At 46.5% G+C, this 144,179-nt stretch overlaps 1 protein-coding gene and 1 pseudogene across 1 annotated transcript; one reads left to right on the top strand and one right to left on the bottom strand.

Moving 5' to 3' along the window:
* The first annotated feature begins 33,329 nt into the window (after nucleotides 1-33,329).
* Nucleotides 33,330-141,696, top strand: LOC147421071 (uncharacterized). Its single transcript, XM_086504359.1, has 10 exons — nucleotides 33,330-33,618; nucleotides 39,138-39,803; nucleotides 40,097-40,309; nucleotides 40,490-40,728; nucleotides 64,661-65,086; nucleotides 66,223-66,324; nucleotides 88,135-88,296; nucleotides 124,823-124,885; nucleotides 124,991-125,164; nucleotides 140,807-141,696. Exons 1-10 carry the CDS (start codon nucleotides 33,447-33,449, stop codon nucleotides 140,858-140,860), a joined length of 2,271 nt encoding a protein of 756 aa, XP_086360485.1. The 5' UTR covers nucleotides 33,330-33,446; the 3' UTR covers nucleotides 140,861-141,696.
* Nucleotides 72,758-73,953, bottom strand: LOC147421072 (uncharacterized; annotated as a pseudogene).
* Nucleotides 141,697-144,179: the final 2,483 nt, after the last annotated feature.

Raw genomic sequence — 144,179 nt, 5'->3', positions numbered from 1 at the left:
AAAAATATTTAAACCATTTTCAATAAGTCTCATTTTTCCGTGTTAACAACTTCAAAGTCTTCAACACAACATCATCATCATGTAAAGGCCCTCTCCAAAACTGTGGATCTATAACACAATTGTGTAACTCATGTGAACTATTTTGTGAAATAGTTGATTATCATAGACAAAATAGTTAATTACCATAGACAAATGTTGATGGCTGCATGTGCATCCATGTCAGTGTAGAGTGGTAGGCCATCTCTAACCAAACAAACATAAATAAAATAAGATATTCAAAATCTCTTAAAAACAAACTTATATTTTTCAAAAAATGATAAAGTGACATGCGATCAACAAAATAAACTTACCATAGACTTCTTGACTCACCACAAACCCTTCAAATTCCCATTGTTTCATTTTGATGTGCAAGGGGTAAACTCATGAATATTTCAAAAGCAAAATAGAGAGTTAAAAGGGCTAAGGCCACACTTATTTACCATAAACCAATCTCATTTACCAAAAAGAAATTTTTGATAAAATTGGTGAGAGAGAATCATGTCACATGGCCTATATTTAGTTATCTTGTCTTTGATGGATGTCAATCGATCCAAAAAACATAGTGTTGAAGTCAAATGCAAAGAAATTAGCTATTATCTATTTAAGAACAACTATATCTCAAGGTCAATCCCATTAAAAAATTAATTAAGATGTCTTGTGTAATCGTGTATTCTTATCTCTAAGTCATGGATAACCCAATGACTTACATTGCAGTTGCTTAGAGTCGATGCAACCAAATATTGCAATCCCACTTTGAAAAAAACTGTAGCTTAGATCCGTACATCATTTTGAGGAGAAATGATGTAAAATAGGATGTCTTATATATACAATTTCTATAATCCATTTTTGCATGCTTACCCCACTGCATTTGCAGCCTGCAACACTTCTTTAGATACAATGTTTGGAGTTCAAGTCAACTCTGTTTCATATCATCCTTAACCACAACCTTTACAGAAACTGAGGTTGGCACACATGACATTGCCACATTTAACTAACCATGTGAAAAAACGGGTTCTACCAAATATAATCCCAAGAGGCCCAATGTCTGTCCTTGTGCTTTATTTATGGTCATTCCAAAGTCCGGTCTTATAGGAAGCTGTATGTGCTTCATTTGGTAGGGTAGTCCTTGCAAATTTTTAGAAATGATATCTATCCTTGGAAGCAATACTCGATCTATAAAATTGGAACCTGTGATCATCTCTACTTTTATGACTATACGACATCAAGTATATGTTTAAAGCATATGCATAGTCTTTAGAAAGATCAACAAAAAACCTATCCCACAATGTCCCTGGACATAATGGCTCATAGTATACCAATATAATAGCAAACAATTCGCGCAATTGCACTCCAGTTTGAGAAGAAGATGCTTCTTTGAAGCATGTGATCCACTCCTCATCACTTTGCAATAACCCTCTAGCATTGCAAGCATCTTTGAATGTAGCAACCGTACATGAAGCATTTGAATTCAAGGGACCACATGGCTCGTGAATATTGCAACGAATAATCACACCGTGCAACTCTGGAAATAGTTCTTTGTCTTGCAGCTCAATGCACACCAACTTATCATAGTGGGACGCTTTCATTGGTTTGTACTTAGATGCTAAAATCAGCAATATATGTGCACGAGAAATACCTCGCTTTTGAAACTTGATCACACATACATGGCCTAAAACATCTCCAAAGAGAGCCTTTTTTATGAGAAAATGCATCATGTCTTTGACCACCCCACAAGAGACACTTAGTAGTATCATTTCTTATTTGTATTTGGGAACTACAATATTGTTTTTTTATATTTTTTTGTAGATCCTCTTTGTAGGGAGAATTACCATCCATAAGAGGCATGTATGATCGATGCAAGTTAGAAATCCTTTTGAGCCCCCATCTCAAAGATTTAACACTATGTCACGATGCCCGATAGTTCTCTCATCACCTTGGCCGAGCAATAATTTAAGCATCACGAGCAGCAAGATATTGCCATCCATTAGAGCGAGCTTCAATTATCACTATCTTGATTTCTGAAACCACACAAGTGCTTGAGCATACGGATTCACCCTATGCATCATCTCTTGTAAGGTTTGTAATACTTCAACATTCAAGTGTGGGACATGAAGCAGTCTATATTGTAGCTCATGCTCTGTGTCAAAAAAATACGACTATGCAAATTGGGAAACTTCATTATGTCCTTGAGCTGGCATTAAAGGACCAATGTTGTGAGACTTACAACCATGTGCCTTAACATGTAATCTCCTCTTCCCTGAGACATGTTTTCATCAATGTGAACACCCAAAGAGGAAAATACAAGTGCATTATTGTATCCACAAATATTCTTTATGAAGTTCTTACCTCTTCGTGTAGAGGATTGCATCAAATTCTTCAGTTTTGAAGGCGGCTCACTCAAAGGCATTAAATGGATCTTGCCATCCAAATAACAATACTTTCCTACAAAATTACAAACACTTATTCCTTCAACTTTACATGTTGCAGCTCCACAAATGGAGCATTCAAAGTCTAAATAGCGTAAGTTGTGTATCAAACAATTTCCAAATAGAATTGGTGCCATGGAAGAATTTTTCAAGATGGGAGTAGACGCATAGTGAGAGAAAATTTACAAACAATGTATTACCATCTTCATATAATCTCCCTCCTCAAACACAATCGGGGGCTCTATGCACATTTTCTCTAAATTACTTCCATGGTCTTCAACATGAATATCCATGCACTCATGATCTTGCCCTAGTTGGAATTAGGGTTGCGGAGAAACACACACAGCTTGGAGAAGACGAAGAAAGCTCAAGGCACACAATAGAGAGTGTGTTACTCAGTGTGCAATGGAAAGATAGGTAGCCCTAGAGTGATGGGCGTATACACAATGCATAGGGGAAAAAACCTCCTAAAGAGGGAAAAAATGCCCCGACGGTCCTAGTGTGTTCACACACATCACTACCACATGTATATGGTAACAAATCCCCCCTGGAGTGATGCGGTGAACGAGAGCTGGCCCATGAGTAAAGGGAAGTGCCATGCCTTGAGGACAGGATCAGTCCACAAAAGGGAGTAAGCCCAAAGCTTTGTGGAAAGCTTCAAGCTTCTCACGAGACAATGCCTTTGTGAAAAGATCTGCAAGGTTGTCCTGTGTTGGCACATAAGCCAAGCTGATCTCTCCTGCTGAGAGCCTCTCCCTGACATAGTGGTAATGCACCTCAATGTGCTTTGTGCGAGCATGAAAAACTGGGTTCCTCGCAACTACCAATGCGCTCTGACTGTCAGTGTAGATAGTGTTGGCAGTGTCCTCTCCAACACCCAAATCAGCCATAAGGCGTCTGAGCCATACACACTCAACCGTAGCTGTGAAGACTGCCTTGTACTCACCCTCACAACTCGAAGTGGCCACAGTAGGTTGCTTCTTGCTCAACCATGATATACATGAACTGCCAAGCATGAAACAAAAACCCCTTGTGGACACTCGCGTGTCAAAACAACCAGCCCAATTTGAGTCCGAAAAAGCATGTAAGTCTGGCAGCAATGATCCCCCCTTGGGATAAAACAAGCCAAGATGTAAAGTGCCACTAAGGTAGCAAAAAATCCTCTTGACAGCCTGCCAATGCTTAGACCCTGGGCTATGCATAAATCTGCTGACCTGTGAGACTGCAAACTGAATATCTGGCCTCGTGTTGCATACATAAATGAGGCAGCCAACAGCAGTTTGGTAAAGAGTGACATCAGCAACATCGCCAGCATCATGTAGACTCAACTTCAAACCTGTTTCCATGGGAGTGGCAATAGGTTTGCAATCCTCAAGTCCAAACTTACATAGCAATGTCTCTATGTAACTTTTCTGACACAAGGAAATACCACCATCACACTGCTTAAACTGTATACCCAAATAATGATGCAACAGTCCCAAATCTTTCATCTTGAAAGTAGCATTCAAATCAGCCTTAAATTCAGCAATATGTCTCTCATTTGGTCCAGTGATCAGCAAATCATCAACATAAAGAACCATGATGAGAAATACATCACCCTCACACTTTACATACAATGTGCTTTCTGTTGGACTGTTACGAAAGCCTTGTTTGACCAAATGAGTGTCAGCTTTCTCATACCAAGCACGAGGAGATTGCTTCAACCCATACAAAGCCTTGTTACATTTGCACACTTTGTCCTCTTTTCCTTTTATGACAAAACCACGAGGCTGTGTTACATAAACTTCCTCAAATATGTCACCATTCAAGAAAGCAGTAACAATGTCTGATTGATGTACATCCCAACCAAAATGAGCTACCAATGCACATAGAAAACGCATAGTAGTCATACGACAAGTGGGAGCAAAAGTCTCTTCATAATCTATGCCTTTTTGCTGTGCATAACCTTTTGCAACAAGTCGAGCCTTATGGCGATCGATCTCACCATCCGGCTTGCGTTTCAACTTGTAAACCCACTTCGTACCAATGGACTTTTTTCCAGGATGCAAATCACATAAAGTCCATGTTGCATTTTCTAAAAGTGCATCATATTCTGATTTCATGGCAGCCAATTTACTGTCACGCAAAGTGTGGACCAGCCATTTTGGCATACCTCTAGCCTGCTCATTTTCAGCCCTTTCCTCATCAAGTACATCATGTACATCTGCATCAGTAATAGGTTGATCTAAAACATTTTCAGAAACCCCCATAGGCTGTACATTTGCCTCATTGGAACTTACATTCGTATTTCCACCACTGAAAAGAGGCATCAAAGTGTCATAAATGTCCTGTGAGCTTACATTACTGTCTCTAGTACATGACAGCAAGGGCTGAACAGAATCTTCCACAAACACTACATCCCGAGAAACAAGAATACGTTTTGTTTGTGGATGATACAACCTGTAACCTTTGCTTTCAGCACTATAACGAACAAAAATACATTTGACAGCCTTATCATCCAATTTTCTGCGCTGCACTTGTGGCACCAAAGCATATGCCAAACAGCCAAAAACACGCATGTGCTCAATAGAAGGCTTTCTATCATGCCATGCTTCATATGGAGTAATAGACTGCAAATCTTTCGTAGGACACCTGTTTAGTACATAAGTGGCACACATGATGGCCTCAAGCCAAAAAGAATGCGGTAAAGCTTGACTTTTGACCATACATCGTGCCATTTTTGTCAGTGACTTGTTTTTCCTCTCAGCACCACCATTTTGTTGAGGTGTATAAGGCATTGTACATTGGTGTTTTATCCCAAGACTAGCCAGAAATGCATTAAATTCATGTGACATATACTCACCCCCTCGATCGGAACGGAGGGTGCCCATAGTACATTTTGAGACATTTTCAGCCATAGCCAGAAATTGTTTGAAGCACATAGAAACTTCGGACTTCGCTTTAAGCGGAAATACCCATGCATGCCTGGAGTAATCATCAATGAAAGTCATGAAGTACAGGTAATTGCCCAAGGACGGAGTTTGCATGGGCCCACAAACATCACTATGCACAAGCTGCAACGGCATGTGGCCCGAACTGAACCATCCTTTGGAAACTTAGAACGTTGCATCTTACCCAAGATACAGCCTTCACAAACATGTTTGACAGGTGCTTCAAGAGGCGGCAAAGAAGCAACCATATCAGATTTCTGCAAACGCAGCAAACTGGCAAAATTCAGATGACCAAAACGTGCATGCCAAAGTTTTGAATCTGAATTATCCCTTGAATCTACAACAGCATTTGCAAAATTTTGTCCACACTTGTCATACAAAGTGAGCTTATACAGCCCACGGCACAAAAGGCCAGATGCAACAATTTCATCACCAAAACTGAGATCATGAACTGTACATCTGTCATCCACACATTTGACTACAAGTCCAAGTCTAGCAAGTGCGGATACGGACAAGAGATTCTTCTTGATCCTAGGTACATAAAGTGCATCAACAAGTGTGAAGGAACTTCCATTAGCAATAGTGAGCACAATCTTTCCAACTCCCTGAACTGGATAAGAGGCGTTTTTGGCACAAGTGACTGAATTCCCATGAGGGGCAGACTCGAGAGAGGTAAACAATTCACGATGTGAGGTAATGTGCTTTGTAGCACCACTGTCGAAATACCACACATGTGAATCTGCAGCAACTGACAAGCATGCATCATGGACAGCAGGATTGTAAGTGCACTCTGCGCTAAAAGCCCATTCTGCATCAACATCAGCATTACAATCTCCTTTCACAGAAGACTCAACAATGGCTGCATTTGTCGTGGAACCAGCATTTGCAGTGGAACCACCCTCTTTCTTCTTAGCCTCTTTGGCCTTCAACTTAGGACACGACTTGATCAAGTGATCATTAGCCTTGCAATAATGGCAACGCATCCTCTTTTTGCCCTTATCACCAAAATTTCCAGAAGAAGTACTGCCAGCAGAAGCATTAAGAACAAAATTTTTGCCACTCGCAGCAGAACCATAAGAAGTGGCTGCATTACTGTTACCACCCTTTCTTTGAGAAGCAATAAAAGCCTGTTCAATTGCATGCTGCCTAGTCCTGTTTTTTCTAGAAAGTGACTCTTGCAACAGCAATGTGCATAATGCATCAAACTTGACAACTTCAGGATTTCCTTGGGTCATCAGTCTCCAAGTACTAGCAAAAGTCTGGTAGGAATCTGGTAAGGCATCAAGAACAGTCTGCACAAGGGAACTGTCTGAAATGACTTCACTTGCAGAAATAAGCTGCTCATTGATATCCTTGACACTAGCAAGGAAAGTGTCCATATCATCTTCCTCATGCATAATCTTCGACTCCAGCTCTTTACGCAGCAAAGCAATTTTAGCCTCATTGCGGCTTGCATAAAGACCTGCTAGAATATCCCAAGCCTGTTTTGCAGATTTTGCTGAACGGATGTAAGGAACAATGGTGCGCTTCACAGACGACGCAATCAATGCATGAGCCTGCGCATCCTTAACATCCCAACGAGATTGTTCTACCGTAGGCAAAACAACTCTAACACCTGCAATCCTTGCATCAAGACCTGCAACATCCTCAACATCGCCTACATCCTCAGAACCAGGATGTACAGCAATGCCCTGCACAATGTTCCAGACACCCTTTGACACAAGAACATGTTGCATCATATAAGCCCACATAGGGTAGTTGTCCCCATCCAACCTGTCCTCAACAGCAAACATCTTGAACACATCTGTGTTGTTGTTGTCAGCCATGGTAAATGTTGCACCTGATGTGAAAACTGCCCGAAAATAGGAGAAATGGAGCGGGAACAACCTATGCTATATAGCACAAACCATAGAAGACTATAAGGCACCTGTTATGCAGAAAATGGCACTGACAAAAATTTTGCACAAAATGACAAAATAGCCTGTGCAGTACTTATTGCCTGCAGTGGAAACGGAGGCCGAAATGAGCCCAAATCAAAATTCTTGAGCCAAAGATCACTGAAATCGGAGAAAGTGAGCATGCGTGTACTGGAGCAACTGGCAACCTAGCCCGGGAGGACGCAATCTGCTCTGATACCAATTGTTGGAATTAGGGTTGCAGAGAAACACACACAGCTTGGAGAAGACGAAGGAAGCTCAAGGCACACAATAGAGAGTGTGTTACTCAGTGTGCAATGGAAAGATAGGTAGCCCTAGAGTGATGGGCGTATATATAATGCATAGGGGAAAAAACCTCCTAAAGAGGGAAAAAATGCCCCGACGGTCCTAGTGTGTTCACACACATCACTACCACATGTATATGGTAACAGCCCTTGCCCAACAATGGGTGGTTCTAGTCTCTCATAACAATCTCTTTCATAAGAAATCTATGATGTCACTCTAAGACCCTCAATGCCTTATTGCACAAAGTGTTGCTAGCTTTATTTCTTGCTATTTCACGCCTAGCTCTTTAAGATTGATAAAGTTTTTTGAATACGGCTTGCATGCCCTGGGGGGCAACATCCGTGATCCAGACACCATCTCCTATGAAAATTCAATTATTAATGAAAATAATCTAAAAACACATGAAGATACACTATAATCCTAGCAGTTCAATCTATCTTCCAAGGAAATTGGAGAGAGAGAGAGAGAGAGAGAGAGAGAGAGAGAGGGAGAAGAAGAAGGGATTGGGGGGGAGGGGTGATGGACAATAATGCGAAAGAGCTCTCCATGGAGGGGCAAAGAGCCTTGACACCGTCGGTTATAAAACTTAAACTATTAATGAAACTAAGCTAAAAACACATAAAGATATACCATAATATTTGCATTTCTCCTTATGTTTTAAGGAAGAGAGAGAGAGAGAGAGAGAGAGAGAGAGAGAGAGAGAGAGAGGTGGGGGGGTGGGGGGGGGGGGGGGGGGGGGGAGGGAGGGAGACAAGATGATACACCATAATCTTAGTTTACATACATATGCTATGTGTTCTATATAGTTGTATATCTACCACACACACACACACACACACACACACATCTTGTATCTAGAATTACAATTTGCATTGGGGGGGGGGGGGCAATGGTAGATACACCATAATCCTAGTTTATATATGTGTGCTATGAGTTCTATATATGTACCATATGTGTGCTATGAGTTCTATCCTACCATATACATCTATATAATTGTTCATCTATCACACACTCATAGACACAAACACAGACACACACACACATCCCAGTTTCATTTTCCTCTATTCTTGCTATTTTTGAAGTGCATGTGCAATCACATGCATAGAGGAAGATACACCATAATGTGGCTTTGGTGTTTGACGTGTATAAATTGAAAAACTCTAAAAACTTACATAAAGCAAAGTTCCCATTTTCTTGTTACATAAAAATATTTAAGTACATATATCATAAGTGGTTTGCACTTTGTTCACGTGCATATTGTAACTAACACGATTATTTGGCTTTTGCAAATTGTGTTTAACCATTGTATTTAGTTTATTTGAAGTGGCTTGAATCTATGAAAGGCTAGAACCTTGTAGCTTTGTTAAGGTGCCCAATTTATTTGAAGTGGCTCGAATCTCTGAAACTCCAGAACCTTGTAGCTCTGTTAAGGTGCCCAATTTATTTAAAGCGGTTTGAATCTCAGAAACTCCACAACCTTGTAGCTTTGTTAAGGCCCCCAATTTGTTTATAGTGCTAACACTAGAAATAACATCCTTTTCTACCAAGATTGCATTCAACACATTTATAAGAGTTTTAGTGTTATATACCCCCCCCCCTCTCTCTCTCTCTCTCTCTCTCTCTCTCTCTCTCTCTCTTTGATGATTTTGCATAGGTCTCTTGAAAATATTTTCCTACATCAAGTCCTCTCCCCCCCCCGCCCCCCCTTCTCTCTCTCTCTCTCTCTCTCTCTCTCTCTCTCTCTCTCTCTCTCTCTCTCTCTCACACACACACACACACACACACACACACACACACACACACACACACACACACACACACACATAATCTATTCTATAAAAATCATCCTTAACCATTCAATATATAATGAGTGAGATAGAATGCGAGAAGAGTGCCTCTCTCCCACATGTCAAGCCTTCTAGGTGAGTGAGGTTGAGCTTTACGACATGCAATGCATCAATGCCCGATAGGCAACAAACCCAAATCCCCAATGGAATCAACAAACCCAAATCTGCCTCAGAGATCAAGGATGTAATTGGTGAAAGGCGCGATGCCCCATGCATCATACATCTTTACAATCTCCTTCCACTTCTCTTTGCCCGCCAAGAAGGCGATGGTCGGGGTGGGAATGAATGCCAATGAGGAAGCTACACATGTCGCCCAATTGGCCCTTGCTAGTTTGATGAAAAGGGCTCTATCATGGCCATGCATGTATATCATGGCGGGGGGAGAGGAGGGGGAGGAGAGAGAGAGAGAGAGAGAGAGAGAGAGAGAGAGAGAGAGAGAGGAGAGATGATGCTTCTAAGACGTGAAACATGGTTCACATTTGCTCTCGGCTAACGTAGACATGAAACGCCAGGTTAGCACGTGCATGGCTAAAGTGTGCCACATCATCAGATGATGCTTACGCGGTGGAAGCGAAGGCACGGTGAGAAAGAGCTAAGTGTTGCAGCATGAGGGGGGATGGAGCACGTGGTAGATATTGTGGCGATAGGATGGGAAAATAAGGCCCGTCTCTCTTGACGCACTGTATTCATAAAAGATTGCTTTAGTACTTTAAGAAGTAGGTTACAAAGGGATTATACCCTTAATAGAGCTCCCGCCTTGCTTCACTCTCACTACCTCACATCAACCTTGTTGCATCAACTTCACAATGCATCACAATGCTTCACCTCTTCAAAATCCATTTTTGTGTGTAGAAAAGGCTTCCTTTTATAGGCCAAAAGGGTTGCCCTCTCTCATGAGAGGCAACCATGTATATCCATCCTTGTGTTTACAAGTCCAAATTGGACTCTCCAATCCGCCCATGTGTGGCCGCCCTTGAGAAGACAAGTCCGTGTTTAAAATTGGCATCGACTATTGACTTCCGGCAACCGGCCAACCGATCGGCCATTTTTCGACCACTTTTCGATCACCGTCCGGTCATAATATTCCGGCAAAGCCAATCTCGAGCAACTGTGGAAATTTTTGTTTTTCGGCAAGTGATTTTTCTTACGCACGATGGCTTCTAGGGCCTTACAAATGTGCATTTTTAATATTGAAAATTACAAGGGGTAAATCAGGCTCCATACTTAACAGTGGCAACGGGATGAGCAAATAAGGACCATCTCTCTCATTAAGCCATATTTAGAAAAGATTGCACAAAATTGTAGACTTTATCGTCTTCAAATTTAAAAATGTGTATGTGGGAAAGGAATTGCACTAAATCTAGGTATATGATCAAAACTTTTAGTATTTTTTAGCACAAAAATTGCAACAAAATGTCACATTAGTTGAAAGTCCATAAAATGAGCCGTTAAATAGGTGTAGTTGTAACTTGTGACCAACGTTAGGAAAAAACCGTGGTCTATTGTATTTCAATCGACTGAAATTGTAAGCCGGGATCATGAGCTTGCTTTTAAGAAAATCGAGAGAATTTCAAGTTTGTCTTGATTTCCACCGATTAGGGGAAATGTATTTTTCTAGCCCTGCTTGTGACATCGGTAAACAAGCTACTGCGCTCTTGAAGGAGTACGAGCCGAAGTGTGATGTGAGAGAGAGTGCGAGAAGAAGAGCATGACGATATGGTGAACTCGCTCTACTGTAATGTGTAGAGCATAGTGAGTTCTTATTAGGTTTTTACAAAAGAATATGTGTACATACCTGGCGGCCCGCCCACTTACCTGGGCGACCACATTGGGCTTTATACCCCAACAACCTTCCACTTAAAGTCCAATGTGGTACTTTAAGTGTGAGAGAAGCTACTATACAAGCTAATATACAAGAGATGTAGAGAAGTGATGTACTACCCTACACCTAACTGCTTGCGAAAATGCGCAAAGCTCTCTGAGGGAAGTCCTTTTGTAAGTAGATCAGCAGGATTTTCTGTGGTGTGAACTTTGACAAGCTGAAGTTGCTTATCCTCAAGCATTTCCCTGATGAAATGATACTTCACATCCACATGCTTTGTCTATGAGTGATAAACTGGATTGCGAGCCAATTGTATAGCACTTTGACTATCACAATATAACACATGCATCTCTTCTTTGATTCCCAAATCTGTTACTAGTTGATTAAGACAAATTGATTCTTTGCATGCCTCTCATGCTGCAACATATTCAGCCTTTGTAGTAGACTAAGTAACACAATCTTGTAATCTAGAACGCCATGATACTGCTCCACCAGCCAATGTAAAGACATACCCTAACGTAGACCTTCAGTTGTCTAAGTCACCTGCATAATCTGAGTCTATAAAACCCTTTACACTTAGCTCCTGACTCCCATAGCATATATGCATACTCTTTGTAGCTTTCAGGTATCTCAATATTCCTTTCACTGCCTCCCAGTGTTTCTTGCCTGGGTTTGACATGTATCGACTTACTACTCCCATTGCAAATGCAATGTCTGGGCAAGTAGCAATCATTGCATACATTAAACTACCCACTGCAGACGCATATGGAATCTTATCCATTTCAGCCTGTTCTTCCTCAGACACAGGACAATCTTGTTTGCTAAGTTTCACATATGGTGGCAATGGAACACTCAATGCCTTTCCCTTCTCCATATTGAAACGTTGCAAAACCTTGTCAATATACTCTGTTTGAGATAACCAAATCAACTTCTTTGATCTGTCTCTCTCAATGCGCATACCAAGTATATGACTTGCCTCACCCATGTCTTTCATGTCAAACGATTTTGCCATCTTTGACTTCAAATATGAAATTTCTTCCAAGTGCTTGCCAGCAATCAACATGTCATCCACATACAAAATAAGGATCAGCCAACTGCCATCCTTAGCCTTCTTTGTATATAGACAGTGATCGAACTCACTATGTTTGTAGCCTTGAGAAAGCATAAACTTGTGGAACTTATGGTACCATGCCCTTAGTGATTGTTTTTAGCCATAAAGACTCTTTAACAACTGGCATACCAAATCTTCCTTGCCTTTCTCAACCCTTCTGGCTGCTGCATGTAAATTTCCACATCTAAATCACCATGCAAGAACGCTGTCTTGACATCCATTTTGAAGTCGCGGAGCGGAGCGTGGGTCGACTCTCTCTCTCACACACACACACAGTGAGCTTCCACAGTACACAGTACGCAGAGATCTGTTAGAAGGGTTATCTCCCAAATCCTTAGTATTCACAAAGAATATGTTAGTATATACAAAGAGTTAGAGGTAAGTGAGTTAGGCGGGCGGCCGGCCATATCCGCATAAGAGGCCACTTGGGCTTTAATCCCAACAACCTCCCACTTAAAGTCCAATGTGGCACTTTAAGTAACTGTAAATCTATGAACATAAATGTACAAAGATTTACATGGCTGCCATCTATCCAATGCCCAATAACTCACGACAATGCACAAAGCCCTCTCCTGGAAGTCCCTTTGTGAGTAGATCAGCAGGATTGTCCTTGGTGTGGATCTTCAGCAGTTGTATCTGCTCGTCTTCAAGTACTTCCCTAATGAAGTGATACTTCACATCAATATGCTTAGTCTTCGAATGGAACACTGGATTCTTTGCCAATTGTATAGCACTTTGACTATCACAATATAACTCTGGCATATCTGCATTGATTCCCAAGTCTGCAACCAATCTACCAAGCCAAATAGCTTCTTTGCATGCCTCATTTGCTGCAACATACTCAGCTTCTGTAGTAGACTGCGTAACACAATCTTGTAATCGAGATCGCCATGATATGGCACCTCCAGCCAATGTAAAGACATAGCCTGATGTAGATCTCCTCTTATCCAAGTCTCCTGCATAATCTGAGTCAGTGTATCCTCTGACACTCAAATCCTGACTACCATAGCATATGCGCATACTCTTTGTATGTTTTAAGTATCTCATGATACCTTTCACTGCCTCCCAATGTTTCTTGCCGGGATTTGACATATATCTGCTAACCACTCCCACTGCAAATGCAATATCCGGACGTGTAGCAATCATTGCATACATCAAACTATCCACTGCAGACGCATATGGAATCTTATCCATTTCAGCCTTTTCTTCCTCAGACACAGGACAATCTTGTTTGCTAAGTTTCACATATGGTGGCAATGGAACACTCAATGCCTTTCCCTTCTCCATATTGAAACGTTGCAAAACCTTGTCAATATACTCTGTTTGAGATAACCAAATCAACTTCTTTGATCTGTCTCTCTCAATGCGCATACCAAGTATATGACTTGCCTCACCCATGTCTTTCATGTCAAACGATTTTGCCATCTTTGACTTCAAAGCTGAAATTTCTTCCAAGTGTTTGCCAGCAATCAACATGTCATCCACATACAAAATAAGGATCAGCCAACTGCCATCCTTAGCCTTCTTTGTATATAGACAGTGATCGAACTCACTACGTTTGTAGCCTTGAGAAAGCATAAACTGGTGGAACTTATGGTACCATGCCCTCGGTGATTGTTTTAAGCCATAAAGACTCTTTAACAACTGGCATACCAAATGTTCCATGCCTTTCTCAACAAACCCTTCTGGCTGCTGCATGTAAATTTCCACATCTAAATCACCATGCAAGAACGCTGTCTTGACATCCATTTGGTGCAACACCAAATCCAATATAGCAACCAATGCAAGAAAGCATCTCAATGTAGTCATCTTGACCACTGGAGAGAAGACTTCATCAAAGTCAATGCCTTGTTCTTGCTTAAAGCCCTTGGCAACAAGCCTTGCTTTGTACTTTGGCTGACTATCATGAGCGGTGATCTTATACCTGTAAACCCATTTACAAGGTAGAGCCTTTTTGCCCTGTGGTAATTTAACCAACTTCCATGTCTGGTTTTTATGCAGAGCTGTCATCTCTGACTGCATGGCCAACTGCCATTTTTTCGAGTCAACCACTTGTAATGCTTCCTTGTAACAAGATGGTTCTCCGCAATCTGTGAGCATGACATAATTTAGAGATGGCACATAACGATCAGGTGGTTTGGAGACACGCTCAGAACGTCTCACCACAACTGATTCTGCCTCTCTAGCCACTATAGGCTGTTCCTGAGCCTGACCATGCTGTCTTGATGTGCTAGCACTAGGTCCATCTTCCCTGAAGACAACTCTTCTGATCTCCTCTGTCTTCTCTGGCTTAGCGTGAAACTTGGCTTCATTGAAATGCACATCATTGCTACGAATAAGCTTTCTGGACTCAGGATCCCAAAGCCGGTAACCCATCTCGCCCGATTCTCCGTAGCCAAGAAATATACACTTCTTGCTCTTTGGTTCTAACTTATTTCTGAACTCCTTAGGAATATGGCTATAAGCTTCACAACCAAAGACTCTGAGATGCTTATACGAAGGTGCCTTGCCTGTCCATAGCATCGCGGCCACTGCACTCTTATCCAGAACCCTACTAGGAGACCTGTTGATCAAATGGACTGCTGTAGCCACTGCTTCCGCCCAAAATCCATCAGGCAACTCAGCATTTGACAACATGCTTCTGACCTTCTCTTGTATGGTCCTATTCATACGTTCTGCAACCCCATTCTGTGAAGGATTATATGGTGCAGTAAGTTCCCGCTTAATCCCTTTTTCTTCACAAAAGTCTTGAAAAGCTTTGGAAACGTACTCTCCACCATTGTCAGTTCTCAAGCACTTCAGCTTCTGACCACTCTGATTCTCCACCAGCTGCAAGAATGTCTTAAAGACCTTGAGCACCTCATCCTTGTGCTTCAAGAAGTAAACCCATACTTTGCGAGAATAGTCATCTATGAATGTACAAAAGTACGCTGCTCCCCCTAGTGACAAACTAGGCATTGGTCCGCATAGGTCACTGTGTACAAGAGCTAACCGTTCGTCCCTACGATTCCTCTTTGATCTGTGCGGTTCCTGTGTTTGCTTACCATAAACACAATGCTCACAAAACTCGAAATCTTGAAATGAAAAGCCAGGCAAATAACCATAATGAGAAAGTATTTCCATTCCTCTTTTTGACATATGTCCCAACCTACGATGCCACAGTGACACACTTGGCTGCTCAATCACATTAATTACATGGTTTTTAACCTCTGAAACATGTAAAGTGTACAGAGTTCCTGACTTGCTGCCATGTGCTACAGTCATCGAACCTTTGGAGATCTTCCAAGCGCTGTTCCCAAAAACTGTCACATAACCTGCATCATCCAACTTCCCTGTACTAATCAAGCTCTTTCGGATTGCTGGAACATGTCTGACATTCTTGAGCCATAAAGAAGAGCCATTCTGAAACTTCAACTGCACATCTCCCACTCCAAGTATGTCACAAACCTGCTCATTGCCAAGTCTGACATAATCTTTAGTAGCCACATATGATGTAAACCACTCTTTGTGCGGAGAAACATGTAAAGATGCCCCTGAGTCGATAATCCAATCACTCATAGCATGTCCATCCTCTGCAGTCAAGAAAACAGAATCAAGATTGCTTGTAAGGAAGATGTCACCAGCTGCTATACCAGAATCACTGTCTGAACCAGATCCTGTGACATTCACCTCTTCAATCTTCATTGAACTCTTCTTTTCATCTTGCTCAGAACTCTTTGTTTTGCCTTTTTCTTGTTTCCACTTCGTACAGTCTCGCTTCATGTGACCCTTCTTGCCACAATGGTAGCATTCTATGTCATCCTTTGACTTCGAATCACGAGACTTACTTCGGTTTTGTGCCTTCTTACCCTTCTTCTCTTTAAACTGTTGTCTCCCTCGAACGACCAAAGCATTATTGCCTTTGCCTTTGTCAATGTTCTTCCTGTTCACTTCCTCTGTGAGCAAGCTGCCTTCTACATTGGCACTTGTAAGACCTTCTGGCGCGACAGAATTACTTAACGCTGTACGAAAAGTATCCCAACTGTCTGGCAAAGTGATTAAGAGAAACATAGCCTTCACTGAATCTGGAAAGACTATCTCTTGTGCTGTTAACTGGCTGAAAATTGAGTGAAATTCATTCAGATGATTTGACATGGCTGTCCCTTCCTTCATCTTCAAATCCACCAATTTCTTGAGCCAGTAAATCTGAGAAGCAGCACTTTGTTTCTCGTACATATCACATAGCTTTTGCCATACGCCATACACTGTAGTCTCTTCTGCTACGTTGAAGTAAACATTTTCTGCCAGTGTCAGCATGATTGTGGAACAAGCTAACTCGTCAAGCTCTTCCCACTCATCTTGAGCCATACCTTCTGGTCTCTCCCCTTTGAGCTTCAGTGGCTTCACTTGTTTTTTCTGCACCAAAACCTGCCAAATCTGCTTCTTCCAGAATGGAAAGTTTGTGCCATCCAGCTTCTTTATGTTGTAAAGAGTCTCACTGTGAGAAGATGCCATATCTGCCAAACTGTTTACTCCTGAGAAAAATCCGGCAGAGTTTCCCCTGTAAACTGGCCTCTGTACACAGTAAACAAGCTGTAATCAACAAGCTGAACACCTCTCCTCAGGAACTGTCAGTATTTTTGAAAATTTTTGACAGAGTCTCCCCTGTAAACTGAGCTCTGGGAACCAAAAGATAGCTCAAGAAACAATCATAAATAGCTAACCAATGACAAATCTAAAAAATCCATGTAATATGCTGTCCTGTAAGCATACGCTGTCTCCTCTCTGGGCGATGACAGAACCTGTATCTGTCTCAAGACTGAACCCTGAACAATGCCTCAACGGCCTGACGCATAAGATGCAATCCAGTGTCTACACAAAGTCATACATCCTAAGGGATAAAAGTCGCCGAAGAGGATGCGTGTAGAGGGGAACTCCAGCAACCTAATCCACCTCACACTGGGTAACCCAGCCCCCAGTGCTTGGCTTCAAAAAACCTCACACACGACCCTCTCAGATGGCTCAGCAAACTGCCCAGAACTAGCATACATCCTATAATAGACCAATCACTGTCCTATGACCGCTGCGGCGGTCTGTCTGCTAGCGTGACTCACAACTAGCAGACCCACAATCACAGTACATCAATCTGCAATACATGCCAGTGGTGTCAAACCGTCGTATGGCCACACCTCCCCTGGAACCTGGCAAGCACAAGAAGTAGCAATGCAGACTGCAATATATATATCTGATGATATATATGTGTACCTGGTCTATAGATGATGCTCTGAAGACGAATAAGTGATGTATGTCGATGTCGATATTGATGTCGACCACCTCCTGCTTGCCAATCTACACAAGACGGATTTCTTTGCGGCTGAAATCTATCTTCTGCTATAGTGCTCAGAACGAAATTCTGAGGGCATAAACGGCTTCGAAAGGGGGGTAAAACCCCAGGTCGCCTGGTGGAAACGCTCCCGGAACGCCGAGTGTGAATTTTCGAACTCCGGATCCAGAATCTGCCGGAAAAGTGCGCGCGCGCGCGATTGCGCAAATCCGCACTGAACCAAGGCTCTGATACCAATTGAAGTCGCGGAGCGGAGCGTGGGTCGACTCTCTCTCTCACACACACACACAGTGAGCTTCCACAGTACACAGTACGCAGAGATCTGTTAGAAGGGTTATCTCCCAAATCCTTAGTATTCACAAAGAATATGTTAGTATATACAAAGAGTTAGAGGTAAGTGAGTTAGGCGGGCGGCCGGCCATATCCGCATAAGAGGCCACTTGGGCTTTAATCCCAACACATTTGGTGCAACACCAAATCTAATATGGCAACCAATGCAAGAAAGCATCTCAATGTATTCATCTTGACCACCGGAGAGAAGACTTCATCAAAGTCAATGCCTTGTTCTTGCTTAAAGCCCTTGGCAACAAGCCTTGCTTTGTACTTTGGCTGACTATCATGAGCGGTGATCTTATACCTGTAAACCCATTTACAAGGTAGAGCCTTTTTGCCCTGTGGTAATTTAACTAGCTTCCATGTCTGGTTTTTATGCAGAGCTGTCATCTCTGACTGCATGGCCAATTGCCAATTCCCGGAGTCCTTCATTTGCACTGCTTCCTTGTAACATGAAGGCTCATTGCAATCAGTCAACATGACATAGTTCATAGATGGAACAAACCTATCAGGAGGTCGCATGATACGTCCAAATCTACGCACAATAGGTGGCTCAGGCTCAGCCAAAACCTCTGGTTCCAATCTATCCTGTCCTTGCTCCTCTTGAACCCTGACATTTTGTCTTGCACGTGCAGGTCCATCTTCTTGGAAGACAACTCTTCTAATCTCCTCAACCCTCTCTGGTTTAGAATGATATTTGGATTCATTAAAGTGAACATCATTGCTGCAGATAACCTTTCTGGATTCGGGATCCCAAAGTCTGTACCCCATCTCACCAGAATTACCATAGCCTAGAAAGATGCACTTTCTACTCTTTGGCTCAAGTTTGTTCCTAAATTCCTTTGGAACGTGAGTATATGCCTCATAGCCAAAGACTCTGAGATGCTTGTATGAGGGCATTTTGCCTGACCATACCATCTCTGGCACTGAATCCTTCTGCAAAACCTTGCTAGGAGATCTATTTACAAGATGAACAGCTGTTGATACAGCTTCAGCCCAAAACCCATTTGGCAGTTGTGCATTAGACAACATACTTATGACCTTCTCTTGTATGGTCCTATTCATCCTCTCAGCAACACCATTTTGAGGAGGATTGTAAGGAGCAGTAAGTTCACGTTTTATACCTTTTGACTCACAAAAGTCCTGAAAGGCCTTTGAAACATACTCTCCACCATTGTCAGTGCGTAAGCATTTAAGCTTCTTGCCACTCTGATTCTCCACAAGTGTCACAAACGTTTTGAAAACACTAAACGCTTCATCCTTGTGCTTGAGAAAGTAAACCCATACTTTCCTCGAGTAATCATCTATTAATGTCATAAAGTAAGAAGCTCCCCCTAGAGATAGGTTAGGCATAGGTCCACACAAATCACTATGAACAAGTGCCAACTGTGTATCTCTTCTATTGCTTCTATGAAAAGCCAAGAAAATAACCAGAACGAGACAAGATTTCCATTCCCTTCTTGGACATATGTCCTAACCGGCTATGCCACAAAGAAACGTTTGGCTGCTCGGTTACATTGATTACATTTTTAGAGACATTTGATACATAAATCGTGTAAAGTCCTCCAGACTTTACTCCATGTGCCACTATCATCGAACCCTTGGATATCTTCCACATGTTTTGTCCAAAAGTGGTGACGTAGCCAGTATCATCAAGTAAACCTGTGTTGATCAAGCTCTTTGTAATTGCGGGAACATGTCTCACATTCTTCAACGTGAAAGAAGAGCCATTCTGAAACTTCAATTGAACATCTCCAACACCTAAGATCTCACATGTCTGCCCATTGCCTAGCCGAACATGATCTTTAGTGGTCACATAAGAGGTAAACCACTCCTTGTTTGGAGACACATGAAGTGATGCCCCTGAGTCTATAATCCAGTCACTCATTGCATTTCCATCACATGCTGTAAGAAGAGCTGAGTCCATTGTATTCTTCAAGAAGTAGATGTCTCCTGACACTAGACTGTCATCCTCTGCAACAGTGTTTGTCACATTTATTTCTTGGATCTTCACTGAGGACTTGTTCTTCTCACCATGGTCTTTAGCTTTCTCTTTGCCTTTTTCTGCTTTCCATTCTCTGCAGTCTCTTTTCATGTGACCCTTCTTGCCACAATGGTAGCATTCTATGTCGCTCTTGCCTTTAGCACTGTGGGACTTGCTACGAGACTGATTCCTCTTTCCACCTTTGTAATTTTCTTTGGTCCTTCCCCTGACAAATAAGGCTGTTCCTTTGCCTTTGTCCATTGTCTTTCTATTGGTTTCTTCAGTAAGCAGACTTCCTTCTACACCTGCTATGTTCAAACCATCTGGAGGTGCAGAATTACTCAAAGCTGTGCGAAATGTGTCCCAACTTTCCGGCAATGTGATCAACAGGATCATAGCTCTAACAGGTTCATCAAACTTGACACCTTGTGCTGACAACTGACTGTAGATGGTGTTGAATTCATTCAGATGATTGGACATAGGGGTCCCTTCTTTCATCTTCAAGTCAACAAGCTTCTTAAGCCAGTATACCTGTGATGCTGCACTCTGCTTCTCATAAAGATCACTCAGCTTTTTCCATGCTTGATAAGCCGACATCTCATCTGCTACATTGAAGTAAACGCTTTCTGCCAAAGTCAGCATAATGGTAGAAAGTGCCAATTCATCCATTTCGCTCCATTCATCTTCGTCCATATCTTCTGGTTTTATCCCCTTGAGCTTTATAGGTTTTATCTGCTTCTTTTGTACCAGCACGTGCTAAATTTGCTTCTTCCACAATGGGAAATTGGTTCCATCCAGCTTCTTGATATTGTAAAGAGCAGTGTCCTATTATCAGCCATAGCTACGCTTCAAAATAGTTTACTTTCCTGGGAAAAATTCGACAGAGTTTCCCCTGTAAACTGACCTATGAACCAATATCAACCTGTCAAATGAACCAAGAAAGCTTCAGATTCTGCATAAATTTGAGCAGAGTCTCTGGTGTACTCAAAAAACAGCTCAAAAAACCACTGTCTCTCTAACACTGTAAGCTGTGGGTAAACCTGTCCTGCACCTGTACTGTCTCTCACTGTCCTGTCACTGTCCTATAAGCATAGACTGCGACAATGCCTCAACGGCAGTAAAGCAAAGATGCAATCCCAACTGTCTAACTCACAGTCAATACATCCTAGCTGCCTATCTAAGGGTGCTCGAGGGATCGCTCCATGTCATAAAATCTAATATCTAACCAACCCAAATGATTTTCTCATATTAAATTGATCACTTAATGTGGGAGAATAAACGGGAACAAGTGTTAAGATATAGATATGTGCTTATAGATCTATCTCAACACGGGGCCAATTGTAAAGGGGCCCAAAAGGGAGATGGTCTATCAAAGAGCAAGGCTAACCAATGGAGCATAAGACCTTAGGGTTAGCTTCATTGAAGACCTCCAATAAATGTGTGTAAAAGTCCTTTGACCTTAGGTAAGCTAGGGCTGAGCTTGAGGTGGGAACCCGGCCCAAGCTCGAGGTGCTTGTCCTGCTTGAGGTGCTTGTCGTGCTTGAGGTGTTTGTCATGCTTGAGGTGCTTGATTAAGATGCTTGAGGTGCTTGACTGGCTCCATGCTTGAGGTGCTTGACTTGCTGCATGATTAAGGTACTTGAGGTGCCTTGAGAAGCTTGCCTGAGATGCTTGTGGGAACACCCCCTAGTTCAAGTGCTTTGTCATGCTTGATGAGTAAGGTGCTTGATCACCTAAAGTCAAAAGCATTCCTACAAGAGGGGGGGCGAGCCCTTTTCCTAGGGGCTAGAGAGAGAACACCCACTCACACACACAAGGGAAGCCCCAACTTGAAGAGGCAGCAAGGACACATGTCAGGCCCCTACCCATGTTACCTTCATGTGTTGCTTGAAGCCTATTGGCTAAGCTTCAAAGGGGTCCAATGATAAATTACATGAATTATCTAATTGTTTTAGCATTTATCTAGCCCTCTCTCTCAAAAAGAAAAGGGGGACACTTGTCTCAAGGCTACCCCTACTGCTTGTAATGCCTCCTGCTCATGATTGGCTAGGCCTGGGAGGGTCCAATGAGCTTCAAGCATGAGCTACAAGGGGGGGTCGACCCAAGCTAGCTAGGGGCTTGCTTGAGGGGTATACTCACCCACACACACTCACAATCACTCTCATGGTGTGCTATGCAAAGTGCAAGAGCTCCCTCTCCAAGCAAGTAGAGGTTGAGAGCCTACACCAACACTCTTGGCTATGGAGTGCAAATCCAACCAAGAGCCATGCTTCAATGCTTGATCTTGTCATCTCCTTCTTCTTCATTACTATGCTATTATGTATGCTAGCAACAAGAGTATGATAAGTGAGGAACTAGTTCTTTCTCCTATGAAATGTTTCTTCTTCCTCTTCCCTACCCTCATTCCCTGCTAGCTCTCTCCACCTTCGAAGGTGTTTGAGGTCTTGGGACTGAGGCTTGGGACAATTAAAGCTTTCTTCAAGTTCATGTTATGCTATGATTGTGATGCATGAAGCTTTCCATCTTCATTGCATCACCTAGGTCACAAGGAACACAAAGAATGTATTGTAACAAGTCTCTCTTAATGGGAGAAATCATAATACAAATGCTTATTGGAGGGGGGACCGGCTCCACATAAATCCGGTCCTCAACTGTTGTCATGTTCTCTAAATTCTCTCTCTTACAAAAGTATTGTTCATGCCAAGTTAACTAATTGCTATGATTATGTTGCTATCTTCAATTATGTCTACCCACTATGCTCACAAAGTTATTTCTCGAAAGTATTCTCATTAATTTCCGCTATTCTCAAGTTGAATAGGCTAATTCCATTACATTGGTATCAGAGCATTTGGTTTCTCTTTTCTTGCTTAAGAAGAGAGGTCCTTAAGTAGCCTATAAATGGTTGATGTTGTTAATTATAATAGGGTAAGTGGAACTGGGATCTAATATCGGTTTTGTTAAGCCCACTATGTGGGGGATGGTGCACACCTCGGTAGCTTTGGACTTAATAATGGAGTCTTTTTAGACTTGCCTACGGCTTTACCATTATTGAGCCATAAGAAGTCCGAAAGGAGCTAGCCCTTGGCAACTCTGCTATGTTAGACCTACTCCTCTACTCTCTATAATTAACCACTTTGAGCCGTGGGTGTAGATACTTAAGAGCCAATTTTCAAAGGCTAAGAGGAGTGGCAACTAAGGTTTTGAATTGCCAAAGCATACACTAAGTACATACATAAAATTTTGTTAACATGGCTGACAATAATCAAGAGAGTAGCATGAACATTGATAGCTTTGATTTTGCACATGAAGGTGCTAATGATGATGCTCCAATGTTTGTGAATTATCTTGTGACTAGGTTGCAACAAGCTATGGGCAACCCTACCTTGCAAGCCGAAGTTACTCAACAACTTCGTGCCTATGGAATTTCCCTTCCTCTCCAAGAGGAGAGAGAGCTTAGGAGGCCTCTTGAAGAGACCCCCGAAAGAAGACTCTCTCCCATTCGAGAGGAGGAATCCAAAGAGAAAGAAAACAATGAAAGTCTAAGCTCTTTTGAAGATGTGGCTCCACGAAGAAGGCGGTCTAGACGATCGCCTACTCCTCCCAAGAGGAAAAGAGCAACCCATAGTCCTTCTCCTCATCACTCTGAAAGGCAAGAGAGGAAACAAAGGAAGAAAAGGGCTAGGAAGAGGTCACCCTCTTCTCCTTCTTCTTCACCTTCCTCCTCTTCCGATGAAAGTTATGGCTATTCTCCTAGAGAATACAAGAGGGGAGGACATCGCAAATCATTTCCTGCATGGAAAAGGTCACAAAAGCTAAAGAAGTTCAAGGAGGGAGGAAAGAGTATCTCTTTTCTCACCTACGATGGCACACCTTTGGTGCTACCGACAAAGTCTTGGCCTTCATCCAGCAATTTGACGCGGCCTTTGGGGACGAGGGCTTCACAGAGTCCTCCAAGCTACGTCATGTAGCTATGTACTTCCAAAAATCAGCTCGTCAATGGTGGGCTAGCCTTCGTGGCAATGGAGAAGCCCCAAAGACAAGGAAAACTCTACGAGTTTCCATCATGAAGCAATTTCTGCCAAGCGATACTAAAGATAAAGTTCTTACCGAATGGCGCGGCTTGAAGCTTCTCTCTCATGAGTCTATCAACAAGTATGTAGACAAGTTTTGGGATTTACATCTCAAAGCTACTGTCTTTCAAAAGATAGACTTTGCCGAGCAAAGACAGCAATTCTGTGCGGGATAACCTGAAGAGATGGCCGAATACATCAACTCTCAACGGCCCGGTACTATTACCGAAGTAATCCACCACACCATGGTTGCTTCACGCATCAATTTCCATCAAGGGGCTAGACGTAATGTCAAGCCCATGGAAAACAAAGATAAAAATGATGCAAAGGGGAAATCCAATGCTCAAAATAATTCCCAAGGCACTTCCAACAACAACAACAACAACAACAATCGGTCCAAGGAGAAGGGAGTTTACAAAGGTAAAAACAAACTCTCTCCTGAAGATCTTGAAGCTTTTCGCAAGGACCATAAGTGTTTCAAGTGTGGAGAGCAAGGACATGGCTATTGTTCTTGCCCCAAGAAGAATACTCGCAATGAGACTCCTAGAGCTTCCACCATCGAAGCTCCAAAAGAGGATGCTCATTGCAAAGGATCATCACTCTCCTATGCTTGGGGAAAGGTAAGAGAGCATGATGCCTTCATCTTGTTTGACCCTGGCTCTACTTTTAACTTCATATCAATAGAGTTGGCCACCAAGTTGGGCATTCAAGCTTTTGAGATGGGAGATATAGTAGTCACTGATGCAGCTTTCAAGGGACAACAAGCCTCCGTTACTCCCTTGATTGGGAAGTTGAGGCTTCATGTCCAAAGCTATGTCGACAAAGAAGACTTCTTCATCTCTCCTCTCCAACATCAGGATGTTATCCTAGGGGCACCATGGTTTGATCGCATGGGTGCCAACATGAAGTTCCTTGAAAGGAGAATTTACTTCACTTACAGGGGAAAGAACATGTATATAGATGCTAGTGAGCGTGGTCGCACTATTCCACTTGTAAATCCTCTTTCTTTTGATAAGTCAATGAAGAGCTCAGTTTCTGCGTACATGATTTTTGTGAAAGAGTCTCCAAAAGATACTAATGTTTCATCAAATGTAAATGATAGGAATCAAAAAGAGTTAGACTTGTCTAATTTTCTAAAAGGATTCCAAGATGTGTTCATCGATGATATCCCTATGGAGTTACCTCCAAAACGAGGGGATGATGACCATCGTATTGAGCTCCTTCCTGGAAGCTCACCACCTAACAAGCCTCTTTATCGAGTCTCACAAGCTCAACAAGAGGAGATCATGAGGCAAGTACAAGAGCTGGTAGACAAAGGGATGGTGAGGCCTAGTTCCTCTCCCTTTTGTTCTCCAGTCCTTTTAGTGCAAAAGAAAGATGATACATACCGTATGTGTGTGGACTATCGAGCACTAAACCATATCACTATCAAAAACAGATTTCCCGTACCTCGGGTAGAAGATCTGTTTGTTAAGCTACAAGGCTCTACCTACTTCAATAGGATTGACCTTAAGAGTGGTTATCATCAAATAAGGATAGTGGATGAAGATATCTTAAAGACCGCGTTTCGCACAACGTTTGGTCTTTATGAATATCTAGTCATGCCTTTTGGCTTGACTAATGCACCAGCTACGTTCAATCGTTTGATGGAGAAAATTTTTAGACCATATCGAAAATTCACTGGAGTGTTCTTTGATGATATCATCATCTACTCCAAGTCTTTGGAGGAACATAAGCAGCATCTCCAAGTGATTTTTCAAGCATTGAGGGAGAACAAGCTTTATCTCAACCAAAAGAAAAGCGAATTCTTCCTTCAAGAGATTCAATACTTAGGTCATATTATCTCTAAAGATGGTATCCAAATGGATCCATCAAAGTTAGAGGTAATAAAAGCATGGCCTAACCCAAGAAATCTACATGAGCTAAGAAGCTTTATTGGTATGTGTGCATACTATAGACGCTTCATAGCAAAATTCTCTCAAGTAGCAGGACCACTACACGACTTAACTAAGAAGAATGTTAAGTTTGTATGGACTGCTAAGGAGAAAAATGCTTTTGAAAAACTCAAAGAGAAGCTTACTTCCCAACCAGTCCTCGTGCTTCCGGATCTCTCAAAGCCATTTGAGGTCCAATGTGATGCTTGTGGTGATTGCCTTGGAGCAGTTTTGCTTCAAGAAGGGCATGCCATAGCATATGAGAGCCGAAGGCTCAATGGTGATGAACGAGTCTTGGGCATTTATGAGAAAGAGCTTTTAGCTGTTCTACATGCCCTAGACACATGGAAGCACTACCTATTGGGGACTCCATTTATCCTACGAACCGACCACCAAAGTCTCAAGTATTTCATGACGCAAACCAAGCTTTCCGACAAACAAATGAGGTGGGAAAATTTTCTTTCGCAATTTAATTTCCATATTGCTCACATAGCTGGTAAGCACAATCAAGTTGCCGATGCACTTTCACGACGACCAAAAGTTAATGCGGTGTCTATAGCTACTCACAATGATCTATCCTCTATGATAGATGAGTATGCTACTGACCCTGACTTTAGAGACATAATGTCAGCCCTTGCTTTGGGGAAGAAAGAGGAACCATTCACCTTGGAGGATGGTTATCTTCTCCACGGCAATAGTCTATGTGTTACTCATTCCCTTCGTGAGAAGGTTAGGTATGAATCCCATGCTCCTCCATATGCAGGGCATAGAGGTATTCAACCTACTCTCCGAGGAGTAGAGACGTATTTCTATTGGCCTACCATGAAAGTGGACATACAAGAGTATGTTTCAAAATGTGTAGTATGCCAAAAGATCAAGTATGATAGAGGGAAGCAACCTGGATTACTCCAGCCATTGCCTATTCCAAATTCACCATGGGAGAGTATATCCATGGATTTCATCTTTGGATTGCCCAAGTCTATCCATGGGAATACAATAATACTGTACATACTTCTACGGGGAAAGCACCTTTCGAGATCATAGAGGGAAGACCTAAAAGTCCCTTGCTACTGAAAGTACATGGGAAGATCTTCGCCGCCGATGAGTATAGCCGTGACCTACAAGAATCTTTTCAAAAGATTAGGGAGGCTATAGCCATCTCTCAACAAAGGCAAAAAGCTGCTGCTGATAAGCACAGAAGAGCCTTAATGTTCAAAGAAAATGATTGGGTCTTACTCAAGTTTCCTAAGGCTCGATTAAGGCAAACGACGGGCAAAAATCCTACGGGCCATCAAAAGTATTATGCTAAACTAGCAAAAAGATACTATGGTCCTTTCCAAATCTTGAAGCCTATCAATGAGACGGCTTATCAACTCAAGTTGCCCAACCATTGGCTTATACACAATGCCTTTCATGTAAGCTTACTTAAGCCCTACAAAGGAGAGCCACCAATTTAACCAATTATTGAAGACCCTCCCGAAGTCGAAGACCAAGAAGAGGTGCTACAACCCGAAGCTGTCCTTCGGCATGAAGACAAGGTACTACGACATGGTAAGATAATCCGATGGTATCTTATTAAGTTCAAAAATTATCCTTTTGAAGATGCTAAATGGATGCAAGGAGTACAACTTAAGGATAGTATGAACCTTGTCAATGCTTACAATGCTACATTAGAGTAAGCAAATGTACAAATTTCTTTTAAATGGCTCATGTTTTTGTCTTATATGACTAGTCCTCTTTTTAATTGTGCACAAATTTAACTAGTATGCATGCTTAGAATCATGTTTGTGATGACGACGTCTCTCAAACACCAAGTAGAATTTGTCACTCTACTTTGGGAGAATGAAATGGACTAAAGAGCAGACATGCTTGCGGCAGTTATGTCTCCCAAGCACCAAATGGATTAGTCATCCATCTTGGAAAGATGTCGTAGGGTAAAAAGGGATCCTTTACCCGCTAAGTACGATTGACTAATGACCAAGACTTTATCTCTTCTACCTCATAGTCGAGGACGACTATGATTTCAAGAGAGAGGTAATGTCATAAAATCTAATATCTAACCAACCCAAATGATTTTCTCATATTAAATTGATCACTTAATGTGGGAGAATAAACGGGAACAAGTGTTAAGATATAGATATGTGCTTATAGATCTATCTCAACACGGGGCCAATTGTAAAGGGGCCCAAAAGGGAGATGGTCTATCAAAGAGCAAGGCTAACCAATGGAGCATAAGACCTTAGGGTTAGCTTCATTGAAGACCTCCAATAAATGTGTGTAAAAGTCCTTTGACCTTAGGTAAGCTAGGGCTGAGCTTGAGGTGGGAACCCGGCCCAAGCTCGAGGTGCTTGTCCTGCTTGAGGTGCTTGTCGTGCTTGAGGTGTTTGTCATGCTTGAGGTGCTTGATTAAGATGCTTGAGGTGATTGACTGGCTCCATGCTTGAGGTGCTTGACTTGCTGCATGATTAAGGTACTTGAGGTGCCTTGAGAAGCTTGCCTGAGATGCTTGTGGGAACACCCCCTAGTTCAAGTGCTTTGTCATGCTTGATGAGTAAGGTGCTTGATCACCTAAAGTCAAAAGCATTCCTACAAGAGGGGGGGCGAGCCCTTTTCCTAGGGGCTAGAGAGAGAACACCCACTCACACACACAAGGGAAGCCCCAACTTGAAGAGGCAGCAAGGACACATGTCAGGCCCCTACCCATGTTACCTTCATGTGTTGCTTGAAGCCTATTGGCTAAGCTTCAAAGGGGTCCAATGATAAATTACATGAATTATCTAATTGTTTTAGCATTTATCTAGCCCTCTCTCTCAAAAAGAAAAGGGGGACACTTGTCTCAAGGCTACCCCTACTGCTTGTAATGCCTCCTGCTCATGATTGGCTAGGCCTGGGAGGGTCCAATGAGCTTCAAGCATGAGCTACAAGGGGGGGTCGACCCAAGCTAGCTAGGGGCTTGCTTGAGGGGTATACTCACCCACACACACTCACAATCACTCTCATGGTGTGCTATGCAAAGTGCAAGAGCTCCCTCTCCAAGCAAGTAGAGGTTGAGAGCCTACACCAACACTCTTGGCTATGGAGTGCAAATCCAACCAAGAGCCATGCTTCAATGCTTGAGCTTGTCATCTCCTTCTTCTTCATTACTATGCTATTATGTATGCTAGCAACAAGAGTATGATAAGTGAGGAACTAGTTCTTTCTCCTATGAAATGTTTCTTCTTCCTCTTCCCTACCCTCATTCCCTGCTAGCTCTCTCCACCTTCGAAGGTGTTTGAGGTCTTGGGACTGAGGCTTGGGACAATTAAAGCTTTCTTCAAGTTCATGTTATGCTATGATTGTGATGCATGAAGCTTTCCATCTTCATTGCATCACCTAGGTCACAAGGAACACAAAGAATGTATTGTAACAAGTCTCTCTTAATGGGAGAAATCATAATACAAATGCCTATTAGAGGGGGGACCGGCTCCACATAAATCCGGTCCTCAACTGTTGTCATGTTCTCTAAATTCTCTCTCTTGCAAAAGTATTGTTCATGCCAAGTTAACTAATTGCTATGATTATGTTGCTATCTTCAATTATGTCTACCCGCTATGCTCACAAAGTTATTTCTCGAAAGTATTCTCATTAATTTCCGCTATTCTCAAGTTGAATAGGCTAATTCCATTACACTCCAAGACCTGTATCACCGAAAGGATCTCAACATTCGAGAATCCCCCAGCTCAATAAAACCTCACTTGACCTTGAACAAAGGCTGCAGTAAATCTGACAGTACATAGACTTCCCACAAAGTCATACATCCATAAATTTCCCACTATATGCTGTAACCGCTGCGGCGGTTGTTTGCTGCGTGACTCACAGCCAGCAAACCCTCAACATACATACATCATCTCTGACAATACATCCCATCTGGAAGTACCTGCAATGTCAGGATGAAATCTGGAATATCAAGCGGCAAACACAAGCTACGTGATGAACTAGTGGATGTCGCCTATAGTCTGTGTGTAGATGCGTACGTGTCGTATGTGACACGCCTCCAAGAACTGTGAGCCGTCCTTCGATGTGTAGACAGCCACAAATCAGCACTCTGGGTGTGCCGATATCCTCAGCACCTGCAGTCGTAGGCTGAAACCCCAAATTTGCAGAGTCGGATCTGCACCCACCGAGACCACGTAGTCGAAAATGGCCTGCGCAGAACTTTGTCGAAGCCGAACGGTGGCCGAGATGACCTCAGAATGAAATTCTGAGAACACCAAGCCCTTCGAGCTTCCCCACAAGTTTTGGGGCCGTGTCTTCGCCTGTCGAATCTCACTCCAATCTAAGCAGGTGACTCTGGCTACCTGCAAATGCTGCCCCGAGCCTCGATCTGAGCTCTGATACCAGTTGAAGGAGTACGAGTGGAAGTGTGACGCGAGAGAGAGTGCGAGAAGAAGAGCACGACAATATGGTGAACTCGCTCTACTGTAATGTGCAGAGCATAGTGAGTTCTTATTAGGTTTTTACAAAAGAATATGTGTACATACCTGGCGGCCCGCCCACTTACCTGGGCGACCACATTGGGCTTTATACCCCAAGAGCTCTCACATGGGGCCACCGTCATCCTTCTTGACCGCTTCGCCTATAGCCTTCACATCCTCGACGTCCTCCTCATCAGCTGCCTCCTCCTCCTCGAAGGCGTCCATCTCTTCATCGATCTTCTCCAAAACCTTCTTCACCGAGAGCCATCATCCTGAAGATTTCGAGTTCAAGGATATGTAGTACTCCAAAGCCAACCGCATGGACATGTATGATTAAGCCATCAGTGGCATCTTGGCCTTTCCAAGCTTCCTCGGTACCATGGTCCACTGCGGCCTCCACCAAAACCCTCCCCTCTCCGATGTTGGTTCTGACAAAAATAGAAATCTTGTGCTTCTACGTGCTTGTCATACTTAACTCCTTTCTCGATTTGTTGTTGTTCACGGTACTTCTCCGCCCATTTCTGCGCACGAAATGTGATGGCAAGCCCACAGACCAAATCTCCATCAAGCAAAACCCCTACATGCATCAAACATACGTCATTGTGAGCAATTATGCAGACATGCGTCTCCCATCAAGAAAAACTCCCTCATGCAGGTGTAGACATACGTCACCAGGAGCCCAGCTTTGCAAAGAGAGAGAGGGGGAGGGGGTGGTGTAAATACCAGGCATTGTATGTCAATAGGCCTAAGGCATCTCGTACAATAGCTCAACTCAACAACTCAACTTAGCAGGAAACTCGTACAACAACTCGACTCAACATCAACTCATACAGGTCCCACGAGCTCTCTGATCAACAGCTCGCCAGCAGCAATGAACTCTCTCTCTCTCTCCGTCTCTCCTGTCCCCACTCTCTCTCTTGGACCATGCACTCAACTGCCTGTCATTTGCAGCTCACCATAGCAGGAATCTCTCTCTCTCTCTCTCTCTCTCTCTCTCTCTCTCTCTCTCTCTCTCTCTCTCTCTCTCTCTCTCTCTCTCTCTCTCTAGCAAGCACTCATGTCCCCACTCCCCCACTTCCTCCAAGCCATGGCCGCTTGTTCGCTTCCTAGGAAGCAACCTCGGCACCCTCCCGACGTCCCTCAGGTTGTGCTAGGTCCGCTTCATTTTTCTTTGACCACGTGGCAGCCCTGAATCTTCTTCTCTGTATTTTAGAGTAGAAAAGATGGTGCAAGGTGAGTCCACCTTCTTCTCTGTAATATAGAGTAGGAACAAGGTGGACTCGGTCTCACTAACTTCAGTAGATGGGCATACAAACTAGCAGTCAAACTCGTCCTCAGAGCCCTGAACAAACCCGACGAGGAGTGGGCTTCATTGCTATTTTGGAACATCAGCAAATTCAAAGCCAAAGGGAGCAATGGCCTACAACCCCTCCCATGGCTCACAGTCTTCTTTGGACCTGCCGAGATAGCACCCAATGACTCCCTCCTCCTTAAATCCTTGTGGGGAGCGTGGAACAGATACAGAAACCACCTTAGAGTCAACTGGGACTCCAAGTATAGCATTCACCTAAGAGCACACAAATCAATTTGGTGGTCGTTGTCTCCGATTCCCCCTCTCAACCAGGCTCAGAGCAGAACAGCTAAGCGTATTCACAACAAGGGCATTACAACTTGGAGAAACTCGTGGCTCAGATTGGAGCACATGTGGCTCTCCCAAACAGAGCTCACAAGTCGATATAACCTGCAACCCTGGGAGCTATCTCTGATAACTAACAAGAAATCCCTCTTCCCGAAGGAGCTGGAGTGGACTCTCTCGAGTGATCTTGACCCATCCCTCAAGGCTCTGTACTGACAGCGCTCTGTCTAACCCCCCCACCCTAGCCCCTAACCTCACAGAACAACTACACGTTTCCCTCAACAGAAAGTGGAGGACCTCACTGGACCGTCGACAATGGGCCTTCAAATTCCAGTCAATTTAGAACATAGGCATCTCAGCCAAACACTCAGTCTTGCTCTGGTTAATCCTCCATAAGGCGGTATGGACGGGACACAGGATGAGGCTTGCCGGGCTAGGCTCTGGGCTCTGTCAGAGATGCAATAGAGCCGAGGAGGACATCCCTCACCTCTTTATGAACAGCCCCAAAAGTGTAGAAATCCTGTCCTCGTTGAACACTGGGCTAGGATGCACTTTAAGTTGGAAACAATTATTGCTTAGAGACTCAGTTTCTTTATTTTCAGTGGTCTGGAATAGAGTAAGAGGGGAATTTTTCTGGATTATCTGGTCTGACCGAAATGACAGGTTGTTTAACATATCTTACCAGACTAAAAGTCTGAGAAAGTTGTTTTCTCAATTTTCTATACAAGTAAATCAACTCTCGCTGGAGCAATGCCGGATTTACGAAGCTAATTTCAAGGTACTCACGGACTGCATGGGTTTCTACAACATCGCAAACATAAACAAGCAGCAGGAGGTCTTGCTTGATGGATCATACACACATCTACAGAGAATGTTGGATGAATGCCGAACGAATGGGGATAGATTAAGGAGGCTACACAGTAACGATATTCGACTTGTCGCCCACCTCCAGGAGTTCCTGCTTGCCCTGACTGAATAGAACCCCTAACTAAGAATGTAATTTTGATCACCCCAAGTTTTGTATCTACTGACAGAAAGCTAACTATACCCCAAGTGGTAGCCCTTTGTAACTTTGCTTTAATATAAATCTGCTGGCGCCCCTTATGGTTAAAAAAAAAAAGAAAAGATGGTACAAGGGTATTTTGATTTGATACGTGAGGGGTATTTTGGTAATTTTTGAAGCATACATTTGGCCAGCTCGCTTCTCATCAAGAAACAGGCACGCACGGCGCTCCTCCACACAGGCTTCTCTCTCTCTCTCTCTCTCTCTCTCTCTCTCTCTCTCGTAAGCTTGTTTTGCAGGTTCCCAGGTGCCATGACCCATCACTCGTCGCAGCAACGCGCACTTGCGCAGGCTCATTCCCGTCCTACCAGGACGCTCTTTTCAGCTAAAATGAATAGCTTTTCCTCTAAAAGCAGCTCACAGAGACCCCCACGTTTATTCAAACCTGGCCAGCTTGCAGACAACCAAGACTTGCGTGAAAACGGTAACTGACTCATTCACGTATATACATATAAGGTGTGCATGCACACGCCCAGAGAGAGAGAGAGAGAGAGAGAGAGAGAGAGAGAGGCCAATGCTGGGAGTCTACCGGGTGAGCAGGGTGCTACTCACCGCCCCCCTCCAACACTAGGATCTTTTCCAAGTGTGAGAGCGAAGAGAGGAAGATCACTTGCACCTTTGAAAAAAAGCATTGTGCTTAATCTCCAGCGATGGAACAATTACGAGTCCGCCCCCCTTCAACACTAGGATCTTTTCCAAGAGAGGACGATCAATTGCACCTTTGAACAAAAGCATTGTGCTTAATCACCAGCGATGGAACAGTTACGAGTGGGGTGAAAGCATGTGATGGTGGAAAGCCTCCGCTGATTTCTATGTGTCATGCCTTCTTTGCTTGCTTGTTGGGTCCATTAGAGAATGTGAAAGCTCACTCGCAGGGGACGTCATTGTGGATCCCTCCACTTTGATTTCTATGCGTCATGTTTTCTTTGCCTTTGTGAATGCTCCACTCAAGAGCAATTAGAAAATCTATGTTTTACTTGGTGTGTGCGCATCTGTCATCTTATATGGCAACTATTCTTGAGGTTGACATTATAGTTGAGGATCATATCATCTAGGCATGGAACTCTCCTATATACGTGCTCATATAATGCAAAAATGCCCCATGTCATATCTGATGGTATGCCCAAGTATTGCATGCAGCTGAAAAGCATGTCTCATGGTACTATATCAAAGGCTTAACGGAAATCCACAAAACAATAGTATAGCTTTCTCTTCCTCACCCTCGTCTGGTCAATCAAACACCTCAAAGTGAATACATGGCCGATGGTAGAGAAAGCGCTCTTGAAGCATGCTTGTCCTCGTGATCTTAGGCCCTCTCGCTAGAATGGGAAACGGGAATGAGACTGGCAAGGCCATTAAAGAGAGAAACGGCTTGCTCATTTCACTGGAATGGCTTAGAAACGTCTTTTTATACGTATATCATGTATAAAATCTTTGAAACTTCCTAAAGAGACGACAAAAAAGAAATGAGAAACAAGGGGCTTTAGAAACAGAGTTTCCGATCCGATAGGCCCCGAAGGGAGTTTCCTTGTAACTATGCCTCTCACTCAACATATAGTCTAAGCTCTTGCTCTAGCATTGCTCCATAGGTTTGGCCAAGACATGGCCAACCATGATCCTCTTGTAGCTGCTCAAATCAAACATATCGCTTGCTTTGTCGATTGGGACAATGGTGTGCATTGTTCACTCAACAGGTAAACTTGCTAGTGCCTTGTTGAATGAAAGGTCTGCACCATAGATAAGATGCTTCCGCTCCCCCCAGGCACGAGGACGTGCAACTGCTAACCTTAGTTGTTGGTTTCTTTCCAATGGTTTTTGTTTAATTTTTCAGACCCTCTTTTTGAAGTTGCAAATGGTCGGACATTGTATGGCCAATGTGAACGGTAGTTTCACCCGCAGACGGGAAGTTGGTCGGCACTAGAACTCGTAAAGTAAAAGGATGTCTAGGCTCAGTTCAAGATCATCTAGGTCTCCCCGTCGCACTTACCAAGTTGGTGGATACTAGGAAGTGAACTCAATAAAGGTACAATGTCAAGGTGGAGTCACCAAAGGAAAGTACCTGACGGCTCGGCTACATTGCATTTTTGGATGTGGTCCCAGTGGGCATTGATGGTCAAATGACCAATGAGAGTCCAATGGAAGCATCTCCTAAAATTTAGGAAACTGCTATTTTGGGCCATGAAATCTGTTCGCATCATTAGCTTCAGAATGACAAGGGGAACATTTTATTAGTTTGCTGCAAAGTCAACTAATGCACTAGTTAAAAGATTTTTAAGCGGGAAGCCCAATGCGGGGACATTGCATGTATGAGTGCCAAGTGGCACTTTTTGGCCAATTTACCAAGTCTGGGAGAACAGAACTCATAACTGACTCTTTGGAGCAGTTTTGGAGGATGATAACTCTGATTTTCAGCCATTTCTCTCTATTTGTGAGCTTCCCATGACTTTACCTAGGACCAAGGAGCATTGGAAGGCATCAAATGCGTATTTACAAGGCTGTTTTGTTGCGTTTTCAGCGATACATAGGTTTTGGCAGCTATGCAAATCTTCCCCTTTTGCATCTATTTGTTGATAGATTCATTATAGGTCAAGCTCGATTTATGCTGGGGGGATGCTTCATTGAGAACCTGTCATCACAGACTAAGAGCTATGGAGTGCTTGCTTTCCTCTCTATGTACAATGTGGTGCTAGGAGTGATGACCTGCACACTACACACTGCTCTCTCTCTTCCCTACGTGCAGTGCAGTTATGTGATGCGCCACAAGAGGGCTCTTCATTTGACTGATGTACAACTGTGTGGTTTCATGCTTTTGTGCTGAGGCAAGAGCCTCCTTGAGCAGGAACAGGAGTAGCTAATTGCTACTCCAAACAGGCACCGGTGAGGGTCATAACCTCACCAAACAGGTGCATTATCAGCGCTGTGTACGCGCTGTTTTTGGACTGTTTTGCAGCCGCCATGATGCCAAAATCCTTGGAAACCGTGCTCCATTGTTAGACGACATTTCAGGGACTGTTTAGGGCTGAAAACAAGGCAAAAACTAGTAAATACAGCGTGTTGAATTTACTGTTTTTGGGCAAGAATCAGAGGGTTTATGCCAGTGGAAGTGAGTTCCAGCAAGGGAGTAGGTTTCGCGCAGGTTTTGGGGCTGTTATGCTGCCGAAATTTGGCCAAAACAGATGGTATCTAGCTGGATGCAGGTAAAGAATTCCTAGGACTCTACTTTGTAATTTACCCTCTCAAAGAATAAAGAAATACCGGAAGGGGCTCCAATTTTGGGGCCTATAGGTTGTCGGCGTTTGCTCGGAGCATTCTAGCTTCCGAGCCGTGTGTGTGCTTAATTGTTAATTTCCGTCGCAGGTTCCCTTTGCAAAGTACTCTCTCTCTCTCTGTGTGTGTGTGTGTGTGTGTGTGTGTGTGTGTCTAAAGTAAAGTAAAGAATTTTGGGTGAAAGCCAAAGCCTACCGCCCTACGGGCCTGTTTCATGGTTCCGTTGCCGGGACATCAATCACTTTTTCCTCAAGAAGTGAGCCTCTGTTGTTTTGAGTAAAGACACAGAGTACAAGAACGCGGGATCACACGATGGCCAACAAAGGGAAGGGCATTATGGAAGACGGTTCCTCTTCACTGGATAGACAGGAAATTCCACACGTTCGCCCTGCCAAAAAGTGGTCAAATTAGGGCTGATTTTCTGTTGCGTTTTTAGGGTTTGCAAGTATGAACCAAGATGAGATAGGGAGAGGTCTCACGGTGGTAGATTGGCCACTAGATCTGCTGCGGGAGTGATGTGGGTCTGCCAAGTGGCATGCTGCTTGCCGATTCTCTGAGGCGATTGCTTGGATTCTTTGACGCATTGGTAAATCATCTTGAAATTTGAGCTTACTTGGTCGTGGGTTGTACGTTACAGTGTTGTGGAATTATGCTCGTTTGTAGAGGCAAGAGCCTCTTGCACAGGTAAAAAGTTAAGGGACAGGTTGCAAGATGCTATGTGGTGAAGTTCAAGAACTATCCACCTATGGATGGAAAGTGGATGGAAGAGCATGAAACTGTCAGAGTCACCAAATGTATAGCAGCTTTACCTTGAGGTCTTTGGGTTATAGCCTACTTATGCCCCAACCCAACGTGTGCAAAGGAGGGATAATGATAGAGCTAGCGCATCATACGTACATATGAATTCAGTGTAATAGATGGAAATGACAAAAGTATGAAGGTCTCATTAAGTCATTTGTATCTATGTGTTACGACCTTTCTTGTGGATACATGCGATGATAAAAGAGTGCTAACAACACAAGATCATCAGTGGCATGTATTTATGGTATGCAATCGAGGACGTTTGCGATTTCAAGAGGAGGGTATGTCACGAGGACGTGGCAACTAACCTTAGTTATTGGTTTCTTTTCAATGATTTTTGTTTAATTTTAGAGACCCTCTTATTGAAGTTGTAAATGGTCGGACATTGTATGGCCAATGTGAACGGTAGTTTCACCCATAGACAGGAAGTTGGTCGACACTGGAACTCGTAAAGTAAAAGGATGTTTAGGCTCAGTTCAAGATCATGTAGGTCTCCCTGTCGCACTTAGCAAGTTGGTGGATACTAGGAAGTGAACTCAATAAAGGTACAATGTCAAGGTGGGGTCAGCAAAGGAAAGTACCCGACGGCTCGGCTACATTGCATTTTTGGATGTGGTCCCAGTGGGCATTGATGGTCAGATGACCAATGGGAGTCCAACGGAAGCATCTCCTAAAATTTAGGAAACTGCTATTTTGGGCCATAAAATCTGTCCGCGTCATTAGCTTCAGAATGACAAGGGAAACATTTTGTTACTCTGCTACAAAGTCAACTGATGCACCAGTTAAGAGATTTTTAAGCGGGAAGCCCAATGTGGGGAAATTGTATGTATGAGTGCCAAGTGGCACTTTTTGGCCAATTTACGGAGTCTGGAAGAACAGAACTCGTAACTGACTCTTTGGAGCAGTTTTGGAGGCTGATAACTCTGATTTTCAGCCATTTCTCTCCATTTTTGAGCTTCCCATGACTTTAACTAGGATTGAGGAGCTCATTTTCAGCATTGGAAGGCATTAGATGCGTGTTTACAGGGCTGTTTTGCTGCGTTTTCAAGGATACGTAGGTTTTGGCAGCCATGAAAATCTTCCCGTTTTGCATCTATTTGCTCATAGATGCATTACAGGTCAAGAGCTGAAGAGGGGGCGCTCGATTTATGCTGGGGGGATGCTTCATTGAGAACATGTCACAGGTTAAGAACTATGGAGTGCTTGCTTTCCTCTCTATGTACAGTGTGGTGCTAGGAGTGATGACCTGCACACTACAATTGAAGAGAAAGAACCAAGGGAACTGGGTGAAAATTCATTAGAGGATTCCGGAGAAGTAAGGGAATCGGATGAAAGTTCATGAGAGGGTTCCGACGAAGCAAGGGAATCTACTGATGGCTCATCTGAAAATTCCGACGATTGAGGTGCCAACGGACAGGGGAGACCAGCGGGGCTATGAACATGTCACAGGGCACAAGAAAAGAATAGAAAGGTATGATGGGTCCACCTGATAAGTTGGTCAAAGGGTACTTTTTTGGAATATTAGCAAGTAAGACGTCTACAAACACATACATATGATAGGAGTATTTGATTTTTTTCCAAAACCTTGAAAGGACACTTTTATGTCGTGTTAGGTTATCAAACTAATGTTAGTCAATTTCTCTTTCCATAATATCCCTCTCTGTCTTGTATTCCTCATCCTTCATTGTGGCTTGCATCCAAGCACTAGGTAGACCCCCAATCCTGATGGTCCTTTGGTTTGCATGCATTCTATCTTGCTTTCGAATTGTGTGAGAGAGGTCTGCATTCTGTAGACACTCAGAACGATCATAGGGGCTTTGTCTGCATGACATTTTTGGAGATTGAAATTGAAACTTAAATTTTGTTTTGATGTAGGTGCCGAACAATCTCCTTGTTGCTATGATGATGATTACAATGATGAAGCAAGCTTGGAAAGTACCAATACTGTGTCAGTGTACGGAAATCCGCTGTGGGCTGATGATCAAAACCCATGTTATAGAGAGGGAAATGTAGATATTGGCACTATAGATAATGCTCATGATGCTGAAAACTACCACAACTACAACACATCAGTAGAGGATGAAATTGGAGCTTTAAGTATGTTACCGCTTCGTGATCGAGTTATCTATACAAGTGACTCTTCGGATGGGGAGGATGCAGAGCCACCCAGGAAAAGTACTGAAAACAGACTATTTTGGAAAGCACGCATGTGCGATGTTGACAGCAGATCCACATCTCAAAACAGTAGCAACTTTGAGTTCAACTCTGTGTCTGAATCGAGTAATATCTTTGAGCAACAAGCTTTGGTGCAAGGAAACCTGAGAGCAAGTCCTAGTAGGGAAATGATATGTTCAGATGACCGAGTGCTGCTGGAACAGGCAGAACACAACATCTCTGAGTCATGCCTGCAAAACCTAACTGCGAAAACAAAGAGCCTAGCAAGTTTAATAACTGGAACATCTTTTGAACGTACCACTGATTTGAAGAAAGGTGGAGCGGAGCAATATGTTCAGGCTTCACAGAATTCGGGTTGTCCTTATGGTAAGTAGACTGGGTTGTCTCAATGCTTGAAAAAAGGACTAATTGGTTATCGTATATCCAGTCTTCAGACATTGGCACAAGTGTAGTATGTGATTGTGTATTTTTTAGTGCAATCTCCGATTATTTGCACGAGAGTAGTTCCTTGACTGTGTATGCTATAGTGAACATATGTCTATGTAGAACACTGCAAGTGTTGTTTAAGGATATCAGGAACATTTCTGTGTCGAGTTGTCATTTTAGAGTTTCATGTTCTTCTAATAATGTGCAAAACTTAGACCCCCCTATGTCTGCAGGAGGGTGCCAAGGTGCTGAACATCCATATCAGCAACATTATGATCTTGCTGCTTCTGATTGTAAAAATATATTTGCAACTATGATTGAAAACAATAGACAAAGTATGCTTTGGAATCATGGAAGTTTCAAGAGAGATATGAATATGCTATCATCACAAGAAGAGGACTATTTGTACCAAAATTCTGATTTGCTAGCGTCTTTTGAAGTTCAAGGTCTTTGCAAAAATCTGGTTTCTAAAAGTTTTTCACTTCACTCTCACATATGTAAAAAAAAAAAGAACAAGCTCCTCACGAAAATTGTTCTCAATACATTTCTTAAGAGTTCATAGTCAATAACAGAACTGCTTTTGAACTCTAAAGTAAGGAAAGGCTTTGTCTGCTGTTATTTGGCAGACTATGGCAAGAAAAGAGATGCAAAAGAGATGGCTTTTGTTGAAGAGGGCTTACCCGAGGATGCTTGTGAAGTTGGTGAAGGCAAACACTTGCTTGAGCATAATGATTTTTCTATGAATGAAGAGGTCGTAAGCGAGTTTGATGTAAATAGTGTAGAAAATAATAGAAAAACTAAAGATAAGTCTAAGGAGATCAGACATTTCAATGACACAAGGTCTTGCTCCTCAAATGATTCAGAGGTTGTTACTAAACCTAAGTTCCATGTTATGTTGGTTTTCCAAAGTTTGTTTAATTACACATGTCCTATCTTTTGGAGTTGAAGGTGTAGGTCGGCTTTAGTTTTGTGTAAATAAGAGGATGAATGCATGTTCTTCTTTTTCTGGTTGAGCATGGGAGCTTGCCTATGTTAAGAGTGTGAGTGTTTGTTGAGAGAGGATGAGGATAGGACTCGAGAGCTTCTACAAGGAAGGTAGTTTTTGTTTAATTGGAGGTGTGTAATAGAAAGAGCAAGATACATGAGCAAGGAGGTGATTTTGTGTAAATTTTGTCGATTTATTTGTGGAAGAGCGTGTGGTACAAGGCTTCTTCACTAGAGCGCAATTCTTCCCAAGCCATTGCCTCCTCACAATCAAAGAAATGGTGCAGAATAGGTTTTTCGAGTACTTTGAAACCTATGCCTCTTTCAACCACAACGCCCATCCAATGCATCAATTAGAAACAATGTGCCAAGCCTGAAAAGAAAGGCCATTGTATCCTGAGTGGCAATGAGATGCAGCAAGGAGAAAGGTTTTTGTGTATATTGCATTGAGAAGCACCCATTTTCGGGAGAACAACATAGTTTTTATGCTTTGGTCTCTCTCATTTTTGGCACGTCCGATGGGTCTTGAACAGAGGTCTCACTCCACCTTGCTCACTTAAGTTGGTGGCATAGCTAGCCAAACTTGAAGTGTTCATTTGGGCAGGCTAGTTTTCTAGTAACGCTTTGTTAGGGCACTTGGCAAGAACACGCCTCTGTTCCCCACATCCATAACATTTGCCCTCTTTGAAGTACTCAGCGCGCTGCTCGGTTGACGATCTAGGGCCCAATGGTTTTTTTTTCTGTTGCTTCCCCTTCTTCTTGTTACCGTTAGACGATTCTTGTCCGGTTTTGACCGCACAAGCTTGTCTGTAGGGTGGTGAGTGTGCTAACATGCATACCAACACCTTGTTTGGCACGTCCCATGAACCGTTGCATGGACTCAGGCTTCGTGATTCCGTATCTCTTTGGGAAGTCCACACCAAAACCGCTCAACTTGTTGCTGAAGGTTATCTTTTTAAAGGAAGAAACAAGTAGAAAAATATCCCAGAATCTTTGAAAATAGGTATCCAATTTGTCATCCTTGATTCCAAGCGGCGATCATATCCTATTCATATTCCTATGTGAGCCATGAAGAAGTGAAACTCGTTTTAACTACAACCACTTGGTTGATGCTTCCTTGTGTAACAGTAGGGTAGACCACCATGTCTGGGCATTCCCTTTAAGATATGATGTTGCTCTTCGTACCTTGGAGTGCTCTGAGTAACGCCCTCCCGAAAAGGTGATGTTGATAAAAGCTAGGAGCTCTGTGGGTATCCATGAAGCCTGAGAATGTATCAAACTTTAGCACCTGCCCACCTTCCTTAAAATCCTTGGCCTTTCTTGCCTTTATCTTCAAGATAGTCATATTGATTTTCTCAGTACAGATATTTCTTTGTCTTGTACATGGACTCATCAGAATCTGAACTCTCAGAGGACGAGGAGTCCTCATCCAAACTGTTTTAATTAATAAGAACGGGTAAATTTTCCGGTGCAATGTGCCAGGTGGATGTTTATCCGTGATCGGATAGTAAGTAGAACAATAGCCGGATGGAGTGCAGAATATATCAAAACAAGCACATGAATAAGATGGTGTCTCGAGTCAGTCCAGAAGTCACGATTGCAGAGGAGTCCCAAGGGCAACTGTACTTTGCTCAAGCATTAATACAAAAAGAAATACCGAAAGGGGTGCCAGTCTTTGGGGCCAATCTCTCTAGGCACGGAACTACGCCGAGCGGTGTCAACTCAAATTGAACTGTGAATTAACTGTGAAGTATTTTAAAATTATTCTCTCTCGTGTGTCATGTTAGATTCTAGATTTGGGGTGACCAAGTTTGTTACAGGTCGTCTTCAATTCTTTTGGAAAGTGCATCTGAGTCTTTGGTTTTTTTATGCAGGGAGCTAGAGGCACTCAAGTTGCAGCGCCCTCTTTAGTAGAAGATCTATCTCTCGCCGACAAGAGAAGTCCCCTAAACAAGAAGTAGTGGAATAAGAAACTAGAAGAAGTGGAAGCGGAACAAGAGACCAGGACACAGGTTTGGTGCAGTACATGCAAAAACACTGGGTACCACCCACCTCATGAATGTTGTTAGAGAGCATATTGCCAATTCTATGAGAAAGGTGGGCATGAGGATAAGGATTGTTACTATCTCAAGGAACTCTAGCATCTTCAAAAAAACTTAGCTCGCACTGTTTAGCAAGGTTTGACTCTTGCCCTTACTATTCTATCCATGTAGAAATCCCTCCCGAACACTCTATTTAGGCTTTCATGAGAGCTGGAGTAACAACATTATTGTGTCAATATTCAAGGGTGGAGATCCTATGGTCCTTGGTGAGATCGCGCCTATCTCATATTTCCACTATGTCCGGCCGACTACTTCTCGGGCGGCCACCGCAAAAACTATTAAGTTATATCTTTTTTGAGCGAACTGGGGACACCATCTTATTCATGTGCTTGTTCTGCAGCACTGCGTCCGACTCCTGTTCTACTTATCATACTATCCGGACATGGATAAATTTCTAGATGGCGCATTGCACCGAAAAATTTACCTGGTCATAATTGGTACCAATAAATTCATAAACTCATTTATTCATTATGTGTGCACAAAAATCATTTTCATATATCTATAGCTGTAGCTAAAATCTTACACGTGTGGACACAAACACCTTGTTTAGTCACTGAGAAGATGCGTCAAAGGCTTGAGCACCCACTCCAGCGCCCGAGGAGCTACGAGAGGTCCTCAGGGCACTTCCCAGGGGTAGTTGCCTAGGGGAAGATGGTTTGACTCCCAGTTTCTTCTTAGAGTACTGGGAGGGGTAGTACGGATAATGTGTCATGCTCTCTACAGTGGGTGGTCCTCAGTGCAATGTGCGTGACAATCTCACTCAAACAGACTGAAAAGAAAGGAAACAATAGACATCAACTGAGCTCACAAAGACACAACAGCAGACCAGAACATATGACTCGACTATCTCAAAGAACTGATACAGACTTTGGCGTGGCAGCACACTCAGCTCCAGCCCAGAACTCACAGGTACAATGGGGGTGTCGAGGCTCAGATGTGCTGGGATGGTGAAGACGTGCTCTATGTATAGACTCACTCTAGACGACAACGTAAAAGATAATCTTGACCAAACCGCTACTACTCATATATACAACCATAAAGAGCCACCAACGGCTCATAAATGACAGCACCTAAGTCTATCTCCATTGGGTGGCGGTGGTGACCAGGCCATGATATTCACTAAATCACCGTATCCCTATCATGTGTCACTGCCCAGCGAGTCCATCTAGTGTGAACTGACCGGACCAAAGACCAACTGTAAAGTCCGAACTGTATTAACTGTCCTGTGAAAGTGACATTGTAGTCTGCTACAAGTTGCCCGCCACAAGACTGCTTCCCATCCCGGAGAGCGGAACTGAAGAATTGAAAGATCGGCAACCAGGTCTACTACTGGTAAAACTCCAAAAGGTGATATCTACTGTTGGTGGTCGGATGATGGAGGAGGAAGAGGCTGGTAGAAAGGTGGGTAAGGAGATGGAGGCCATGTGTATCGTGGGGGGTAGTGTCCATGACGAGGGTACATTGGATATGGAGTGGCCACCCCATGAGCAACAGCAGACTGAGTAGGGTGAGTAGGTGGAGCAGGTGAAAACCCAAGAAAAGACTGAGTAGGCTAAGAAGGCTGAGAAGGTGGGACAGGTGGAAACCTAGGAAAAGACCGAGTAGGCTGAGATGGTGGAACGGGTGGTTGGAATCCAGGGAAGCTGTAGAAGTGCTGAGGGAAAGAGGTGGACTGGGAGGGGGAGGCCATAGAGGGTCCATGAAACTGTGATGAAGCCAATCCTGCTGGCTTAGACTCCATAGTGGTAGGATTTGTTTTCTCAGTTGCTTGAGAATCCCCTGAATGGGCTTTGGAAACATCCGTCTGTATCTGTCGTGCCATAGTAGGAACTTGCGTAGAAACCGGAGTTGTAGCTATATCTGCAGCTATTTGTGAAATGGCTACAGCTTGGTATTTGACACATGAGGGAAACATTGTATGTACCACAGGAGAGAGGTCCTGAACTGCGGCCATATCATTTGCCTCTTTTAAGTGTATTTGTTGAGTGCGGACAATATGTTTGAGGTCCACTACCTGTTGAGTGAGAAATATTGAGCCTGAGCAATTAACATGTCCCTATCCATCGATCGTTGAAGGTGGCTGCGCACTTCCCTTTGCATACTGTCATAGACAGCGCGATGCAGACCGTTGGTACCTTGCAATGAGATGGCTGCATCATAATCATCGAAATGGCTCTTCTGTCCGCATCTAAAAGTCTGTCGGCTTGAGGCGCAAAATTGGCAAACATGTCAAGTTGCCCAGATGTAGGTGTCCCAGAGCTAGATGCCCCTGCAGTATCCCTCTGTGCCCCTGTACTAAGAGTAGTACGTGGTGCTGCCGACACAACTGGAGGTTGTGTTTTGGTGCCTGCAACACTACTCACAAGAGGTGGTGTGAAAGTAGAGATGGCCACAGAAGTAGTCATGCCCACTCTTGGTGTTTCAGTATTGACATCAGAGATTTTGACCTATGATTCAGAGAAGGGTAGTGTTGCTAGCTGCGCAGTCAAATCTTTTTGTACTTTTGCCCTCTTGCACAAGGTGCCTTTTCCTTTGGCCATTTTGGAACGGCCTTGTTCTTGTTCTTTGGCTTCATCTCGCAGGGTGGTTGCATCTGCCTTTTGCTGCATAATTTTTTTTTCCAAGAAAAAGATCCTTCTATTAGTTAATGAAAACTGCCCATAGGGCTACATCCACCTCTGCAAGAGAGGGCTACAACAAGCATGATGGGGAGACTCTCCCAATGAAAAAACAGCATATATACAATGGGGCTAAATCAAGAAATGGGAGGAGGGAAGAGCCACACAGGTGGACAGTAGTGCCATCTGAGCACCCCCTGGACCATGGTGTAGAAAGGCCCAGGGCGCCAGAGTTGAAGGAAAGCCTCGCGGCGCTCCCGCATGCGGTCGGAGCTGCCCTGTAGTCCCTCAAGCTGTCCTCTGAGAGTATGGATCAGCTCTAGCCAAAAGTCACGAACAGTCTCTGCTGGTGGCACAGGGCGAGCCTCAAAGATGCGGAAACAACGGGCCCGCCAGATGAACCAAAGAGCTAGGCCGCTGATGAGCTCCCAGCACTCCTCTCTCTCACTGCACCACTCCTGTGGAGTAAGGTCTGTAGCAGGCTGGAGTGCAGGTCGCCCCCCCTTATCACTATCATCCTGCTGGTGGAAGATAGCTCAAACTGTAGTGCCGGGCCCGTGAGGGTGGACCAAGCCGCTGCCCCCCAAGTGTATTGTCGAGCCGCGGAGAGGGCAGGCATCAGCCGAAGAACTCGTAGCCACACCTGCTGGGCCGAAGGACAGTCCCAAAGACAGTGTCGCTGACTCTCCACCAACTGGTCACAGGCTGTACATGCGGCCGAGAGACCACTATGCACAAGCCAGATCCCTACTGCTGTGGCTCTGTGTGCAACCAACCACTGGAACAAAGTGACGCGCCTCGGCTGTCTGGAGTTCCACAGCCTCTGCCAAAAAGCTGCCAAGAACTCAACTGTGAGACCCTCCCCCTGCCAATGACGTGCTGCAGCGGGGCGGGTCTCTCTCTGCGCTGCAAGTGTATGACGTCCAAGCTGAACAGTGTACTGAAAGAAAGGGACTCCTGGGCGGTCTGCAGAAGAGAAGGGGTCCCTCCATAGCCACTCACCAGGATCCCACTGTACTCGTGCCAGTGGACAACACTCCCAAGCCCATAGCCTCCAGTGTCCTGCCTCGAGAGCTGCTGGGTCAGGGTCTATGACGCAAGTCCTCCTACAGATGCCCACAACTCGGATCCTCTGGAAACAGCACTCTGCTACCTGCGGGGCCTCTACTGTAACTCGTTGTAATCGTCCCCCACCCTGAAGCTCAAAGAACAAGGCTGGGACAGTCTCTGAACAAGCCCTGACTGAGATGAGAACCTCAAGTCGTGTGAAGGCTCCCATCCATCGGGGTGCTACAGGCTCGAGAGGCGTGAGCCACTCAGTTGGAACTGACTCTGAGATGTCCTGATACATGCTCTGAACCCCTCTCATGCCCTGTAGCTGGACACCCTGCACCTCCTTTGACAAACCTGTGAACTCTAGCCAGTCACCTAGAGAGCGCGCTGGACCTGCTGCCATGGGACCCCATGAAACATGAGGCCTACTCCCAACCAGGTGGCCTCTCTGAGTGCTAACCATGGGGTTCCAGATGAGGGGCTGTCGTAGGCGCTCCTCCGTGCATGTCGGTTGTCTCTGCTCTAGGCCACGCCGTAAGAGCTCCCAAGAGCGAAGCAAACTCACAACGAATCGGTCCTCCAGTCTCCTGCTCAAACCAACTCGGCGCAACTCTGTAAAGATCCATCTGGTCGAAGGTTGCCAAGGGCCTCCTGACTGAGGCACCCTGGCACGAAGCCTCTGCAGCAAGAACTCTTTCCAGGGCTCCTCGCCTGGAAGAAGTCCTCTGACGACGAACTTCCCAAGAAGGGCTCTGCTCTGCTGTGCTGGATCAATGATCCCAAGCCCTCCCTGAGAACAAGGAAGTGTGATGACCGACCAAGGCACCTTGGCTCGGGCAACCTGAGTGTCGCGACTTGACCAAAAGAAGTTCCTGATCAGCCTCTACCTGGCTGATACAAGAACTCGAGAATATCTAGCAAGAAGTGATGTACCACATAGTTGCCAAAAACACCTGGTTGGCAACTACTACTCTACCAGCCAGCGAAAGTCGTGCTGAGCTCCAGTGGAACAGCTTTCTCCTGATGGACAGAAGAAGAGGAGCAATTTGCTGCTCGGGGGACAAATCCAAACCAACCTGACAACCCAAGTATCGAACTGCAGTCCCTGGGGGAATCCACATGAAACCCTCTCCTGGCATCCACTCTGACACAGGAGCACTGCCAACCGAGAAAGCCACTGTCTTTCTCCAGTTGATCAATGCGCCCGATGCACAGCAGAAGGTCTCAAGAGCTTGCCCACACCTGTGTAAATTGGCCTCCTGGCCCTCTAAGTACAAGGCTGAGTCTTCGGCAAACTCAGCGTCCAGAAGCTCATCTCCCCGTATCGGGAGTGCTAAGCCCCTCAAACCAACCTGCTGTGACACCAAAAATCTGCTCATCGCCTCCGCATAGAACAGAAAGAGAAAGGGGGCAAGAGGACAACCCTGTCTGACCGATCGTGTGAGCATGAAGCGCTCACCTCTACCTCCTGCCAAAAGCACCTGACTGTGAGCCTGTCTGTACAAAGCCGACACCCCTATGATCCAAGCATCTGAAAAGCCCATCCTGCGAAGCGTGCCCTCTAGAAAGTCCCAGTCAACTCTGTCGTATGCCTTCTCAAAATCGAGAAGAAGAATCACAAGGTCCTCCCCGCGGAGACGTGCCAGGGCAGAAGCCTCCCAGAAAGTGAAGATGTTGTCAAGGATACTGCGTTCCTTGACAAAACCTGTCTGAGTCCCATGTATAAGGCTCTCCAAAAGTGGCTGAATCCTCAAACTCAGAGCCTTGGCAAGAATTTTGTAGGCTGAGTTGAGGATGGTGATGGGGCGCCACTGTCGAATCTCATCCAAGGAGCCACCCTCCTTTGGAATGAGGTAAATTAGGCCCTCACTCATGCTATCCGGCATCACTCCTGTGTGCAAAATGTACTGAAAGGCACTACAAAGATCTGGGCCAAGCAAGTCCCAGTAGTCCAAGAAGAAGCTGGGAGTCAGCCCATCCTCACCTGGACAACTACCACGAGGAAGGGCCCTAAGAGCCGTGTGCAGATCCTCAAGCTGAAGAGGTATCTCCAGCCTCTGGCGCATCTCCTCAGTCACAAGACAAGGCATCTGCGCCCAAACCTGCTCCCTGCATGCATCCTGTCTCTCTGACTGGGGCTCAGCCGTCAGTAGCTCACGGTAAAAGTCAGTAGCAACTGCACGCATATCCTCAGGCTCACAAGCAACTGACCCATCGGGTCTCCTCAGCTGAGTGACCTTGGCATGCGAGTGCCGAGGTCCTACTGTCTCAAAAAAGGCACCTGTCACTCTGTCACCTACCTGAGTCCACTGAGATGCCTGTCGGTGAAAGGCAAACTCATGGCGCCTCTCCTCTGTGCAAGCAAGCTCCTGTCGAGCCTGCTGTAACTGCTCCTCCAACCATGGACTGTCTGGATGCTACTCCTGCATCCTCTGTAGTGAAGCAATGCCTCGTCTGAGACGCTGCTCTTCCTCTCTCGCTGCGGCCCGTCGAGCCAAAGACTCCTGGAGAAAAAAGTGGCTAAGCTCAGCTAGGCCTAAGGCCACTCTGTCTGCCGGTAGAGCCTGGCTTTCCATGCCCTCTGTCCAAAGAGCCTCTACCCTCTCTCTGAGTGCTGTGTCCAACAAGACCCGCTCTGGGATGCGAAGCATCATGCTCCCACTCCTCTGCCTGTCTGCCACTGTGAGGATCACTGGTGCATGGTCCGAGAAGGATGTCCCTGCCCGATGCCCACTGATCCCCCCAAGTCACTGAAGTGGTCACTAGTGTAGAAGCGATCTATCCGTGATAGATTCACTCCTCCCACTCTGCGGTCTGATCTAGAGAAGGCAAGACTCTCTGGAGGCCTCACAAAGCCAGAATGCTGCCATGTATCCGAGACCCTCAAGGTCATACACAACCTCTCCCAAGCTGCTAACTCGACTCCATGCACAGTAGCATGGCTGCCTCCGATCCTGTCAGAAGGGTCCTCCAACATGTTGAAGTCCCCTCCTACACACCAATGGTCAACCTGTGGCAAAGACTCAACAATCTGTGACCAAAACTCTGCACGAGCACTCGCCACATTGGGCGCATAGATGTTCAGGAAGCCCACAAGGCCACCCTAAACCTGCAAAGTAATCCACTGAGCCTTGCCTGGCACAATAATCCCTCTGCCCACAATGGCCTGCTGCAATGAGTCCGCAATAGTCATACATACCCCACCCTGGATGCCTCCAGGTCCAAAAGCAGCTGACCAAAAGGTATCATAACGTCCACGCAAAATCTGACCACAGCGCCGGATGCGGCTCTCAGACAAATGGTGCTCCTGAAGCATAAGGAGATCAATCTCTCCTCCCACAAGGCAACGCTGAAGCTCCTGCCGCAATCGGCCCCGCTGTCGCTGAAACTGGGGCCCACCTAATCCCTGCACATTCCATGAGACGATCCTCATGGGGAGCGATAGAGAATAGATGCAGCAGCAGCAGCAAGACGGGCTATCTTCGAGGCAGGCTTGGATGGGGAGTAATCCGCATCCGAGCGTCCTCTAGATAGGCGAGCCTGTAGTGAGTGCCTGGCCCAAGCCCAAGTAGAGCGAGCCGAGCGTAAAGCAACCTCCTCTGTCCAGGAGTCCTCATGTATGTATACATAGCAAGGCAAACACTGTGTATCAGCAAAAAAGTACACCACAATGTGCCTACATCCTGCTGAGTCTGGGGGTGTCACCGCAAACTTGGCCAGTGGCCACAAAGTCTGCAGCAAATCTGTAACTCCAAGTTCTCCCATGTGGTGAGAGAACTCGAGAACCTGTGTATGCAACTATCCCACCACTGAGTCGAGGACCACTCTGTCTCGGTCCTACCGCAGAGAGGAAAGGAGAAACCAACTGCTGAGTCCAAGGCCTCTGTCCCCCTAGCGGCGAGGAACAGAGCGTGGACCCTGAAGCAGGTTGCCTCGTGGTCTGCTGCGGAATCGCCGAGAAAGCGAGTGAATCCGTAATCGAAGAAGTCCCAGCGGCGTCGGAGGTCAATGCTCGTCAGACCACGAGGGATAGCTGCAAGGGAAGATGTCTGAATCTGCAAAGGGGGCCGCAAGAAGGGCTGACCCTCTCTCGCTAGGCGACTCGTGGCAAAAGCGCTGCCAAGAGATCTCCTAGCCGCCGGCGAGGGACCAGTCTCCTGAGTCGACAGTGGTACTGAAGCAGGAGGAGGGGGAGAAGGAGCTGGGGGGGGCGGAGGAGAAGAGAAGCGGGGCGGGACGACAGAGACAGGGGGGCGAGGTGGGGAGTGGGCGGGAGCAAAGGGCGGGGGAGGGGATGAGGGGAAATCTGAAGGTGGAGGGGCTGGCGAGGGTGAAACGGAAGAGAAGGTTGGCGTAGGATGCTCCTCCTGCTCAAGAGGACCAAAGCGGTTCCCCGTGGGAACCCACTGCTGCTGAGTAGGCACCTGAGGGCCACTCTGAGTGCCAGGCTGTCGCTGTGGCCCCTGGCGTCGACGGCCACGGGCCTGCTGCCACCCCTCTTCCACTGGAGCCCCAGGCTCGGAGGGTGGCTCAGAATCTGTGCGCTGTGTCGCTAGCTGAGGTTGCGGCCCAGCCTTGGCAGGCTGGGGCTGAGGCTGAGGTGCAGGTCGTGGTCTCCTCCGTGGACAGGCCTTCGCTAGGTGGCCCATCTGTCTGCAAATGAAGCACCGGTTCGGGAGACCCGAGTACTCCACACTCTGCCTAAACCAACCCCCACTCACCCAAGGCAAAAGGATGACCTTCGGGAGCGTGTGGGTATCTCTGACCAAAACTCGAACTGGAGGGATGCCGGCCGCCTTGGCAGCTACTGATGCTGCCGTACGAGGTGTCTCCAGAACAGTCCCGATGGCGGAGCCAATCCTGGAGAGCAGTGGAAGGTACTCCCTCCGTAAACCCGGAAAGCAGACTGAGATGGGGATGTCTGCCTCCTCTACGAGCACATCCGAAGTCGGGTCAAAACCGTGTCGCCACTGTCGAAAGTGGACGCGTGATGCTCGGATAGCCAGTGGACTCATAGCTATGACCTTGGAGGCCATCTCGGAAGTCTCGAACTCAATCTGGTAGTACCCCCGTCCGAGGATCTGGACATCCAAAATCTTGCCCACCTCTGTGAGAAGGCGGGCCTGGAGAAGGTCACGCAGCTCTCCTTTGCTGGGTCGGGTGCCGAGAATCTTGCAGATGACCGAGGTCGCCTGCAGACGCTCTACCTCATCGGCTAGGCTCGCTTGCTCTGTCGGTGAGAGAGCAAGTCGAATGGTGGGCTCAGCGGTGTCGGGCGAGGGGGCTTCGGAGGAGTCTCTCTGAGGTGGAGCATGAGCCTCCATTAGTGTCTGCTGCTCTGAAGGAGAAGGGCGGACGAGAAGGCCAACGCTTGAGAGCTCGGCAAGGAGAAACCAACTGAGAATCCACTGCCAGGCAATTCAAACGAGGCCTTCGGAGGAGGGGGGGGGGGGGGGGGGGGGGGGGGGGGGGGCGGGGGCGTGGGGATAAGGGGCTGGAGCGGCGAGGCAGCGGGCAGCGAACAAAAGGGGGGGCAGCGGGCGGGGCTGCACTCTGGATGGGCTACGCGCAGGCTGGGTGTAAGCTCAGCAGCGCGCGTGGACAGATAGCGCGCAGGCAGAGGCAGCGCGCAACAGGGGCAGCGCGAGGGCGAGGGCGAGGGCGAAGGGGGGGCTATGGCGCGGGGAAGCAAGAGCAGCCGGGGGGGGGGAGGGGAACGCGCAGGAGCAGCAGCGACCCTCGCAGGTTCTCTTTTAGTTGTTTGCTGCATAATTTGCACTACCCAATACATAATAGGGGCTGCATAGCAATTGAACCTCTCCGCTTTCCCTTTACGTTGAGTCCGAAATTGCTTTGCCCTGTCCTATAGCGCTCTAAATAGCAGATGGTGAAACGGATACGGTAGACAGTGGTAGAGACAAAAAAAAGCATCGCATATTCCTGGAGAACTTGGAGAAGATGGAACTACTGCTCTTTCCGGTGCGCGCAGTAAAAAATAATATTGTAAAATTGAATACAGCTGCTGACTCCTGTGATAGTCTGCATGTGAGTGCAGCAACAGTTCTTGGCATGCATTTGCAGTGTCTTCTGGGGAGAGATTCGAGAAGGTTTTGGTGGCGGGCAAAAGTGCCAGCACATTCAATATTCCCATAGCCTATCCAATATCCTCCACTGTAAGTGTAATTCCATTTAGCTTTGGAAAAGTAAGCAAGAGGGCACTTAGCTTGGCACTGGAGATTGTGCAGGACAAATCGGCCTGAACCAAATTTTGGAGACCCAAGTGTATCATTTGCTGCTGAGAGAACACATCTTTGAGTGCCGGGTTTGGCGCCTGTAAATGATAGATCATTAGTAAGGGTACCTTCGAGATTGCACCAAAAGGGCGAGGCACCTGGAGAGTGGTGACCTTGCCAGCAGTGACTGATTGGGGTGAATCTTCCTCAGAAGATTCTCCTGAAAGTTGCTCTGAACTAGGAGTATAGTATGATTTATTGTCAGATGTATCCCCAGAGGAGGCAGAGGACTCTTCCTCGGACTGTAGGTGCTGCTCTCGATTCCTAGTACGAACCATCTTGATAAAATATACCCGAGAATCTGCAACTAATGAATTCTTAAAAACCTGTATTCTTAAGTCCTCACTGTAGCAAGAGCAAGGTCGAGATCAAGCTGCCGTCATCAAGGAGCACGGAGAGATAGGAACACCGGAGAGAGAGAGGAACGCCTGGAGATGGAGGAGGAACGCCTGGCGATGGCCAAAGATGTTGGCGATGGAAGCTGACTGAAGGGAGAACCAGCGCTTGATTTTATAGACGTTATCTGGTTTTTCTTTTTTCTTTTCGTTGGGCAGTGCTTTCTGTAGGGAAAAATTAAAGCATTTTAAGTATGCTTTAGCGTGTTATTTGGCTTACGTGTAGGCGGTAGAAGCCACGGGCGAGGGCAGCGGGGAAAGGCGAGGCGAGATGGCCAGGCCCGGAGGGCGAGGGCGATGGGGGGGAAGAGGGCGAGGGGCGAGGGCGAGGGCGAGCGCGAGCAGAGAGGGGGAGGGGAGGTCGAGAGGCGAGGGCGAGGGGAGAGGGCGAGGGCGAGGGGAGGGGCGAGGGCGAGGGCGAGGAGATAGGGGGAAGGCGAGAGGCGAGGGCGAGGGGAGGGGCAAGGGCGAGGGGCGAGGGGAGAGGGGAGAGGGCGAGAGGAGAGGGTAAGGGCGAGGGGTGAGAGGAGAGGGCAAGGGCGAGGGGCGAGGGCGAGGGTTGGTGGCGAGGGTCAGGGCAGCAAGGCGAAGGGATGCTTCAAGGCGAGGTCACATGGATTTTTTCGAGGCAATCAGAAGCAAAGTGAGTGAGTGAGAGGACATCAGAAGCACCAAACAGGCAAAGGGACTAGCAAAGCAAGAGCAAGGAAGATTCATGGAATGCGGAAATCATCTAACCCCTCTGAAAGAATCCGTGGTAGATAAAAACGCGAAGTAAAATTGCTAGTGAACATGGTACCTTCATAAATACCCAATTCAAGAACAGTAAGGCTTATATGCATAGCAAAAGGAACTTAGTGTCACTTGAGATGCTATAGATCAACAGAATTTTGTACTTTGTAAAAAGGCATGAGTCGGGTTGAGGTAGTGGGTAGGTTAAGCCCAAGACTAGAATCATTCTTACAGAGCAGAAGAGGGGTTACATAGGATACAGATAGAGAGTGAAGAAGAGGGTTTTTCCAATTCTAGAATCAAGCCCATTGAACGCAATAGAGTCAGCAGAAGGAGAGCTGTATAAGGAGAGGGTGTATGAGATAGGATGAAAAACAAACAACAGAAAGAGGGATGTCAAAGATAGTGATCCAGAAGATATTTAAAGGTTCAGGAGTCGGCGAAGATTACACTTGATTTTAGACCGTTGATTGTCAGCTTAAGCTTGATAGCATTTGATCCTAGATCCATTGCCTAAAGGCAGCGGAACTCCTTCAAGGGTGGCTAATTGTACAGCCCCTTGGGTAGAAGCTCCATCACCTTATATGGTCCTTGCCATGCTGGGACCAACTTCTTTGCTTTTTTCAGATACTTAGCTTGATAAAGTAGCACAAGTGCTCCTTGCGTTATTTGCGGCTTTCTGAGATGGCGATCATGCCAGGCTTTGCGACGAAGCTGCTCTGCTTGCAAGAGAAGCCAAACTTCGGCTTTTATCCAGAAGGAAAAGACGAGAGACAGGTGCCGACCCCAAATCTCCATTGGCACGCAGAGTACCGACTCGCGGAGAACCTGAGTTGAATTCGAAGGATGCTATTGCTTCCAGACTGAAAGCTAATTGAAATGGGGTGTGATTGGTTGTGGCTTTGAAAGAAGTTCGGTATGCCCAAAGGGTGCCGTGGATAGCTTGAGCCCAAGTCGAAGGATGAAGATGACATGCTTTCCACAGAAGTGCTATCAGAACCTTATTAGTGCTCTCAGCCTGCCCGTTTGCTCTAGGGTAATAGGAACAAGATTTCGGTGAAAAATCTTGTAGTTGGCAAGCAAGGTTGAAATCGTTTCATTCACAAAGTGACTACCCCTATCACTGGTGATTTCCAAGGAACATCCAAACCTGCACAAAATATTTTCGTAGAGAAACTTGGCTACCGTAGTGCCAGTGCAATCCGTTGTTGCCAGTACTTCTGCCCACTTTGTTGCATAATCTGTAGCCACTAGGAGATACTTCGGATTACCTGGTTGGGCGGAGGGAGTAATTGGACCTACAAAATCAATGCCCCATCTCTCAAAGGGTTGCCATGCCATAGAGACCTGCAGAGGACGGTTTGACTGCTTGCTTGGTTTAGGGCCACAGCGCTGACACACATCACATACTTTTACATAGGCAATTGCATCCCGAAAAACATAGGGCCAACATAAGCCACACTAGATAATCTTCTGGGTAGTAATATGACCAGGGTAATGGCCACCAGTGGGACCACTGTGGGCATCCTCCAAAATATACTCGACTTCATGAGGGAAGACACACCGCCTCAGAACACCATCCTATCCTGACTGAGTGAATGGCCTAGACTTCAACAACAGTCGTCCTGCAGTGGAGAAGCGTTCTTTGGGTACACGCCAGTAGAAAGCAGATGCAAAACATCGCCGTACCATTCTGGAGTGGTATCCACCTTAAAGAGACTGCTATCTGGGAAGTCGTAGCAACCTCCGCTGCTTCTTCATCCGTGTGAATGTGAGAGAGGTGGTCGGCAAGGACATGATGTTTGCCGGGCCTGAGTACCACTTCGAAATCAAATTCTTGGAATAAGAGTAGCCATCGCCATACTCGACCTTCAACGTGCGGCTTGTTGAGCAGATAGCGCAGGGCATGGTGATAAGTTATAACTGTGAAGTGGACCCCTAATAAATAATGCCAAAATTTTTGCAAAGCATACACAATAGCCAAACCTTCCCTTTCTGTGGTGCTATAGTTGCGCTCTGCCTTTGTGAGTAGACGACTTGCTAGTGAACAGGGTGATCCAGGTTGTACTCCTTGCTAGGCTGAGTCAGCACAGCCTCCACAGCCAGTTGACTGGCATCAGTATGCACATGAAAAGGGAGAGAACAATTTGGAGCCACTAGGATAGGTGCTTCAGTGAGGCGTTTTTTGAGGTATGCAAAAGCTTCAGCCTCTGCAGTAGCACTGGTTAGGCGGGTTAGGGGTTGAGCCACTTGTGCATATATGCGTATAAACCGGCGATGATAGCCTGTATGGCCTACAAAGCTCTGCACCCCTTTTGGGCTGCTGGGAGGTGGTAACTTTAAGATTGCCACGATTTTCTCTCGGTCAGGCGCTAAACCTTTAGCAGACACCACATGGCCTAGAAGTGTGCCCTCAATGACCAAAAAATGACATTTGTTAGGATTTACCTTTAGGCGTGCCTCTCTGCACCTAAGGAAGACAGCAGAGAGCTGAGCGAGGTGTTCCTTTAGATTTTCCACTGGGGTTGAACATTGAGCACCTGAGAAGGTCGAAAAATCGTCCATGAAGATGCGAAGATGATCCGTAAGCAGAGGACAAAAGATGAGATATACCGCCCGATTGAAAGAAGGTGGAGCGTTTTTCAACCCAAAAGACATTCTAGTGTATATAAAAATACCCCAGGGAGTCACAAAGGCCGTTTTCAGTTGATCACCTGGATGGATGCCCAACTGATTGTATCCACTAAAGCCATCCATGAAACTGTACAATACATGCCCTGCTACATCTTCAAGCACACGCTCAGTGAAAGGTGTCGGGAAACCATCTGGGATGGTTATCTTATTCAGAGCGTGGTAATCTACACAGACACGGATTTTACTGGACTGGTTCTTAGGAGCTATCACCATGGGTGATAACCACTCAGAGTGCTCCACAGGTAAAATGATCCCCGCCTCTTGCATTTTTTCTAGCTCTGACTTGACAGCCTCAGCATACCTCGGGGTTGAGCTTGTAAGCTCGGCCTCTTACAGGCTTAGCCCCTTCAACCAGAGGTATAGTGTGGACAACCAATTCTGGTGAGATTCCCTCCAAATCCTTGTAGGACCAGGCAAAAACATCTTTAAAAGAGTGTATAAAAGAAACTACCTGATTGAGTAACGCGGGATGCTCCCATTACCAAGCTGCTAAGAGTACGTACTGGACTGGTTCTTAGGAGCTATCACCATGGGTGATAACCACTCAAAGTGCTCCACAGGTAAAATGATCCCCGCCTCTTGCATTTTTTCTAGCTCTGACTTGACCGCCTCAGCATACTTCGGGGTTGAGCTTGTAAGCTCGGCCTCTTACAGGCTTAGCCCCTTCAACCAGAGGTATAGTGTGGACAACCAATTCTGGTGAGATCCCCTCCAAATCCTTGTAGGACCAGGCAAAAACATCTTTAAAAGAGTGTATAAAAGAAACTACCTGATTGAGTAACGCGGGATGCTCCCATAACCAAGCTGCTAAGAGTACGTGCTGAGGGTTGTCAGGATCTCCCAGGTTGACTTCTTTGACCGGGTCGGGAGGTGTAGCTGGAGAGGGTGCTTCCGAAGATGAAAAGTGAGCTGCCTCTTGGAGCTTCGAGATATCATGTGCTGGTGTTTGATCGATTGGAAACTCCGCATACTCTTCTTGTAACCATCCTGGTGGAAGCTCCTCGAACGGTAAATCTTCAGACACAGACATCACAGAGTGCTTTTGAAGGGGCGGGGCGTCCGACCTGGGAGATGTTAGAGGAAGGGGGAAATCTTTGGTGAGCTCCTGCAGAGGAGATTTCTTCCACCTTCGGTGATGTGTTATAGGTTCCCCGAGGCCGACGGCTTCCATCAGAGGATCAGTTGAATCATGAGAATTAGGGGCTGACACACTTCTTCAACTGGTCCACTGTCTGCTGCAGGACTACTGTCTGCTGTAGGACTTGGGACATTGGTGTCCGCCTGAGGAGCTGGGAGAGAGGGTGTTACGGGCACATGTGAGTTTTGAATAGAGACCACATAGCATGGCATCGAGGTGGTAGCTTCCAACCATTGCAGCAAGTCTTCGTCAGACCCGTCAGGTGGGATGGGCTGCTCAGGGTCAAGGTTGGACTGTACTGACAATGAGCTGTGATGAGCCATTGAATCCATCCCTCCATCTAGCCGAATTGGTTGCATGGGGGAGCCAGGAGTATGTATCAACATGGCGTCGTTTCCCCAATCATGAAGTGCCTTAGTATGCCGCAACCATGGTCTACCAATCAGCAAAGGAAATCCTCCCTCCACCTGAGGAAGACTGACCACCACAAAATCCAAGCTAAATGTGAAGTCTTGTACCCTCAGAGGCACCTTCTCTACTATGCCCACAGGGTAGACTGTCCTCTGGTCTGCCAATGTAACAGCGAATGGAGCAGGGCGGGTAGGCTGCAGATCTAAGGTCGACATAGTAAATTCTGGCATTAGATTGATCCCAGATCCACCATCCACTATGACGCCCGAGAATTGATGCCCAAGAATAGATACAGTGAGACGAGGACTTTTGTAGTCGGTGAGGGGAACAACTGGATATGAAATCATGTAGGACTCCAATGGTTGCACAGGTAGGTACCCGCCACTAGGCCCTGTACCAGGGTACAAAGACTCAATTACTGAGAGGGTGTCACTTCTGAGGGTTGCATCTAGCCGGAGCATCTCGTAAAGGGACACTTGTTGAAAGGTGTTCTTGAAGATTGCTTCCGCTGTGGGCTTAGCTCCTACAATCTAGGCCTCCTTGGAAACTTTGACCCGTTGCAAGTGAGCCACTGCTACCAGGAAGGCTCCATCAATGTCCGAAAGCATAGAGATTGGCCTATTCTTTTCACCACTTAAGGGCTCGACAGTTTGATCAGGTTGCGGAAGTGAAGGACGAGATGGTCCTGTTGGCAAGCTTAAGCCCAGGGCTGCTCTTTGTGCCCGAGTGAGCACGCCTGCGGGCTCTGCCACTACTTGTGGCCGAACTGTATGAGTAGCAGGTGCTGGCTGAGGGGTGGTGTTCACTTTGATTAGATTGATCTTTGGGAATGTGAACTCTTGTTGGTTTTGAGTCGGGCCTGAAGATGAGGATGCCCTTTGCTTGGGACAATCCTTACTGTAGTGGTCCTTAGACTCCAGACAATTTCTGCAAGGAGGAGACCCTTTAGGTGAAGGACACTTACTTTGGTAATGCCCATATTCACCGCATCTGTAGCATAGGATTGGCCGATTAGACGGACGAAACGGGGGACGAGGTGGTCACTGCTCTTGTTGCTGCATGGAGTTGGAGGCTGAGGTGTAGAAGCTTTGGGGAACCGAAGGAGTACTAGCATGATAAAAGTTGGGGGATGCAAAGTTGTTGTGCATACCTTGCTGCATAGGAGGTGTTGTCAGCAGAGGTGGCAACGGGTTTTGATGGCCATAGGGTGAGACCATGCTGGATGCAGGTGCTAGTCCTTGTTGGAGAGAAGGACCTAGACTTTGTTGTATTTTCCGCAATCCTTTGATATAGTAACAATCCTTGTCTTCGTGCCCAGATTTTTCGCAGAAGTGGCAATAAGCCCGAAGGGGACAGTCCTGTGGAGGATGTCCTGGAGAGCGACAAGATCTGCATCATACCATAGCTTTAGTCTCCTGCTGAGACCGATGCTCTTCTAGCTCTCTCTTGATTTGATCCAAAGCCTCAAGATGTGATGGTTTCTCTTGTCTAAGAGAGATTGATTTCTCTTCTTGGAGAGCGCGTTGTAGTTTTAGGGCTTCAAGTTCTCTGCGCAAAGAAGTCAATGGATCAGCAGGACTACTTTCCGAGAACACAGAGGGAGTCTCTATGTGAGGAGAGTTGTTGAACAGCTTCCTAGCCCCCTCTATCCTAGTAGTAGCTGCGATGAATTCCTCCAAAGTGGCGTCAGGTCGGAGGCTCTCTTGGAGTTTTTGCTGAGAGGTTTTGGGGAGCGCCTTCTCCACCCACTTCTTAACCATGAATTCACCGGGTTGCTGGGGAAGCTTGGCAACCAGAGACTTGGTTTTAGTCATAAGCTCTGCAAAAGTTTCCTCTGGTTGGAGCACCATGTTGGACAACTCATCCAACACTTTCTCCTATGGTAGTCACCTGGCCTAAAAGCTGCACAGAATTGTTGTCTTAAGGCTGTCCAAGTTGCAAAATGGTTCTCTGCAAACTGGCTGTACCATTTGTCTGCTAAGCCGTCCAAGGTGGATGGAAAGAGTACCAAATAAGCGTCTTCTCTGTTAAGACCACGACCTCTACAGAGAGATACGAACCTCCTTGCATGGTCGTCAGCATCTTCTGAAGAGAGTTCTTTGAAGGTGGGGAACTTGATGTTTACCTTGGCCAACACAATAGCCAACGCCTCCATGGCCCCTTGCTGAGCCTGTTGCTCAATAGCCTGCTGTAGCAGAATAGGAGAGAGCTTTACTGGAGAAGGTGATCTGGAAGATGTGGAACGGGATGAAGGAATGGGGGATGTCGTATGTGGAGGTATGGGTGATGAGGTTAATGGACTTCTACTAGGTACCAAAGGTCGTCTTCTGTTATAGTACTTCAGAGGGCTCAGTAGTGCGCTTTGACGCTCGACTGACCGCCTTGTATGTGTCATGTAGTGACCACCAATCCAACCAAGCTTTGGGCAAGAAGACCCTTCTGTGGGCTGAACAACACAGGTCTAGACCAGGACAAGTGAAGATAGTGACTAGACCACCTGCAAGTGAGGATAGTGACTAGACCACTTGGTCCAGGACCAGCGACTAGACCACCTAGCTGAACCAGGACGAGGAGGATTGGACCAGGACTAGCAAGGACTAGACCAGGACCTGGGACGAGGACGAGGACTGGTTGGACCAAGGTGAGAGAGGACCAGACCAACAAACTATCTACACAATGCAAGCAAGTGGGCAAAGCTAGGTAACAACCAACTAGGTTCACGATTTGTATCTCAACAAAGAGTGAGACTTCATTTGAGGTCCCACCGTGATCGCCAAAATGAGAGCACTTGTAGTGCGGATAATGTGTCGTGCTCTCTACAGTGGGTGGTCCTTAGTGCAATGTGCATGACAATCTCACTCAAACAGACTGCAAAGAAAGGAAACAATAGACATCAACTGAGCTCACAAAGACACAACAGCAGACCAGAACATATGACTCGACTATCTCATAGAACTGATACAGACTCTGGCGTGGCAACACACTCAGCTCCAGCCCAGGACTCACAGGCACAATGGGGTGTCGAGGCTCAGATGTGCCGGGATGGTGAAGACGTGCTCTGTGTATAGACTCACTCTAGACGACTACGTAAAAGATAATCCTAACCAAACCGCTACTACTCATATATACAACCATAAAGAGCCACCAACGGCTCATAAATGACAACACCTAAGTCTATCTCCACTGGGTGGCGGTGGTGACCTGGCCACGATGTCCACTAAACCACCGTATCCCTGCCACATGTCACTGCCTAGCGAGTCCGTCTAGTGTGAACTGACCTGAACAAAGACCAACTTTAAAGTCCAAACTGAACTAAGTGTCCTGTGAAAGTGACACTGTAGCCTGCTACAGGAGGTGCTTGGTTGAGACCTTTATAGTGCTTACCAGCACATTCGTCACATTGGGGAGATGCCTGACAGCATGAGCGAGGGATTGATCTACCTTATCTCCGAGGAGGGAGGCTCCTTGGACGAGATTCAGCAGTGGCGACCCATCACGATTCTCAACCCAGCCTACAAAATTCTAGCAAAGGCTCTGGATTCTAGAATTCAGCCGCTACTTGAGAGCAGTTATACATGAGACACAGATACGTTTTGTCAAGGAGTGCAGCACCCTTGACAACATTTTTACCTTCTGGGAGGTGATTGCCTTCGCACATCTCCGAGGAGAAGATCTTGTGGTACTCCTCCTCTATTTTGAGAAGGCGTATGACTGAGTTGATTGGGGCTTTTCCTTGGGGTCACTATGCATCAGAGGAGTGTTAGCTCTCTACAGGCGTGCACAATGCATACAATCAGGTGTTGTTGGCAGGGGGAAGAGGGGAACGTTTCATACTCACTCTCTCAGTTTGATAGGGCTGCCCTCTTGCTCCCTTCTTGTTCCTTTTCTATGCTGAGGCGATGAGCAGGTTCTTGACCTCACAGTTTGCGAGGACTGCAGCCGCCTATCTAGGGAGAGGAGCTCCTAGACACCGAGTTTTCTGACGACTCACGTTTTTTTTTGGAGGGCCAGGAGGCCAACTTGCACACTGAGGCACATATCTGGACAGTTGTCAAATGAGAAAAAGCTCGAATGGTCAGCCACAGTTGTTAGTTGAGCAAAAGCGGGAATGGGTAATACAAGGAAAGTGTTACACGTGTGGAGAATAAGAGCTGCATCTCGGCAAAATGTCCGACAAAGTGCGACAAGGAAGCGGATAAGCCAGGGACATCTAAAGCAATTGAGGAATGGAAGGCCAAGAAAGCAAAGACAAATGCAGGACTTCTGTCAGATCTTTTAGAAGTCTTTCGAGCGCTACAGAGCGTCGGGAAAAATACAAGATCAAGAGGCATTGATCTTCTTCGACAACAGAGCCAAGGCCAAATTCATTTCACCAAAGATGGTGGCAAAGTTGGAAGTCAAGCCTGAGGAGATGGGGCCACAGATGGATACATCATTTGCGGCACTCACATGAGGCTGCAATGACACCTTTGATCAACAAGCCCCGTTTGCATATTCAAGAGTATGTTGGACAGGAGGACTTCCATACCATGCCCTTGGAGGGGTGTGATGCTCTCTTGGGAATACCTTGGCAATTACACAAGAATAATGTCATAGCGGAGTCTTGAGCTAGGAAACTCCCGTTGAAGAATCGGGGCTGGACCTTGTTATTGATGTCAAGCTCATTACGGAATCTGTCTCTCTTGTACCAACTTCTTCCCTTTCCACCATACTGAGACCTTTTTTGTAGGTTGTATCTTATAACATCAAGATGACACTGATATTTTGTACACGGTTTTGTCGTGTTAGGCCAATTCTCTTTGGCCTCTATAAGAGATTAATCAAATCTTTCTTTCTTGGGTAAATAGTTTGCCAATGTACTTTTAAGTCTCATTTTGTGATATTACTTTCTCTCTCCCATCACAGTTTTCCAGGTTCATTTTAATTGTGTTGTGGGCTTTGGCCTACTTCTTTCCAATTGGATTCAAGGATTTCAGCTCTGTGGATTTTACAAAGTTTGTATCAGATTGGGCCTAGTTTTGTAAGGCCAGCTATCTTTTCACATCAAGTAAACATAGTTGGTTTTAACAGGAGCCTTTTTTTCTCTCAAAAGAAAAAGATGGGAGTATGCACCTTTTAGAATGGCTCCTTCCATTCCCAAAGGAATCTTGTGAGCTTTGGCTTTTGTTCCACCTTTTTGCAGATAAATAGAAACCTGTTTCTTTAAAGGAGGACACGAGGTATGGGAATTGGCTGCTTGCTCACTTGAAATGGGTGGATAGGCAGGTGGTGAGGTAGCTTAAGGGGTTGCCTTGTGTCCTCAGATATTGCGTCTAAGCTGCTTTTCAACCCAACTCAGTGCTTGCAAGAATGCTGCTAAGGGAGATTCCTCACTATCGCTTCACTGAGAGAGCACTCTTACTCGATGTCCACAAAGGGATCGTTCTTGAAACCTATGACATGGATGTTGACATAGTTTATGTGGCATACAGTGAAACATACCTGCATATAATGTTGAGCTCGTGCATTCCAAGGTGCTGATAGGATGTTTGGATGAGCATTGATAGGTTGATGAGGTATTGATTAGATAGGCATCTGAGGCTATGGAAAGGCAAGATAATTTTGCGAACAAGAGGAATGCGAGCTAAATTTTGTAAAGAGGGGTAATATGAGCCAGATATTCATGTAATATTATCACACTGTGCCACCCACATGGATTTAGCAGCAAGGCTCATTACAAGTGAGGACTGTGGAATAGTGAAATTATCTATATCCTGTCTGCTCTATGATTGTGAGTGAAAAGTGAAAATCAAGCATGCTTTTTCCTTGCACAATGTAAGTACCAGCATGGCTATCATTTGTGAGCGGTAAGCTGGTAAAATGCGAAGCGTGTTCAAGCTAGATATAATTTGTAGTCAACTCTTTGGTGGTGCATAGGTTCTTTTGAAGCATGCTCATACTGCATATGAGTTCTGGAATGGTGGCTATGAGGTCAAACCTTGGGCAACTAAATCACAGACACCAATGACCCTTAACACGACTTCCACATAAGAATGGTTGGTGAGTGCCTGTTGTTGTAACAGAAAGTATTCATTCACATGAATGAAGTGCAACCTAGGCACGTGTAAACACAGAAACATAAACGAAAATGAGACAAATCAACACAGAAAATGTCTAATCGTGGGCACATTGACAAAAATGGTGGAGTTCATTCCTACTACTAGGAGGTGAAAACACCAAAGTTAGTTAACTAAGTTATTTTGTTGAACATTTTTACAAGCTGTATGGCTTACCAACACATGAATGCAGTATCTACAGTTTTTTGGTGTTCTGGAATTTGTTTTTTGACGTGTTTTATATTTCTCATATATGGCGATGCATTTTTTCTGGATTTTCAGCACCATCCTGAGAATATTTTGGATGGATTTGACGCCCTCATGATTAAGACTTATGCAAAAGCCAATGAAGGACACCCACACAGGAGGAATAAACACAATTTGAGACATGTTAAAAATGCTATCATGCCCGCAGAAAATGAAAGGCCAAGCACAGTCCTTGTGTGCCAAAGAGTTGATGAGAAAGCATTGGGGAATGGGCCACAAGCTGTTGATAGTGTTGAAAATGACCCACAAGAAAACAGTGCTGCCAAGATGTCAATGCTCGTTGAAAGCGGAAGGTCAATAAATAGACTACAAGATAAGGACATGGTGCAAAAGGAACTGGCAGAAACCAATCCGAATGTGGCAGAATTAGACCTGGAAGCCTTACAGCAAGAAATTCTTGAGCTAAAGAGGGATAATTGCAAGCTTGGAAAGCTCCTAAAGGTCTCTGCTGTTACACTATTTTCCCTTTATGTTTAAAAGTACTGCTAAATTGGATACATGATTGGAGAATTAGGTACTGGCATCTTTTTATCACACATTAGAGAATATATAAGATTCATTGATTATAAATTATAATCAGGCTATACAAAGTCTGAGGCCGGTAGTTTTATCTGATATTACTGGCTTAACTCTGCTTGTAGATAGCATCTAGCACATTGTTTAGTTTTCAGTCAGATGGAGCTAAAGATGTTTAGCATATTGGTTGGTATAAGTGGCTGGTTTTCCAGTTTTTGACAGAGTACAGCTACCGGGATTTGTATGAACTGCCACTGCCTCAAGTTTACATTACAGTTATGGCTCTCTCATCCAATGAGCTGGGCATTTATCTAGCAGGGTTTGTTTACAAGCTAAGCACTGCATAGTGCAATCCAGATTCTCATATGAGTCAATCTAGAAGAATTTTTGTTTCCTTGGGTCCTCAGATAATGCAAGAGGAAAGAGTTTCCTTCCCCTTTACGTCTTTCCTACAGACTTCTTGGAGGTGTCTAGAGCTCTTAAAACATCTTAACGTTGTAAATACCATGGTGTGACCCTTTTGGCCTCTTGCATCAAATTAGTTATTTTTCAAGGTTTTTTCCTCAAAGAAGACCCTGATGCTGAAATTGTGACTCGCTTAATAAAAGCTAGATTCCCCTTTACATCTCTCCTCCCAATTATCTTGCAGGACTTTTTGCAACTCCTGGAAAATATGCCTTAAAACGTGTAAAATAAAGACCATGGACTGCCCCATTTTGACCCCTTAGTATGCCTGGGTAGTGTTCAAAGATGCACAAGGGTTGTGTTGACGGAATGAGCTTGGTACGAAGATGAAAATAGGCTGTTTTTGTCATTTACATACTCCCTAGCACAGAGCTTGTCCAATTTTCAGTCAGTTGTTATGCTTCTCTGTATCATAGCATATTCTCAAAGAATAAAGAGATTTCTGTGGCTGTTTTGCATGGTCATGTGCTTGCTGAGTGGTTGGTTGTTTTCTGAACTGATCTGGCTTCTTTTTGTGGTTTCTTTTGTTTCTCTTGTTCCTTGCAAATTGTGAGTAACTGTTTTCTTCTTGAGGCCAAAATTCTCTGTCAAAACAGGAAAGTCAAGAAAAGCTTAGCAACTTCTCAAATGAAAGGATGCTGTGGGAGCAAAAGAAATTGTCGGAAATGAGTAATTTTAATGCATTCAAAGAAAGTGAGGTAAAAGAAACTAGATATTATTTCGTTAACACCTTTGGAGTAATTCATTATACCAATTGGGTGCAATTTAAAGTATTGGAAAAAGCATACTCAACATAAATTGATTAAAGAAAGTCCATGCTATGATGTTTACTTATCATTTTGCTTATGCCTTGTGTGTAAATTGAATTCTTGACTAAGCAATAAACCAATTTATATTGTCTGGCATTCTGAACGAGGCATCAAGGCATAGTCTATGTCTGTTAAACCTTTCTTGAAACATGAACATGACAGCTAAAGTTCATTCTCAATCAATCAACAAGTCGGGGATGAATCAACAAGGTAGAGACTGTTGAATAAAGCTGAGAAATTTGAGCAATGATGGAGGAGTGTACTCTCTTCCAGATGCACCGCACAATGATCTATGTAGTTTTGGGAGAGTCTCCCCTCTTCATACAGTTTTCCCTCATGCTATGGCTGAGGTAACCCATTGGGCAGTTTCAAAAACTAATAGAAGGATCTTCATTGTCCCATTCAGGTTCTGGCTTTCTTGGTGGGAGGTTGCTCCGGAGGTTTATCTCCTTTGTGGCCGCATACGTAAGAAGTGTGCAAAGTTTCTCGTTGGCGAATAGTCAAGCAATGTTGGCAGGTAACCAAGCAAGGTTGAGCAGGTTGAATCGAGGTGTCATGAGAATCTCAAGAATTTGTGCGTTGTTGTCGAGGATTCTATGTATTTTCCGGTTGGTCATCAATTGCAAATTCGAGTCTTCCTTTCATGAGTTTATAGCCAACCACAACATGGTCCATACATTCTTGGATTATTGAGACTTTCTTTGACAGATGGTATTCCTATAGCGGTGATGGCAGTCACTGGTCCTCCAAGGTTATCAGCTTGAAGAAAGACATCGGAAGGCAGATGTCTAAATTTTTTTGGTTGTAGTCTTCCACAGTTTCTGTGGCCAGCGTTTTCAAATTGCCCCATCCTACCAGAAGTTGCACTTCAAACAAGGAGGTCATGTAACTTTGGGCAAAAATATTCTTGACAGCTTGCCAAGTCCTTGGAGCATGAGGCTTGGTAGCTATAGAACTCCACCAATACATAGCATCGTCTTTGAGAAAAGTGGCAGCTCGGAAGATTTGGATTTTCCTATGTGTAGTTCCCCAATGCATAAATATTGTCGAAATGTTGTAGGAACCGTAAAGCTTTCTTCTGATCTTTCACTCCAGAGAAAGTAGGAAATTTTACTACAGATCCATCGTCCTTGAAGTCCTTGGGCTGATTTTTTACAAATTAAGGAGGTGGATAATAAGGGTAGGCATACGAGCTCCAACTGTTATACCTAGGTAGCGGTGGGGGAGGTGGTGGCAATGGCAGTGGCAAAGGAGGTTGCATTGGGTAAAAGTAGGATGGTTGAACCATGTTACTAAAAACTCTCCCGATTGGAATAGAAGACTCTGTAGGTTGTTGAGAGAAGGCCCTTGCACTTTTTGGTCATGGAGGAGGAAAAGCTTGGGGCAACAGAGGTGGCAACATGTAGTTCAAAAAATGCAACATGTAGTTCAGAAACTATTGGAAATTTTGCAGAATTGGTAGGTTTTGTTCAGGATGATTTGAGAGTATGATGCGGAGTTCGTCGAGGAGGAATTGCAAATGTTCTATAGAATCAAGAAGCACCTTACCTGTCTGTTCTGGTGAGGATAGGGGTGCTCATCAAAAGAGCAGGCGTATGAAGCTTTGATACCACTGTAAAGGGAAAGCACACGAGCCAACTGAAAAGAATAGATTGGAACGGACTTTTAGTGCTTCAAAGCAAATGGAGAGAGAAATGAAATGTTATATTAACGTCTTCAAAAGGCCAAAATGACCTATGAGACCAGAAAGTTACAATACGGTGTATCTGATACAAAGTCAGATTAACAAAATAAATTAAACTAGGATAACAAAATATAAATACTGCGGGATCCTAAACTAAGCAGTACAATGTGAAGGCAATATGGGAGGGGAGTAGAGATCCATCTTCATAGGGATCCATCTTCATCTGCACTGTGGACGACGAAAGAGTATGGCTCGAATCCTTTGCTGTAGCCTCCTTCGAAACTATGTAGCTCCTCTTTCCCATCGGGGTCGTCTAGATCTCCCTAGCTCCAATGCTCGGTCTATGAGAATGCCAGTAGTGCGGGTAGACCTCTCCACTGTTGGCTGCTCCTCTGTCTGTTCTTCTGGGTGTACAATATCTAGTGTAAAGAAATCTGTGATCTGTCTCTGGGGTTGTCGCTCTTCAACTCTCCTCAGTAAAGTTTCTCTATGCCTGTGTAACTCAAGTAGATATAGCCCAAGACATCTCTGATCCTCATAACTCATGACCCTAGATAGAGGCCCAAAACCTTCTCTGAATAGACAATGAAAACGGCCTCGTATCTCATAGTACACTGTGCAATGACATATGTAATGTACTTCTGTCTCTGGCTCTAGATGGCATAGGCGGCATATCCTGCTATCTGCTGGTGTCCCTCTGAATCTGCCAGTCTCAATCTCGAGTTGATGTGATGACGTGCGTATCTGGCCAATGGCACAGAGCAGACCATGAGAAAGATGCGTGTCCATATAACTAGGTCGAATCACAAACCCATCCCCCGTGAGGTGGAGAAGATGCTCTCTATAGAAAGCCATCTTTGTGTCCAACTCCTGTAACGGCTCTATCCATGTCCTCCTCGTGTCCAACTGGATCAGATCCTGACGAATAAGTCTATTAATCTCTACCCGTGTCAGAGACCTCAAGGGTGCCTGTAGAGAGTATTGAAAAGGAGGCAACCTGTCCATGGTGAAACCATGTGTCTGAAACCATGATGCCATCTGTGCAAACCAGCATGATGTATCCCCATTAAGAGCTAATTGTCTGGAGGACTCTAGAGCCACCCTGGCATATCTGTCTCTAGTAGTATCCCACAGACTGTGAACAAAGGAGACTGATCTGGTAAGCGCCTCAATCTCCATAGGGGAGGCAGCTAATTCCGCTCGAATGATATCATGCGGTACGGAAGCCTTGGCTCTAATCAGCCGAGAGATCATAGATACCAGGGGCTTCTCCATATGCCTCCAGCCATCTTGGCCTATAGAAGATCCCCAAACCTGCACCCCATATAACATAGTAGAAGCAACCAAAGTATCAAAGAGCCATAACTTTGTCCTAGGTTCCTGGAACTGAACCTGCGAACACATCCTCTCCATTCCTCCCAGAGCCACACCAGCTCTAGTTAGTCTAGTCTCTGCTGCTCTTCTCAAAGAAAATCTCGGCCCAGTAAAGACTACCCCCAGGTAAGTGTATGCATCTGTATACTCCACAATCTCCTGACCATATTTGAAGGTAGGTACTGATCTCCTAATCCATTGCGGTGTGGTGTTAAACACCATAACCTTGGTTTTACCTAGGTTTACACACAGTCCACTATCCTCTGCAAAACTGCATAGTGCATCCAAATGTCGTTGCATACCTTCTGGTGAGTCAGATATCAGCACAATATCATCAGCATATAGTAGCAATGGGATCCACGTCCCTGCCAGCTGGGCACCCCTGTCACCCTCTCTATCAATGTACTCAGACACCTCATCAACATACATACCAAATAGAGTAGGAGACAATGGGCAGCCCTGTTTCACTCCAATAGTAGAGTGAACTAAATCAGTTACCCCTTCCGGAGTGCGTACATGTCCTACCACTGATCTGTACAAAGCCATAATCCCCCAAATCACCTCTATGGGCACCCCCATCTCCTGCAATCTACGCATCAATCGAGCTCTGGGTACCATGTCAAATGCTTTGCGAAAATCCACAAAGCTACAATAGATCCGTCTCCCATGTGCTCTACCCTCCTCAATGATGGCCCTGAGTGTCAGAATATGATCAAGAGTGGAGAAACCCCTCCTGAAGCCGGCTTGACCCTTTGCTCGTACACCCTCGCCCTCTGCCCAATTACTCAAGTGTTGCTCCAGAATAGATGCATACAACCGTGCCAATGTGTGTCCAACCATAATAGTGCGGTAGTTCCCAGGCTCTGTGGGGTCCCAAGCCTTGAAGATGGGCACAATATTAGACAGCCTCCAAGTCTCAGGTAATCCCTCACACATGGCACGATTGAACAACACTGCGAGAACCTCCATCAGCATATCCCTGGCATATATAAAGTGCTCCGCTACTAGACCGTCATGATCATATGCCTTCCCGGTCCTCATCTTGTCGATGGCTCTTTGTACCATCTCAGGTGTAAAGAAAGTGCTCGCAGCTGGGGCAAGGCTTGGTAGGGTCTGGAAGGGGTTCCTGTCCAGGAACCGTATATAATGATGTCGCATATTGGCCCCACACATCAGGTGAAGTAATCACTGGGGGAGGGGAGTGCTCATGGAAGAGTCGCCATGCCTCTCCTGAGTCCTTACTCAAGAACATCTGATATAGGTCTCGTTCCATCTGAGCTAGGTAAGCTCGCTTCTTCCGTCGCACAAGGCGTCGGAAAGCAATCCGAGCCTGTCTGTAAGTGATGACTCCTAAAAGAAGATCCCTCTGAAGCTGAGTTCTCATCTCTCTGCATTCCTCATCATACCAACTATTATGGGGCATGCTCCCGGGATGTTGTCTCTTGCCCGACTGAGTGTGTGGGTATGCCACTGATGCAGCCCCATGCAGTGTCTCAGTCAGTAGAGTGGTGCACTCCTCCACTGAGAGGCCTGTACCATTTGTACCAGCTGTGCCTTCCAATAGACGGTCCCAGATCTCCTCTGTATAAACGAAATCAGTCTCTGGAGTGAATGTATAGCGGGTGTGTGACTTGCCTTCTGATGTATGGGTTGTACTATATTGAAATTTGACGGACAGTGTCAAGAGAGCATGATCTACTGCTATGCCCACTGGCCTGGCTCCCACTATGAAATCCTGAATGTAGGGGATAAAGCTCGGTTGTGTCATAACATAATCCACTGTACTGGCCCCATGTCTGTGTGGAAAGCATGTGAAACCGGCTGCTCCAGGAAATCGCTGTAAACCATTAAGTATAGCTAATCCATGTGTAGACGTCATTTCCATGAGGTATCTCCCATACTCCGTCTGCTCTCTATCATCTGAGCATCTGTCAAGTCCCAACTCACCCCCATCCAGCTCTCTAAGCACCTCATCTGAAGTGTCGTAGAAGACTGTCTACGAGTTGCCCGTTCGGGCATTGAAGTCCCCTAAGAGAATGATATCACCATCCCTAGAAAACTCCCAAATGTCATCATCTAGGATAGAGAAAGGCGCTGCCCTCTGGATGCGGCATACATTGATGTACTGGGAGGAAAGTAACATATGGCAATATATAGGAATCGACCTGTGTCAGGTCTCAGTCTCACCCACATATATCTAGCATGATCATCTCTTCGTACAATATGCAGTACTGGTTGTAGTTCCTCTTTGAATAGCACTGCTACTCCTCCTGAACCTCTACTCCCGTGCTCAGATCTCACATTTGTCCTGTGAGCTGTTTCCCATCTGTATCCCACCACATGTGGCATTACCTGTCCAGGGGCCTGATGAGTCTCTGAGAAGAACACAATATCCTTGTCTTTGAAACTCTCCTCAAATGCACCCACGTCCAACCTCATAGACCCATTACAATTCCAGGTAGCCATCTTCAGTGTGGTCCCATAGGTCTCGCACCGTCATGCAGTACGCCGCTCTAAAATCACCACCCGTCCATCTCTGTAGAAGGCTATCTTTCCCTTCTCCCTTGCCGCTGTAATTTCTGGCATTACCTCTCTCATATGTGCGAGCTGTGAGAGAGTCAAGTCATCACCGAGGAAAATAACTATCTTTTTGAGAGTAGGCCTCTTCCTCAAGAATTCCTTCTTCTCTTCCAACGAAGGGAAGCGTAGTATGAGAGCTCTCCCCTTTGAAGACTCTCCCGTGCCATCACTTTTCTTACCTACCCTCCATGCCTTTGTGTGCAAAGGCTTCTCCATCCCCATCATGGATGTAAGGCTTGTGACCTCTTTCTCCACATTGTTTATATCCTTGAGACCGGTCACTCTCACATGTAGTGCTCGCATCCGCCTTCTTTGTTCCTCTTCGAGAGTCATGTTGATAAGCGTCGGTGTACAAGGAGTTTCTTGACCTTTCCCTTTCTTGGCGACACAGAGAGAGAGAGAGAGAGAGAGAGAGAGAGAGAGAGAGAGAGAGAGAGAGAGAGAGAGATTTTTAACGTCTATAAAAAGGCCGAAGTCGGCCTATGAGACAAATCAAAGTACATGAGGTGGGTGTCCTCTGTGTATCCATAAAGGATAAAAGTTACAAAAGTAAAAGTAAGCTATCCTGTGTAATGACTGTGGGAGGAGGTAAGTGATACAAGGGTTGGGGGGGAGCTCCAAAACTGGGGAAAGATGCAAACCTATATGCTGGGGTAAATACAAACATGAGATGCTATCCTATCTCTAGCTCCATCCAGTCCCATAGTCAGGATGTAATACATAATGCATGGGCGGATAGGGTGTGAACAATCCGCATAAGATGGCGGCTGGATCTGCGAAATCTTGAAAGCGTCGCTCCTCCAAAGATCTATAGTAGTGCTCCTCGATCTCCTGAATCTCTCTCTGGTGTAGGCGAGGTGCCCTACGTCCATGGGTACGTGGGTGTCTGCGAGCTCGGACGACCTCAGCCTGCTGTAGAGTCACTCCTCTCTGGATGGTCGGGGGTGATGGTGCTGCTGTGGGCCTCTGAAAAAAGTCCGTGACTTGTGTCTGGCGCTCATCTCTCACACCTGATGCCGCCTGGAGGAGGGAGGCCCAATGCTGCTGTGCCTCTATGAGGAAGCGGCCGAACTGCCGCTCGTCTTTGGACTAAAAAAATCTGATGTAGGGTGGGCTGATCTGCAAACAAGGTTGGATATCTGCCTCTAATCTCCTCATATGCTCTACATCTGCATACATAATGCTCGTCGCTCTCAACCTCTGCTAATGCAAAGTCTACATATCCTCTCTGCTCTGGGAACATGTGCAGCTCTCCCTGCCTCAATCTCTAGCTGGTGTGATGATACTCTGAGCTGTCCAATGGAGACCCGTGCTCTATGTGGCATGTAGACATCCATGTATCTCGGTCTTTGGATGAACCCATCTGCTAGAATGGTCAGGAAGTGGTCTCTGTAGTACTGTCTCTTCGTAGGAAGAGACTCTCTGGGTGTGATCCATGTCTCCCCGATGTATAGCTGCTAGAGATCCTATCGGAGAACTCGATTCCTCTGGGTGTGTGAGAGACGTATGTGAGGGGAGTCAAGATCATACTGAAAAGGAGGCAGATCCGTGATATCCAAGCCATGGGATGTAAACCACTCTATGACCTGTGAGTACCATGCCCTCATGTCTCCCTCCTGATGCAGCTGTATCGATGCCTCAAAAGCTCTGCGGGTGAGTGTGTCTGGTGGGAGCTCTCGCATGTGCTGGATGAAACAAACTGTCTGAAAGAGGGCCTCTACTAGCATCGGGGGTGCAACTAGCTCTGCTCTGATGATGTCATGTGGTCCTGAGGGTTTGCTGTGGAGCAAACGAGATATCATGATGATTTGTGGGTGCTCTATCTGTGACGATAGAGATGCTGATAGCCCTGGTGCCCATACTGCGGCTGCATACATCATGGCAGGTGTGTCTAGAGTGTCAAAAAGCCACCCCTTGGTGCGGGGCTCTTGGAAGTGGGCCTGATGGCATCTGCGCTCCAAGGTGGCCAGCGCTGCATATCCTCATGCAAGCTGGTCTCAGGCTGCCTGGGCCATGGAAAATCTGCCAATGGTGCGAGTGAAAGTCACCCCCACGTATACATATGAATCAACCACATCGACATGTCCGCCTGCTGTTGTGAGTACTGCTCTGCTCCGAACTGTTCTGGAGGTGTGGAAGATCATGACCTTGGTCTTGCCAAGGTTCACTGTGAGCCCTCGATGTGTGCAGAAATCATCCAAGGCTTGTAGGTGGCTCTGTAGTCCCTCCTGTGTCTCAGAAACTAGAATGATATCATCAGCATAGAGCATAATATGGACTGGTATACCTGCAAAGTCTGATCCCGCTCCGCCTGCTCGTAGAATGTAATCTGATATCTCGTCGATGTAGAGACCAAATAGAGTAGGGGAGAGGGGGCATCCTTGCTTCACCCCAATGGTGCTAGCAATGGAATCCGATAGTCCACCTGGGCATCGCACTCTACCAAAGACCTGTGCATACAAAGAATGAATGGCCCATATTATCTCAGATGGTATCTGTAGCTCCTGAAGGCGCTCAAAGAGTCTCTCTCTATTGATAGTGTCAAAAGCCTTACGGAAATCCACAAAGCAGCAATAGAGTCTCCTCTTCCGTGCTTTCGCTCCATCGCTCAGGCAGCGAAGCACGAAGATGTGGTCGATAGTCGAGAAAGTGCGTCGAAAGCCTGCTTGTCCTGTTGCACGTATCCTTGATGCCTCTGCATGTGTGCTATCTCTTCCTCAAGAATTGCCCCGTACAATTTGGCCAATGTGTGACTGATCATGATAGTCCTGTAGTTCCTTGGGTCCAGGGTGTCACCAGATTTGTGGATAGGCACGATGGTGTGCATAGTCCACTCCTCTAGTAGTCCCTCAACCAAAGCGCGGTTGAAGAGACGTGCTATCAAGGGGTAGAGAGTGTCTGCTGCATATATCAGGTGCTCACTCTGTAGTCCAGTGTGATCTGATGAGCGGCCATGCTGAAGGCGTCGGATGGCTCTCTCTATCATGCTAGATGTGAAGAAAGTCGAGGTGGTAGGTTGAGGATCAGATGGTGTTGGGATAAGTGGCTGCCCAGGTATCTGGTATAAGCGCTCGGCATAATCATGCTAGACCTGGGGGTCCTCCAAAGGGGTGGTGGGACGTGGCTCTCTGAGAATCCCCCATGCTGTGGCGTAGTCTGTACTCATGAGAAGGTGGTATAACTCAAGCTCTTGCGCCTCCTCGAAGGCCCGTCGTTTACGGCGTGTGATGGCCTTCATCAATCGCCTGACCTCGCTCTCGGTGATCTCCTCTAAGGCTCGTTGAGCCCGTAGCTGTCTGTATAGATCTCTGCACTCCCCGTCGTACCATCAGTTCTGGGGTATCATCCTAGAGAGTGGAGGTCGGCCACTATGGGTAGTGTGTGGAAAGCAGCTGAGGTTGAGGTGTGTAAGACTGCGGAGAGCTGGCTAGTGAGTGTAGAGAGTGGTGTGTCTGGATCGAGGGTGTAGATCCCCTCATATACATGTGATGAGTAAACTCTGGATAGCTCATGTGTGAAGTGTATAGTGGTGTGTGGTGTGGATGTAGGTGGTGTATGTGGGATGGGTGAGCCAGTGACAGCTAGGGCGAGATATGCGTTGTCAGCCCCAATAGGTAGTGGTGGGATGGTGAGAGATGTGAGCAAATGGGCTGCCTCTCTGAAGCTGATGATGTAATCAACTGTGCTATCTCCACTGGCTACTGATGTTTTTATACAAGTCAGGCCGCCGGATGATGGCCATTGCGCCATCCCGTTATAAATAACGAGACGGTGTTGTGATCCCAAGCAAAGTAGGTGTCTCCCATGTGATGTAGGTGTGGTGGTATCTCTAGAGATCCTCTCTGCCCCTGTGTCCTCCATGGTGGGAAGTAGCTCTGGGTCATCGAAGTCGTAAATATCACAATGTCTACTCTGTGTCTTGGCGTTGAAATCCCCTGTGAGGAAGACTTCACCCAATCTAGAGTAATCCATGATCCTGAGTGTGAATCATCCTTCTCTTCTCCTCTGTGTGTGTGGACCTCCTCTGTCTGTGCAAACCTAGAGCCGTTAGGTGCAAAGTAGCATATGGCGATGTAGAGGATGTGCTCCTCAGATAGCTCAATCCGTATCCACATGTATCGTGCTTCTGGATTGCGAGCTGCTATCTGTATCCTGCTGTGAAGTGAGCGGCGGTAGAGGACTGCTACTCCGCCAGATCCTCTCGAGGTGTTGTGCTGTGTACACTTCCTATGTGTAGACTCCCATTGAGAGTCCTGTACTCGGGGTAGACCTCTCTCTGAGCTCTCGTGTGTCTCTGTCAGTAGAATGATGTCCCTACCATGCATCACCTCTTCCAGTCTCCCTGGGTGTGTCCATAGAGAGCGTTGCAGTTCCAAATTGCCATATGTATCTCCTCGTAGAGTGTCCCATAGGCCACGAGTCCCTATGCTACTGCGTTGCCATCAATGATGACTCGGCCATCTCTGTATGAATCCCTCTTCCCCTCCTTGCGAGCTTGGTGTACTCTAGGCATGCATGCGCGTCGGTGTGTCACTTGCATTCAAGTGAGATCATCGTCTAGGTAGATAGGTGTAGCAGGCTACAATGTCACTTTCATAGGATAGTTAGTACAGTTTGGACTTTATAGTTGGTCTGTAATCTGGTCAGTTCACACTGGACGGACTAGCTGGGCAGTGACACGTGGCAGGATACGGTGGTCTAGTGGACATCGTGGCCAGGTCACCACCACCACTCAGTGGAGATAGACTAAGATGCTGTCATTTATGAGCCATTGGTGGCTCTTTATGGTTGTATATATGAGTAGTAGCGGTTTGGTTATGATTATTTGTTACGTAGTCGTCTAGAGTGAGTCGGTACACAGAGCACGTCTTCACCATCCCTGCACATTTGAGCCTTGATACCCCATTGTACCTGTGAGTCAATCCTGGGCTGGAGCTGAGTGTGTTGCCACGCTAGAGTCTGTATCAGTTCTTTGAGATAGTCGAGTCATATGTTGTGGTCTGATGTTCTGTCTCTGTGAGCTCAGTTGTTGTCTATTTGTTCCTTTGTTTTCAGTGTGTTTCAGTGAGATTGTCACGCACATTGCACTGAGGAGCACCCACTGTAGAGAGCACGACACACTATCCTCGCTACAGGTGCTCTCATTTTGGCGATCACGGTGGGACCTCAACTGAAGTCTCACCCTCACAACACTCTCTGTGAGGTACAAATCTTGAAGCTAGTTGGGTCTATATAGCTTCGCATACCTTGCCTTGCACTGTCCTCCTCTCGCCCTATTCTCCTCTCGCCCTGGTCCAACTGGTCTAGTCCTCTCTCGCCCTAGTCATCTCTCGCCCTGGTCCAACCAGCCCTCGTCCCTGGTCTAGACCTCCTCGACCCTGGTCTAGTCCTCCTCGTCCCTGATCTAGCCTTGGTCTAGTCACTTGCCTGGTCTAGTAGAGTCTAGACCAGTCTTCAGCCAGTTCAAGGTTTTCTTGCCCAAAGCTTGGTTGGATTGGTGGTCGCTGCATGACACATACAAGGCGGTCAGTCGAGCGTCAAAGTGCACTACTGAGTCCTCTGAAGTACTACAAGAGAAGACGACCCTTGGTACCTAGTAGAAGTCCATCAACCTCATCACCCATACCTCCACATACGACATCTCCCATTCCTCTATCCGGTTCCACATCTTCCAGATTACGTTCTCCAGTAAAGCTCTCTCCTATTCTGCTACAGTAGGCTATTGAGCAACGGGCTCCTGAGCAAGGGGCCATGGAGGCTTTGGCAAGTGTTTTGGCCAAGGTGAAAATCAAGTTCCCTACCTTCAAAGGACTCTCTTCAGAAGATGCTGACGACCATGCAAGGAGGTTTGTATCTCTCTATAGGGGTCGTGGTCTTAATAGAGAGTATGCTTATTTGGTACTCTTTCCATCTACCTTGGATGGCTTAGCAGACAAATGGTACAGCCAGTTTGAATAGAATCATTTTGCAACTTGGGCAGCCTTGAGACAACAGTTCTGTGTAGCATTCAGGCCAGGTGACTATCAGGAGAAGATTTTGGATGAGTTGGCCAACATGGTGCTCCAGCCAGAGGAGACTTTTGCAGAACTTATAACTAAAACCAAGTCTCTGGTTGCCAAGCTTCCCCAACAACCCCGTGAATTTATGGTTAAGAAGTGGGTAGAGAAGGCGCTTCCCAAAACTTCTCACCAAAAACTCCGAGAGAGTCTCCGACCCGACGCCACTCTGGAGTTGTTCATCGCAGCTGCTACTAGGATAGAGGGGGCTAGGAAGCTGTTCACCTACTCCTCTCACATAGAGACTCCCTCTGTGTTTTTGGAAAGTCTTGCTGATCCATTGACTTCTTTGCGCAGAGAACTTGAAGCACTAAAACTACAACGCGCTCTCCAAGAAGAGAAATCAATCTCTCTTTGACAAGAGAAACCACCACATCTTGAGGCTTTGGATCAAATCAAGAGAGAGCTAGAAGAGCTTCAGTCTCAGCAGGAGACTAAAGCTATGGTATGGTGTAGCTCTTGTCGCTCTCCAGGACATCCTCCACAGGACTGTCCCCTTCGGGCTTATTGCCACTTCTGCAAAAAATCTGGGCATGAAGACAAGGATTGCTACTATATCAAGGGATTGCGGAAAATACAACAAAGCCTAGGTCCTTCTCTCCAACAAGGGCTAGCACCTGCATCCAACATTGTCTCACCCTATGGCCATCAAAACCCGTTGCCACCTCTGCTGACAACACCTCCTATGCAGCAAGGTATGCACAACAACTTTGCATCCCCCAGCTTTTATCATGCTTGTACTCCTTCAGTTCCCCAAAGCTTCTACACGTCAGCATCCGGTCCCATGCAGCAAGGGTAGAGACCACCTCGCCCCTCCAATAGGCCAATTTTGTGCGACAAGTGCGGGGAGTATGGACATTATCAGAGCAAATGTCCGTTGCTAGAAGGGTCCCCTCCTTGCCGACACTGCCCTGAAGCTAAGGATCACTATAGTAAAGACTGCCCAAAACAACGGGCATCCACATCTACAAGCACAAGCCAAAACCAACAGGAGTTTACATTCCCAAAGGTTAACCTCATCACAGTAAGTGCCATTCCACAGGCCCCGCCTTCCACTCTTGTAGTTGCCTCACGCGATGGGTTGAAGCAGGTGGAAGAGCCGGCTGGTGTGCTTACACGGGCACAGAGAGCTGCTCTTGGCCTCAGCCTACCTGGCGGTCCAATTTTTTCATCTTCAGTCACACAAATGAGTCAAACTCCCTTAGTAGGTGACAAACCAACAGGAAGTGCCAAGAGCCAACCTATCTTTCTTCTATTAGATATTGATGGTGCTTTCATGGAAGCAGTAGAGGACTTGCAGAAGCTTAAGATACCAGAGCAAGATCTAATCAACAGAGAGAAGCCTACAACAGAGTCTATCTTGAAAAACACCTTTCAGCAAGTGTCACTGTACGATATGCTTCGACTTGATGTCAATTTTAGAAGTGACACCCTTTCCATCATCCAGTCTCTGTACCCTGGTGCAGGGCCTAGTGGCGGGCACCTACCTGCGCAACCCTTAGAGTCCTACATGATTTCATATCCAGCTGCTCCCCTCACCGACTACAAAAGTCCTCGTCTCACTGTGTCTATTCTTGGGCATCAATTCTCAGGCGTCATAGTGGATGGTGGATCTGGGATCAATCTGATGCCAAAATTTACTATGTTGGCCTTAGGTCTGCAGCCTACCTGTCTGCTCCATTCACCATTACATTGGCGGACATAGGACAGTCTACCTCGTGGGCATAGTAGAGAAGGTGCCTCTGATGGTACAAGACTTCACATTTAGCTTGGATTTTGTGGTGGTCAGTCTTCCTCAGGTGGAGGGAGGATTTCCTTTGCTTATTGGTAGACCATGGTTGCAGCATACTAAGGCACTTCATGATGGGGGAAACGACGCCATGTGGATACATACTCCTGGCTCCCCCATGCAACCAATCCGGCTCGAAGGAGGTATGGATCCAGTGGTTCATCACAGCTCATTGTCAGTACAGTCCAACCTCGACCCTGAGCAGCCCATCCCACCTGCTGTGTCTGACTAAGACCTGCTGCAATGGTTGGAAGCTACCACCTCGATGCCATGCTATGTGGTCTCTATTCAAAACCCACCTGTGCCGGTAACACTCTCTCTCCAGCTCCTCAGGCGGACACTAACGTCCCAAGCCCTACAGCAGAAAGTGTGACAGTCGAAGAAGTAATTGTGTTAGTCCCCTGATTCCCATGATTCAAATGTTCCTCTGATGGAAGCCGTCAGCCTTGGTGAATCTATAACACATCACCGAAGGGGGAAGAATCTCCTCTGTATGAACTCGCCAATGATTTCCCCCTTTCTCTAACATCTCCCAGGTCGGACGTCCCGCCCCCTCAAAAGCACTCTTCTATGTCTGTGTCCGAAAATTTACCCTTCGAGGAACTTCCACCAAGATGGTTACAAGAAGAGTATGCGGAGTTTTCAATCAATCAAACACGAGCACATGATTTCTCGAAGCTCCAAGAGGCAACTCACTTCTCAACTTCTGAAGTACCCTCCACAGTTACACCTCCTCACCCGGTCAAAAAAGTCAACCTGGGCGACCCTGACAACCCTCAACACGTCCTCTTAGCAGCTTGGTTATGGAAGCATCCTGCATTGCTTGATCAGGTAGTTTCTTTTATACACTCTTTTAAGGATGTTTTTGCTTGGTCCTACAAGGATTTGGAAGGGATCCCACCAGAATTGGGTCTCCACACTATCCCTCTGGTTGAAGGGGCTAAGCCTGCCAGAGGCCGAGCTTACAAGCTCAACCCAAAGTATGCAGAGGCTGTCAAGTCAGAGCGGGAAAAAATGCAAGAGGCAGGGATCATTGTACCTGTGGAGCACTCTGAGTGGTTATCACCCATGGTGATAGCGCCTAAGAAGCTGTCCAATAAAATCCGTGTGTGCGTAGATTACTGCGCTTTGAACAAGGTAACTATCCCAGATGGTTTCCCCACACCTTTCACTGAGCGTGTGCTCGAAGATGTAGCAAGGCATATATTGTATAGTTTCATGGATGGGTTCAGTGGATACAATCAGTTGGGCATCCATCCAGGTGATCAGCTTAAAACGTCCTTTGTGACTCCTTGGGGTATTTTTATCCAGACTAGGATGTCGTTTGGGTTGAAAAACGCTCCACCTTCCTTCAATCGAGCAGTATATCTTATATTTTGTCCTTTACTTACGGATCATCTTCGCATCTTCATGGACGATTTGTCGACCTTCTCAAGTGCCCAATATTCAACCCCAGTGGAAAATCTAGAGGAGCACCTCACTCAGCTCTCTGCTGTCTTCCTCAGGTGCAGAGAGGCACGGCTAAAGCTCAATCCAAACAAATGTGACTTTTTGGTCACTGAGGCCACACTTTTAGGCCACGTGGTGTCTGCCAAAGGTTTAGCACCTGACCTAGAGAAGATCGTGGCAATCTTGAAATTACAATCTCCCATCAACCCGAAAGGTGTTCAGAGCTTTTTAGGCCACACAGGCTATCATCACAAGTTCATACGAATGTATGGACAGGTGGCTCAACCATTGACCCGACTCACTAGTGCTACAGTACCCTTTAAATGGTCAAAACCTGAGGCTGAAGCATTTGAATACCTCAAAAAGCGCCTCATTGAAGCACCTATTTTAGTGGCTCCAGATTGGTCTCTCCCTTTTCATGTGCATACTGATGCCAGTCAATTGGCTGTGGGGGCTGTGTGACTCAGCCTAGTAAGAAGTACAACCTGGATCGCCCTATTCACTATGCAAGTCGCCTGCTCACCAAAGCAGAGCGCAACTACAGCACCACAGAAAGGGAAGGTTTGGCTATGGTGTATTCTTTACAAAAGTTTCGTCATTACTCGTCAGGGGTTCATTTCACTATCATCACAGATCATCATGCACTACACTATCTTCTGAATAAACCCCAAGTTGCAGGAAGAGTCTAGAGGTGGCTACTGATATTCCAGGAATTCGACTTCGAAATAGTTCTTAGTCCAGGCAAGCGGCACGTCATGGCCGATCATCTCTCTCGTATACACACAGGTGAGCCCGATACTGGGGTTGATGATGACTTTCCTGATAGTCATCTCTTTAAGGTCGACACGACTCCAGAATGGTATGGAGATGTGTTACATCTGCTCTCTACTGGCCTATATCCTGAGAATGCTTCTCCCTTGCAAAAAAGAAGACTATTGCTGAAGTCTAGACCCTTCTCTTTGATTGGCGGACAGCTCTACAAATCTGGGCCAGATGGTGTGCTGCGAAGGTGCGTCTCTCCTCATGAGGTAGACCACATTCTGGAGGATGCACACAATGGTCCTACAGGTGGCCACTACCCTGGTCACATCACGGCGCAAAAAATCTTACAGACGGGCTTGTGGTGGCCCTATATATTTAGAGATGCTATTGCTCATGTCAAGATTGTGATGTCTGCCAACGATGTGCGCCCAAGCCTAGCAAGCAATCCAATCGCCCTTTGCAAGTATCTATGGTGTGGTTGCCCTTTGAGCGATGGGGCTTGGACTTTGTTGGTCCAGTTACTCTATCTGCTCAACCCGGTAATCGTAAGTATCTCCTGGTAGCAACGGATTATGCAACAAAGTGGGCCGAAGTGGTGGCTACCATCGACTGTACAGCCGCTACTGTCGCAAAATTTTTGTATGAAAATATTTTTTGCAAGTTTGGGTGCCCTCTGGAAGTCACCAGTGATCGAGGTAGTCATTTTGTCACCGACCTAATCTCCACACTCCTCACGAATTACAAGATTTTTTATCGCAAGTCTTGCTCTTACTATCCTAGAGCAAATGGGCCAGCTAAGAGCACTAACAAAGTACTAATTGCGCTTCTCAAGAAAGCTTGTCACCTGCATCCAACATCTTGGGCTCAGGCTATCCTCGGCACAGTTTGGGCTTATCTCACCTCCTTCAAGGCAACCACTAACTACACCCCATTCCAGCTAGCTTTCGGTCTAGAAGCAATTGCACCATATGAGTTCAACTCAGGTTCAGCAAGAGTGGAAGTGTTCGTGTCACAGCGGGGATTGCTTCATCAAATTTCTCTCGTCTCTCAATGTTAAAAGAAAGCAAGATGTTAGCTTCACATTCTCTCCAAGCCAAGCAACTTCGCCGCAAAGCGTGGCATGATCGCCATCTCCGAAAGCCGAAAATAACACAGGGTTCCCTGATGCTACTCTATCAAGCGAAGTATCTGAAAAAAGCTAAGAAGCTGGTCCCAGCCTAGCAAGGGCCATTCATGGTACAAGAGATTTTTCCACAGGGGACTGTCCAGCTAGTCACTCTGGCAGGCGTTCCTTTGCCACTAGTAAATGGATCAAGAATTAAGTGCTATCACTCGCCCTGATTATATAGAAATCTGATGATGATATCCATCCCACCACCATATGTTTATCCCCTCCTCAGCTCTCCCTCTCTCTCTGGCTTACCATTTTCCCCTCTTCTCCAATCTTCCTTATGACAGTTCTCATCTCAGTTGTAGTCATTATTATCTTAAAAAATTCCCCTTGTTTCACTGCGTGCATCATTTTGCTCCCATCTCATTGAGACAAGTGGGTTTTTGGAGTCCTACTATAATCCAACTTTACTACTATTTTATCTCTGCTGCCTCTCTGTTCTTGTAGTTTTCTTAAATATACGAGGTTCAAGTCTCGTCGGATAGATCTTTGATTTTTGGATATTGTTTGACGTTTAAACCTGTTCTGCTGCATCTCCCTTTTCCGTCTCTAACTTATGGTGCGCTCTCACACACTCACATCTCTCTCTTTGCCTTTGTGGTGCGATCTCTTTTCCCTCTCTCTCACACACATGAAAGGCAAGTTTGCTCGAGGGTGCGAATTTCCTCTAACCTTTCTGATAGCCCACATCTGGTTGATGAGAAGCCCAAATCCTAATAGAGGAGAACAGCTAAAAAAAAATTCTTTCGATCTCTTTTATATCTCTATCTCTGGCAGCCTTTATCTCTCGCTCTCTTTTATCTCTCTATCTCTTTCTTTTTCTTTCTTTTTCTCGCTCACTTCCCCCTTGCCTTAATGTGTCCCATTGCTATGTCCCTGGGCCTCTTATGAAAACCCCCTCTTTCCCGACCCTACCCTCCTTATCTGCTTCCCTTCCCACCCCTCGCCCCTACCCGCCCTTGCCCCCTAATTTAACCCTCTCCCTATCTAGCCCTTGACCCCTTTCCCACTCCTCACCCACTACTCATCCTTGCCCCTAATTCCTAATTCCCCCTCGCCCCCCTACCTAGCTCTCGTCTTTTCCCCCCTCTACACCTCACCCTCCCCTCCCTGACCCTCGCCCTTAATTCCCCCTCGCCCCCCTATCGACCCCTCGCCCTCGCCCCCCCCCCCCCCCCCCCCCCCCCCCCCCCCCCCCCCCCCTCGACCCCTCACCCCCCCCTATCAACCCCGCTCTCGCCCCCTATCTAACCCTTGCGCCTCGCCCCTAATTAAGCCTATCAAACCCTCGCCTTACCCTGCTCTTGATCGACCTGTCTAACTCTCGCGCCTAGACCCTGATTAAGTCTTCGTCTCCCTCTCTCGCCCTCGCCCGGAAATTTACCCTCGCCGCTAACCAACATCGTCCGCCGCCTGTCTTCTCCATTGACCTATTCAAGCAATCTTCTCCCTCGACCTATTCAAGCAACAGCCGGTCTGCACTGTACTGTCAAAGGGATCAGCGGCCTCTCTCAGATTTTCACCCTACCAGTTTCTCAAAAGCACATATATGAATAGTGATGTTTGCAGAGTTGCAATTGTATTTGAGATGGAGTTGCAGTTGAGTGAGACACACAGTGATGTGCTGAGAAATGTATGAGCTGGGGATATTTTCTATGTATGCTCTTGGGGGCCTCACAGAATCTACTCTGCAGTAAGTTTGCTATAAGCTGTTGGGTTTTATAAAGAACACTACTACAGTGTGTACAATCAGCAATCAGTGGCTATGGCAGGAGGCAAAAAATTATTATCGAGGAAAAAGGCTCAACCACACAGGGAGGAACTTTATGAAATTGAAGAGGAATCAGAACCTAGCAGCCATGGGGTCACGGACATGACATCTAGTGCTCCATCTAACGAAAGTTACAGGGCCTCGACATCAGAGACAGAGTCGAGCCCAGACTCGGACAGTGGTAGCGCCTCCGACAACGGCAGCTCAAGTGATAAAGAGAAAGACCCAAAAGGAAAACGAAAAATCATGAGTCATATGATCAGTCATGAGGTTGCGAGGCCTGAAAAAACAAAACACAAAACAAAGTTTTCACTAAATTTTCACATGCAGCAGCCCAAACCATCTCTTATAGATATTCTCTCACAGGACCAATTGTATAACTTGGGGTATCAAATCGCTAGTTGAAGCTATCCTTCCTGATGACATACCTGTCGGCATGGTTCATCAGATGTTAAAAAATTTTCCAAAAGTCAGAGGGCACACTTTGACAGCTGCGCGTCTAGGACATGCAATGGGGATGACCAACTTTCCCTCCTTGCAGCCTAGCACTAGGTCTTACTCAAAGCTCTCCAAAGCTGATACAATAAAGGAATGTAAGTCATTATTCGAACGCGATCATCCTGATCTGCAGCATCACAAAGCTCTCTTAGCAGTTTTCAGATATTACTTTTTAGTGAGAGATGCGCAAGGACCAAAGGGGAAAGTAGAAGTACCTACCATGTTCCCACTATGTGATGGTCTTTACTGCTTAATAAAGAACATACCTTGTGGGTTTCATCAGATCCTCTTTACATCATTGCAGACAAGGGCGAAAAGGTTTAGAGCACAAGTGTAGTCACCTCAATCCAGCTTCCGATGTTTTGCCGCGCCACTGTTGGCTTGGTTGATAAACATCCGTATCAACCCTCTGGAAGTGGATGAGGATACAACAGTGCCACTACAAGTTAAAAGAAAGTCTCTCCGCACAGATGATCAGAAGAAGAAACAGAAGAAAAGAGTCAAAGTGGTCAAAGATACGACAGAGACACTACGACCTCTGCCATTTTCAGAGAGTCAGACTAGGGTGACAATTCCTCCACAACGTTCTTCTTCTACCCCCGTTCCCGTCTCCACAGTGCCGGAGGCCGTTGTGAGCTCCGTTGTTCTTGGTATGCCCACTCCTGTTACTGAGGCAGTCTCTCTTCCACAGGTATCTCTCCCCATTGCTCCTATCTATACTACTGCCACTGTTACCACACCATTCTCAGCAGCACCTATGGTACCCTCGTCATTCTCTCCCATCTCCAGCTCACCCACTGAACCTGCTACCACTATTACCCCGACCACTGCAGTGCCTCTTGGGCACCCTGCTCCTACTGTCACCCCGACATCGACTGGAGTGCCTCGTGGGCACTCTACACCTCCAGGTGGTACTACTGCTTCTTCTAGTGGAGGCGACTCTACTTCGTTGTTCAAAATCTCTGAAGAAAACCTGCAGGAGTCAAGAAATTCCATTGCAATGATTGAACTTGGTGCAGAGAAATTAGCAGCTAAGCACTCGGCCACATATGCGGCCATGGAAAGCTGCTTGTGAGCTGCAGAGAGTGCCATTGCTGATAGAGATGCTACCATTTTTGCCTTACGTCAGGCTCTACACGTAAAGTCACAGATAATTGACGATCTCAAAGCTCAAATGCAAGGATTTTGGGACATGCTAGTCCAAGGGGACATGCAGTTTCAGCAGCAGTCTCAGGCTACCATGGGGTACGGGTGGGTTTGTCCAGCTCGATTAGTACAGACGTCTATGGGATATGGTGAGTACAGTCATCGACAGTTTGGGGGAGGAGCACCTTCACAAGCAGCCCTTTTACCCATACTAGCGTCCTTTTTCAGATGGTCAGCACCAGTAATTATGATGTCGGGTGTCATTTCATTGTATATACCATGCTTTGTTTTTTGGAAGCACTGCAGTTTCTGGGTATGCTGTTAGTTCAAGCTGGAGGTTCACTCACTAGGATGGTGAGTGATGTGACAGGCAACCTCTAGCTGGGCTATAGTGTCTCATGCATTGGAAAGGCAGTTACAGTTGGTCTTAGTTCACACTTAGGCGGTCACTTGACAATCGGTGGTGATCTAGTGGACCAGAGGCCTTGGCAGGACACGGAGTAATGGTAGCCGAGTAGACACCATCGCCAACCTATCATTTCCGTCACAGTCGAGATATGTGTAGCTATCTCTCAGATATTTCTTAGTAGTCATGGGTGAAATGTCTCAATTGTATATAGGTCAGGCTGGCATGAGTCTTGGATAGGAATCTTGGTCTAGAGTTGGGTCATTGTCTGCTTGCCAGCCTATGGCTGATACATTGAGAGTTGCTGGGCTTATTCGGAATTCAAAGTCTATCTTGTTATGTCTACTTCTAGTACATATCTTGTTATGTCTACCTCTATAACATTTCTTTGCTGTACATCGTTTCAGTTATGTCAATATGTCTTGCATTTGCCTTGTTAGGTGCCATGAAATGAGATTTCTATGTATTCTGCGTTGAGGAGCACCCACATTAGAGAGCATATATGGTTTTCTTTCTACACAAGATCCTTGTGGTTAACACCTATAGGAGGCAATGTAGGTGTGCTAGGACCTCAAGAACCTGCTCATCAATCATCAATGTAAGATGATTCCATGAAGTGAGCTATCAAGCAACACAAAGCTCAACACAGACCAATGAGATGAAACTGTGTTGTACTTTGCTGGCTGTGTGAAGTTTGAACTGTGTATGGCCTGTCCGAAGCAGGAGTGATGGCCACGATAGCAGCAGATGGAAACAGCACATAACAGCAATAGGGTGGTAAGGCGGGGCACAAAACGAATGTGCACGGCATATGTGCATACATAAAAGCACTATAATAAATTTTTTTCCCATGTGAAGCTATATCCTCTTTTGTCTGGTAGATAATTGAGTATTTTTCTGGAACATAAAAATTTACAATTCTTTTCAAATGATTAGTTCTGTGAAGCAATGTGCACCATACTCTTGCAAATATGGGTTTCTTTTCTTAACAGTCTTTTGAAATTTGATGTCAGACTCGACGCTTGAAAAGAGAGAGAGCCAAACTAGAAAAACAAACTAAAATGCTAGCACAGCTACCGAGTAAGAAGGAGCGCAATGAGATTGAGGAGTTAAAAGCAAAGATTGCAAATATAATTTCAGAACATACAAAAAAAGACTCGTTGCAAAATCTAACGGTATGATGTATTTTCTGCTCAATCCTATCCTTTGTTTGTTTGTAATGTCACTACAAGGTGTTATTGGTTCAAAGATTACAACGACTCAGCACAAAAATTCTATTGATTCAAATTTGATTTCTAAATTATTTGTTTTCATTGGTGTGCACATGCGTGCACGTGTGTTTTCGAGATGATGGTATTTCTTATCCACAAAAGAAACTCTTACTTGTTTGAAATACACATGACTCCCGACCTCAAGATAGTGAGTATAAAACTTCTTTTGTATTCCAAAATTTGTACTTCAATGTAAGAGTGGCAGGTGCATGTAGCGGGGAAAGTGTGTTGTGCTCTCTCTACAGTGGGTGCTCCTCAATGCAATATGCAAGAAACCTCACTCCAATAGAAAAGAAGAACATCACACTAGAACGGCACAACAATTCAAAGCACAACAGACTGAGAGCTCAGTGGAACTCAACAAACTCAAAGCACGATATAGACTTTGGCTTGGCAGCACACTGAGCTCCAAGCCCAATTTGGGGTGTCGAGGCTCAAAGGTGCAAGGACAATGCAGACATGTTGTGCATAAAATTTAGACTTGAGACTCAAGACGCTCGACCATACAAAGTAGATGATGATCCTCATGACTCAAAACAACTATGGATATATACAACCTAAAGAGCCACCAACGGCTCACAAAATATCTAGTCCAGCTAAGTCTATTTCCAAACTGTGGTGGTGGTGGTGATCTGGCCCCGTGTTGGCTAGACTACCACCCGTATCTCTGCCACGTGTCACTGCCCAGGTGAAAGTCCGTCCAGTGTGAACTCCAACCCAACTGTAACTAGCTGTCTGTCCCGTGCCCGTGACACTGTAGCCCTGCTACAGTGCATTCCAGTTTTCCTATATATCTTCAATATCAAACAACAGTTATCCTAAGCGTATTTAAGAAAGGACAGAACTCTCCCTAGCATCCATGTAAACAAAGCAGTCAAACGATTAGTTTTTAATATGTTTAGCAAGTGTCACCAAGTCTATCAATTGTTATCTATGTCAAACTAAAACACCTGAACTAGCTACTATCCTCAGTAGTACAAATCTTTTGTCATTTGAAGTGTTAGATATAAAACTTACTTTATTCACGATAAGCGATCAAGAGCCAATGACTCCCTCCTTATGTGTATTGAGATTCCAACAGTTTTTTAAAGTATTTCTTGGCATTTCATCTTTTTTGATCATATAGAAAAAACGTATTGCAACAGTAAGAAAGCTTGACATATGTGCTCATCAAAACCTACATCACTCATATTCTTGTCCAAAAGAAGCATAGCTCTTTTGTCCAAAACCTTTGAGTTTAAATTTTTTTAAATCCAATGGTGTATGACGTTATGTTTGTGTGTGTTTTTATGTGTAAGAAATCCTCTTAAGTGAAAGTCAAATTGATAACTCCAACATCCAAAAACTAGTCATGTCAAAAGACAATAATGATTGTGTGTAGAAATCCCATCACAAATAGATTTCACACCACCTAATACCTGCCCACCTCCTTAGAGGATTTAGTAACAGTAGGCATAGACATCCTTTTGTGACAAAGTGTACTCAAGACTCATTGTCCGGGCTAAATCGAGAAAGTTAAGTTAACCTTGTGTCTTGTTTTTGACATAATTATATTTCTTGTCCACAAAAGAGCACTTTTACATTTCAAAAGACGCATGACATTGGATTGCAAGACAATGAGTAGAGTACTTCTTTTGTACTTCAAAATTTGTACTTGAAAGTAAGAATGGCAAATGCATTTCTGTTTTCTTACATATCAACAAAAGTAGATATCGTTGGTCTTCATATTCAATGTTGAACAACAGTAACCCTAAGCGCTTTGAAGAAAGTATACAACTCTCACTTGCATCCATGTAAACAAAAGAATGACGTTAATAGTTTTCAATATATCTAACAGATGTCACTTAGCCTATCCGCTATTATCCATGTCAAACTAAAAAACAATTAGACTAACTACTATTCTAAGCAATACAGATTCTTGTCATTCGAAGTGTTAGGTATAAAACCTACTCTATCGACGATAAGTCATCAGAGGTACTGACTCCCTCTTGATGCATGTCGAGGTTCCAACATTTTTTAAGTATTCTTTGCATTTCATTTTTCTTTGTCATATAGACCCACAAAAATGTATTGCAACAATAAGAAAGCTGAACATATCCGCATATCAAAACCTACAAGACTCATATTCTTGTCCAAGAAAAGCATAATTCTTTTGTTTAAAACCTTTCAATTTAAAATGCTTCAAGTCAAATGTTTAGACATTATGTTTGCGTGTGTTTTTGTGTGCGCATCTCATTACTACAAGGGTGTTACACAAATGTTAAATATATCTATGACATGCGCGCGCGTGCCCGTCCTTTTCCAGGCAACTGCATACCTGGGATTGAGCTTATAGGCTCTTCCTTGGATTGGTCCTATACCACAGAGTACCTCCTTCTGGTCCTACAACACCTACCAGAGGGATGGAGTGGACACCATGCTTAGATGGAATACCTTCCACATCATGGTGAGTCCAAGCAAAAACGTCTTTGAAAGATTGGACTCACCATGATGTGGAATACCTTCTGCATCATGGTGAGTCCAAGCAAAAACATCTTTGAAAGATTGCATGAATGACACTACCTAGTTCAGTAGCCTCGAATGGCCCCTAAGTTGAGGATTCTCTGGAGTGCCTAAGTTGACCTCCTTGATGTGGAATACCTTCTACATCAGCGAAAACATCTTTGAAAGATTGCATGAATTAAATTACCTAGCTCAGTAGCCTCGAATGGTACCTAAGTTGAGGATTCTCTAAAGTGCCTAAGTCGACCTCCTCGAGTGGGTCATGGAACCAGAAGGGTTTGTCTTCTTGAGTAGCTGAAGTGTGAGTGAGCAAGGAAGCATTTGCCGCATCGTGAGCTGGTGTCTGATCAGTTAGGTAGTTCCTTGGGTAATGGTATTATGGCCCTTTGATTCTTGAGAGTGACAACAATGGGGGGATCCTTCAAGGGCGGGACACTTGCTTTGATTTTGCCCCTAGTATCCACATCTACAATGATTGATTGGGCAAGAGGCGGTTAAGGTGGATGGGATGTCTGATCAAAATTGTTCCACAAGTGGCGGCAACAACAATGTAAAAGCAACAATCGTTCGTCGCTCGCTACTGCTGCTCGCCCCCCCCTTGCTGCGCCATCGCTACCCCCCCCCCCCCCCCCCCCCCCCCCCCCCCCCCCCCCCCCCCCCCCCCCCCCCTCACGCTGCCCCTGTGCGCTAACCTCTCCCCCCCCCCCCCCCCCCCCCACTGCCCCTGCGCGCTGCCGCCCGCCCGCTGCCCTCCTCTCGCGTTGCCATCCCCACCCCATCCCCCCGCTCGCTGCCGCTTGTGCACCCGCACAGTACCCGGCTGCCCTCTTCGCCCTCGCCGTCCCCCCATCCCCCCCCCCCCCCCCCCCCCCCCCGTCCTCTTTGCTCCCGAAGGTCTTCTGCACCTGGCTCGGCAACGCTTTCTCTTCGGACAAGTGCTTGGCGTACTCGTTCGCAGATTTTCTTCACCGCCCGCTTCTTCGACTCAGCAGTAGACACAGATGGAGGCTCTAGCTCCACCTCAGAGGGACTCGCATGAAGCCCCCTCGCCCGACCCCGCTGAGCCCACCATTCGACTTGCTCTTACGCCGGCAGAGCAAGCGAGCCTTGCCACAGAGGTAGAACGCTTGCAGGCGACTTCTGTCATCTGCAAGGTTCTCCGCACTCGTACCAGCAGAGGAGAGCTGCGAGACCTTCTCCAGGCCCGCCTCCTCGCAGAGGTGGGCAAGATCTTGGATGTCTAGATTCTCGGACGGGGGTACTACCAGATTGAGTTCGAGACTTCCGAGATGGCCTCCAAGGTCATAGCTATGAGTCCACTGGCCATCCGAGCAGTGGCGACATGGTTTTGACCCGTCTTCGGATGTGCTAGTAGAGGAGGCGGACATCCCCATCTCAGTCTGCTTTCCGGGTTTACGGAGGGAGTACCTTCCACTTCTCTCCAGGATTGGCTCCGCCATCGGAACTGTCCTGGAGACACCTCGTACGGCAGCATCAGTAGCTGCCAAGGCGGCTGGCATCCCTTCAGTTCGAGTTTTGGTTAGAGATACCCAATCGCTCCCGAAGGTCATCCTTCTGCCTCGGGTGAGTGGGGGTTGGTTTAGACAGAGTGTGGAGTACTCGGGTCTCCCGAACCAGTGTTTCATTTGCAGACAGATGGGCCACCTAGCGAAGGCCTGTCCACGGAGGAGACCACGACCCGCACCCCAGCCTCAGCCCCAGCCTGCCAAGGCTGGGCCGCAGCCGCAGCCACAGCCACAGCCAGCGACACAGAGCACAGATTCAACGCCACCCTCCGAGCCTGGGGCTCCAGCGGAGGAGGGGTGGCAGCAGGCCCGTGGCCGTCGACGCCAGGGGCCACAGCGACAGCCTGGCACTCAGAGTGGCCCCCAGGTGCCTACTCAGCAGCAGTGGGTTCTCACGGGGAACCGCTTTGGTCCTCTTGAGCAGGAGGAGCCCCCTACGCCAGCCTCTACCTCTGCTACACCCTCGCCAGCCGCTCCGCCTTCCGATCTCCCCTCCTCCTCCTCATGCCCTCCCCCGCCCTCTGCTACCGCTCACTCCCCACCTCGCCCCCCCCATGTCTCTGCCGCCCCACCCCGCTTCTCCTCTCCCCCGCCCCCCCCCCAGCCCCTTCTCCCCCTCCTCCTGCTTCAGTACCACAGTCGGCTCAGGAGACTGGACCCTTGCCGGCGGCCAGGAGATCTCTTGGCAGCGCCTTCGCCACGAGTCACCTAGCGAGAGAGGGTCAGCCCTTCATGCGGCCCCCACTGCAGATTCAGACATCTCCTCTTGCAGCTATCCCTCGTGGTTTGACGAGCTTTGACCTCCGACGCCGCTGGGATTTCTTCGATTACGGGTTTACTCGTTTTCTTGGCGTTCCGCAGCAAACCACGAGGCAGCCTGCTTGAGAGTCCACGCTTTGTTCCTCGCCGCTAGGGGGACAGAGGCCTTGGACTCAGCAGTTGGTTTCTCCTTCCCCCTCTGTGGCAGGACTGAGACAGAGTGGTCCCTCGACTCAGTGGTGGGATGGTTGCATACACAGGTTTTCGAGTTCTCTCACCACATGGGAGAACTTGGCGTTACAGATTTGCTGCAGACTTTGTGGCCACTGGCCAAGTTTGCGGTGACACCCCCAGATTCAGCAGGATGTAGACACATTGTGGTGTACTTTTTTGCTGATACGCAGTGTTTGCCTTGCTATGTATTCATTCATGAGGACTCCTGGACAGAGGAGGTTGCTTTACGCACGGCTCGCTCTACTTGGGCTTGGACCAGGCACTCGCTGCAGTCTCGCCTATCTAGAGGATGCTCGGATGCGGATTACTCCCCACCCAAGCCTGCTTCGAAGATAGCTCGTCTTGCTGCTGCGGCAGCATCTGTTCTCTCTCACTCCCCATGAGGATCGTCTCGTGGAACGTGCAGGGACTCGGTGGGCCCCAGTTTCAGCGACAGCGGGGCCGATTGCGTCAGGAGCTTCAACGATGCCTTGTGGGAGGAGAGATTGATCTCCTTATGCTTCAGGAGCACCATTTATCTGAGAGCCGCATTCGGCGATGTGGTCAGATTTTGCGTGGACGCTATAATACCTTTTGGTCAGCTGCTTTTGGACCTGGAGACATCCAGGGTGGGGTATGTATGACTATTGCGGACTCATTACAGCAGGCCATTGTGGGCAGAGGGATTATTGTACCAGGCAGGGCTCAGTGGATTACTATGCAGGTTCAGGGTAGCCTTGTGGGTTTCTTGAACATCTATGCGCCCAATGTGGCGAGTGCTCGTGCAGAGTTTTGGTCACAGCTTGTTGAGTCTTCGCCACAGGTTGACCAGTGGTGTGTAGGAGGGGACTTCAACATGTTGGAGGACCCTTCTGACAGAATCGGAGGCAGCCATGCTACTTTGCATGGAGTCGAGTTAGCAGCTTGGGAGAGGTTTTGTATGACGTTGAGGGTCTCGGATACATGGCAGCATTCTGGCTTTGTGAGGCCTCCAGAGAGTCTTGCCTTCTCTAGATCGGACCGCAGAGTGGGAGGAGTGAATCTATCGCGCATAGATCGCTTCTACACTAGTGACCACTTCAGTGACTTGGGGGGATGAGTGGGCATCCTGGCAGGGACATCCTTCTCGGACCATGCACCAGTGATCCTCACAGTGGCAGACAGGCAGAGGAGTGGGAGCACGATGCTTCGCATCCCAGAGCGGGTCTTGTTGGACTCAGCACTCAGAGAGACGGTCGAGGCTCTATGGACAGAGGGCATGGACAGCCAGGCTCCACCTGCAGACAGAGTGGCCTCAGGCCTAGCTCAGCTCAGCCACTTCTTTCTCCAGGAGTCTTTGGCTCGACGGGCTGCAGCGAGAGAGGAGGAGCAGCGTCTCAGACGAGGCATTGCTTCACTACAGAGGATGCAGGAGCAGCATCCAGACAGTCCATGGTTGGAGGAGCAGCTACAGCAGGCTCGACAGGAGCTTGCTTGCACAGAGGAGAGGCGCCATGAGTTTGCCTTCCACCGACAGGCATCTCAGTGGACTCAGCTGGGTGACAGAGTGACAGGTGTTTTTTTTGAGACAGTGGGACCTCGGCACTCGCATGCCAAGGTCAATCAGTTGAGGAGACCCGATGGGTCAGTTGTTTGCGAGCCAGAGGATATGCGTGCAGTTGCTACTGACTTTTACCGTGAGCTACTGTCGGCTGAGCCCGAGTCAGAGAGACAGGATGCATGCAGGGAGCAGGTTTGGGCACAGATGCCTTGTCTTGTGACTGAGGAGATGCGGCAGAGGCTTGAGTTACCTCTTCAGCTTGAGGAGCTGCACACGGCTCTTAGGGCCCTCCCTCGTGGTAGCTGTCCAGGTGAGGATGGGCTGACTTTCAGCTTCTTCTTGGAGTACTGGGACCTGCTTCGCCCAGATCTTTGTAGTGCCTTTCAGTACATTCTGCACACAGGAGTGATGCCGGATAGCATGAGTGAGGGCCTGATTTACCTCATTCCAAAGGAGGGTGGCTCCTTGGATGAGATTCCACAGTGGCGTCCCATCACCATTCTCAACTCAGCCTACAAAATTCTTGCCAAGGCTCTGAGTTTGAGGATTCAGCCACTTTTGGAGAGCCTTATACATGGGACTCAGACAGGTTTTGTCAAGGAACGCAGTATCCTTGACAACATCTTCACGTTTTGGGAGGCTTCTGCCCTTGCACGGCTCCGTGGGGAGGACCTTGTGATTCTTCTTCTCGATTTTGAGAAGGCATACGACAGAGTTGACTGGGACTTTCTAGAGGGCACGCTACGCAGGATGGGCTTCTCAGAGGCTTGGATCAGAGGGGTGTCAGCTTTGTACAGACAGGCCCACAGTCAGGTGCTTTTGGCAGGAGGTAGAGGTGAGCGCTTCATGCTCACACGATCGGTCAGACAGGGTTGTCCTCTTGCCCCCTTTCTCTTTCTGTTCTATGCGGAGGCGATGAGCAGATTTTTGGTGGCACAGCAGGTTGGTTTGAGGGGCTTAGCACTCCCTATACGGGGAGATGAGCTTCTGGACGCTGAGTTTGCCGACGACTCAGCCTTGTACTTAGAGGGCCAGGAGGCCAATTTACACAGATGTGGGCAGGCTTTGGAGACCTTCTGCTGTGCATCGGGCGCACTGATCAACTGGAGAAAGACAGTGGCTTTCTCAGTTGGTAGTGCTCATGTGCCAGATTGGATGCCAGGAGAGGGTTTCAGGTGGATTCCTCCAGGGACTGCAGTTCGATACTTGGGTTGTCAGGTTGGTTTGGATTTGTCCCCCGAGCAGCAGATTGCTCCTCTTCTCCTGTCCATCAGGAGAAAGCTGTTACATTGGAGCTCAGCACGACTTTCGCTGGCTGGTAGAGTAGTAGTTGCCAACCAGGTGTTGTTGGCGACTATGTGGTACATCACTTCTTGCTGGATCTTCTCGAGCTCTTGCATCAGCCAGGTAGAGAGGCTGATCAGGAACTTCCTTTGGTCTGGTCGCGACACTCAGATTGCCCGAGCCAAGGTGGCTTGGTCGGTCATCACACTTCCTTGTTCTCAGGGAGGGCTTGGGATCATTGATCCAGCACAGCAGAGCAGAGCCCTTCTTGGGAAGTTCGTCGTCAGAGGACTTCTTCCAGGCGAGGAGCCCTGGAAGGAGTTCTTGTTGCAGAGGCTTCGTGCCAGGGTGCCTCAGGCAGGAGGCCCTTGACAACCTTCGACCAGATGGATCTTTACAGAGTTGCGCCGAGTTGGTTTGAGCAGGAGACTGGAGGACCGATTCGCTGTGAGTTTACTTCGGTCTTGGGAGCTCTTACGGCGTGGCCTAGAGCAGAGACAGCCGACGTACACGGAGGAGCGCCTACGGCAGCCCCTCGTCTGGAACCCCATGGTTAGCACTCAGAGAGGCCACTTGGTTGGGAGTAGGCCTCATGTTTCTTGGGGTCCCATGGCAGCAGGTCCAGCGCGCTCTCTAGGTGACTGGCTAGAGTTCACAGGTTTGTCAGAGGAGGTGCAGGTTGTCCAGCTACAGGGCATGAGAGGGGTTCAGAGCATGTGTCAGGACATCTCAGAGTCAGTTCCAGCTGATTGTCTCACGCCTCTCGAGCCAGTAGCACCCCGGTGGATGGGAGCCTTCACACGACTGAAGGTTCTCATTTCAGTCAGGGCTTGCTCAGAGACTGTCCCAGCCCTGTTCTTCGAGCTTCAGGGTGGGGGATGATTACAGAGAGTTGCAGTAGAGGCCCCGCAAGTAGCAGAGTGTTGTTTCTAGAGGATCCGAGTTGTGGGCATCTGTGGGAGGACTTGCGTCATAGACCCTGACCCAGCAGCTCTTGAGACAGGACACTGGAGGCTATGGGCTTGGGAGTGCTGTCCACTGACCCGAGTACAGTGGGATCCTGGTGAGTGGCTATGGAGGGACCCATTCTCTTCTGCAGACCGCCCAGGAGTCCCTTTCTTTCAGTACACTGTTCGGCTTGGACGTCATATACTTGCAGCACAGAGAGAGGCCCGCCCCGCTGCAGCACGTCATTGGCAGGAGGAGGGTCTCACAGTTGAGTTCTTGGCAGCTTTTTGGCAGAGGCTGTGGGACTCCAGACAGCCGAGGCGCGTCACCTTGTTCCAGTGGTTGGTTGCACACAGAGCCATAGCAGTAGGGAGCTGGCTTGTACATAGTGGTCTCTCGGCCGCATGTACAGCCTGTGACCAGTTGGTGGAGAGTCAGCGACACTGTCTTTGGGACTGTCCCTCGGCCCAGCAGGTGTGGCTACGAGTTCTTCGGCTGATGCCTGCCCTTTCCACGGCTCGACAGTACACTTGGGGGGCGGCGGCTTGGTCCACCCTCACGGGCCCGGCACTTCAGTTTGAGCTATCTTCCACCAGCAGGATGATAGTGATACAGGGGGGTCGACCTACACTCCAGCCTGCTACAGACCTTACTCCACAGGAGTGGAGCAGTGAGAGAGCGGAGTGTTGGGAGCTCATCAGCGGCCTAGCTCTCTGGTTCATCTGGCGGGCCCGTTGTTTCCGCATCTTTGAGGCTCGCCTTGTACCACCAGCAGAGACTGTTCGTGACTTTTGCCTAGAGCTGATCCATACTCTCAGAGGACAGCTTGAGGGACTACAGGGCAGCTCCGACCGCATGCGGGAGCGCCGCGAGGCTTTCCTTCGTCTCTGGCGCCCTGGGCCGTTTTACTCCATGGTCCAGGGGGTGCTCAGATGGCACTACTGTCCACCTGTGTGGCTTTTCCCTCCTCCCATCTCTTGATTTAGCCCCATTGTATATATGCTGTTTTTTCATTGGGAGAGTCTCCCCATCGTGTTTGTTGTAGCCCTCTCTTGCAGAGGTGGATGTAGCCCTATGGGCAGCTTTCATTAACTAATAGAAGGATCTTTTTCTCGGAAAAAAAACAATGTAAAAGCTTTGAGGACTTAGGACCATGCTAGCATTGTAGAAGCTTTAAGGTGGGATGCTACTATGCAATATGAAGTAGAGCACATGATTGGTCTGGCCATAATGGAAAACCATATTCAAAACAAGGGTTGTACTGTGCTGTATACGGTGAACTAGATTTTGTTGAAGATGCCTAAACCCTTTGAGATAGTAGGAGTCTTCATCTGCATGGCCAATCTTCTCACGAAAATGGCCATAGGCTCTTTGAGGACAATCTTGAGTAGAGGGCCTTAGACTCTTTTTGGGATCTGAGCTCTTCTAGTTCCCTTCTCGGTTGCTCCATTGCTGCTTCCTGAGAGAACCTATCTTGCCTTAATGCGTTGAGGGAGCACCTTTCTTCGTGCAAGGCATGTTGTAGCTTAAGCGTCTCGAGATGCAGGTCAAATGCATCTTCCATAAAGACATTGGTTGACATAAGGGTCTTTGAAAAATCTTCTAGCTCTCTTTATTCTTGTACCTGCAGCAATTATTTTTAACTTCCATTTGTTAAGAAAACCTTAGAGTGGGCTACAAACGGCCTCTGCTAGACAGGGCTACATCAACATGTGGGGAGACTCCCAAAGAATTTACAAGATATGTACATTGATGGCTAAATCAGGAGATAGGAGGGGGAAACAACCACATTGGTGGACGGTACTGCCACTAGGCACACCATGGACCATGCTGAAGAAGGGCTCTGGGCACCAAAGTTGCACGAAAGCCTCACGACGCTCGTGCATGCGGTCGGAGTTGCCCTGGAGTCTCTCAAATTGGCCCCTAATTGTGTGAATCAGCTCCAGCCAAATGTCACGGACAGTCTCCATCGGAGGGACGGGATGAGCCTCGAAGATGGGGAAGCAGTGAGCTCGCTAGATGAATCACAATGTCAGGCTACAGATGTAGAGTAATAGGGAACGTCCGGTCGAAATGTGGATTTTTGAGAAAAATGGCCAAGTGAAGAGTTCAAAAAACTGTCAGTTGGGTGCTTTTGAACATTTTAGTTGGGGGGAGAGAGAGGGGGGTATTCTCCTCTTTTATATAAGCCCCAAGGTTCAAGCTCTTTCTTCATACTCCCTCAAGGCTCAAGCTTGAAGCTGCCTCAAGCCAAGGCTCTCTCTCCCTCTCCCTTGGGCTTCAAGGCTTTAAGCCTCAAGGCTCAAGTTTGAGGCTCCACTTCTTCCTCGAGGCTCACTCTCCACCTCTCTATCTCTCCGTCTCTCGCGAGTCATGATTCATCACCTCTCTCCCTCTCCCTTGGGCCTCAAGGCTTTAAGCCTCAAGGCTCAAACTTGAGACTCTACCTCTCCCTCACTCTCCATCTCTCCCTCTCCCTCAACTTTCAAGTTTGAAGGCGCTCTCTCCGTGTCCCTCTCCCTCGGGCCTCAAGCCTCAAGGCTTTAAGACTCAAGGCTCAAGCTCGGAGCTCCATCCTCCCCTCTCTCTCTCTCTCTCTCTCTCTCTCTCTCTCTCTCTCTCTCTCGTCTCATCACTTATGCGTCAAGTGAACGTGACCCCTTGAGTGCCAAGAAGAAGAAGGATGAAGCATCATGGTGGGATGAAGTGCATTCCCAATCCATCTTTAACATCTATCATCTTTTTGCTCCAAGCTTCTGTGTGGAGTCTAGACTCTATTCAACTTTGAGTTAATGTTCTTTCTATGAAGAATCAAGATGCTTTTGTAGTGCGCAATTGCGTGTAAGCCTTAAGACTGAAGAATCATTGCAAAGCATGCCTAAATAGGATTCTACTTGGACTAATGGGTGTGTATGGATCTCTACTAACATATAGGTTAAATCCAACCTAATTCAAGCATATTTTAAGCTTACCATTTTGGCCCCCGTTCATGTTCCCGTTCCGCTTTTCCGCCGAGGGGGGGCCGTTCCGGAAACGTTCTGGAAGCCCCCGTTCCGTGTAACTTTCTACAGCTGAGATCCCAACACCACTCTCTATCTCTATTCCACTCCTGAGGGACTTACTCTATGGCTAGCTGGAGTGTAGGCCGGCCCTCTTGTATCACAATCATCCTGTTGACAGAATCCATCTCAAAACGAAGTGTTGGGCCCGTGAGTGTGGACCACGCTGCAGCACCCCAAGTATACAAGTTGGTTGTAGAGAGTGTAGACATCAGCCAAAGAATTCAAAGTCAAACGTGTTGTGCCATGGGGCAGTCCCACAGACAGTGACATTGAGTCTTAAGGGGTGCTTTCAGGTGGCACATACTATCAATAGACCATTGTGCACCAACCAACTCCCGATAGCAGTATCTTGACGTGCAACTAGCCACTAGAACATGGTAACTCGCCTCGGCTGTCTACTGTCCCACAAGCGCTCCCAGAATCCTACCAAGAACTCGGACATGAGACCCTCTTCCTAGGAGTGAATCCTTGCAGTAGGTTGAGCCTCTCTCCGCACTATTAGTATGTGACGACCCAGTCGACGTGTGTACTAGAAGAAGAGGGTCCCCGGGTGATCGGCTGGAGTAAAGTGATCTCGCCAAAACAACTATCCTAAGTCCCACTGCACTCGCACGAGAGGGCGGCTTTCCCAAGTCGAGAGCCACCAATGTCATGACTCAAGATCTGTTGGGTCGGGGTCTATAGCACAAGTCCTCCCATTGATGCCCACAACTCTAATCCGATGAAAGAAGCACTCAGCCACCTCTGGTGCCTCAGCAGTGTTTTTGTGGAGGCGGCCCTCCCTCTGAACCTCAAAGAATAGGCAAGAAACTTGTGTCTAAGCAAGCCCTAACTGCAATAAGAACCTCCAGTCGCGTGAAAGCCCCCATCTAGTAGGGAGCTACTGGCTCCATAGGGGTGTGCCACTCTATAGGTATAGCATTTACAATATTCTAACATATGTAGTGCACCCCCACATGTCTCGCAACTGAATGCCATGTATCTTCTCAGAAAGTACTGTAATTGCAACCAATCCCAAAAGTGTGGGCTGGACCTTGTGCCATGGGACTCCAGGAGACATGAGGTCTACTACCAACCATGTGGCCACGTTGTGCATTGATCATAGGGTTCCAAACGAGTGGCTGCCTCGAAGGCCCCTCAATGCATGTGGGTTGGTGTTGCTCAAGGCCACCCCGCAGCTGCTCCCAAGATCGACGTAGGCTCGCAATGAAGTGGTCCTCCCATCTCCTACTCGGGCCAACTGTGTGCATCTCTATGAAAATCCAACGGGTGGAAGAGCTCCATGGGCCACCCGTCTGTGGGAGCGGCGCTTGAATCTGGTGTAGCAATAGCTCCTTCCGGGGCTCCTCTCCTAGAAGAAGTGCTCTACCACAAGCTTCTCAAGGAGGGCTCTACTGTGTCATGCTTGGTCATCGATGATCCCCAACCCTCCTTGAGAGCAAGGTAAAGTGATGACCTATTAGAGACCTTGGTTTGAGCCAACTGTGTGTCTCGCCTAGGGGTCGTCAGAGCCCTTGCAGGAGAGACCTCGGAACTCAGTGGAGGGCCAGCCCTAGGGGCTTGTGCGTGTGGAGCTGGCCGAGCTCTCTTGGGTGGACAGCGTGGACAGGCCCTGGCAAGATGGCCAATTGTTTTGCAAGTGAAACACTGGTTAGGGAGGCCGGAATACTCCACACTGTGTCTGATCTTGTCACAAAATCATGAGGTGGCATGACCACCCGCGGGCAGTACGGACGCTAACATGGCAGCAAGACAGTATGGCAGATGACGTGGCAAACAGTACGGACATTGACGTGGCAGCAAGACAGTACCACAGCTGACGTGGCAAACTGTACGGCTTTCCGTGATTTGCGCTACTTCTATTTCAGGGATTTGATTTCGAGGTGGTCCTCTGTCCCAGCAAGCATCACGTCATGGCTGACCACCTCTCTTGCATTCAAACCGGTGAAGAAGCTACAGAGATTGCAAACGGCTTTCCAGATAGCAGTCTCTTTAAGGTGGATACCACTCTGGAATGGTACGGCGATGTCTTGCATTTGCTATCCATTGGGTTGTACCCAGAGAATGCATCTCCCTTGTAGAAGAGAATGTTGTTGTTGAAGTTTCGACCATTCAGTCTGATTGGAGGCCAGCTCTACAAGTCGGGCCCGGATGGTATTCTAAGGCGGTGTGTCTCCCCCCATGAAGCTGAGCATATTCTTGAGGATGCCCACAATGGTTCCAGTGGTGGCCATTATCCTAGTCATATCACCGCCCAAAAAATTCTACAAAGTGGTCTATGGTGGCCTTATATATTCAGGGATACAATTGCTCATGTCAAAGTTTGTGATGTTTGTCAGTGTTGTGGACCAAAACCAAGTAAGTAGTCCAATTCCTCTACAGATCTCCATGGCATAGTTACCATTTGAGAGATGGGGTTTAGACTTTGTGGGTCCAATTTCTCCCCCAGCTCAACTAGGTAATCAGAACTACCTGCTTGTGGCTACAGATTATGCTACCACGTGGGCAGAGGTACTGGCAACAACTGATTGCACTGGCAATACTGTAGCAAAGTTTCTATACGAAAATATATTGTGTAGGTTTGGGTGCCCCCTGGAGATCACCAGCGATCGGGGCAGTCACTTTGTTAATGAGCTGATCTCGACTTTGCTGGAAACTAGAAGTTTTTTCATCGTAAATCTTGCGTCTATTACCCCAGAGCCAATGGGTAGGCTGAGAGCACGAACAAGGTTCTTATTGCGCTTCTACAGAAAGCATGTCATTCCTATCCAGCTTCATGGGCTCAAGCTATCCACAACATCCTCTAGGCATACCGCACTTTCTTCAAAGCGACAACCACTCACACCCCTTTTCAACTAGCCTTCTGCTTGGAAGCCATAGCTCCTTTGATGTTCAACTCCGGCTCCCCTCAAGTAGGCATTCTTCACGATGATTGGGGTATGAGTTGTGCTCGACCTGCAACTTGCGGCTTATTAAGCAGATAGCGCAGAGCATGGTGATCACTGATAATTGTGTGGATCCCTAATAAATAGTAACGAAATTTTTGTGGAGCATACACAATAGCCAAACTTTCCCTTGCTAGCGTGCTATAGTTGCGCTTTGCTTTAGTGAACAATCGACTTGCATAGTGAATGGGCTGATCCACGTTGAACTCCTTGCTAGGCTGAGTCATCACACCACCCACTGCCTCTAACTCGCATCCATATGCACAAGAAAAATGAGAGACCAATCAAGGGCAACTAGAATAGGTGCTTCAGTTAGGCGTTTTTTGAGGTAAGCAAATGCGGAGGCCTCAGGCTTTGATCATTGGAAGGGTACAGTAGCATTGGTTAGACGTGTCAATGGTTGAGCCACTTGTGCATACATACGGATGAACCTTCGATGATAGCCTGTGTGGCCTACAAAGCTCTGAACACCTTTGGGATTGATGGAGGGAGGCAACCTCAAGATTGCTATTATCTTCTCTGGCTCACGTGCTAAACCTTTCGCAGACACCACATGGCCTAAAAGTGTACCTTCAATGACCAAAAAATGGCATTTGTTTGGATGGAGCTTTAGGTGTGCGTCCTTGCACCTAAGAAATACTACAGAGAGTTGAGCGAGGTGCTCTTTCAGATTCTCCACTGAGGGTGGAACATTGAGTGCCGGAGAAGGTTGAAAAATCTTCCATGAAGATGCGAAGAAGGTGGAGCATTTTTCAGCCCAAAAGACATTCTGGTGTATATGAAAATACCCCATGGAGTTAGAAAAGCATTTCCTATGTGATCAGTAGGATGGATGCCCTATTGATTATAGCCACTGAACCCATCCATGAAACTATTAAGTATGTGCTCTGCCACATCTTCAACACACAATCGGTGAAGGGTGTGGGAAAACCATCTAGGATTGTTACCTTGTTAAGAGCGCGGTAGTCGACGCACACGTGGATTTTGTTGGATTGCTTCTTGGAGGCGATAACCATGGGTGATAGCCACTCTGAGTACTTTACAAGTGCAATGATCTTTTGCATACTTGGGGTTGAGCTTATAGGCTCGGCCTCTGACTAGCTTAGCCCCCTCGACTAGAGGGATAGTGTCGACACCCAGTTCTGGTGGGATTTCTTCCAAATCTTTGTAAGACCAACCAAAAAACATCCTTAAAAGAGTGCATAAAGAAACTACCGGATCGAGAAACGCTGGGTGATCCCATAACCAAGCGGCTAAAAGGATTGGCTGAGGGTTGTCAAGGTCCCCCAGGTTGACTTCCTTGAGTGGGTCAACCTCCTTGAGTGGGTTAGGAGGTGTAGCTGGTGAGGATCAGAAGATGAATTATATTGTGCCGCCTCTTGGAGCTTCGAGACATCATGGACTGGTGTCTGATCGATGTGAAAATCAGCATATTCTTCTTGCAACCATCCTGGTGGAAGCTCCTCGAAAGGTAAGTCCTCAAACACCGAAGAGAGCTTTTGCGTGGTTGGAGAGTTGGACACAGAGGAGGCTAAGGGGAGAGGTGAGGCGTTGGTAAACTCCTATAAAGGAGATTTCTTCCCCCTTCTATTGTTATGGGCTCTCCAAGGCATCGGCTTCCATCAAGGGGGCAATTGAAGTATGATCTTGAGTGACTACCACACTTTCTTTTGAATGACATGGCTCACTAGTCTCAGCTGGGGGAATATTGGAAGAGCGTGTATTCTCAGGCAAGGATTGAATAGAGACCTTATAGCATGGCATAGACTTGGTAGCTTCCAACCACTCCAAAAGGTCTTCGTCTGACCTGTCAGGTGGGGTAGGTTTTCCTAGGTCGGTGTTGGACTCCACAGACAAAGAACTATGATGCACTATTGGATCCATGCCTCCTTCAAGGCGAATGGTTTTCATTGCGGAGCCTAGAGTATGTATCCACATAGCGTCATTTCCCCAGTCATGAAGTTCTTTAGTGTGCCGCAACCATGGCCTGCCGAGCAAAGGAAAGCCACCCTCAACCTGGGGAAGTGGAACCACCACAAAATCAAGACTAAATGTGAAGTCCAGCACGTGCAAAGGTACCTTGTTGACTATGCCCAAGGGATAAACAATTCTCTGGCCGGCCAAAGCCACTGTGAATGGGGCGGGCCTAGCGGTTGGAGACCTAATGCAAGCATAGTGAATTTAGGCATCAGATTGATGCCAGATCCCCCATCAAATATGACACCTGAAAATTTTTACCCCAAAATACACACAGCTAGATAAGGACTCTTGTAATCAGTGAGGGGAGCAGAGGGATATGAAATCATGTAAGACTCAGAGGGTTTCATTGGGAGGTGCCCACCACTGGACCCTGCACAAAGGTAGAGAGATTGAATGACTGTAAGAGTGTCACTTCGAAGATTTGCATCCAGCTTTAGCATGTCGTAAAGGGATACTTGCTGAAGGTGTTCTTCAGGATAGTCTCTGTTGTGGAATTCTCACTTTTGGACAAGGCTTTCTTTGGGACTTTGATCTGTTGTTGCAAGTCAGCTACTGCTTCCAAGAAGGCCCCATCAATATCAGAAGCATAGAGGTCAGTCGGCTTTTGGCTCCAGGGGGTGGCTTGTCAAATGTTGCAGACAGACTAGGTTATTGCAGAGGAAATGGAAGAGTAGGACCTTCGGGAAGACTGAGGCCTAGGGCTGCTCGTTGTGACCGAGTGAGGACACCAGTGGGCTCCTCCACTTACTGCACCCTATCCTTGGGGGTAACCCTTACCGCAATTAGGTTGATCTTTAGAAATCTGAACTCTTGTTGGTTCGGAATGAGGTTTGAAGACGTGGATGCCCGTTGCTTGGGATAGTCTTTACTATAGTGATCCTTAGCCTCGGGGCAATGACGGCAAGGCAGAGACCCGTCGGGCAAGGGACACTTGCTTTGGTAATGCGTATATTCCCCGCACCTGTAGCACAAAATGGGGCAATTGGACAGGCGAGGTGGGGGACGAGGTGGTCTCTGCTCTTGCTACATGGGGGTGGAAGTTGAGGTGTAGAAGCTTTGAGGACCTGAGGGGGCACTAGCATGATAAAAATTTTGAGATGGAAAGGAGCTTTGCATACCTTGCATCGTAGGGGTTGTCAGCAAAGGTGGCATGTGGTTTGGATGGCCATAGGGAGAAACCGTATTGGATGTAGGAGCCAAGTTGTATTGAAGGGTAGGGGCAAGGCTCTGTTGTAATTTCTGGAGTCCCTTCAGATAGTAGCACTCCTTGTCATCATGGCCGGACTTCTCATAGAAGTGATAATAAGCTAAGTATGCCCAAGAGAACGGCAGGAGCTACACCAAACCATAGACTTAGACTCCTGATGACCCTTGAGCTCCCCCAGCTCCCGCTTGATCTGGTCCAAAGCTTCTTGATGTGGAGGCTTCTCTTGTTGAAGAGAGAATAATCTCTCCTCTTGAAGAGCTTGTTGTAACTTCAGGGCTTGGAGTTCCCTGCGTAAAGAAGTCAAAAGGGTCAGAAGGACTTTCCAAAAATATTGATCGAGGACTAAGCTGGACTAGACCAAGCTGGTCGAGGAGAAGACGGACGAGACCAAGTTGGACTAGCATAGTCGAGACTAGCAGACCAACATAGGCGAGAGCTTAAACAAGCTAGCTCCTTGACCTGTAGGCTCAATAGAGTGATACTTCGAGCTTGTGCTGGGAAGAGGGAGCTTTCATTGCTTCCTCTCCTCCATCTCTATTGTCTTGCCATCTTATCCCACCCTCTCTCGTCATCACTATTTGTTGCCTCTGTAACACACACTCCCGTTGTCATTGTTTCCTCTCTTGTTTTTCCTCGCATAGATTCATCACTTCCCCATGGTCCTGCTCAAATCACACAGCAATGCAACACCAACGGCTCAGAATTTAGATCCTCACTAGCCTAATGGTGGGCCTGAAGCAAGCTTGGGGCGGCACCATTCTCAATGCTCTAAAGAGCAGAGCACTTGTCTTTTCTCATCTGAGGAGGGAGTTTGCAAATTTGTGTGGGCTCATCTTCAACAAGGTGGCCAGATTCGTGCAATTATTTTATGTTGTGCTATTATCTTGGCTGCTGCTATCAAGTAGAACAAATTTTGGCATTGTTGCACTGCACCAACCACCCGAGCTTTTATTTGCTTGCGAATTCCCAATCTCAATCTCCCATCCAGGCAGCCCAAAGGGAAAGGCAATCTACGCAAAAGGGCCAAGGCACATAAAGACTCAATTGCAGAACTGGCAACGTTACCTTTCTCAGAGTCCCAGGTTAAAGTCTCCAAAGTCCGGATTTTGGCTTCTCAAGTGATGCAAGTAATTTAATGAAGGATCTGGTAGAGAGCTCGCTGCTCCCCCCCCCATCCCCACCCCCCCCCCCGCTGTTGCGCCATCTCTGCCCCTCACCCGCCCTCCCTCTCGCCCTCGCGTTGCCTCCAGCTCCCGCGCTGCCCCCTCGCCCTCGCGATGCCTCTAACCCCCGCGCCCTCGCGCTGCCCCCATTGCCCTTGCGCTGCCTCCCTAGCCCAGCCCTGCCCGCCACCATTCCCCTCTGCTGCCCGCTGCCCTCGCCCCCCTAGCTGCCCCCAAGCCCGCCCGCTGCCCCCCATTCCCTGGCCTTTTCTCCCCCCCCCCCGCGCAGCCTTTTAAATTTTCGCTTACAGCTTTATCCGTCCCCCCATCCCCCCTGCCTGTCCTCTTCGCTCCCGAAGGTCTTCTGCACCTGGCTCTGCAGCACTTCTTCTTCGGACAAGTGCTTGGCGTACTCGTTTGCAGATTTTCTTCACCACCCGCTTCTTCGACTCAGCAGTAGACACAGATGGAGGCTCCAGCTCCGCCACAGAGGGACTCGCCTGAAGCCCCCTCGCCCGACCCCGCTGAGCCCACCATTCGACTTGCTCTTTCTCCGACAGAGCAAGCGAGCCTTGCTGCAGAGGTAGAACGCTTGCAGGCGACTTCTGTCATCTGCAAGGTTCTCGGCACCCGTCCTAGCAGAGGAGAGCTGCGAGACCTTCTCCAGGCCCGCCTTCTCGCAGAGGTGGGCAAGATCTTGGATGTCCAGATTCTCGGACGGAGGTACTACTAGATTGAGTTCGAGACTTCCGAGATGGCCTCCAAGGTCATAGCTATGAGTCCACTGGCCATCCGAGCATCACGCGCCCACTTTCGACAGTGGCGACATGGTTTTGACCCGACTTCGGATGTGCTCGTAGAGGAGGCAGACATTCCAATCTGAGTCTGCTTTCCGGGTTTACGGAGGGAGTACCTTCCACTTCTCTCCAGGATTGGCTCCGCCATCGGGACTGTCCTGGAGACACCTCGTACGGCATCATCAGTAGCTGCCAAGGCGGCTGGCATCCCTTTAGTTCGAGTTTTGGTCAGAGATACCCACACGCTCCCGAAGGTCATCCTTCTGCCTCGGGTGAGTGGGGGTTGGTTTAGATAGAGTGTGGAGTACTCGGGTCTCTCGAACCAGTGCTTCATTTGCAGACAGATGGGCCACCTAGCGAAGGCCTGTCCACGGAGGAGACCACGACCCGCACCTCAACCTCAGCCCCAGCCTACCAAGGCTGGGCCGCAGCCACAGCCACAGCCAGCGACACAGCACACAGATTCACAGCCACCCTCCGAGCCTGGGGCTCCAGCGGAGGAGGGGTGGCAACAGGCCCGTGGCCGTCAACGCCAGGGGCCACAGCGACAGCTTAGCACTCAGAGTGGCCCTCAGGTGCCTACTCAGTAGCAGTGGGTTCCCACGGGGAACCGCTTTGGTCCTCTTGAGCAGGAGGAGCCCCCTACGCCATCCTCCACCTCCGCTTCACCCTCGCCAGCCGCCCCACCCTCCGATTTCCCCTCCTCCTCCTCCTCCCCTCCCCCGCCCTCTGCTCCCGCCCGCTCCCCACCTCGCTCCCATGTCTCTGTTGCCCCACCCCGCTTCTCTTCTCCCCCACCCCCCCCCCCCCCCCCAACTCCTTCTCCCCCTCCTCCTGCTTCAGTACCACAGTCGACTTAGGACACTGGTCCCTCGCCGGCGGCTAGGAGATCTCTTGGCAGCGCCTTTGCCACGAGTCGCCTAGCGAGAGAGGGTCAGCCATTCTTGCGGCCCCCTCTGCAGATTCAGACATCTTCCCTTGCAGCTATCCCTCGTGGTCTGACGAGCATTGACCTCCGACGCTGCTGGGATTTCTTCGATTACGGGTTCACTCGTTTTCTCGGCGATTCCGCAGCAGACCATGAGGCAGCCTGCTTCAGGGTCCACACTCTGTTCCTCGCCGCTAGGGGGACAGAGGCCTTGGACTAAGCAGTTGGTTTCTCCTTCCCCCTCTGTGGTAGGACCGAGACAGAGTGGTCCCTCGACTCAGTGGTGGGATGGTTGCATACACAGGTTTTCGAGTTCTCTCACCACATGGGAGAACTTGGCATTACAGATTTGCTGCAGACTTTGTGGCCACTGGCCAAGTTTGCGGTGACACCCCCAAACTCAGCAAGATGTAGGCACATTGTGGTGTACTTTTTTGTTGATACGCAGTGTTTGCCTTGCTATGTATACATTCATGAGGACTCCTAGACAGAGGACGTTGCTTTACGCACGGCTTGCTCTGCTTGGGCTTGGACCAGGCACTCACTGCAGTCTCGCCTATCTAGAGGACGCTCGGATGCGGATTACTCCCCATCCAAGCCAGCCTCGAAGATAGCCCGTCTTGCTGCTGCGGCAGCATCTGTTCTCTCTCGCTCCCCATGAGGATCGTCTCGTGGAACGTGCAAGGACTAAGTGGGCCCAGTTTCAGCGACAACGGGGCCGATTGCGTCAGGAGCTTCAGCATGGCCTTGTGGGAGGAGAGATTGACCTCCTTATGCTTCAGGAGCACCATTTGTCTGAGAGCCGCATTCGGCGATGTGGTCAGATTTTGCGTGGACGCTATGATACCTTTTGGTCAGCTGCTTTTGGACCTAGAGGCATCCAGGGTGGGGTATGTATGACTATTGCGGACTCATTGCAGCAGGCCATTGTGGGCAGAGGGATTATTGTGCCAGGCAGGGCTCAGTGGATTACTATGCAGGTTCAGGGTGGCCTTGTGGGCTTCCTGAACATCTTCGCGCCCAACGTGGCGAGTGCTCGTGCAGAGTTTTGGTCACAGATTGTTGAGTCTTTGCCACAGGTTGACCATTGGTGTGTAGGGGGGGACTTCAACATGTTGGAGGACCCTTCTGACAGGATCGGAGGCAGCCATGCTATTGTGCATGGAGTCGAGTTAGCAGCTTGGGAGAGGTTGTGTATGACTTTGAGGGTCGCGGATACATGGCAGCAGTCTGGCTTTGTGAGGCCTCCAGAGAGTCTTGCCTTCTCTAGATCGGACCGCAGAGTGGGAGGAGTGAATCTATCGTGCATAGATCGCTTCTACACTAGTGACCCCTTCAGTGACTTGGGGGGATCAGTGGGCATCCTGGCAGGGACATCCTTCTCGGACCATGCACCAGTGATTCTCACAGTGGCAGACGGGCAGAGGAGTGGGAGCACGATGCTTCGCATCCCAGAGCAGGTCTTGTTGGACTCAGCACTCAGAGAGAGGGTAGAGGCTCTCTGGACAGAGGGCATGGACAGCCAGGCTCCACCTACAGACAGAGTGGCCTTAGGCCTAGCTCAGCTTAGCCACTTTTTTCTCCAGGAGTCTCTGGCTCGACGGGCTGCAGCGAGAGAGGAGGAGCAGCGTCTCAGACGAGGCATTGCTTCACTACAGAGGATGCAGGAGCATCATCCAGACAGTCCATGGTTGGAGGAGCAGTTACAGCAGGCTCAACAGGAGCTTGCTTGCACAGACGACAGGCGCCATGAGTTTGCCTTTCACCGACAGGCATCTCAGTGGACTCAGGCGGGTGACAGAGTGACAAGTGTTTTTTTTGAGACAATGGGACCTCGGCACTCGCACGCCAAGGTCAATAAGTTGAGGAGGCCCGATGGGTCAGTTATTTGTGAGCCCGAGGATATGCGTGCAGTTGCTACTGACTTTTACCGTGAGTTACTGTCGACTGAGCCCCAGTCAGAGAGACAAGATGCATGCAGGGAGCAGGTTTGGGCACACAGATGCCTTGTCTTGTGACTGAGGAGATGCGCCAGAGGCTAGAGATACCTCTTCAGCTTGAGGAGCTGCACACGGCTCTTAGGGCCCTCCCTCGCAGTAGCTATCCAGGTGAGGATGGGCTGACTCCCAGCTTTTTCTTGGAGTACTGGGACCTGCTTGGCCCAGATCTTTGTAGTGCCTTTCAGTACATTCTGCACACAGGAGTCATGCCGGATAGCGTGAGTGAGGACCTGATTTACCTCATTCCAAAGGAGGGTGGCTCCTTGGATGAGATGCGACAGTGGCGCCCCATCACCATCCTCAACTCAGCCTACAAAATTCTTGCCAAGGCTCTGAGTTTGAGGATTCAGCCACTTTTGGAGAGCCTTATACATGGGACTCAGACAGGTTTTGTCAAGGAACGCAGTATCCTTGACAACATCTTCACTTTCTGGGAGGCTTCTGCCCTGGCATGACTCCGTGGAGAGGACCTTGTGATTCTTCTTCTCGATTTTGAGAAGGCATACGACAGAGTTGACTGGGACTTTCTAGAGGGCACGCTACGCAGGATAGGCTTCTCAGATGCTTGGATCAGAGGGGTGTCAGCTTTGTACAGACAGACTCATAGTCAGGTGCTTTTGGCAGGAGGTAGAGGTGAGCGCTTCATGCTTACACGATCAGTCAGACAGGGTTGTCCTCTTGCCCCCTTTCTCTTTTTATTCTATGCGGAGGCGATGAGCAGATTTTTGGTGTCACAGCAGGTTGGTCTGAGGGGCTTAGCACTCCCTATACAGGGAGATGAGCTTCTGGACGCTGAGTTTGCCGACGACTCAGCCTTGTACTTAGAGGGCCAGGAGGCCAATTTACACAGATGTGAGCAGGCTTTGGAGACCTTCTGCTGTGCATCGGGCGCACTGATCAACTGGAGAAAGACAGTGGCTTTCTCGGTTGGCAGTGCTCCTGTGCCAGATTGGATGCCAGGAGAGGGTTTCAGGTGGATTCCTCCAGGGACTGCAGTTCGGTACTTGGGTTGTCAGGTTGGTTTGGACTTGTCCCCCGAGCAGCAGATTGCTCCTCTTCTCCTGTCCATCAGGAGAAAGCTGTTACATTGGAGCTCAGCACGACTTTCGTTGGCTGGTAGAGTAGTAGTTTCCAACCAAGTGTTGTTGGCGACTATGTGGTATATCACTTCTTACTGGATCTTCTCGAGTTCTTGTATCAGCCAGGTTGAGAGGCTGATCAGGAACTTCCTTTGGTCAGGTCGCGACACTCAAATTGCCCGAGCCAAGGTGGCTTGGCCGGTCATCACACTTCCTTGTTCTCAGGGAGGGCTTGGGATCATTGATCCAGCACAGCAGAGCAGAGCCCTTCTTGGGAAGTTCGTCGTTAGAGGACTTCTTCTAGGCGAGGAGCCCTGGAAGGAGTTCTTGCTGCAGAGGCTTCATGCCAGGGTGCCTCAGTTAGGAGGCCCTTGGCAACCTTCGACCAGATGGATCTTTACAGAGTTGCGCCGAGTTGGTTTGAGCAGGAGACTGGAGGACCGATTCGCTGTGAGTTTGCTTCGATCTTGGGAGCTCTTACTGCGTGGCCTAGAGCAGAGACAGCCGACGTGCACGGAGGAGCGCCTACGACAGCCCCTCGTCTGGAACCCCATGATTAGCACTCAGAGAGGCCACTTGGTTGGGAGTCGGCCTCATGTTTCTTGGGGTCCCATGGCAGCAGGTCTAGCGCGCTCTCTAGGTGACTGGCTAGTGTTCACAGGTTTGTCAGAGGAGGTGCAGGCTGTCCAGCTACAGGGCATGAGAGGGGTGCAGAGCATGTGTCAGGACATCTCAGAGTCAGTTCCAGCTGAGTGGCTCACGCCTCTCGAGCCAGTAGCACCCCGGTGGATGGGAGCCTTCACACGACTGGAGGTTCTCATTTCAGTCAGGGCTTGCTCAGAGACTGTCCCAGCCCTGTTCTTTGAGCTTCACGGTGGGGGACGTTTACAACGAGTTGCAGTAGAGGCCCCGCAGGTAGCAGAGTGTTGTTTCCAGAGGATCCGAGTTGTGGGCATCTCTGGGAGGACTTGCGTCATCGACCCTGACCCAGCTGCTCTTGAGACAGGACACTGGAGGCTATGGGCTTGGGAGTGTGTAGCCTGCTACAGTGTCACTTCACAGGACAGGCAGTTGGACAGTTAGCTACAGTTGGTCTGGTTCACACTGGACGGACCCTTTGGCTGGGAGTGACACGTGGCAGGGTACCTACGGTGGTCTAGTGGACGTCGTGGCCAGGTCACCACCACCACTCAGTTTGGAGATAGACTTAGCTGGCTGGACATTTATGGGCCGTTGGTGGCTCTTATGGTTGTACATATCAGTAGTCGTTTTGGGGGAGTGGGGGCTTATCTTGCACGTAGTCGTCTAGAGAGTCTTACACAGAGCACTGCTACACCATCCATGCACATCTGAGCCTCGACACCCCATCTTGTACCTGTGAGTCCTGGGCTGGAGCTGAGTGTGCTACCACTCCAGAGTCCGTACAAGGTCCTTTGAGTTAGTCGAGTCCACATGTTCTGGTCTACTGCTGTGTCTCTGTTATTATCCATTGTTTCTTGTATTTCATTCTGTTGAGAGAGTTTCTGTTTGTTGAGTGAGATTGTCACGCACATTGCACTGGGGGACACCCACACTGTAGAGAGCACGACACATTATCCGCGCTACAGAGTGCCCTCTTTTTTGCGATCACGGTGGGACCTCAACTGAAGTCTCACTCTGTTGAGTAGCTGGGTTCTTCGCTTCGCCTGTGCAGCCTGTTGGTCTGGTCCAGTTTCACCCTTGATAGCTTAATCTAGCTGGTCTAGTCTCTCGCCTTGCTGGCCTGGTCCCCTCTCTCCCTGGTCCAACTTGCCTCGTCTCTGGTCTAGACCCCTCGACCTTGGTCTAGTCCTCCTCGTCCCTCGTCCCTGGTCCAGCTGGTCTAGTCACTTGCCTGGTCTAGACCCTGGTCTCGTCCTCCTCGTCCCTGGTCCAGCTAGTCTAGTCACTCGTCTGGTCTAGACCAGTCTTCAGCCAATTCAAGGTTCTCTTACCCAAAGCTTGGTTGGATTGGAGGTCACTGCATGACACATACAAGGAGGTCAGTTGAGCGTCAAAGCCCACTACTGAGCCCTCTGAAGTACTATCACAGAAGACGACCTTTGACGCCGTGTAGAAATCCTTCAACCTCATCACCTATACCTCCACATATCACATCACCCGTTCCTTCGTCATCAGGTTCCCCATCTTCGCGATCACCTTCTCCAAAAAAGCTCTCTCCTATTCTGCTATAGCAAGTTATTGTGCAACAGACTTGCTCTCAGCAAGGAATCATGGAGCCACTAGCTAGTGTTTTGGCCAAGGTGAACATCAAGTTCCCTACCTTCAAAGGGCTGTCCTCAGAAGATGCTGACGACCATGCAAGAAGATTTGTATCTCTCTGTAGGGGACGTGGGCTGAACAGAGAAGATGCTTACTTGGTACTATTTCCATCCACCCTGGATGGCTTAGCAGATAAATGGTACAGCCAATTTGTAGAGAACCATTTTGCAACTTGGGCAGCCTTAAGACAGCAGTTCTGTGCAGCCTTCAGGCCGGGTGACTACCAGGAGAAGGTGTTGGATGATTTGGCCAACATGGTGCTCAAGCCTGAGGAGACTTTTGCGGAGCTTATGACTAAAACTAAGTCATTGGTGGCCAAGCTTCCCCAACAACCCGGTGAATTCATGGTTAAAAAGTGGGTGGAGAAGGCGCTTCCCAAAACTTCTCAGCAAAAACTCCGAGAGAGTCTCCGACCCGACGCCACTCTCGACGAGTTCATCACAGCTGCTACTAGAATAGAAGGAGCTAGGAAGCTCTTCAACAACTCTCTTCAAATAGATACTCCCTCTGTGTTCTGAGAAGGTAGTCCTATTGATCCTTTAACTTCTTTACGCAGGGAACTGGAAGCCCTAAAGCTACAACGAGCTCTTCAAGAGGAGAGGTCCTTCTCTCTTAGACAAGAGAAGCCTACACATAATGAGGCATTGGAACAGATTAAGCGCGAGTTAGAAGAGCTCAAGTGTCAGCAAGAGACTAAGGCTATGGTTTGGTGTAGCTCATGCCGCTCTCCGGGGCACCCCCCACAGGAATGCCCCCTTCGCGTTTACTGCCACTTCTGTGAAAAATCTGGACATGAGGATAAAGAGTGTTACTACCTCAAGGGATTGCGTCAAATACAGCAAAATCTTGGTCCTTCTCTCCAACAAGGGCTAGCACCTGTATCCAACATGGTCTCACCCTACGGCCATCAAAACCAGTTGCCTCCTCTGCTGACAACACCCCCTATGCAGCAAGGTATGCACAACAATTTTGCACCCCACAGTTTTTATCATGCTAGGACTCCCTCAGTTCCCCAAAGTTTCTACACCTCAGCCTCCAATTCCATGTAGCAACCACCTCGTCCCCCGTTTCGTCCTTCCAATCGGCCCATACTCTGCTACAGATGCGGAGAATATGGGCATTATCAGAGCAAGTGTCCTTTACCCGAGGGGTCCCCTCCTTGTCGTCATTGCCCTGATTCGAAGGATCACTACAGTAAGGATTGTCCTAAGCAAAGGGCATCCACGTCTTCAGGCTCGACTCAGAACCAGCCCGAATTTACCTTTTCGAAGATAAATTTGATTACTGTGAACACCGTGCCTCAACCTTCACCTGCTACTCATGTGGTTAAGCCTCTGCAAGTGGAGGAGCCTACTGGTGTCCTTACTCGGGCACAAAGAGCAGCTCTTGGTCTCAGTCTACCCACAGGTCCACCTCGCCAGTCTCCACTTCCTCACTCTGGTCTACCTGACCCAAAGGACAAGTCCTTCCAAATTGCTCAGAGCAAACCAACTTCCTTGTTATCTGACATTGATGGAGCCTTCTTAGAAGCAGTGGCTGACTTAGAACAGATTAAGGTCACAAAAGGAGCCCAGTTCGAAGGTGCCAAGCCCACAGCAGAAGCCATCTTGAAAAATACTTTTCAGCAGGTGTCACTATACGACATGCTAAGGCTCGACGCAACACTTAGAAGTGACACCCTGTCAGTCATTCAGTCTCTATACCCGAGGGCTGGGCCTAGTGGCGGGCACCTCCCTGTACAGCCCTCAGAGTCCTATTTGATTTCCTATCCGGCTACTCCCCTCACCGACTATAAAAGTCCACGTCTTACTGTATCTATTCTAGGGAAGTCGTTCTCAGGCGTCATCGTGGATGGTGGGTCTGGAATCAACCTAATGCCTGAATTTATCATGTCAGCCTTAGGTCTGCAGCCTACTCGCCCTGCTCCGTTCACTGTTACATTGGTAGACCAGCGGACAGTCTATCCTGTGGGCATAATAGAGAAGGTGCCTTTGAAGGTACAAGACTTCACCTTTAGCTTGCATTTTGTGGTGGTCAGTCTTCCTCAGGTGGAGGGAGGATTTCCGTTGCTGATTGGTAGACCCTGGTTACGGCATACTAAGGCACTTCATGATTGGGGAAACGACGCCATGTGGATATCCACTCCCGGCTCCCAAATGCAACCAATCCGGCTTGAAGGAGGGATGGATCCAGTGGCCCAGCACAACTCACTGACAGTACAATCCAACCCTGACCCTGAGCAGCCCATCGCACCTGACGGGTCTGACGAGGACCTGCTACAGTGGTTCGAAGCTACCACTTCAATGCCATGTTACATGGTCTCTACTCAAAATTTACCTGTGCCGCCAGTTACACTCTCTCTTCAAAATCCTCAGGAGGACACCGATGTCCAAAGTCCTACAGCAGACAGTACAACAGTCGAAGAAGTAAGTGTGTCAGCCCCACATTCTCATGCGTCGAATGAACCGCCGATGGAAGCCCTCGGTCTTGGGGAACCTATCACACATCACCGAAGGGGGAAGAAATCTCCTCTGCATGCACTAGCCAAAGATTTCACTCTTTCTAGAGCATCTCCCAAGTTGGACCCCATGCAAAAGCACTCTGTCAGGTTGTCTCTATCGGAAGATTTGCCCTTCGAGGAGCTCCCATAGGGATGTCTACAAGAAGAGTATGCAGAGTTTCCAATCGATCAAACCCCTGCTCATGATGTCTTGAAGCTCCAAGAGGCAGCTCACCTCTCATCTTCAGAAGCACCCTCTCCAGCTACAACCCCAGACCCGGTCAGAGAAGTCAACCTGGGAGATCCTGACAACCCTCAGCACATACTGATAGCAGCTTGGTTATGGGAGCATCCCGCATTACTCAATGAGGTCGTCTCTTTCATTCACTCTTTTAAAGATGTTTTCGCTTGGTCCTACAAGGATTTAGAGGGGATTCCACCAGAATTGGGTGTCCACACTATACCTCTGGTCGAAGGGGCTAAGCCTGTAAGAGGCCGAGCTTACAAGCTCAACCCGAAGTATGCTGAGGCGGTCAAGGCAGAGTTAGAAAAAATGCAAGAGGCAGGGATCATAGTACCTGTGGAGCACTCTGAGTGGTTATCACCCATGGTAATAGCGCCGAAGAAGCAATCCAACAAAATCCGCGTGTGCGTCGATTACCGTGCTCTAAATAAGGTAACTATCCCAGATGGGTTCCCAACACCTTTCACCGAGCGTGTGCTCGAAGATGTAGCAGGGCATGTATTGTACAGTTTCATGGATGGGTTTAGTGGATACAATCAGTTGGGCATCCATCCAGGTGATCAACTGAAAACGGCTTTTGTGACTCCTTGGGGTATTTTTATTTACACTCGAATGTCTTTTGGGTTGAAAAATGCTCCACCTTCTTTCAATAGGGCGGTATATCTCATCTTTTGTCCTCTGCTTATGGATCATCTTCGCATCTTCATGGACGATTTTTCGACCTTCTCAGGTGCTCAATGTTCAACCCCAGTGGAAAACCTAGAGGAACACCTCTCTCAGCTCTCTGCTGTCTTCCTCAGGTGCAGAGAGGCGCGTCTAAAGCTAAATCCTAACAAATGTCATTTTTTGGTTACTAAAGGCACACTTCTAGGCCATGTGGTGTCGGCTAAAGGTTTAGCTCCTGACCCAGAGAAGATTGTGGCAATCTTAAAGTTACCACCTCCCATCAACCCAAAAGGGGTACAGAGCTTTGTAGGCCACACAGGGTATCATCGCAGGTTTATACACATGTATGCACAGGTGGCTCAACCCCTGACCCGTCTAACCAGTGCTGCTGTTCCCTTTCAATGGTCAAAGGCAGAGTCAGAAGCTTTTGCATACCTTAAAAAACGCCTCACAGAGGCGCCTATCTTAGTAGCTCCCGATTGGTCTCTCACCTTTCATGTGCATACAGACGCCAGTCAACTGGCTGTGGGTGCGGTGCTGACTCAGCCTAGTAAGGAGTATAACCTGGATCGCCCTGTTCACTATGCAAGTCGCCTACTCACCAAGGCAGAGTGTAACTATAGCACCACAGAAAGGGAAGGTTTAGCCATTGTGTATGCTCTGCAAAAATTTCGGCACTACTTATTAGGGGTCCACTTCACAGTTATTACTAATCACCATGCCCTCAGATATCTGCTCAACAAGCCGCAGGTTGTAGGTAGAGTATGGCGATGGCTACTCTTATTTCAAGAGTTCGACTTCGAAGTGGTACTCAGGCCCGGCAAACATCATGTCCTCGCCGACCATCTTTCTCGCGTTTACACTGGTGAAGAAGCAACAGGGGTTGCTGACGACTTTCCTGACAGCAGTCTTTTTAAGGTGGATACCACACCGGAATGGTACGGCGATGTTTTGCATCTGCTTTCTAGCGGCCTCTACCCTGAGAATGCTTCTCCCCTACAAAAGAGACGCCTGTTGCTAAAGTCTCGACCTTTCACTCTTGGGGGCCAGTTATACAAAGGCTCCTCCCGATCCGGAAGCTTCTGGAGCAGCAGTGGGGACGACCCTTTCCCTTGGGTGACAGGACTGTGCTCTTACCTCATCTTTCATGGTACATATAGTTACTTTTGCAGTTTCATTTAGTTTTGGCTCACCGAGACGGTGACCAGTCTTGTGGCGGGCAACCTGTAGCCTGCTACAGTGTCATTTCACAGGACAGGCAGTTGGACAGTTAGCTACAGTTGGTCTGGTTCACACTGGACGGACCCTTTGGCTGGGAGTGACACGTGGCAGGGTACCTATGGTGGTCTAGTGGACGTCGTGGCCAGGTCACCACCACCACTCAGTTTGGAGATAGACTTAGCTGGCTGGACATTTATGGGCCGTTGGTGGCTCTTATGGTTGTACATGTCAGTAGTCGTTTTGGGGGAGTGGGGGCTTATCTTGCACGTAGTCGTCAGAGCACTGCTACACCATCCATGCACATCTGAGCCTCGACACCCCATCTTGTACCTGTGAGTCCTGGTCTGGAGCTGAGTGTGCTGCCAGTCCAGAGTTTGTACAAGGTCCTTTGAGTTAGTCGAGTCCACATGTTCTGGTCTACTGCTGTGTCTCTGTTATTATCCATTGTTTCTTGTATTTCATTCTGTTGAGAGAGTTTCTGTTTGTTGAGTGAGATTGTCACGCACATTGCACTGGGGGGCACCCACACTGTAGAGAGCACGACACATTATCCGCGCTACAGAGTGTTGTCCACTGGCACGAGTACAGTGGGATCCTGGTGAGTGGCTATGGAGGGGTCGAGGAGTCCCCTTTTTTCAGTACACTGTTCGGCTTGGACGTCATATACTTGCAGCACAGAGAGAGGCCCCCGCCCCGCTGCAGCACGTCATTGGCAGGAGGAGGGCCTCACAGTCGAGTTCTTGGCAGCTCTTTGGCAGAGGCTGTGGGACTCCAGACAGCCGAGGCGCGTCACTTTGTTCCAGTGGCTGGTTGCACACAGAGCCACAGCAGTAGGGAGCTGGCTTGTGCATAGTGGTCTCTCGGCCGTATGTGCAGCCTGTGACCAGTTGGTGGAGAGTCAGCGTCACTGTCTTTGGGACTGCCCTTCGGCCCAGCAGGTGTGGCTACGAGTTCTTCGGCTGATGCCTGCCCTCTCCACGGCTCGACAGTACACTTGGGGGGCAGCGGCTTGGTCCACCCTCACGGGCCCAGCACTTCAATTTGAGCTATCTTCCACTAGCAGGATGATAGTGATGCAGGGGGGGCGACCTACACTCCAGCCTGCTACAGATCTTACTCCATAGGAGTGGTGCAGTGAGAGAGAGGAGTGTTGGGAGCTCATCAGCGGCCTAGCTCTCTGGTTCATCTGGCGGGCCCGCTGTTTCCGCATCTTTGAGGCTCACCCTGTGCCACCAGCAGAGACTGTTCGTGACTTTTGGCTAGAGCTGATCCATACTCTCAGAGGAAAGCTTGAGGGGCTACAGGGCAGCTCCAACCGCATGCGGGAGCGCCGCGAGGCTTTCCTTCGACTCTGGCGCCCTGGGTCTTTCTACACCATAGTCTAGGGGGTGCTCAGATGGCACTACTGTCCACTTGTGTAGCTCTTCCCTCCTCCCATCTCTTGATTTAGCCTCATTGTATATATGCTGTTTTTTCATTGGGAGAGTCTCCCCATCATGCTTGTTGTAGCCCTCTCCTGCAGAGGTGGATGTAGCCCTATGGGCAGTTTTCATTAACTAATAGAAGGATCTTTTTCTCGGGAAAAAAAAAAGTCTCCAAAGTCCGGACGCAACTCCAACAAATGTGATCGTGGCCATCTCTACCTTTACTCCACCCATTGTTAGTGTTGCAAGCGCCAAGTCACACGCTCTAGTTGTGTTGGCAGTGCCGCCTACTCCTAGTGCAAGGACACCTAGCTTTGGGCAAGGTGATCCATTTGTCGACTTTTCGCTACAAACCGTCATACTTCTAGATGTGTACAAGAAGGCAATTCAGACTAATATTATTCTGACTATTATTGATGCAGCAATCTCTTTACAAGGCACTCACGGCGTGCATCAAGCGGTATATGACAATATGCAAAAGGAAGTGCGCAACCACCTTCAGAGATCAATGGACAGGGAGGTGTTAATTGCTCAAGGCCAAGATCACATAAGGATTCTCACTAGACAGGTGTAGGATCCCAAACACATAGTGTGCACTTTACACATGCAACTAAAAGAAGCAAATGATATGGCTGCAGCTCAAGGACTTCCCTCCTGCGCCCAAGCTCATCTATAACCGTTTCACAACCAGCTCCATCCCTGACAACTACAGCTCCAACTTCTACTAATGTTGCTGTTATGGCACTCCAAGTGCATGCTTCGAAGGATCATTCGGCGGATTCCCAGGGAGCCGAACAGCCACTACTGACTATGGAGTCTCGGCACCCGGGGTCGGCTTCATCAGAGTTTGGAGGACCCTGAGTGGCCTCGCTCTCCCAGTCTCCCTCGTCCCATCATGCTCCCCTTTACAACGGCTTTCCCGGATTTCTACCATCAGCTGCTACACCTTCTCACCCTACCCAATCTGCTGCTCATGGGACTCGTGCTCCATATCCAATATACCCTCCTCAAGCATATGGCCACTACCCTCCGCCATACGCCTGGCCCCCATCTCCTTAACCGTCATTCTACCTGCCCCCACCTCCATCGTCCGACCACCAGTAGCTCTTGGGTGTCTTCACCCTCCAGTGTACATACCATAGTAGAGCTTCTTGCAGCTTTTCCAGTACACCACTCTCCGTGATGGTGAGTGTTCTTGTGGATAGCAACCTGTAGCTGGTGGGCTACAGTGTCACTCTACACGGAAAGACAAGACAGTTACAATTGGTCGTGGGTTCACACTAGGTGGACTTGACAGGTAGCAGGAGTGGTGGTTTAGAGGACACCGTGGCCAGTTCTTCTCCGCCACAATTTGGAGATAGGTGCAATTGAATAGTCAAAGATAATTGAGTTATCCGTTGGCTGCCCTTTTTGGTTGTATATATGCTCACATTTGCTTTAGCCGGGTTACATTGTTGTTATGGTTTTATGAGTCTTGAGTCTAGCGTTGTGTCGAGTCTACACCACACACCTGCACCCTCCCTGCACATCTTGAGCCTCGACACCCCCATTGTACCCATGAGTTCTGGGCTTGACTGGTTCATCTGAGTTAGTCGAGTCCCAAGCTGTTCAGGTTCTACTGCTGAATCGCTTGTTGCTCTGTTGTTCATTGTCTACAGTGTTTTCATTCTGTTGGAGTGAGATTTCATGCACATTGCATTGAGGAGCACCCACAGTAGAGAGCACGACACATTACCCGCTACAGCAGCGCACGAGGGGAGTGGGACGAGCAGCGAGCAGTTGAGCTTCAGCTTTCCCTACTAAAAGAAATGGAGATTACGTGACTGCAAAGGCCAACATGCACCTCAAAGGTCCAGCTGCAGCAATTTTCCAAGGTAGAGTTTGGTTTCAAATCTTCCATAAAGACATTGGTTGGCATAGCTCCATAAGGGTCTTTGAAAAGTCTTCTGGCTCCCTCTTTTCTTGTAGCTGCAGCAATTTTCCAAGGTATAATTTGGGTTCAAATTCTCCCTAAGCTTCTGTTGGGATGCCTTGGGGAGAGCCATCTCAACCTAGTTTTGTGCCATTAAGTCTCCTGGTGGATGGGACAGTTTGGCCACCAGAGCCTTAGTCCTGGTCATCAACTCAGTGAAGGTCTCACCAGCAGAGCCTTTTCTTGATAGTCATCATGTTGAAAGGCATTGCAGAGTGCCTTCAGTGTGTTCCACTTGTCTGCAAGGCTGTCCAGTGAGGATGGGAACAGCACTAGGTAAGCATGCTCACAGTTGAAACCACCACCCTGGCATAAAAATACAAATGGTGGTCTCACACGATCATCTACATATTCTTGGAAACCTGATGTTGACCCTTGCAAGAAAAGATGTAGAGTCTGAGGGAGGAGGAGGTAGTGTAGGTGGAGGGCTTCGAGTAGGTAGATGAAACCGGCCTGTACTTTCAATTTGTCGCCCACTTTACCTGTACTTTCAAGACACAACAAAGGGGAGAGGGATACAGGCTGCTAGATTGCACCTGTATGAGTAGACCGACACCAGATTGGCCCCTAACTTAGGCGCCCCTTTCGATATTTCTTTATTGTTTAAAAGAGGGAATAAACGTTGTGGTTCCCTACAAGCTGCCCCGCACAAGCTTGGCTGAATTTCAACTGTTTTGGCCCGATTTCGGTAGCATAACTATACTAGGACCCTTCACAGTCAGTATTCCCACGCATTGAATGACTTTCCCGACGCATACGGGCACTTTGCAAAACCTGGCGAGAATCTGCAGCACGCTGAATTCTCTGTTTTCAGCCCCGAAAATGCGCCAGATCATCTGTACAGCGGTCCCCTCGCGTCCCCGAACCTCCTGGGGGTATTAGGGTCCGTTTAGGGCCAAAACCCTAAACCTGCAAAAATACACAGCAGGCTGTAATTTACTGTTTCGGGCTCCGTTTCACGTGCCGGTCGCATCCGTAGCAAGTCCTCGAGCTCCCGCACCTGTAGGGCTACTTGCCCTTTGAATCGGACGAGATTTCTGGCGTGAAACCTCTCCGAATTCACCTGTACCTGCGGGGGATTAGCCGCTAGCTAATCCAGTACCTGTGCAAGAGGCTCTTTCCTCGGCAATCGCGCATGAACCCATACAACTGTACATTGGTCAATTGAAAAGCCCACTAAAGGGGCATAACATACTGCCATAGGGGAGAGAGAGGGCAGTGCGTAGCGTGCAGGGCATCACTCCTGGCACCGCACTGTACATAAGAGGGAAAGGAAGCACTCCATAGCTCTTAACCTGTGACAAAATCTGCAAATGAGCCTCTTTCCCCTTCAAATTCAGCGCCACCTTCTCTTGCATGAGGAAAGTGCACAGAAATGTGCCACTTGGCACATTTACAAGTCATTTCCCGTTTCGGGGTTGCCGCCTAAAAATCTCCCAACCGGTTGCCCAGTTGACTTAACGGCAGAGTAAGAAAATGTTCCCCTTGTCATTCCGGAGGTAATGACGCAAACACATTTTGAGGTCCCAAAATAGCAGTTCCCTAAATTTTAGGAGATGCTGCCATTGTATCTTTCTAGGTCATCTGACCCCCTTTGTACACTGCAGCCACACCCAGAATTGAAATGTAGCCTCTATAGCAAAGGATTCCACTTTGGCTAGTCAATGACCCCACTTTGGCTAACCATAGTCCTTGTCCAACCTTAGTGCTCTCTTGCCCTCAGGCCTAGACTCCTTTTGGACAGTTCCACACTAGTTATGCAATGCAGGGCAGTTAGATTTCCCGAGGGGTGTTTCCAAAAAGTGAAAGTAAATAAATAATAAGAAAGAAATCAACAAAAAGGATAGATAGTAGTCACACGCTGGTGATAGTAGAAATCTGAAAAGGTTGTCGCTTTTTGTGATACAGCTTCAGGCCTTCTTTGGGACTCACATGGGATTGTGGCCCAACATCATGATTGTAGATTTCATGCAAACAGACTCTCCTTTGGATGCTTGCTTGTCTTAATACTCACGTATCTCTAATTGCTAATTGCTGATGGAGCTTATTTGTTCATCAAGATATTGGGTTGATGTATCATGCCTATGCCTTAATTTTGTTGCACAAAAAAGTTTGTTGAAGTCTATGTTAACTTTGCTCATGAGGGCTGTTTTTTGTCTTTTTGGCCAGATTAATAGACTTCGAAGAACCATAACAGACCTAACAGAACAGATAGAGGCATTGCAAGAAGAGGTAGGTGGTGCTGAGTGATAGGCACTCATTTTTTTTGACTAGAAATTATTCATTCAAGATGGAGAGGACATGTAGTAACAAGCTTCTTTGTTCTTACAATCTCAGGTGAGAAGGTATGAAAGGTTTTTGCATTCGGAACTGGATGCCAATGACAGCTGCAGGAGAAAAGTCAATATACCAAGAGTCCTAGCCACTGAACAACTGAAAAGTCTGGACATTGAGCATGACCATATTGAACAAAGCTCCAACGTTCTTTCCTTTCAAGACCGAAATTCTCAGGTTTCATCTGCAAAAGGCAGTTTTTCTTGACAAAAGCACAAGTTCTAAATTTCCAAGTGAGATAAGCTGGTTGCCAGACATGGGTTACGAATCTATGTCAATCCATTTCCTCAAGCGACTGGTGGTTGCCCTGAGTGTATCGGCAGGGGAAAGTAAGAAGCCTCATTGGTTATTAGTGTGAAAAATTGGATGCAGCTAAGAGAGTCTTGAGAATGAAATTAAGCAAAATTATCTTGTTGTGGGTAATCATTCTACTGTCATTAGGTGTAAGTCCATGGTTAGTAAGAAACATAGCTCATATGTCTTTGAAATGATGTGCAAGTACCAGCGCCAATACTAAGATGGCCATTGGCGAATTGGCATGTTCAGAGAGAATGCGATTGGCAGACACCTAGCATTTGCTGTTGCTCTGGATTATGATTTGGTTGATGGGTCGCCCATTATAGGTGCCCAGCTGAAAAGCATTTGGATGCAGGCTTGAGAACATCCCAGTTGACAAAGTGGCTCTCTCCGTATTGACCGTATCTCTTGTCTACTAGATTGTCCAAGGTGGAAGGGAAGATGGGTGTCGTCTAGAGGTGAGGCTTCGCCCTCAATAGAAGGATGAAAACCTTCTTACATGGTTGTCGGTTGAGAGCCCATGGAAGGAAATTAATGTTGATTCTGGCCAAAATGGCTGCCCAATAGTCCTCCATAAGAATTGAGGTGGAATGTGGAGTGGGCTGGCAAGATGGGGTAGGTGGGCAATGGGAAGAGGGTGAATAACTAGATGCTGATGGAACCAGTGAGGATGGTGAGGGAGCTGGAGGAAGAGATAGTGAGGTGCCTTCGACTCAGACCAATATGGGTCATGCATAGGCAATCGTCTCAAGTGACAATAGAATTTCCAACTATGACTAGACCTTCCAATGGATGCTCAAACCAACTACGACTAGACCTTTCAATGTCTTCCAGCAGACTAGACCTTCCAACAGGTGGACGAAATCTTCACCTTGGATAGACTTTCCAACACCCCAAGAGGCCTTTCACAAAGTGAACTCAACCTTGGGTAGACATCAACATACCTCAACCAAAGTTTCCAAGTTTTTGGACACTCACTATTATCATCATTGTGTAATATGGATTAAGCTGTATTTTGAGATCTCAAGAAGCTTTGGATGCTCTCCCTCCTTGTGCGAAAAAGGTATGGAACCATCCCGTTGTAGCTTTCAAATATGTGAAAATTTTAGGACAAAAAGCTTTTAACTATAGTGACATCGGACGTAATCTTAAAGAGCAAGAGAGGCTAGCAATCTTGGGTATTGATTGTTCTTGTAGTAAAGCTGCCTTTTCTTCTTACGTGAATGGATCGTTGGGTCATGTAGTTATTGTTGATTGTTCTATTCTTTCCTTTTGATTCCTTGAAAGACCTCTTCTCTAGAGGTACTAAATATAGGTTCCCTTCCTCGGATGACCCTTACCTGTTACCATATACATGTGGTAGTGAGATGTGTGAACACACTAGGACCGCCGGGGCATTTTTCCTCTCTTTAGGAGGTTTTTTCCCCCGTGCATTGTATATACGCCCATAACTCTAGGGCTATCTATTTTTCCATTGCACACTAAGTAATACACTCTCTATTGTGTGCCTTGAGCTTCCTTCGTCTTCTCCAAGTTGTGTGTGTTTTCCTGCAACCCTAATTCCAACAATGGGTATCGGAGCAGGTTGCATCCTCTTGGGCTTAGTCGCCAACAGCTTCAGCACACGCCTGCTCACTTTCTCCGATTTCAGTGAGCTTTGGAAAGTGTTTGCAAGTCGACAAAAATTTCGGGTGTGCTCGTAGAGCTCAATCTGCTGAGATTTCTGATTCGGGCTCTTTTCCGAATCCGTTTCCACTACAGGTAGTACTGCACAGGCTATTTCGTCATTTTGTGCAGAATTTCTGTCAGTGCCGTTTTCTGCATAACAGGTCTCTTACAGTCTTCTGCGGTTTGTGCTATATAGCACGTGTTTTTTCCGCTTCGTTTCTCCTCTTTTCGGGCAGTTTTCACATCAAGTGCAACGTTTACCATGGCTGACAACAACACAGATGTGTTCAAGATGTTTGCTGCTAAGGATAGATTGGATGGGGACAATTACCCTATGTGGGCTTACATAATGCAACATGTTCATCTGTCAAAGGGCGTCTGGAATATTGTGCAGGGCATTGATGTATGTCCTGGTTCTGAGGATGTAGGCGATGTTGAGGATGTTGTAGGTCTTGCTGCAAGGATTGTTGTTGTTAGAGTTGTTTTTCCTACGGCAGAACAAGCTCGTTGGGATGTAAAGGATTTGCAGGCTCATGCGTTGATTGCGTCGTCTGTGAAGCGCACAATTACTCCTCATATTCGTACAGCAAAATATACAAAACAGGCTTATGATATTCTGGTTAGTCTTTATGCAAGCCGCAATGAAGAAGATGATATGGACACTTTCCTTGCTGGTATCAAGGATATCAATGAGCAACTTATTTCTACAGGTGAAGTCATTTCAGACAGTTCCTTTGTGCAAACTGTTTTTGATGCCTTGCCAGACTTTTGCTAGTACTTGGAGACTTATGACCCAAGGAAATGCTGAAGTTGTCAAGTTTGATGCATTGTGCACATTGTTGTTGTAAGAGTCACTTTCCTTGAAAAAACAGGACTAGATAGCGTGTAGTTGAACAGGCTTTTATTACTGCTCAAAGAAAGGGTGGTAACAGCAATGCAGCCACTTCTTATGGTTCTTCTACGAGTGGAAAGTCACATGTTCCTAATGCTTCTGTTGATAACAATTCATCTGGAAATTATGGTGATAAGGACAAAAAGAAGATGCGTTGCCATTATTGTAAAGCTAATGATCACTTGATCAAGCAGTGTCCTAAGTTGAAAGCCAAAGAGGCTAAGAAGAAAGAGGGAGGTTCCACTGCAAATGCTGGTTCCACTACAAATGCAGCTATTGTTGAGTCTTCTGTGAAAGGAGATTGTGATGCTGATGTTGATGCAGAATGGCAGAGTGTACCTATAATCCTGTTGTCCATGATGCATGCATGTCAGTTGCTACAGATTCACATGTGTGGTATTTTGACAGTGGTGCTACAAAGCACATTACCTCACATTGTGATCCGTTCACCTCTTTTGAGTCTGTCCCTCATAAGAATTTAGTCACTTGTGCCAACAATGCCTCTTATCCGGTTCAGGGAGTTGGAAAGATTGTGCTTATTGCTGCAAATGGCAGTTCTTTCACACTTGTTGATGCACTTTATGTACCTGGGATCAAGAAGAATCTTTTGTCTGTATCTGCACTTGCTAGACTTTGTCTTCTTGTAGTCAAATTTGTGGATGATAGATGTACAGTACATGATCTCAGTTTCGGTGATGAAATTGTTGCATCTGGCACTTTATGCCGTGGGCTATATAAGCTCACTTTGTATGACAAATGTGGTAGAATTTTGCAAATACAGTTTTGGATTCAAAGGCTATTTCAGATGTAAAACTTTAGCATGCACGTTTTGGTCATCTGAATTTTGTCAGTTTGTTGCGTTTGCAGAAATCTGATATGGTTCCTTCTTTGTCACCTCTTGAAGCACCTGTCAAACACGTTTGTGAAGGCTGTATTTTGGGTAAGATACAGCATTCTAAGTTTCCAAAGGATGGTTCAGCTACGGCCACATGCAGGTTGCAGCTTGTGCATAGTAATGTTTGTGAGCCCATGCAAACTCCGTCTTTGGGCAATTACCTTTACTTTGTGACTTTCATTGATGATTAGTCCAGGCATGCATGGATATTTCCGCTTAAAGCGAAGTCCGAAGTATTTATGCGCTTCAAACAATTTCTTGCTATGGCTGAAAATCATAGTTACAGGGAATGGCCATTTTTAGGTCTCCGTTCCCTGTTCCCATGCCAACGCCCCGCCTCCAATGCGTATTCCGTGTTTCAGACGTGAGTATTCGTAACAGGAAATGGTATTTTATGCCCATTGCCGTTCCCCGTTCCCCGTTCCCCGTTCTAGGTAACTATGGTGAAAATGTCTTGAAATGTACTATGGGCACCCTCTGTTCCGATCGAGGGGGGGAGTATATGTCTCATGACTTTAATGCATTTCTGACTAGTCGTGGGATAAAAGACCAATGTACAGTTCCTTATACGCCTCAGCAAAATGGTGTTGCTGAGTGGAAAAACAGGTCACTTACGGAAATGGCAAGATGTATGGTCAAAAGTCAAGCTTTGCCGCATTCTTTTTGGCTTGAGGCCATCATGTGTACCACTTATGTACTAAACAGGTGTCCTACAAAAGCTTTGCAGTCTATTACTCCTTATGAAGCATGGCATGATAGAAAGCCCTCTATTGAGCACATCCGCGTTTATGGTTGTTTGGCATATTCTTTGGTGCCACAAACACAGCGCAGAAAATTGGATGATAAGGCTGTCAAATGTATTTTTGTTGGTTATAGTGCTGAAAGCAAAGGTTACAAGTTGTATCATCCACAAACAAAGCGTATTCTGGTTTCAAGGGATGTTGTATTTGTGGAAGATTCTGTTCAGCCCTTGCTGTCATGTACTAGAGACAGTGTTGTAAGCTCACAAGACATTTATGATACTTTGTTGCCTCTTTTAAGTGGTTGAAGTACGAATGTAAATTCCAATGAGGCAAATGTACAGCCTATGGGAGTTTTTGAAAATATTACAGATCAGCCTATTACTGATATAGATGTACATGATGTACTTGATGAGGAAAGCGATGGAAATGAGCGGCTAGAGGTATGCCAAAATGGCTAGTGCACACTTTCCGTGACAGTAAATTGGATGCACCTTCTATGCCTCTTGTGCATCAGATTGTTATGCTTTGGCTGTGTCTAGCTTATGTGATATAGAGGAACCTCTATCTTTTGATGAAGCACAGAATTCAGAAAATTGGATGGCTGTCATGCAATCAAAATATGATGCACTTATAGAAAATGACACATGGACTTTATGTGATTTGACTCCTGGCAAAAAGGCCATTGGTACGAAGTGGGTTTACAAGTTGAAATGCAAGCCGGATAGTGAGATTGATCTCTATAAGGCTCGATTTGTTGCACAGGGTTATGCACAACAAAAAGTCATAGATTATGAATAGACTTTTGCTTCAACTTGTCGTATGACTACTGTGAGTTATCTATGTGCATTGGCAGCTCATTTTGGTTGGAATGTACATCAATCAGACATTGTTACTGCGTTCTTGAATGGTGACATATTTGAGAAAGTTTATGTAACGCAGCCTCGCGATTTTGTCAAGAAGGGCAAGAGGATAAGGTGTGCAAATGTAACAAAGTTTTGTATGGGTTGAAGCAATCTCCTCGTGCTTGATATGAGAAGGCTGACACTCAACGAAGCTTACGTAACAGTCCAACAGAAGCACATTGTATGTAAAGCTTAAGGGCGATGTACTTCTCATTGTTGTTCTTTATGTGGATGATTTGCTGATTACTGGTCCCAATGAGGCACATATTGCTGAATTTAAGGCTGATTTGAATGCTACTTTCAAGATGAAATATTTGGGGCTCTTGCATTATTACTTGGGCATACAGTTTAAGCAGTGTGATGGTGGTATTGCGTTGTGTCAGAAAAGTTACATAGAGACATTGCTATGTAAGTTTGGACTTGAGGATTGCAAACCTATTGCCACTCCCATGGAAAAAGGTTTGAAGTTGAGTTTGGTGATCCTGTTGATGTCACTCTTTACCAAACTGTTGTTGCTGCCTCATTTATGTATGCAACACGAGGCCGGATATTTAGTTTGCAGTCTCACAGGTCAGAAGATTTATGCATAGCCCAGGGTCTAAGCATTGGCAGGCTGTCAAGAGGATTTTCCGCTACTTGAGTGGCACTCTACACCTTGGCTTGTTTTATCCCAAGGGGGGATTGTTGCCGCCAGACTTGCATGCTTTTTCGGACTCAAATTGGGCTGGTTGTTTTGACACGCGAGTGTCCACAAGTGGTTTTTGTTTCATGCTTGGCAGTTCATGTATATCATGGTTGAGAAAGAAGCAACCTACTGTGGCCACTTCTAGTTGTGAGGCTGAGTACAGGGCAATCTTCACAGCTACGGTTGAGTGTGTATGGCTGATTTGGGTGTTGGACAGGACATTGCCAACACTATCTACACTGACAGTCAGAGCGTTTTGGCAGTTGTGAGGAACCGAGTTTTTCATGCTCGCACAAAGCACATTGAGGTGCATTACCACTATGTCAAGGAGAGGCTCTTAGCAGGAGAGATCAACTTGGCGTATGTGCCAACACAGGACAACCTTGCAGATCTTTTCACAAAGGCATTGTCTCGTGAGAAACTTTCTGCAAAGCTTTGGGCTTGCTCCCCTATGTGGACAGATCGTGTCCTCAGGGCATGGCACTTCCCTTTACTCTTCATGCCAGCCCTCGTTCACCGCATCACTTCCATGGGAGATTTGCTACCATACATGTGGTAGTGATGTGTGTGAACACACTAGGACCGCCGGGATATTTTTTCCCTCTTCAGGAGGTTTTTTCCCCATGTATTGTATATACGCCCACCACTCTAGGGCTCTATTTTTCCATTGCACACTAAGTAATACACTCTCTGTTGTGTGCCTTGAGCTTCCTTCGTCTTCTCCAAGCTGTGTGTTTTCTAGCAACCCTAATTCCAACATTACCTTCTTAAAGCCGTAGAGAAAGGAATTTTTAGTTTTGTAGTAAATTTTGAGGAATCTGTAGGATCTCAAGGTGTTTGTACGCATTGGAAGTCTGTAGTTCTCAAGAAAACTTCTTTGAAATTAGCATCTTGCTCTAGGAACGTTTCTTCAAAAAGGAATAACTTACCTTCATTTGATCGTCATGCTCTTAGGAAATTTCATCATGATTTTGTAAGCTCTTATGTAGATAAGTGCTCTAATAACTTTGTTGTTACATGCAAAAAGAATGCTTGTTAGGCAAAGTAAACTTCCCCAATTTACAATGGTTGTGATCTGTTGATGCCAGAGGTTATCTTGAAACATCAAGAGTTTTGTAAGTCTTTTGGTTTCAAGTGCCATCGTAAATTACCTTTTTTGTATATTGTTTGGAAGCTCCACAAAAATCCTATCAAACCGAGATTTATAGTTGCTTCTTGTAACACCTCTCTAACAGAGGATTCTAATTGGCTTCGTTATTGTTTCAAAGCCATTTTGCCTAGCGTAAATGACAAGTTGGAAAAATCTTCTAAAGGAAGCAAACGTATCTATTGACTCAAGTTGGACTTTAAATGATTCAGTAGATTACAAAGGTTTTTGAACTCTTCAAGAAGCATTAATGAGAAATCATCTTCTTCATGTCTCCAAACTTTTGACTTTACACTGCTATATACGAAGGTGAATTTGGAGGACCTTAAATTCATAGTGAAGTCTCTTATCTCAAGAGTTTTTGCATATATGTTTGAGAAGGATAGACTAAGGCATTGTTGAAGGAGTACGAGCGGAAGTGCGACGCGAGAGAGAGTGCGAGAAGAAGAGCACGACGATATGGTGAACTCGCTCTACTGTAATGTGTAGAGCATAGTGAGTTCTTATTAGGTTTTTACAAAAGAATATGTGTACATACCTGGCGGCCCGCCCACTTACCTGGGCGACCACATTGGGCTTTATACCCCAACAACCTCCCACTTAAAGTCCAATGTGGTACTTTAAGTGTGAGAGAAGCTACTATACAAGCTAATATACAAGAGATGTAGAGAAGTGATGTACTACCCTACACCTAACTGTTTGCGAAAATGCGCAAAGCTCTCTGAGTGAAGTCCTTTTGTAAGTAGATCAGCAGGATTTTCTGTGGTGTGAACTTTGACAAGCTGAAGTTGCTTATCCTCGAGCATTTCCCTGATGAAATGATACTTCACATCCACATGCTTTGTCTTTGAGTGATAAACTGGATTGCGAGCCAATTGTATAGCACTTTGACTATCACAATATAACACAGGCATCTCTTCTTTGATTCCCAAATCTATTACTAGTCGATTAAGCCAAATTGATTCTTTGCATGCCTCTGATGCTGCAACATATTCAGCCTCTGTAGTAGACTGAGTAACACAATCTTATAATCTAGAACGCCATGATACTGCTCCACCAGCCAATGTAAAGACATACCCTGACGTAGACCTTCGGTTGTCTAAGTCACCTGCATAATCTGAGTCTGTAAAACCCTTTACACTTAGCTCCTGACTCCCATAGCATATATGCATACTCTTTGTAGCTTTCAGGTATCTCAATATTCCTTTCACTGCCTCCCAATGTTTCTTGCCTGGGTTTGACATGTATCGACTTACTACTCCCACTGCAAATGCAATGTCTGGGCGAGTAGCAATCATTGCATACATCAAACTACCCACTGCAGACGCATATGGAATCTTATCCATTTCAGCCTGTTCTTCCTCAGACATAGGATAATCTTGTTTGCTAAGTTTCACATATGGTGGCAATCGAACACTCAGTGCCTTTCCCTTCTCCATATTGAAACGTTGCAAAACCTTGTCAATATACTCTGTTTGAGATAACCAAATCAACTTCTTTGATTTGTCTCTCTCAATGCGCATACCAAGTATATGACTTGCCTCACCCATGTCTTTCATGTCAAACGATTTTGCCATCTTTGACTTCAAAGCTGAAATTTCTTCCAAGTGCTTGCCAGCAATCAACATGTCATCCACATACAAAATAAGGATCAGCCAACTACCATCCTTAGCCTTCTTTGTATATAGACAGTGATCGAACTCACTACGTTTGTAGCCTTGAGAAAGCATAAACTTGTGGAATTTATGGTACCATGCCCTCGGTGATTGTTTTAAGCCATAAAGACTCTTTAACAACTGGCATACCCAATCTTCCTTGCCTTTCTCAACAAACCCTTCTGGCTGCTGCATGTAAATTTCCACATCTAAATCACCATGCAAGAACGCTGTCTTGACATCCATTTGGTGCAACACCAAATCTAATATGGCAACCAATGCAAGCAAGCATCTCAATGTAGTCATCTTGACAACCGGAGAGAAGACTTCATCAAAGTCAATGCCTTGTTCTTGCTTAAAGCCCTTGGCAACAAGCCTTGCTTTGTACTTTGGCTGACTATCATGAGCGGTGATTTTATACCTGGAACGTGAGTATATGCCTCACAGCCAAAGACTCTGAGATGCTTGTATGAGGGCATTTTGCCTGACCATACCATCTCTGGCATTAAATCCTTCTGCAAAACCTTGCTAGGAGATCTATTTACAAGATGAACAGCTGTTGATACAGCTTCAGCCCAAAACCCATTTGGCAGTTGTGCATTAGACAACATACTTCTGACCTTCTCTTGTATGGTCCTATTCATCCTCTCAGCAACACCATTTTGAGGAGGATTGTAAGGAGCAGTAAGTTCACATTTTATACCTTTTGACTCACAAAAGTCCTGAAAGGCCTTTGAAACATACTCTCCACCATTGTCAGTGCTTAAGCATTTAAGCTTCTTGCCACTCTGATTCTCCACAAGTGTCACAAACGTTTTGAAAACACTAAACGCTTCATCCTTGTGCTTGAGAAAGTAAACCCATACTTTCCTCGAGTAATCATCTATAAATGTCATAAAGTAAGAAGCTCCCCCTAGAGATAGGTTAGGCATAGGTCCACACAAATCACTATGAACAAGTGCCAACTGTGTATCTCTTCTACTGCTTCTATGCTTATGTGGCTGCTGTGTTTGCTTACCATACAGACAATGTTCACAGAATTCAAAATCATTAAATGAAAAGCCAGGCAAATAACCAGAACGAGACAAGATTTCCATTCCCTTCTTGGACATATGTCCTAACCGGCTATGCCACAAAGAAACGTTCGGCTGCTCTGTTACATTGATTACATTTTTAGAGACATTTGATACATAAATCATGTAAAGTCCTCCAGACTTTACTGCATGTGCTACTGTCATAGAACCCTTGGATATCTTCCACATGTTCTGTCCAAAAGTGGTGACGTAGCCAGCATCATCAAGTAAACCTGTGCTGATCAAGCTCTTTGTAATTGCGGGAACATGTCTCACATTCTTCAGTGTGAAAGAAGAGCCATTCTGAAACTTCAATTGAACATCTCCAACACCTAAGATCTCACATGTCTGCCCATTGCCTAGCCGAACATGATCTTTAGTGGTCACATAAGAAGTAAACCACTCCTTGTTTGGAGACACATGAAGTGATGCCCCTGAGTCTATAATCCAGTCACTCAGTGCATTTCCATCAGATGCTGTAAGAAGAGCTGAGTCCATTGTATTCTTCAAGAAGTAGATGTCTCCTGACACTAGACTGTCATCCTCTACAACAGTGTTTGTCACATTTATTTCTTGAATCTTCACTGAGGACTTGTTCTTCTCACCATGGTCTTCAGCTTTCTCTTTGCCTTTTTCTGCTTTCCATTCTATGCAGTCTCTTTTCATGTGACCCTTCTTGCCACAATAGTAGCATTCTATGTTACTCTTGCCTTTAGCACTGCGGGACTTGCTACGAGACTGATTCCTCTTTCCACCTTTGTACTTTTCTTTGGTCCTTCCCCTGACAACTAAGGTTGTTCCTTTGCCTTTGTCCATCGTCTTTCTATTGGTTTCTTCAGTAAGCAGACTTCCTTCTACACCTGCTATGTTCAAACCATCTGGAGGTGCAAAATTACTCAAAGCTGTGCGAAAAGTGTCCCAACTTTCTGGCAATGTGATCAACAGGAACATAGCTCTAACAGGTTCATCAAACTTGACACCTTGAGCTAACAACTGACTATAGATTGTGTTGAATTCATTCAGATGATTGGACATAGGTGTCCCTTCTTTCATCTTCAAGTCAACAAGCTTCTTAACCCAGTATACCTGTGAAGCTGCACTCTGCTTCTCATAAAGATCACTCAGCTTTAACCATGCTTGATAAGCCGACATCTCGTCTGCTACATTGAAGTAAACGCTTTCTGCCAAAGTCAGCATAATGGTAAAAAGTGCCAATTTATCCATTTCGCTCCATTCATCTTCGTCCATATCTTCTGGTTTTATTCCCTTGAGCTTTATAGGTTTTATCTGCTTCTTTTGTACCAACACGTGCCAAATCTGCTTCTTCCACAATGGGAAATTGGTTCCATCCAGCTTCTTGATATTGTAAAGAGCAGTGTCCTGTGATCCAGCCATAGCTACGCTTCACAGTGGTTTACTTTCCTGGGAAAAATTCGGCAAAGTTTCCCCTGTAAACTAACCTCTAAACCAATATCAACCTGTCAAATGAACCAAGAAAGCTTCAGATTCTGTATAAATTTCGGCAGAGTTTCCTTTGTAAAATGGCTCTGGTGTATTCAAAAAACAGCTCAAAAAACATTGTCTCTCTGACACTGTAAGCTGCGGGTAAACCTGTCCTGCACCTGTACTGTCTCTCACTGTCCTGTAAGCATAGACTGTGACAATGCCTCAACGGCAGTAAAGCAAAGATGCAATCCCAACTGTCTAACTCACAGTCAATACATCCTAGCTGCCTATCTAAGGGTGCTCGAGGGATCGCTCCAAGACCTGTATTACCGAAAGGATCTCAACATTCGAAAATCCCCCAGCTCAATAAAACCTCACTTGACCCTCAACAAAGGCTGCAGTAAATCTGACAGTACATAGACTTCCCACAAAGTCATACATCCACAAATTTCCCACTATATGCTGTAACCGCTGCGGCGGTTGTTTGCTGCGTGACTCATAGCCAACAAACATACATCATCTCTGACAATACATCCCATGTGGAAGTACCTGCAATGTCAGGATGAAATCTGGAATATCAAGCAGCAAACACAAGCTACCTGATGAACTAGTGGATGTCGCCTACAGTCTGTGTGTAGATGCGCCCGTGTCGTATGTGACACGCCTCCAAGAACTGTGAGCCGTCCTTCGATGTGTAGACAGCCACAAATCAACACTCTGGGAGTGTCGATATCCTCAGCACCTGCAATCGTAGGCCAAAAACCCCCAATTTGCAGAGTCGGATCTGCACCCGTCGAGACCACGTAGTCGAAAATGGCCTGCGCAGACCTTTGTCGAAGCCGAACGGTGGCCGAGATGACCTGAGAATGAAATTCTGAGCGCACCATGCCCTACGGGCCTTCCCACAAGATTTGGGGCCGTGTCTTTGCCTGTCGAATTTCACTCCAATCTGAGTTGGTGACTCTAGCCTCCTGCAGTGCTGCCCCGAGCCTCGATCTGAGCTCTGATACCAGTTGAAGGAGTACGAGTGGAAGTGCGACGCGAGAGAGAGTGCGAGAAGAAGATCACGACGATATGGTGAACTCGCTCTACTGTAATGTGTAGAGCATAGTGAGTTCTTATTAGGTTTTTACAAAAGAATATGTGTACATACCTGGCGGCCCGCCCACTTACCTGGGCGACCACATTGGGCTTTATACCCCAACAATTGCTAGTAGAAAAGTAAGCCTTTAACTTTGACCTTCTATGGCTTAAAAGTAAGAATGTAGACGTAGTCACATAGGCAAAGAAAGAAAGAGATTCACCAGGATTGTAGATGACATTGACATCATATCTTGGCTGGATTTTCTTTTGGATAATTTATATTGAACTGTCGGTGACTCTCTTTTTAAGAAAACAATTGATATACCATTGGGCACCAACTGCGCTGTTTTTCTTGCCAATTTTTATCTTTTTACGTATGAGTTTGATTTTATGGAGCGTCAATATTTTTGCACAAGTTATGCAATGTAGGACGCTTTGGAGATTATCTTATTGTTCCTAACATTCCTTCTTTTCAAGATTCTGTGTGTTTGGATTCGAGTTTTGTAGGTGGAATTTACTTAAGGAGTTTTGTGAATGTAATTATACCACAAATAGTGATTCTTGTGCCTTTCTAGTATTGTTGTTGGAAGTAGATATCTATGATAAACGTCTCGAACCGGAATATGCCAATCTAAATATCATCTTTATGCCTCACATTTCTTCGAGCACCTCTCTTTTAGCTATCATTTGTTCTCAACTATTTAGATTTTCTCTTCTTTGTTCTAGTAAATCTGCTTATGTTGTTTAATCGTGCCATCTTATTTCTTTACTCGTTGAGAAAGAGTACTCATTCAAAAGAATCATGAAAAAAGTTCGTTCATTTTTGCATGGTACTAAGTTTATTTTCAATGTTTCTTCCTTTGGAATGTTTAAATAATTAGTGGTATATTCGATAAAAGTGGGGAGCTTAAAAGCCCACGTATTGTTTGACTTGGTAACACATTATTTTTCTGTTTAGATCTTTAGTGCTTTCAGTATTTTTTTTCTTACTTGACAAATGCTAGCACATACTCATCCTTTATCATGACTGAGTATGCGCAATACCTACGAAGGCTGATAGAAACTCAGTTCGTTGGTTTTATAGAGTACGTTCAAAGATGAATGACCTCTATACAAACCTGCACCTACTCTTTGGCACTGACGATGTGAATAGGGATGTCATAGCTGTTGTCCAGGCTATGCATGATAAAGGTGATAATCTTATTGGTCTTGTTTGGACGAGCAGCGAATTTGAGGTCGCATATTGTCAAGTTTTGAACTTTGTACTTCTTTGGTTATATTTAGCCTCTTCTAGGTAGGTTTGTAATAGTATTCATTTCTAGTATTTAGCGTACATTAGGATTCAAGAATTTGTTCCTTTAGAAGTTGTATGGAGTCTGATTTCTAGGATTAAGTCTTTGAGTCTTACCCTTGTTACTTTAAAGTTGAGTTCTTGTTTCAAGTTTTAGTTTGCTTAGTTTAGTAGTAAATAAAGCGATTTAGTTTTTTTTCCCCTTGTGTCCCTTGCTTTTGTATTTTTGTGAGTGTTTTATCCCCTCTTATAATTCGTAAGTTCAAACTATTCTGACCTTATGAAGGTATATGTAATATGGTGTGGTATTATCATACTATATAAGTTACAAGGGGCTAGATATCTTTGATCAAGTATATGAGAGTAGAGTCTTGCTAGTCATGCTCCTTGCGTGTAGGCTCCTATTAAGTGACAAGCCATGGAATAAGCTTTTGCTCCATAGGATTCTTGCATTGGTATTAATCTCACAGATGTGATGAATTTTCACATAGCAGGATGGGTGGTTTGATTTTCTCTGAGTAACGTGCAGCCCAGGTGTAGCTTCAGTCTGGCCTACACAGCTTTGAACCCCAATCCTGTATGGGGGACATGCTGTGTTAGCCTTTGGTGTGGAATGCTTTGTTCCCGAACGGCGACTCAAACAGCCTGCAGTCGATGCCAGGAGGCTTTTATTAGTACCATTTGAACCTTTCTAAGGTGTTTCAACTTTCAAAGCAAAAGGGTCTTATTAGCTATCCCAGGGACATGGCTTTGTATAGACATAATTTGATTGAAGATTTTAGGTCTTGAGACTTCTCAATCTGTGTAATGTTTCATGCAATGTCTTCTCAATGAGTCGTACCTGAAAGCTCAATGAATGTCTGTTTCTGTTTTGCAACCTTTATGGAGACATTTCATACTTCGTGAAACGGTCGAAACTTCTGAAACCGTTATACATACGAAAACTTCAAACTGCATGGCTACAGTGTCCGTCTAGATGGTACACTGGTGCTCTATATCAGGTACAGAGCAGCCTGGTTCAGAATTTCTTTTTTGCCTGCTCAGATGGTATACCTGATCTGGAATAGCTCGGCTCAATGTCACCTGCCAAGTCAGAGAGTGGCTCAGGCACCATAGACATGGAGGTTCAGAGGAAAGCCCTTATTTCTAGTCTCATTGTTAGATGTATATCTCTAGGGGATGAACCTTAGATTTGTTGTTTTTGTTGGACCCTGTGGGTTGTTGGAGATTTTCAGCCTTCATATCGATGGATCTTTATCAATGCACAGTTTCCTGCTGGTGATCTTCTTTTTGAGCTTCTACGAAGTTTGGTGGGGCTTGATGGTGCACTAAGTATGCTCCATCTCTCTGAACTCCATCTTCCTCTCTACTCTATTCTTACTCTTATTTAGTGTCCTTTGTGTGGATGATAGGTCACTGTGGGCTGGCTATTGATACTAGGCGATTCGCACTTGGCATAGTCCCACCTGTTACCGTAGCCATCAGTTGTTATCTGTCGCCATAGCATCCTTTGTGGATGGTATTTGGAACACCATGAAGGGTGATAGATAGCTGCATAAGCTCTTCCTTCCTGAGCTCATACGTCAAGAACAGATTCTGGATAGAGTCCTTATCCGCCTGCAGTAGCATGCGTATTCCTTAAACATATTGCACCAAAACTCTTCACCTTTGGTAGAGTTACATGGTATCATGTCAAGCCACCCTCTGATTTCAAGCAAGACCACTAGGCGTCGCACCATCGACAGTAAGGGCTGTTGTCATAATTGCGCAAGCGTGGCCACAATTCGACGACCCCTCCTGTATCTCACAAAGAAAGATTTGCGCTAAGCAGAGAGCAACCATGGCTTTTGAGCTCTGGTCTCATTGACGCTAGATTAGAACTTCTGTTTTGGTTTGTATTACATGACAAGACACAACAGTTGTACTATGTTTTGGGCCTCATATGCCACTTTGATCTTTAACTTGCAGATGGTATATATGTATCTTTCTTTGTTATACTTCCAGCTAAATTTATCATCATGTTGTGTGGTCATTTTTTTCAGAGTCTAAGTAGTTGGAATCGAGTATCGACCACAATGCATTGGACAAGAGCATAACAAAAGACACTTCCATCTTTTGAGTTTCCAGTTGTGCAAATGCAACTCAGCTTGACTTCGCTTGCCACGAGGGAAGATTACTTTGCGATACAAACCATGCAGTACAAGGCAAAATTCATCAAGTGAAAGCTTCTCTGCATTGATTTTGGCATGTCCTTTATTTAGATGCTTGTTGAACACATTCCACCACAAGATAAAGATGGTAAAGATGTGCTAAAGAGACCATGGTAGCCATAAGTAAATATGATCCTTTTGTTTGTAGCAAGCTACACACGATATCTACTAGAGACATTTTCAAGGGCAATGATGCTTTGTGAGAGAGATATCGACATACTTTTTTTGTTTTTCCCTTTTAGTCAGTTAGAGTGTGCTCATAAGGATCCCCTAACCCACAATAGCTTTGCACCCATTTTTGAAAATCAAATGGTCTTACTTCCTTCATGTAAAATCATGCATGGAGATGCCTCCATTGTGACATAGTACAATGCAAGCATTTAATCATTCAAATGTTTCCCAGTGGTGATGAGTATTATGTTCCCTCCATGCTTACAGAGTGGCTCACACAAATGGTCCTCGCGTGGGCAAACTTTTCAAATAGACAAAGCTCATTGAGGTTGTAGCTTCAGGGAAAGCTTACCCATTTTGCACCTTACAAATTTTTTCCAAATTTCACAATTTAGTTATTGGATGTTTAGGACTCATAGTCAAGTACTCAGTTTTTGAGATTGTAACTTGTGATCAGTTGTTAGTGTGGTTGGATATATCAAACATTCAAAGTTCTTATCCTTTATGGTTATTTATAGCAAGAACTTGTAACCTATTTACCATACATTTGTTTAAACGACATGGAAGCCCTGAACAATGTTTTGTCTTAATATTTAATTTTTTGTCTTATTATCTTTAAAGTATAATTAAAAACAGCCTAAAAAGGGCATTCAAGTATTTAGTTGTTGTCCCAAAACTAATGTTAAGTGTTATGGAAATCTACTAATATGCTAAAGGACAAATTTATTATGAAATTCATGTCTTAATTTATTAGGATCTAATCAAATATGTTGAAACATTTAGAGTGTTAAAATTTCATAACTTTAAATCTAGATTGTAGAAGATGATTTTTTTTTTTCTTGTGAAAATCTACTAGTATGTTAATGCTAAGCTCAACAAATTTATTTTCAAAGTCATGTATTGATTTTATTAGCACATGTTAAATCTTCAAAAATGTTAAAATTATGTGGGTTTAAATTTAGATTGTATAAGATAATAATAAGAACTTGTAATCATGTGCATATTCTCTACAGGAGGATGAAAACATAGTAGCTAGATCAAATCTAACCTTATGTTTAGCCTCTAGCTCGAGTCAATAATTGAATGGAACTTTGTTATAATGTCATTAAATATTGAGAAGAATCGATTGGACTAGAAAAAAACCAAACTATGTCCATTCAAGAATATATTAAAAAGAACGAGCCTTTAATATTGTGAAATTGTAGGTATCTAACTTGTGTAAAAATCATAAGAATTTTATAATCATGTGCATATTGTGTGAAGTAAGATGGAATAAATAGTGGTTTGTCAAGTTTAAATTTAAATTAGTCTCTAGTTCATGCTGGTGGCTAAATAAAGTTTTGTTTGTGATAATGTTAAATAGAAGAAACAATTGAATTGGAGAATCAAAAGTTATTTCTATACGATAATACATTAGGGAAAAAAGCCTTTGATATTTTAAATTCTAGTGAAAGCGCGGTGGTAATGCATGTGTTAGTTTCCACCCAATCGTGCTATCTTATAGCCTTCCCCTAAGTACACACTGTCCGGCCATGTTGATGGCCTTGTCCATAGGACCCATGTCTTTACATTACCCCCCCCCGGTGGAGAATCGTTTTCGTCTTCGAAAACGAACGTAGGAAAACGTTTCTCCCATGTAGAACCTTCTTCAGGTCTTTCTAGCCATTTTACCAACACCTGTCGTTTGACATGATGTCTAGTGCGAAGCTCATGAGAATCCAAAATCTTTTCGGACTCATGAGAACTGCTTGGCGGTGCAATAAGGTCAACCAACACATCTGTGTCAATGATATTATCATTCTATCCTAGCTGTTTTTGTAAACGGCTAACATGAAAAACAGGATGAACTCGTGAGTGCTCTAGAAGAGCTAACTTATAGGCCACTTGACCTATACATTTGAGAATGGTAAACAGTCCACAATAGCGTGGTGAAAGTTTAGCAACTTTTCTCGTCTTCAAACTTTCTGAATGCTCCGAAACTTTGAGGAAAACCTTGTCTCCTTCTTCGAAAGTACCAAAACAACAATGCTCATCTGAGTACTTTTTATATCGATCTTGAGCTTGCTTAACATTTTGTCGAGCAACTCGAAGCATGTCAAAATGGTCTTGGAGAAAATCCTTCGCTTGCTATATCTTCTCCTTACCCAACCCCACCGTAACAGGTGATTTAAGTTGAAATCCATACAAAAGCATAAATGGGGTAAACCCTGTAGTCACATGCTTTGAACTATTATAAGCAAATTCCAATATAGGTAAGTAGTCTTCCCAATTGGTTTGCTTCTTGCTAATGTATGCTCGTAGCATATCCTCTAATATTTGATTAACTCTTTCTATTTGACCATCCGTTTCTGGATGATCAGTTGTACTTAGATTAAGTTGAGTTTTCAATTTTTGGAACACGGCTCTCCAAAAGTGATTATCAAACTTTCGACCTGTCACTAATGATACTAGTTGGAAGACTGTAGAGTTTATATATACGCTCTACAAATAGCCATGCTAATTCTGGTGTTTTACGAATACCTGGATGACCAGCACTTGGACTATCGTGACACTTAAATAAGATTTGGCGTGTAGTGTCTGAGTTCTTTGGCACACATACTCTACCTTTATGGAGTAAGTAGCCATCATCAATGGAAAAATTCTTCCATCGTTTAAGCTCTTCCTGAGTAGGGGTAGAGCTCTGTGTGTTGGAGTTTCTATCTGCGCGTGCAGAGACATGTTGATCTGGTTGTTCAGAGACATGTGAGTGAGGGATCCCTTTTTAAAACTGCACTCCACAGTTAGCATATGATTAATCATGTGTACACTTGCCACGTAATGATTCAAAAAATCCACTCTTTAGTTCCGTGAAAGCAAGTAAATTAATCTGAGACATTCGACTTAGTGCATCCGCTACTACATTATATCGCCCCTTGCGATATCATAGCTTACAATCATAATCTTGAAGGATTTCTGTCCATCTAGCTTTACGGCCCTTTAGGTCTATTTGAGTAGTAAACCATTTGATACTCTCATTTTCAAAAACTACTTCAAA

The sequence above is a fragment of the Adiantum capillus-veneris genome, chromosome 28 (genome assembly GCF_014529385.1).
Source record: "Adiantum capillus-veneris isolate H3 chromosome 28, ASM1452938v2, whole genome shotgun sequence".
Lineage (NCBI taxonomy): Eukaryota > Viridiplantae > Streptophyta > Polypodiopsida > Polypodiales > Pteridaceae > Adiantum > Adiantum capillus-veneris.
The sequence above is the reverse complement of the archived record's forward strand: the minus strand, read 5'-3'. Positions and strand labels throughout refer to the sequence as shown.

Bases quoted from the DNA above. Each gene is read 5' to 3' on its own strand.
- LOC147421071 (XM_086504359.1), top strand. From the start codon at position 33,447: ATGACCCATCACTCGTCGCAGCAACGCGCACTTGCGCAGGCTCATTCC. The intron at 33,619-39,137 runs GTAACTGACTCA...GTTTTGATGTAG, and splicing joins CCAAGACTTGCGTGAAAACG to GTGCCGAACAATCTCCTTGT. The intron at 65,087-66,222 runs GTCTCTGCTGTT...CTGTCAAAACAG, and splicing joins AGCTTGGAAAGCTCCTAAAG to GAAAGTCAAGAAAAGCTTAG.